At 38.6% G+C, this 144,179-nt stretch overlaps 1 protein-coding gene across 1 annotated transcript; it reads right to left on the bottom strand.

Annotated features, from left to right (window-relative positions):
* Positions 1-23,319: 23,319 nt before the first annotated feature.
* Positions 23,320-136,330, bottom strand: ZSWIM6 (zinc finger SWIM-type containing 6). The gene is made up of 14 exons (XM_081941336.1): positions 135,561-136,330; positions 87,954-88,310; positions 81,523-81,671; positions 76,924-77,074; positions 59,326-59,505; positions 57,473-57,649; positions 57,085-57,231; positions 54,395-54,541; positions 52,889-53,149; positions 48,595-48,730; positions 36,202-36,359; positions 31,853-32,016; positions 30,698-30,779; positions 23,320-26,303 (listed from the first exon to the last, which is right to left on the bottom strand). The coding sequence occupies exons 1-14, from the start codon at positions 136,273-136,275 to the stop codon at positions 25,441-25,443; spliced, it is 3,687 nt and encodes a 1,228-aa protein (XP_081797462.1). The 5' UTR covers positions 136,276-136,330; the 3' UTR covers positions 23,320-25,440.
* Between the last annotated feature and the right edge of the window lie 7,849 nt (positions 136,331-144,179).

The following is a 144,179-nucleotide window of genomic DNA, read 5'->3' as shown; positions in this document are numbered from 1 at the left end:
ATTGAACATAATGATTAAGATTGTAAAATCTTTAAAAACGAAACTGTGAGTAGAAACTGGGATGGCAAAGGAAAAAATAATAATCGAGGGAACTCTTAAGGCTTCTGCATCTAAAAATTCAATGGATCATTTATTACAGGGAGGTAAACTGAGGTCCCAGGATGATTAATATGGCCTCACAAGTCCCTTGTTTGCTTTCAGCCTTTGGACATCCTCTCCTCCACAACTAATATTCATGAACTTGGCAAACAGATCAGTCCCTGACATTTTGAACTAGGAAACATACGAAAAATGTAATATAAACCTTAAAATATGCCTAACAAAGTTTTGAAAACAAAGAAAAAGCATCCTATTTTCCCACCCAACAACCAGAAAAGTTATTCTTTCCACCAACATTCTATGTGTCACTATTTCAATATTGTATCAATATTCAGTATTATTTCAATGTTCCATGGCCCCAACCATCAAATAATGAAACAAAATGGAACTATGAAATGCAGCAACTGTGAGCCTTTCTGCACTTGCATCTAATCCAGCTCCTTCTTTTTTCTGCCGCATTCTCATCAAGCTGTCTTCATCTTCTTCCCAGCCCATACCTGAGGCAGCCTTAAGTCTTAGCTGTTCCAGTTTTGAAGTTGTATTTTTCCCCTTAAGCAGCCAACAAGCCAAGGCAGCTCTATGTATCATCTGACATGCTTCATTAACTATTCTCTTGGTGGCACAATCAAGGGACAGCTAGGGAATGAGATTGATCCAGCTTTTCCCAAGGAGATTGGCCACCTTTAGCTGGTGGGGGCATTCCCTGCCCATCCAAGTCCCTAGACAGTATCCTCCAGCATCCAGTGACATCAAACCACCTGAACGACAGCTGACCAACAATGAGGAAGACTGCAGGAGTGGGAGAAAGATGTGGGAGTGGGAGGAAGGTGCAAGAGTGGGTGCAGGAGTGGGAGAAAGTCTCCACCACTCTGTGTGTGTGTGTGTGTGTGTGTGTGTGTGTGTGTGTAAGGTTAGGACTTTTCAAAAATATTACTAAAGTCATATTCCACTTTTTAAGTAACATGAATATAATACCCCAGAAGAATAGTATAGCTTTTTCACTTCCTTTGAACAGAGCGCAATTCCCATCACCACTACTATCACCAAAAGAAGCTGAACTATCAACCAATGTCAGACAGTAGTAGGTCTCTCTTTGAATACAAAATGCTTGTGTGACAACAGAATGAGTGTTGACAGAAAATCTAAGAGGTTGCAGACAGCTGGAGAGCATATTACCCAATCAAAACAGGGACATTCATATAACTGTGTTCAGTAGGACCAAATTCCACCCATAAGAATGTCTCCAAAATTTGTTTTCCTTTTGAACTTTTTAAAAAAAAATAAGTGTTTTATCTTCAAATTGAATGAGATGTGGTTGAGAAAAATGCAGAAGCACAGTACATATAGTAATACCCTTAGTAGTCTTCAAATTACCACACATCTCTGTTGCTTACTGTTTAGCCTTCCATCTTCCCTAAGCTCTTGATATTAGTGCATACTAAAATTGTTAGATCTACAGTTGAGGCTATGTGAGTAGGAGTTCCACTCATTTATGAGACTTCCTGGTGTCTTTTCATCCTAGAGTTTCCAGATATCTGAGGAGATAAAGGAGGATAGTGTAGAGAAAAGGAAGAGACACTGTTTAATTTTCTTGGCATCCATTTTGGCATGACAAAAATTGCAGCAAAAAACAGCAAAACCATGTACTTGGGTCGACATGTACATGAAATTACATGTAATTTCCAGCATCAGAAAAACTGGTTTTTCAATTGCAATATTTTCCCAACAATACAATACAATAGTAGAGTTGGAAGGGACCTTGGAGGTCTTCTAGTCCAAACCCCTGCCTAGGCAGGAAACCCTATACTGTTTCAAATAGCTATCCAACATCTTCTTAAAGACTTCCAGTGTTGGGGCATTCATAACTTCTGGAGGCAAGTTGTTCCACTGATTAATTGTTCTAACTGTCAGGAAGTTTCTCCTCAGTTCTAAGTTGCTTCTCTCCTTGATTAGTTTCCACCCATTGCTTCCTGTTCTACCCTCAGGTGCCTTGGAGAATAGTTTGACTCCCTCTTCTTTGTGGCAACCCCTGAGATATTGAGATACAACAGATCTTTATGTTCAAGAATATATGCCAATGATAATACAAAACTGACAACAATGCGCTTTTCAAATTTTACCATAGAAACATATGATGAGCCATGTTATCTACCAACTACAGCGATGCTAGATTTGAAGGTGTTAGGTTGAAGCCAATTGGTGGAGTCAGGAAATAGACAACATAAATCTAGTCTGTTGATGAGTGTGGAAAAGAACCAAGCAGACAATTTATAAGATCACATTGCACAAAAATGTAAATGGCTACTGTAGCAAAAACAGCCCAAAATAATAATAAAAAATCGTGGAAAAACCAGACAATATATTATTTTAAGGCTGTGCCTGCCAGTTTGAGGACATGAGGAAAAGAAGGAGGATATGACCTCCTTTTGCCAGGCATTTGTTAACTCTATCTTATTCTCATCGCCTCTCTGCTTGTCCTCCAGCTCAGCTCCAGAAAACCTTCAGAGATTTGCCTAGTAGAACAAGAGAGAAGAAACCTGGTTGCTATCCGAAGATGTTCTTAGTCTGTAAGGGACCACAGAGAATTGTTGCTGGTTTGAAATAATATTTCCTTTCAGAATTATAGGAAATCTGTTGTTCCCATTTTTTTAAAAAAAAGAAGTGATAAAAAGAAATTACCATAAAAATGCTTCATATTTACTGGCCCTATCTATGCTTCGCTCAGAAAAGCAGAAAACACACACCAGAAATCCATCTATTGGGAAAGCAGAAAGATTTATACCTGAACTGAATATAGCTGTAAAGGAAGGATGGGCAGCATTCTGCATTCCAGGGTGTTTAACCTAAACTCCCATATCCATCATCAATATGGATACTGATAATGGTGCAGGCCACTAACAAATCTAGAGAAAGTATAAAGAAGCAGTGTCATCATTCAGCTACAGCTCTTTTGCTATTACTGAGCCAAAGTAGCCACCACCCTTCTGGAATGAGCACAAAACAGGGGCAGCAAGGCCCATCTCTACCCTTGCCTCTATTGGCATCACTTCCAAATTTGTGATGTCCTGATTTGTTTGTGGTGTTAATGGATTGTCACTGCAGTTTTGCAGCTACAGTGCTCCTTTTCATCCTGACATCAGCCACTTGAAAGAAAGTTAAGCAATGGGGTGGGGTATATATGTCAACTTGAAGGAGATGAGTCTGATTTCACAAACCTGTGTTTTTCTAGAGCTGATTTGCCTGGCCTTTCTCTTACACCCATTTCAGCATCTTCAAAGTTAAAATAATGTGAAATAAAGACATGTGGAGAAAGATTACAGCAGAAATAGCAGCAGGGAATAGAGCAGCTGAACTTGCCAGGATTTAGATAGCTACTTCTCTTTTTTGCATTCAAGTCAGTCTTGACTCCTGGAAACTGCCAGGAGTAATCCCTGTGTTTTGTCTTTGTTTCTTTCCTAGGGCTAAGAGCAGTGGTGGGTTACAGCCGGTACGTACCGGTACGGGCATATCGGTGCCTGCTGGGGACAGCAGGCACCGTTCCAGTATGGTGCTTTGGAAGGCCCACCTGCCCACCTGTGTTCCTTACCTGTATTTGACCCAACCAGGCCATTTGCACATGCGCATGCAGCATACAGCACCTTTGCGACCCTCCGCCAAGCAGCTGGAGTGCCGCAGGGGGGTGATGCACATGTGTCGCAGCGCATGTGTACATAGTGGACACCCGGCCCTGTCACAGCGTACCAGTTGCAACGGGATCCGGAACTCACCACTGGCTAAGAGAAAGTGACTGGCTCAAAACCACTTAGCCATTTTCATACCTAAAGTGGGGTTAGGACTCACCATTCTTATTCTGTTCCAATGCATTAACCACCACACCAAATTAGATCTTTGATGGCTGCTCTAGATCAGGAGAAAACTGTACCTGATTAGCTGCTCTTTTTATTTTCTACTTCAGGGAACTCAAGAAGTGTACTTTGAACATCATGTGCTGCTCTCTGAAGATTAATGAAATAGTCTAAGACAAATGTCTCCTGTATGAAAAGAGAGTCCTCTTTTAATATCTCTTTGCTCACAGCTATTGTTTGATAGCAGTTTTACTTTCCTGATAATACAGACTATGTTACATTACCTGAGGAGAGGAATAGTTTTATGCCAACGGGCACCTTTAGAATTTTGAATCAATGTTATGGGCCTTATCACAAAATGGCTGCCCTGGTCTGTGTCAGTCCAATTACAGAACATGTTGAGTGAGTATTCTCCATCACAAATATCATTCAAAACAATAATCATAACCAATAGTAGAAGTCCTGCCTCTCTCTTTTTTTTAAAAAAAGTGCATTGCATATGCAACACAAGTAAAAAAGAGGTTGAGTCATTCCAACCCTCTAGCTTCCCAGGCAGAGGTGGGTTGCTCCTGGTTCGGCTGAACTGGTTGTAAAATTCAGCCTGGGTCACAGAACTGGCAGCGACCCAGGCCTGCCACGCCCCAGAACCGGTTCCCTCACTGCAGCTGGACTGCCGCCATTTTGGTTTTTTGTGACTGCGCATGCGCGAAGAAGAATTTACATTGAACAGTGCACGCACTCACGGTGCGCAACTGGCACGTGGGAGGGGGTTGCAAACCAGTAGTAAAACCAGCAGCAACGCACCCATGTTCCCAGGGTACCTGCTACCCCACTTATTGTATTATTATTATTTTTCTGGAAAAGGGGGCACCCTTTTAAACAAAGGCAGTGGGCTGTAGTCATGCAGCATGTTTCTTTTTTAATACTATTGACTATTATGGGATCCAGAAACATTCTCAGAAATCAAGATGATAAGCCAGGTTGGTGCTGCAGCCGTCTTTGCACGATACCCATTTCTAAGTTGAAAAGAAATTAAAGTATATAAAAGAAATTAATGTCAAGCATAGGCAGGATAATGAGAAGTATCTGCAGACATCACACTGCTTAACCCTAATATTTTAAAATGGCCTACAAAATGGCAGTGCTGGGGGACAAATGAAGATTAGCCGACATCTGCTACAGTTGTTTTCCACAGATGAGTTTCCATATAACAGATGAGGCAGGCACACAAACTGTAACATCTCCTTTGCAGATGTCTTCTTCTGCTGTATCATTCAGTGGTGAGAGGTGACAATGGTAACACTGAGGACAGGGACAGAAGGTTCTACAGTACTTACCCATCCATGAAACTGTTAATTGTACATAGTACAATTTAAGTACATTTTAAGTACATATGTACTTAAAATGAAGGTAATGTTCTTCAAGAACATTGCTGCTCCAAGAAACTGCTTGTTTGCCCACACTGATATCATTACGTAACCAAGAGTCCTTCCATGTGCAAAGAATACCATCCAAAATTGGTACAGTCTTGGCATGTCCCCATAATGCTGTATGGGTTGTGGTAATTTTCACAGGGGAAGTAAATTAATCTTAGAAGTTAATGAGCTGCACAACTGCCTCATAGGAGGATAAGGAGGGGAGGATCCACAGGGAACATATCATAAATTATCAAAGATAATATGGCAATCATATCACCACACAAATGTATGTTTCTTTTATACACATATTGAATTTCCAGTGCATGTAACACAGGGACAGGGTTTCAGCCACACGGTTGTGGTTGCCCTATTGACTTTGTTGACCCTTCCTGCAGACACCTGTATTGATGGGGACACTTATCCTATCTCATCTACTGTCTCCTGAGGTGACACTTTCCCCTCTTCATTGCCATTCCCCTGTTACTGTGACGTTGCCTCTCCATAATTGCCATGTTATTTGTTTGTTTGTTTGTTTGTTTGTTTGTTTTATATCCCAGCTTTATTGTACAAACTGTACATATTTAATTATTTAATTTTTTATTGTATTTTTGTGATATTCTCTATGGACTGTACACCGCCCCGAGTCCCTTCTGGGAGAGGGGGCGGTTTAGAAGCACAAATAAATTGAAATTGAAATTGAAATTTATTAAATAAATAAATAACTCCTGGCAACGAACACACACAATACTCCTTCCTCCACTTATGTTCCCCACAACAACAACTTGTAAGGTGAATTGGACTAAGAGAGGAAATGATTGGCTCAAGATCACTCAGCTGGTTTCCATGCCTAAGGTCAGGGGTGGGATTCAGGTGGTTCGGACCGGTTCAGGTCAACCGGTAGCTCTGACAATCTGGTTGGCCCACTCACCCACCCCTGTACTTGACTTACATATATCCTCTCAGCTGATTCGTACGGCAGAGTAGATTGCTGCCCCTCAGCTGTTACTCCACAGAAGTAACATGGAAGGTAAGTTTTGTTAAAACTGGTGACGTGTGCGGAGCGAAGCATGCAACCACCAAACTGGTTTTAAACCGGCAGGATCTCACCACAGACTAAGGCGGGACTAGATCAATGGTATCTTGATTTCTAGCCTGGTGCCATAATCCCTGACTCTCTTTGTAGTAGTAACTATAGTAATGTTTCCTTTTTTATTATTTTTTAATTTCTTTGTTCATGTGAAAAGGGAAAAAAAGCAAGGAAGGAAAGGTCATGTCCATTCCACCAATCCCAAACTGGCCAGCTAGTGAGAATGCTAGTTTGCTCAAGGGGGAAGAATTGTGAATACATTCAAAGAACATTGCAGTTGTACAAAACCTGTTATTGAGAGACAAAAGTAGCAACTGTATGGAAACAGCCTGGATTTTTTTTAGCAATGATTTCCTGCTATTAATGAAATATAAAACAATTTCCTTGAATTGCAAGTGCAAAACAAACTATGCAAAAAAAAAAACCTTGAAAAGAAGAAAATAAGCAGCAAGTTGCTGTCTACCTTTCAGAAAATGATTTTCTTATTGTTGTTACTTTGATTCATTTTTAGAATGCGTAGCTGCAATATAAATATTTCATCCCATTCTGCCTACACTTCAGATACACCATGTAGAGAATGCCAACATAAAGCTAAAAAAACCTCAAGTATTACAAATAGATTAAAATCCAGAAGAGGTTTGTTTGACAGCCAAGCAATTCATCCAACAAAGCTTGTTTTTGTATGCAGCTTTGATTGCCATACAGGAAAGTAAGATAAGAAATTCCACACATGCACATCCCCCCACATAAAATAAGAGAAAGAAAATGTCTATGTTAATCAGGAGATTTTTCCCACCTTGTATGCCTTTTGTGCATATTTAGATAACACAGACAACCATTGTTGTCATCTCTGCCAGAATGCATCTGTAAAAGATGTGTGATTTTATATCGTTCATTCATTTATTCGGTTTAGAGGCTGCGCAACATTAAAAGCAAGAAGACAATAAAACCAAAAGGAATGAAGATCATGTGAGGGCAGAAGAAAGAAGATAGTAAAATGGATAAAATTCAATAGCAGCTTAATGCCACTATATCCCCATGTTGGGGAAATAGCTAAGCTTTGCACATCTTTGGCGTGGGTACTCTGTGGGGGGATGCTGTTCCAGAGGGCGGACACTACAACAAAGAAGACAGGTCTGGAGAGATGACACTCTGATGATTGAAGAGAACTGGAGCACACCTGTAATGGTCAGTCTTACAGGCAAAAACTGTTAGAGAAGCAGTTCTTAAGATAACTAGATCCTATGCTGTGAAGAGCTTTAAAGATAATGCTACTTTTAATTTGCACCCAAAAACAACCATCAACGAATACAGCATCTGGAGCAGTGGTATCCCATGGGCATTCTGACATATGCCCATTATTCTCTCTACCACTGCACTAATACATAGTTATGATAGTTAAAATACAATAGTAGAGTTGGAAGGGACTTTGGAGGTCTTCTAGTCCAACCCCCTGCCTAGGCAGGAAACCCTATACCATTTCAGACAAATGGCTACCCCACATCTTCTTAAAGACTTCCAGTGTTGGAGCATTCACAACTTCTGGAGGCAAGCTGTTCCACTGATTAATTGTTCTAACTGTCAGGAAATTTCTCCTCAGTTCTACGTTGCTTCTCTCCATGATTAGTTTCCACCCATTGCTTCTTGTTCTACCCTCAGGTGCTTTGGAGAATAGTTTGCCTCCCTCTTCTTTGTGGCAACCCCTGAGATATTGGAACACTGCTATCATGTCTCCCCTAGTCCTTCTTTCTCTTAAGCTAGACATACCCAGTTCCTGCAACCGTTCTTCATATGTTTTAGTCTCCAGTCCCCTAATCATCTTTGTTGCTCTTCTCTGCACTCTCTCCAGAGTCTCCACATCTTTTCTACATCGTGGTGACCAAAACTGAATGCAGTATTCCAAGTGTGGCCTTACCAAGGCATTATAAAGTGGTATTAACACTTCACGTGATCTTGATTCTACCCCTCTGTTTATGCAGCCTAGAACTGTGTTGACTTTTTTGGCAGCTGTTGCACACTGCTGGCTCATATTTAAATGGTTGTCCACCAGGACTCCAAGATCCCTCTCACAGTTGAACAATGTCTGATAGTTGTTCTTTCCTGTGCATATCAATTGAAAATACTCAGGAAGGACATCAACCCCTGTAAATCAGTCCTTCCCAGTCTTGTCTGATAAATCAGTCTCTTAATTGGAGAAGCAGGGATTGACAGCTCAGAACTGGTAGGCTCTTGAATACCTCCAGAAAGAGTAGGTCCCTGCTGTAGGATGTGTTTGCAGGGCTGGAGCCAACTGTTAGAGCAGGCTAGCTCAGTTGACCTGAAGTCTGAGCAAGAAAATATTCTAAGCCCCTCATTTGAAAAAGAAAAATTAAGTGAATAGATTTAATGCAAAATAAAGATGCATAGTCAGAAAGGTTAGAGCTATAAAAGGAGTCAAGAGTCAGTTAGAAACAACTTTCAACCTTGGACCTGATTTCTTAAATCTTCTCCTCTTCTGATTCCATGATTGATTTTTGGAATGATACATTATCTCCTGGATCTTGGAATGAACTTCATGGAACTTTGGCTTTTAGAATAATAAGCTTGTCTGTTTTTCCTTAGCTCTCACATTCCAGCACTCTGATGAGATTTATAGCTACTAAACGTATTATCTTTGTCTGGCTTCCTGTATTCATAATTGTTGGCACAGGACAGGACTTGTGGACAATCCCTAAAGGTACCTTGACTGATGACACTAGAAGTCCAAAAAGACCAAGAGGCATGCACTGGGTTCAGGGGTGGGTTCCGGCTTCTTCTACTGCCAGTTCACTCGGGGATGTGCTTTGGGGGCGCGCACGTGCTTTGGGGCGTGCACACTTGATGCACACTATACACGCATGTGCAGTAGGTTAAAAAATGCTCTGCACATGCATAAAATCAAAAAACAAGATAGCAGCACCTATGGTGCCACCAATAAAACCTGTTCAGCGGCATGGCTGGCCAAGTTACTACCTACTCGGCCGAACCGGGCCAAACAGGTAGGAACCCACCTCTGACCGGGTTCCGAAGAATATCATCCAGAATGACCAATGCCATTTCTGTCTGTACTCAGTTCTAAAAGTGGACTGCAAGCATTTAGGAAATCCATTTCAACTTTGCAGCAGATTACCTACTATCTTTCCTACTCTCCTGGCCTTTCAAGAAGATGTGAAGACCTGGCTCTGCCAACTGGCATGGGGCTTATGAAGTCTTATGCAATCCTGTGGATCGTTTGCTTTAATTTTTAACTTATTCTATTCTTGCTTTTATGTGGTTCTCATTTTACTGATGTATTTTTTTAATATCGTTTTAAGCTTTTAGCTATAAACTATCCAGTGTCATTCGACGGGCAGATAGATATATAGGTGACAGAGAGAGGGGGGAGGGGGGAGAGGGGGAGGGAGAGAGAGAGAGAGGGAGGGAGAGAGAGAAAGAGAGAGAAAGAGAGAGAAAGAGAGAGAAAGAGAGAGAAAGAGAGAGAAAGAGAGAGAAAGAGAGAGAATGATAATCTTATTTACAGTCTTTCCTCGAAAGAAGAAATTAGGAGATCAGCCAATATTTGTCTTGAATGGCTTGTTTGAGAGGTGGCTTCAGAAGAAGTCACATCACTTTGTCCTTCAAGGCCCCTTGACATCATTTCTCCTTTAATAAAGCATTGATCATTTCCCAAATTAGGCACAATATATGCCCCCTCACAGTTATCTCAGTGAGCTAGGTGGGGTATAGATCAATCTTACAAGTTGCAGATGTCACGCCAAAGGGAATCCTTTAACCTTGCAAAGATATTGTGCCATTCATTTTTCAAATCCTGCCCAAGTGAAGTCAACCTCGGAGCAAATGCGAATGGCTTTATTTGCAAAACCTTCACTTAGAAGAATTTAGAAGAATGATGCAAATAGACATGAGAAGATAACAATCAATATTTTTTCTTTGTTTCTCAAATAGAAGAAGAAGGGTATGGGCACTTAGGTTTGTTTTAATTAGGAGACATCATGCTGGATCCAGCCCTGAATGGACAAATGCTTGAAGTTTCAATTTATCTCAAATGATAATCCATAGATCCTGTTAGGATAAATTGTAGCCTTTCCATTGGTCATCTTGATCTTATCAATCCTTTATTGATTAATCTTCTCCTCTACTCCCCTCAACTCTACCAAGGTTAGTTGCAGTAAAGGTGGAAATGGGGTTTCTGGTCCGTCCCCTGCTAGTCTAGCATCTCAAGGTTTAAGTTAGTCATTACATTTTCCAGGGTTTATAGGATCATCTTGTAATCCATGGATCTTTCAAAATTCATAATTTGATGGTATTTCTTTCTTCCTCTGCTTCTTTCTGAAAGTAGAGATATCCAGCTTCCAAAACTGTAATTTTTTTCACAAAAGTACTTTTTCACACACAAAAAACCCTATTGCTCTTATTTATGTACCATATTTTTCAGTGTGTAAGACGGACTCTTCCCCCCCCCCCAAAAAAAGTGGGTGGCAATGTCTGTGCGTCTTATACAGCAAATGTTGCTGAAGCTCTGCCCACCCACCAGCCCCCATCCTTTGGCCTCTTCCTCCCAGCAATTTGCCTCCTTGCAGCAAACAGCAAACAACAAACACCCTAGTCAGTTTCAGCACAGCCTGATTAAGCATGAACAGCTGATTGGCGGTTGGATCAGCCTCCCGGAATACTGCCTATCAGTTGTTCCAGGCTGCGGAGATTGCCACCGCCTATCACCGCCTCAGTGTATCCCATTTTTGGCCTCCAAGCATCCCATTTTCCGCCTCTGTGTGCCCCATTTTCGGCCTAGGTTTGCCCAATTTTCAGCCAGTTCTAGGTGGCGGAGATCGCCATCACCACCTACCCCCACTGCCTGGAATGGTCTGAAAATGGGGCATGTGGAGGCCAAAAATGGGGTGTGCGGAGGCAGCGATAGGATGGGTGGTGATGGTGGCAATGGGCAGTGGCGATCCCCACAGTATGGAACAGCTGATAGGAGGTATTACGGGAGGCAGGTCCAATTGCTATTCAGCTGTTTGTGCTAAATTAGGCTGTGCTGAAGCTGACCAGCCTGTTTGCTGTTTGCTGCAAAGAGGCAAATTGCTGGGAGGCAGAGGCAGATTTATTTTTTCTTGTTTCCTCCCCAAAAGCTAGGTGCATCTTATAGTCTGGAGCATCTTATAGTCCAAAAAATACATATCTTTATGAACCTGGCTAAGTTTGTCATTGCCTTCCTCTCTAAAGTTAATCTAATAACTTATTTGAGAGTGCAGTCACAAATTGCAGAATTCCAATTGCACAAAAGTCTGGAGTGCATAGAAATCTTTGCTGTAGCTATAGCCTCTGTTGATGCTTTTATTCATGTTCCACCCACAAAAAGCCAGAGGTATAAGAACATAATGCTCTTGCCCCTCTGTCAGCCTTTCCTGACAGCTCTTCAGACAGGAAACCAAAACCATGAATGTTAAGTTATAGTAACAGAATCTTGCAAGTCTGAATGCACTCCCTACCAAACCTTTATTTTTCAGAAAATTAGGAAGGCTCCCTTCTAAAATATTTTCTTTACTTCATCCTTCCTTTGGGTTCAGATGTCTCTTATCAGATGGCAGTCTTGGCTGAGGTTCTTCCTTCCGTCTCCCAATGTTATTCTCACAGCCCATTATACCCTCTCAGATCCCAAATGTAAATAGAGACTAAACTTATAGCACTCATTTGGATTTGTGTCAAATTGCAATTTTAGAGCACATGCTCTGTACCCAATAAAGCACATGATAGGATATAATAATCTACTCTAAGATGGCACTATAAAAAGTATTATTTAAGAAATAAAAATTATCGTGAAAGTTTTTAATTTGAGCTCCAGTAATAAAGTGATGCAATAATTATTTCTTTGTTGCTTTGTGGATTTTGCTTTGTTTATAACAATTTAAAATTAGCTACTGGTTTATTTTTAACCTGCTTATAATTTTAGTCCAAAGCCATTTATAAAGGGAAGGTAGAAGAAATGGGGACAAATGGTGTGATAAGCTCATGACACTGTGACTTCTGAACTACTGTCTGATGCCAGGATGATTTTTTTTAAAAAAAGTGGTTGTCCCATGATGTTCTGATGCATGCTTTATCATTTTTCATCACCATGATTTGACGTGACACTTAGGATTTTAGTTGATATATTTTATTTTGCATATATTGCAATGGATTTTAATTTCGTATACCATCTAGGTATAGGAGAGGTGGTATAGAAAATATCTGTGAGGTGTCATAACCAATTGCAGTGTCTTCACAGAGGGAATTAACTGTGGAACAGCAGAGTAAATGCACCAATTCAATTAAAATATCCAAGTCCTCCCTCACTGTCGGCTTAATCTAATTCCCAGGTTCAGATAGCTAAGTAGGTGGTACACATAATGTTTTATTTTATTTGAAACCCGTAACTTTATTTGCTTATTTATTTATTTAGTTTGTGAAACATGTAAAAAATAACAGGTATAAGTATAAACATAAATATGAAGACAGTAAAATGGGTACGAATACACGGAGACAGTAGGACAGGGACAGTAGGCACGCTGGTAAACAACTCAAGGCAGGGAACATATCAAATACATTACAATCTTTAGATATTATACATTATAACGCAAGAAGATTGGGGTGGGATGGCTGAGGAATTTGTATCTTTCCAGTGTTGAATAGGAGCTCCCATTATCCCTAAGAATGGATCCAGAGGTGGGTTCCTACCGGTTTGGCCCGGTTCAGCTGAACCAGTAGTGGTATGCAAAACTGGCAGTGACCCAGGCTGGCCACCCAGACTGGCTGATTCTCCAGTTGCCACCATCGCCGCCATCATGTTGTTTTTTAGTTCTGTGCATGCGCACAACAATTTCCATTAAACTGTGCATGCAAAGCACGTCCTTGAGCAAACCAGTAGTAACGCCAGCCAGAACCCACCCCTGGATGGATCATGTTTGGTGGGAGCTGCTCCCACATCTAGCTCATCATAATGTAATAGAAGAGCAGGCCTTGGGTAAATGGTGTTTTTGGTCCCTAACCCCCCCCCCCTTCCAAAATGCACACAGCCTAATCTAATTACTTCTGGCCTGACCTTTCAAAACAGCCAAAGAGAAACTGCTGCAAATTCCACATTTTAAAGGGCTCCTTCTCAGAGCACCAATGCTGTAGACAAATCTTTGGTTGGAGATCTGGAAAGCATGGTCCTTGCTGATTTTCTGCAAATCATTGAAGACAGAATTGTTTTGGGGGCTTTTTCTTGATCTTATGTGCTTCCTTTCATTTTTTAAAAAATGGTTTATTGTTAGTGTTCTTTTTAGCTAATGGTTGGGGTTTTCTTTTAACCATTGTTACATGTTTGTTTCCCTCTGCTTAAATGAGACAGTGAGTGTTTTAACTTGCTTCATTTGTGTTCTATAAATATAAGAAGTGTGAGGTTTTTTTATTACAGCAAGCAGGGTAAAAATGTATTTCGTTATATACTCTGGTTGCTGTACCAAATGTCTTTCTTCTTTCTCTAACTTTATAGATAGTCTATGTAGCTTTCTTATCAAATTAAAACTGGTTTGCCATAGTTTCCTTTCAGAAGTATTTTGATTTCTTAGTCCACAGGAGACAACTTCATTTTATTAATCAAATTTATATAGCCGCCCATCTTATCATGAGTGATTCTGGATGGTACACAACAAATGGATAAAACCACATATTAAAAAATAGCTTTATAAAAAAATAAAACTCACATTAACTTTGAGGTTTCCTGGTCATCTCCCTAAATCCTAGAAAATATAAACTTGAGGAAACATTTTGCTGTTTCCCTCCTGTTGAAATGCACTTTATCAGTGGTTCAAATCATGAACAATTTCTCATATGCTGTTGTACAAAAACTTTAGTACAAGTATCAGAAATAAAAACAATTACAATCTCTTATAGAAATGTGTAGAAGTCAGCAAGAAATCAAATACTACTACTAAAGAACTAAAAGGAAAGAAAGGAATGTTCTCATACATTTTAGAAATTACACATACATGATGTATGCACTATTAAATTTAGCTGAACTCTTTTGTACTGGTAGTCTTTTCTATTATTACTTGAAACAGTAATGGGACTCTTGTATCTTCAGAAGTTGCATGCTTGGAGATCTCCAGGAGGTCTGTTAATCTTTGATTCAGGCCCTGTCGTTCAGCTTTAGATGGCTAGGTTTCACTTCCCTGATTTTTGTCCTATTTGTGTATCAGGTTTTCTCCATCCTATTTCATTCATGCATATTCCTGTTCCCAATTTCACTCTTTGCAACAGTTTTACTTCTCCTTTGCTGCACTTGATCCATGATTCAGCCTGCTGTCATGCTTCTAACATCCTTAGACACATACTTCTTCTAGCCCCTTTGCTGACATCTGCTGTTTTAAGATGACTCTCTCTGGTTATTTTGTACAATTTTTTTTTGCTATCCTTGCAGAATGTCTTTTTGATCTTGCATAGTTTGGGATTTTATCATTATATTGCTAAATTTTAGATATGATTCATTCTTTTGTTCCAGGGGAACCTGGCTGAAGAAGATGTTCCTAACAGACATTGTCTTCTTTGTGTCTTCTGTCTGTAATTATCTGGGGAAAGAAAAATGTACATCCTAAGAGTATAGCATAAGAACATAGCATGGCACCTGAGGGTAGAACAAGAAGCAATGGGTGGAAACTAATCAAGGAGAGAAGCAACTTAGAACTGAGGAGAAATTTCCTGACAGTTAGAACAATTAATCAATGGAACAGCTTGCCTCCAGAAGTTGTGAATGCCCCAACACTGGAAGTCTTTAAGAAGATGTTGGATAGCCATCTGTCTGAAACTGTATAGGGTTTCCTGCCTAGGCAGGGGGTTGGACTAGAAGGCCTCCAAGGTCCCTTCCAACTCTACTATTGTATTGTATTGTATAATGCATTTGTGCTTGGATAATTGTACATATTAACTGAAACTTTGGGGCTCAGATATCCTTGTATAGACTCATATGGAGCAATCCATAGGAAGGGTTGCGTAATAGAAACTGGGAAGGTGCTGCCTGTAGGGAATGTCATCACCAGGAGGCCTGGGGCTGGACTTTTTCTGTTGCTGCCCCCCTTTTCTAGAATAACAATGTTCCCCCAACATCAGATAGACCTGGCAGTTCCAGGAGGACTTTTTTTGAGGAGGTTAAAGGGATTCATGATAGCCTCTCCCAATGAGAATGGTATTATGATTGTTCTTGCCACGTGCTATTCTATTTATTACATGATTGTTTTATTATTTTGTTCCGTTTCTACTGTTCTGTTTAGTTTTAATTTTACAGGTACTGTGGAGATCTGAGTGTAAGCCACTCAGAGTTAAGCACTGGCCTATATACCTAGTAAACAAGTAAATTAATATGTTGTAGAACTTCACCATTCATATATGAAACAAACTGGTCCTTTTTGTGAACATCTCTGTAGAGTTCTGTGATTTTGTGCAATTTGGATACTTGTCAACAGAATCCAAGAAAGGGGAGACAAAGTCATGAGAGGCAGATTGATAAGGTTGCCCATGCCAGAAGCTAGAGTCCATAGACCTTCCTTTCCCCGAATAGCAAAACTACATATTTCAGTGCTTCATTTGACATATCTGGGTAATGAGGGTAAATAACTGTCTAAATTAGTAAAATAATCCATGCCAACACTTTAAAAGTCTAGCTATGGTTCGCATCGTTCAGCTGTTATTCTTAGTGCCCCCTCATTCCCAAAACTTTGAGAACTAAAGTATAAAAATTGCATGCCAAAGTTTCATAACTGCAGGAGCAGAGTAATAATCTTTTTTTTCCAGCCCATACCATCCAACTGCTGGCAGACTACATTTCTTTTTAAAAACAATCCATTTATAACTTATTGCTCTTCTAATCTACAGTGGCTGCCTTAAACCTGGTAGCCTCCAGAATGAAGGCATCAAATTGGAGAAAGGTGATCTAGGTGGACAGTTCATAAATCTCAAATACATGAGTAGAACAGTTATCCCTTCAATATTTTCCTTTCGGGTGTTCCTTCGTGTTATGAATTCCCAATAGCAGGTTAAATTGTGCAATTGGGAAAATGAAAAAAAAAAGGACTTGCAGGATGAATTTGGGCAGTGTTGGGCAGTGATACGAGAGATATTTCTAACTCTCACCTCTTTTATGAGTTTATGGGAATCACTTGGAACAACCATGTGGTGCTATTCACAGCTGGTTTTCCTCACTCAGCCATTCCCATTTCATGTTAATAAAGCAGATTGCCAACACTGATTAAAACCAGGTTTTACTTTTGCAGTTTTCATTTGAATTCCTTTAGATCATTAATACCACTTTCTGGTATTAATGATCTAAACTAAAGGATCTTCCATTTCAGATATGGTATTCAGCAGATTCTGACCAGTTCTGGAGAATCGATAGTGAAAATTTTGAGTAGTTCGGAGAACTGGTAAATACCTCCTCTGACTGGCCCCGCCCTTATCTATTCTCTGCCTCCTAAGTCCCAGGGAATGGGGATTTTGCAGTAACCTTCTCCTGGAATGGGAGTGGAGATTTTACCGTATCCTTCCCCTGTCATTCCCACCAAGCCACGCCCACCAAGCCATACCACCCACTCCCACAGAACCGGTAGTAAAAAAATAATAATCCTACCACTGCTCCATTTCATCAGGAATAAGTATATGTTGTAGAAAAAGATGACAGAAGTTGTGGGTGCTCTGACATTGGGGTTTTTGAAGAAGAGATTGGACAATCATTTGTCTGAAATGGCATAGGATGTTCCTGCTTGAGCAGAGGGCTGGACTAGAAGACCTCCAGGGTCCCTTCCAACTATGTCATTATGTTAATTTATATTTTAATGCATACCCAGGTATTCCATGTCTATAAAATACTGTACATCATTTAAAAGATGTTGTGGTAGGACAGCTACATCATTGATTTATAGCCTGCTCATATCAGCTGAAAAAACTATTATTTTCCTAAATAATAGGAAAAGGAGTCTTTTCTAAATACCAGACCTGAAATACAGTCTTAGCTGCATCACTGAAAGCAGACAGTGGACTAGTAGCAAGAACCGTTTCCTCCTTCAGAACAAAAGCAACAGACATTTGAAAGAGGGATCACTGCTTCCCATTTGGCTGCTGCCTAAACAAGTTTTCAAAACCCTGCATTGTTTTAAATGCTTGCAAAACCAGTTTGCATAGGGTAACACCATGGCTAAAGAAATACAGTATGCAACCAGAGTGATAGAAGCTCTTGCAGGCAATTTGGATTTTTAATATTTCCCCATTTTGAATAGTAAAAGGAGTTCTACCAGGTCTGGCTAAGGAGAATGATCTTTCGTCTCACATGTCCCTTCTTTATTTTAGATAGTTTTTATTAGTTTATAATATAACATACAAAGAGAATACAAAAGCAAATATTAGGGAACTTAGGAAAGGAAAAGGGGAAATGAATAGTGGGGAATGGAAGGGAAAAGCAAAAGAAGGTATGGACATGCAACTACTGCAGTAAAATAAGGCATTAAGATCTACCTTCAACTTTTTACTTTTTCATAATAATAGAAACTATAGAATAGAATATTCTAGAATTCTATTCTATTCTAATAGAAACTATCCAATCTAAATCTGTCTAATCAGTAAAACCCAAGGTCAAAGTTTTAACTTTTTCTACCTCAAGCACAAAGTTCAGAAGTGGTTTCCAAGTTGAAGTAAAGGTGTTTGTATTTTTTTTCTTTAATCAGAGCAGTCAGTATAGCCATCTCTGCTAATGCCCCTTCTTAATTCTGAGTTTATTTAGCTTAGCCATTTTAAGATATGTGGACTTCAATTCCCAGAATGTTGGCAGGGGACTTCTAAGAGTTGAAGTCTACCCTTCTTAAAAGTTGCCACTTTTGAAAAACACTGATTTAGACTGTGAGTCTGGACCCAATCCTTGCCTTTGCTCTGGAATGAAATGCACAGCACCTGGTTTCTTTGGAGCTCCGATATTTGATATCCTATAAATTTGTTTTGTTAACCTTTTCTACTGGGTTGTCACTATGGTCCTACAATTAAGGAGCCAAACTCTAATGTATATCGTGGGGTTGCAGCTGGAGGAGGTGAGATGATAACATGTTTGTGATTGTATGATCAGGTGTTTTTTGTATATCACCTTGAGTAGAACATGCTTTTGTATATACCCTTGAACGTCTACATTCAATATAAATCTAGTGACAAGTTGAAAACAAAACAACTAAATACTACTCCAGAATGGTATATGCTCCATCTCCAATACTATTTCCAGACATAATGCTGCCATTTTCAGGCAAAATCTATTCATGCATCTAAACCAGGAGTGTCAAACTTGCAACGTCACAGCACATGATGCATCCACCCCATGGCCCATGAGTTTGACACCCCTGATTCTAAACCATTTTGATCCACAATTCTATTCTCTGGATCTGGATTTCAAGAAACATCCAATGTGGCAGTTTGGAGCACCCATGAACCTGGGTAATTTTGCTTGCCTTTGCTGGCTTCTTTCCTCTTCTGACATGTGACGGATAATGTTAAGAAAATCAGGAACTGCATTAGGTAATGGACCAAGCAAAACAGTGGCCAGTATTATTATTATTTTACGAGGTCTATGTGCACCTAGGTTTTCTTAGGAAATAAAAATGAAGAACTACTGCTGCTGAATGTTTTATTTGGATATTGTTTCAGAAAGGACAAAATAGGTGTAGAGGCATCCTTTGCAATGGGAGTAAAGAGAATATCTGGCAGCATTTTAATAAATTGGTGCTTTATAAATGAAAAGAAAATTTAAGCGAGAATCCATAGCATATTCCAGTGGGCCTATTAGTTCATGAAAGGAATTGCTTCAGGATTCTTAGTTATCTTGACCTCTTCTCTGTAATGTAATCCATTTGTCCCACTTTCCATCAATGTGGAAAAGTGTTATAAAGTGATCCTTTGCAATGTGTGGGAGCTTGTTCAAAGCACCGTTTCACTTCTTTTTAGAAGCCGCTTAGGCCCGTTGCTGTGTAAATGCTTGCACATCTGCATTGCTAACTGGGAAAGAAAATCCAAGAGCAGAGCCCTAAGAGCTATTGCAAAACCACTGCACAGCTCTAAATTGGAACCCATTTGGTAGCAGATTTTCCAACCATTTTTATTATAAGCTTTTGTGAGCTGCAACTTACTTCATGAAAGCTTATATGCATTTTAATAACAATGGTTGGTGGAGGAGATGCTATGGACTATGTCTGATTAGGTTCTTCTCCTACAATGGCTGCATAACGCTATGCAGTTGTACAGAGCCGACCAAGATTATTGGCCCTTTCTTTTTCCAAAACAGCCGGATGAAGATAAAGAACAGTAAGGTTATTTTATCATCAGGAATTTGAATTTTTCTCAAAGTCTAAATAAAGAAGTGCATTTATAGCAATGGTTGCTTTATTGGTTTATTTAATGATGGCATTTTACAGAGCGTATCTACAGAGATAAGTGAAATGGTTGGATTTAGTGTTTGCATACTGATATAGGAGAATATTTGTAGCACATGGTTGAAAGGAGGAGTCCTTGGTGCTCTCTGAGCTTGGTTGTTTTCTTGCAGATATTTCATTACTTGAACTAGGTACCATCATCAGTGTGGAAAACAATATTTCCAGAAATTACAGATGCCCACTCTATTTCCATTGGATTTTCATCTTTTCTTTTAGATCCTCCCAGAATTCACTGGCATGAGATAGGAGAAGAGATCCAAAAAAGGACAAATATTATACATTACAGTATGTCTTTATCATCTCAGGCTCTTTCCTATTTCTGATGGTCTCCATTGGTTTAATGAGATCCGATACATCAATATTGATTCTCAGTTGTTATTTTATATTGATTTTCAGATAAACATAGTTTTCTGACATTTTTATACTTTGTTTTTGTATAATTCTTGTAAAATGGAGTGAAATCCACATCAGTGGGTATGTTTGTGTGGCCCACTAAAATAGTAGGAATAGTAGGAATGTAATCAAATTGTTTTGCAATATTGTTCTAAGGCTCCTCCCCTACAACTGAGAATCAGACAAAAATGTGCAAGTAGGAGCAGTGTACATATAAGCAAAACAGTACGTTTTGCTCTAGGTTGGGAGAAAACATCACATTTCAGGTTCCATTGTTTACGGTGCTGTAGAAAAGAATGAGAAGGAAATTGAAGAGTTTCATTCTAGGTGGGTGAGGTTATAAAAACTGTCAGCAAAGGACTTGTTCCAAGAAGAGAAGGGTAACATTAAGTGTATAAAATGCAGACAAAAGGCAGAAAAAAATCTGAAACTTTGCCCAACAGAAAGCACTTCAAATCAGATGACAAAAAGGCTACATTTTGGACTAGCCACCCACAAAGCAAGATAAAGCCAATAGTGAAATTACAGAGTAGGATTCATGGTAAGCAACGAAGTCAGCTATATTTTGAACCAATGTCCCTTGTTACTAAAGAGTGTAAAAAGTACCTTTCATAAAGTATGGGAGACAAACATCATTATGAAACACAAAGAAGATTGTCAAACTACAATTTGTCCCCTAATCTGTTTTTTCTACATCCATTTATCTAACTTTCCTGCTACCATTATAATATTTATTTCATTTTGTGTGTCTGTAAATAGGTGCATCTTTGAAATCAGTCTTGACTCCTGGAGGCTTCCTGGACAAGTCCCTGCAGTTTTCTTGGCCAGGTTTTTCAGAAGTGGTTTGTGATTACCTCCTTCCTAAGGCTGAGAGACAGAAACTGGCCCAAGGTCACCCAGCTGGCTTCCTGCCTAAGGTGAGAGAGAACTGAATCACAACTCTTAACCTAACATCTTTAACTACTGCACAAAACTTGGCTGTCAACGTATTATTTTAGATTTGCCCAAGTCATGGTTGGTGACATTTTTATTAGGAACAGTCAAATTAACCCAGAAGACTATCCCATGTTTCACGTTACTCAGATTTATTGGTTTTATTTATGCTTTCAAAGTTGGAGGGAGCTAATATCACCTTTATCCTTTGCAATCAGGTATTATCTTACAAGGACACTAAACCAACTTTGTGTTCAATCTACTGTCTCCATTTCAGCACTTATAAATAGCATGGTTTTAAGTGTCTGAATTTATTTTTTTCTTCACTATGTTGCATAATATTGTGGGCTAATAAATAATTCTTGAGAATCAAAAGTCTACCCATTCTTTAAATAACAAATAAAACTGAACTATTTTCTGCAGAAGCACTGTCAAAACAAAACATTTAGCAATGTAAACTCTTCCAAAGATTTACAAGACTATTGGTTGTTAGTTGGCAGAAAGTAAGTGGATTTTATTCTTTTTAATAAAAAACGTTTTGTTTCCATGTACTATACAGAAGTATGCAGGTGAACAGAAGTTTTTAGTATATTGCTGCATCTTTCTTGTCATTTTAATTATAAACATATTTATCTTATCAACTCAAGTGGAGAAATCTGTACAAGATTTGTGGGTGCTCAAAATTTCGCAAAATTAAATTGGAATAATAGATGAAAAGGAACTCATTTTTCTTGTCTTGATCACTAACATATAGTATATAGAAAAATGCCCATGTCATTTTACTGTTTTTTAAAAAAAGGATACAGTAATTGAATCTGAGATTTTGATTCTCAGTGTTTCACATGACAATGCCGTGTTCTAAGGCTTAACTGCATCAAAATGTTCAAAAATTTGGAAGTTCCATTGATATGCTTACTCTTGAATTAAGATGCTGCACATTGGATTGCATTGTTAATATTTTTCTTTTCTTGTTTCTTTGAATCAGTGTTGATTCCTGGTGACCGTGTGGACAAATCAACCAATGGAACAGAAATTGCCTTCAGAAGTTGTGGGAGCTTCATCACTGGAAGCTTTCAAGAAGAGACTGGACTGCCATCTGTCAGAAATGGTGTAGGGTCTCCTGCTTGGGCGGGGGGAGGGGGGTTGGACTCCATGATCTACAAGGTCCCTTCAAACTCTGTTAATCTGTATCTGTATCTAAGTCACTTAGTTGGATTTTTGCCTAAGACAGGACTAGAGCTCACATTCTCCTAGCTTGTAGCCTAATGCATTAACCACTAAATCACACTGCTAAGGTTTTTCTACTGTACTTGTTTTTATATTTATCTTTACATGTCTGTCCAAGGTATATAATATCAAATGAATATGTATTTGAATAAAAATGCATACATGTAAAGTACTGTCTGCAAACAATTTTAATTATGGATCTTGTGTTTGTCCAATACAGATTTTATTGATAAATGAATGAATTACTTCCCCAATTTCCTAATGCATCTATGAAGTTCCTCTTTTTGTAATGCATGAGCAGACTACAAAAACCATGATTCAGGTAAAACCTGGTTTCTATCCTATCAGCTTACACGTATGTATGTGTGTGTGCACATCATATATGTACTGAATTGATAAGCTATAACTATTTACTTGGTTGCCATAAATGGTGCAAAGTTAAACCTGGGTTCTTTGGCAATTTCATGTCTCAGTTAACTCTGTTTTGCATGTTGGTTTAATGATGGCTTAGCATTTCATCTCAACGCAAGTATTGAGGAGTCAAGATTGCTTTCCTAATAACTATGAAATATTTCATTAGTGATAAGGCTGTGCTTACATGTTATGCTTATCAATTGTTTATGGAACCATGATTTACACAAGTCTGGCTTTCCAAGACATAACCAAAATAAACCACAATAAGTTCATACAACATATTTGGTCAAAATGCACATTACCAATTTGTGATTCTAGCTTCTAACAAAGTTAGGGAAAATAAAGTGTCCATTCAGAGAAATATTTTCAGTATCCATGCACAAGCAACAGACACATAAAGGAGTCTAAAATCAACTTTCAAAAAACTAATTTTAATCAAAACAAAAGAATTGTTGATCATTAACAAGTTTATAAAACAGTGATTTAGTTACATAAATAAATTGATATCAGTGTATCAAATCTTAATTACTTTCAACTTCATGAGGATGTTTACATGGGTGAGGAAGTACAACCTTTTTTCCTAGTATAATAAATAAAATGGAGAGCATGGAACATTTTCCCCTCTAAATAAAAAAAAAATCTACAAACATACCTCTAGCATGTTCTCTAGTGAAAAGAACAAGAGACACGGGACAACTTTTGCACCAAAACGTTAAAAAAAATGCATTAAATGCACAAAGGTACAGATCCATCAGCTAAAGTAAAAGACACTATACTGTAACCAAAATTGGTAATAAGAATATAATGAAGTTTGGTAGTTAGATCTCCAGTTTGGTTATTTTAAAGCATTAAGACAAGGCAAGATAGAAGGCTGCTTTTCTTCTGAAGTAATTCTAGAGGAAATAAAAATACTTCGTTGGTTTGTTTGTTTGTTTGTTTTTTAAAAAAACTAACTGAAAAGTAGAACAGTCATACCAACTTTCTGTCCTGCACAAAGTCAAATACCTATGCAGAATAAGATTAGCTTATTAATAGCTCCTGCAAAGGCGTAATGTAATTATGTCAATCATTTGGAAAACACTACAGGTAGCTACAGACAAGGATGTACTACACGGCTACCACCAATGACGGAAGGGCAACACACACAAATCACATGGGATAACCAGGCCCTTGCAACAACTGGCTAGATGCCAAAGCCATTTTCACTATACTGTTGCTTCTGTAATATATTTTTATGAGAAGTGGTTAAATAAATCGCTTCAACAAAATAGCCAGGCATTTCAGGGACTGGAACCCAATATAATTTGCATGCATACTGCTAAGTTTACAAGTAGTAACAATGTGGTCCATTATTATCCGTAGCCATCCCATGATATGAAAAAAGGGATATTTAAGTTTTCTTGGCTAGGAGGCACAAACCCCAAATCTGGCATACTGTATTCTTAATGCTAAGGCTTGCTGCTCTGGCTGTGTTGTCTCCTCTTTACTAGAGTGCCTGTTACAAGTGCACAAGTGTGTATACATATACATATGCATACACGCATCTGTATAAATATATATATATATACGTATAATTTCCCCCTAATTTCCATCCAAGAATGCAATCCAAAAGGTGGCTCTGCATAGATGCCCATCATATTCAGTTCGTCACCTGAGCCAACCCCTGTAGCTAGGCGCACTTGATCTTTTTAATATGTTTCCTTGTTTTTGTTCAAAACCAAGCTACTGCAGCTTCAAGTATTTCGCATTATAGATTTTTTTAAATAAATTAGTTAATGTTATATTTTTTTTCAATATTCCGACATATACTATAATATATATATATATACAGTACAATAAATGCTCTCATTCTTTAATTTAATTTTATTTTTTTCAGATAAATCCCTGAGAATGTATGTTGACAGTCGCTAAGTTTCCACATGCGCAAGCGTTGTGTTGTGCCATGCTTCTGGATGAACAAGCACTGCAAAGCCACGTGGGTCAGCCTTTCAAACTATTCGTTATTTGGGTGGTTGGTTCATTTAAATAAGCTGAAATGTTCAGGATGAATTACAAAAGAGTAAAGCTGGAGCCATTCGAGGTACTTATCACAGGATGGAGGTGTTTTTGTTTGGTTTTTTTTTTTAAAGCCATTGCAATATATTTTTTTCTTTTCTCTCTCTCTCTCTCTTTCTTTCTCTCTTTCTCTCTCTCTCTCTCTCTCTCTTTTGTTTTGAGGCTGTGAATTAGACAGAAAGAATGGGAGAGCTTGGTGGACTTTTGCCACTTGACAACATAGACTCAGTGTAAACCAAACTTCTCTTTTAAGCCTCTCAAATCTTTCATACAAAACAGAAAAGGAAAGTGGGGGGGGGGGGCACACATACTTTCACAATGTGACATTTTAGTTTTGCAAACTTAGTATAGAACTATACACATATAATACCGGTGTGGCTCTGTTTTAAGTTAAAAAGGATACAAAGGCAGGCTCAAGTAAAAATGTATTGCCCTCCTACCCCCTTCCCCATCCATTCACGCTTTTTCTCTTTTTGTCAACCAAATCGTTCACGAACCAACATCATCAGTTTCTTTTTGCCTTTGTAGATTTGTTTTAGGTTGTCAATGAACTGGGTAAACTGAATGTGTCCATCGTGAGCCATTAAAAAAGTCTCACGGGCCTTACTCAGGAATTCTATAAACTCGCTGTAATGCCGGGGACTGATGTGCGTGAGCCGAGAGTGTGTTGTGTTAATATATGCTCCAATTGTGGCATCTAGGAGTTGCCTTAACGGGGCTTTGTCCAAGGACATGAGCTTACCAGAGTTCCTCCTTCCGTGAAGTCCCACCATTCCAGGAGTGGTCAAAGTACATCTACGCAATATGTCTGACAGTACTGTTGCACATTTGACACTTTTGACCACCAGAGGTATTATAGCCGCCAATTCATTTTTTCCAAGGGAGTGGCTAAGTGCACAAGCCCATAAAACATCATTAATGGCAGGGTGTGTATCCTGATTGTAACTCAGGTTGAGATGCGTCATGGCCAACGTGGCCAGTTTATAGGCCCGCACAGGGTAACCACGATGTTCCATGTATCGTGCTATAGTGAAAAGCTGTGTGTAGCTCATGCCAGTTGCAGCGGCATCAAGAACAATTTGGTAAGCGGTCTCAAAAGCTATGTGATCCTTTTCACATAAGGTCAGTGCGGAGAGGGCACAGTTCTGAGGATCCTTCATGGCACACTGTAGAGCAAGCGTCCTAGCACTGCTGGCCAGTTTCTCCTGCTGATGGCAGTCTAGATGCAAGCGGACTATAGTGCTGTTGGACATTACTGTGGTAGCAACAATACTAGTAGCTTCAGTTGGAGTGAAAAGTGTAAACCAGTTTTGCATGATGCTATCCAATGCATACACACCTGTAAGACACAGAAAAAAAATATCTGTTACAAAGACTGGCTCAAAAGACTGAAGAAAGAACTGAATACTTGGGAGAATCACTTACAGAAGCTTCCAATGGTACCTGCACTTTGAAAACACAGCGTGCTCTGCACCAATGATTGAATTCAGCATCAGAGAATCTTATCTTTCTTCTCTAAAATGGAAATATCCTCTTCTCCCGCCCCCCTCCCCACAAAGCTCCTTTTGGAATATGCTGGCAAACCCAAACAGCTTCATTAAACATCCCCAAGCCTGCTCAAAATCAAATAGCAAGCTGAAATAAAGGTATTTCTATCAAATCAGTGGCTGTCTGAAGCAAAGCACAGCAACTTGAATGGAAAACTTTATGAGCGATTTGGTGCCTTTTGGTACTACAGAGACAAAGATGCTGCACCGGCAACATAAACATTTTCCCCCCTCCCCTTTCTCTATAAAAAGCGAGTTTGAAAAGAGCAGGGAGAGAAACAGTGGGACCAAGTGGCCAACAGAACTACCTGCTGATAACAGGAAGTGGTATGTCCAGCAACTGCTTCTTCCATCTGTGGCAGCAGATATGGCAATGTCCTGTGTATCACAAGGCCAATAGCACTGTCTTTTATGCACTCTACAGTTCTCTCCAATATGCTATGGCATCTGGTAAACTTGCCATCTCTCCCACCTTCTACTCATCTCCCAAGAGCTCAGCTGCCCTCTCTTGCCGTAATGGGTAGGACACAGCTGAAATAATTCACAAAACTCCTCTACCTCTTTGTCTGAAGGATTTATCCTGCAATTTGTCTGGAGAGTGGTACCTGCAAATTCTAATATAATTCTGCCTAAAACATCAAAGGAACATACACTTTAAAAATCAGAACTCGAAAGAGCCTTGCCCCAAAACCCTTTCGCCTATTTTTTTCGGTAATAATTTTCATCATTACTCCTTTCTTTTCATAATTTTCTTGCAATTTTCATTTCATGCTGTTGAAAAAAAAATACAGCATTTTGCTCCCCACCCCAGAGTAATACGTAAGTGAGTATTAAAAAAAATCACACTCAAAATAAATGTTTTGATCGTTCTGCAAATGTTTCCTTGACACAGCTATGAATAGGAAACAAATTTTCAGCTTCAGAAGGGACTGTTTCAAGAAACATTTCTAAAATGATTTGAACATCCTGTTTTGCACATCCCTGCATGCTGATCAATGGAATGTATAAATCAGTCCCAAAGTTGAAGTTGGTAACAGTTCCCCCCCCCTTGCTATCTCCCTGGCCCCCTTTCACTCATCCCGCACCCTCTATCCCATCATTATGCCTATTTCTCACAGGCAAGCCTTGACTCTATTAATACAAAAGCAGGATTGTAGATATTCTTGCATAGTAGGTTAAGAAACTTGATTGCTTGAAAGTGAATGTATTTTCACTGTGACATACGCATAATGGATTTATGAAAGGATTTTGATGGGACTTGTGGAAGTGAATTATGCAGACCATTCCAATTGGGATTCAGATCAGGAAACGGTACTGAGAATCCTAGATCCCTTCATGGCTTTTGATATCACCCACCATACAATTCTTCTATGCTGGCCGAGGTTTTTATTTTGTGGTCTGAAAGCTTATGCATATGTGCCTTCACATGCCATAGGAGGTCTTTGCACCATAGGACGCTTAACCACATATATGGCAGTTGGGCATCGTTCTGCAAATGTTTCCTTGACACAGCTAGAGAGGTCCATTACTCCAGAGTGAAGGGACCAGTGGCTGCACCTTAAAGATGAACTGAGTTAAACCATTGTAGCAAGTTTCTTGAAGACCAACGTTAGCTCAGCTTATGGAACATTTAGTGTGGGAATTGCTTATTTTTGTGCGATAGAGTAACAGAACCTTGAAAGCCTGTCAGAGTTTCTACCTAACCCAAAGAAAAATCAAGATTGAGTTATTCTGACTTTCTCTCCTACCCTTTTCTCTTTCTCAGGACTTCTTTTCTGGAATTCTCCCCTTAACAGCTCACTTAATCCTTCCCCATTTCTGAGACCAAGTCTACATTCCTTCACACCACTTATTGTGGAATACTTTCCCCGATGAGCATGCCTGCTGCAGATCTTATAGAGTTCTCAATGGCGAGCAAGATACATTTTCTTCTGCCAGGCATTTTAATCAATTTATATGATAATGTTTAGACAGTAGCGATCTACTGCTCTTAAGTGCTTCACCACTGGTATACTGGGTAGCTTATATCAGTCTGTTATTTATTTTACCCCATTACGTTGCCTTTGGTTGTTTCTATGGAGTGTTTTTCTTCCAAATTTTTATCTGGCAATTTCCATGCGTTGTCCTGAGAAAACACTGATTTCGAAGGGTGGCTAATAATCTTTAAAATAATTTAATTAATCCAGCAATCTCAACAGTGACTAGCTTTCCCCCTCTGTTCAAACCTGAAGTTGTTTCAAAATGTTTGCATTCTCTAAGCAGATATGGCAGCTCTTTCCCAATTGCTCTCAATAGAAAAAGAGCAATTTACAGCCTCTGTCTCCTTGATTTGTCAGAGATTGTTGCTTGTTGCTACTTTAGCCTATTCCCCACTTAAAGCTGAAGGCTCATGTAGATCTGAATGGCTACAGATAAAAAAAAACCTCAAGACTATAATAAACTCTCAATCTAGCACTCCACATTTGTACAAACAAGTCCTAGCATCTGACATATTCCCCAAGGAACTGGCATCCTTTTATACCATTCCATCCCCCAAATAAGACAGAACATGTGTACATAGCACTGAATATAACTTCAACAGGAAAATAGAAATGTGTGTCCTGGCTGAAATACCTTCGCCTATAGTCACAGCCAGATTCCCTGTTTGAAATGAGCTGGTTTCTTTAGTGCCCTTTTGTTGTTCTGTGAGGTCGAACAATGACTGATGGGGTCTATAAACTGAAGCTTATAGGCAGCTTGAGTGCCTCATTATTGCTTGAAGTAATTTGCACACATCTGTGCGCTCAGCTAACCACACCCAAAGGTCCTCATTTTACTCATCCGGGTCCTGTTGTACTATGCGCTTGCATATACATGTACACCTTTCTCCTGCTCCATTCAATGCTTTCCTTCATTTACATAAACAAACACACCTTTATTTATTTATAAGCTTGTCTCAAAAGTGATCTTTGCATTGCATCACAGTTTCCTTATGGAAGTGACACATACACACACAACTGTACCACAGAACAAAATTAAGCAATTTGCTCGCCAATAGGATACTATTAAATCACTAGATATACCTCCTTTGCTATGAAGATTAGGAAAGGCAAATCTTAGAAAGGAGTAACTGAAATCCTAACAAGCTACCATTTTTCAGCCACAGATTAGTTAATAAGAGCAATTCATTTTAGGGAAATTTTACAGTTACAATTAAAAATTCCTTTACAGTCCAAATGAAATCTAGACTGATTTGGGTTTCTTAGAAATTACTTGCAGCTGATGGGTCTAAACTATTATGCTTATTAACAAATGTTAAATATATCAAGGAAAACAAGTAAGTTTTAAATACATTACTACTAAATTCAGGGGTTTAGACTAGTTAGAAAGTTCAGCAGAATGTGTGAAGAGTCCACATCCTTTCTCAAATTAAATTTACTTTAAGAATTTGCCCATTGTTGGGAACACTTCTTTTTCATTAGAACATCAGAGACCTATCTTAAATTCCTCAGTGTTGACACCCTGGTCCTTATAGCAAATCCAAATATTATGTTTTAGGTGTGGTTTTCAAATTATAACAAATAAGTTCTCCTTATAGCTATAAACGCACTGCAGATAAAATTCTCCCTAGTGGTGGAGGCAGCATCCAGATTGGGTTAACCTTCATCCAATTATATTGAGGACTGGGTCTTGTAATGTGTTTAAGCTCCGCCCCTGTTGCTAGGCAGATCCCAGCTTTGACTCAGTCCAGTTCTAGCTTGTGCATTGAGTACTAAACAAACAATGAGTACCAGGACAAAAGTTTCATGTCAAAAATTGAGTATCAAACTTGGTGAGTTTCACAGTAGTGGAGTACCAAGGTACCACTGTAGTCTTATGAACTGCATTCCTAGCCATTTGTGCTATCTTAAATAGAAAAGGCACTGGATAAATTTCCTTCACGTAATTAAAAAAGCCTAGGGTTACATTTCTGTATAAAATGCTACCGTTTTGTATCCCCAATTTACATGACATTATTGGACCGAGGCCAAAACATCAAACCAGCATGTTTTTTTATGTACTGCTGCTACAATTTTCTCTGGAAATCTATATGACATAATGCAATCAAGACGAAAACACCATGCAAATTCTTATGCACCAGAAGTGATTATATTCTTTACCACACAAATTAAATCAGGATTCTGCAGAGATCAGTGGCAACACATACCTACTTCTGTTGCACATGTCACCAACCACCTCACCATTTCCCGCCGCCGCCAATTTAACGTTGACAATGTCATGCGCATCACCTATTAAAAAAGAGAAATACTTCCCTTGAGACATTTTGGTTGCTTTAGAATATGTTAGCTCTGAATAGCCAAACACATTGTGTGTATGACCACAATTGAGCCCAAAATATCCATTGCTAAACAAGACAGTTGTTAAGTGAGGTTTGGCTCATTTTAGGACCTTTCTTGCCCCAGTTATTAAGTGAATTCCTGCAGTTTAATAATATCATTAAGTGAATCTGGCTTCCCTATCGACTTTGCTTGTGAGATCGTCAAAGACAATCACATGACCCTGGGACAATGCAACTATCATAAATACATGCCCAAGTTGCCAAATGTCTGAATTTTCATCATGTGACCACAGAGATGCTGTGTGAAAAACTGTCATACATCACTTTTTTTCAGTGTGTTGTAACTCTGAATGGTAACTAAACAAATGTCTGTAAGTCAAGAATTACCCATATAGTGTTATTTGAATGTCCAAAGCGTGGCATCCAATAAACCCCCTTCATCAGCAAGATTCCATCCATGACCATTTCTCCCCTTTACTCTTTCAAACTCTGAACAGGACAGTTGTGTGCAAACTGTCCCATTCCTCTAACACAGTGTTTCTCAACCTTCCCAACATTAAGATGTGTGGATTTCAACTCCTAGAATTCTCAGGTAGCGTCTGGGAAAACTGATCCAATGGGAGATGGTGACCAACTAATCTCATTCATTTCTAGTTTTAAACTCTATTTTATTCTACTGCACAGAGCAGCAACTTATTGATTCAACACAGGTTAAGACAATTTCATTTCCAAAGTAGGTAGGTAGGTAGGAGTAGGTGTGTGTGTGTGTGTGTGTGTGTGTGTGTGTGTGTCGAAGATTAATCCAAGCAGGTATGATTCTTGCTGCAATATCAGCCAATTACAACTGGCCTCAAAAGATAAGCAGTTTTGGACTAGAAAACATCAGGAAACCCCAAAGTTGAAGAGAATTTATTAAAAAAAAAACCACATATTGGAAGAAAGCAATAGCAAGCCAGAGCTGAATATGTATAAGTATTTGTTTCCCTCTAATTATAATATTAAAATTCCATGTTGGAAAAATACCTGAAGACCCAGCTCCAGAGAGACTTTTAGAAGGGTAATATCCGGCAAACTGTCCATAAGTGTTGCTATTTTAAAAGCATCTTGGGCAAGCTTGAAAATGTGTGATGAGGAGTGAATGTTTTTCTGAATAGATTCTAACACTGTTTCAAGCCTTCGAACATCACCTGCAAGAACAGCAAAAACAAGATGAAATGAATTAACTGTGAACACTACTTTTATGACATGAAAACAAGTGAAGCTGACAGATACTGTAATGTATATTTTATGTACTTATTTCAGAGATTCCACATATAGTGTATCACTGGTAAATAAGATAGCTCATTATGTGCAGCTAGGGGATCCAGTCCGGAAAAGGGAAATGAAATTAGTAATGAGTGAAGCATGTGTATGAATAAAAAAGGCAACTAATACATCTTTTTTAAAAAGATCTTTGCAAATAGATATAAAAGCTTAAATAACCTAGATTTATATTTCTAAACATATACAGTACTTATATAAATCTTGTGATATATGGTGGAATAGTTACAGATGACTATGACAAAAGGCTTCTTAACACATTTGCTAAAGTATGGTTCAGTGAAAACATGTTCAGTCAAGAATTTTAATTTTACAAAATATACAATATACCCAACTGTTCTGCAGTGGATCAGTGTGTGCACTACATACAGGTCTGTTATCATTAGCAAATAAAAGGAAAATTTAAGGCTAAGCTGAAGTTAACAAATCAAAAGCTTTCTTAATTCATAAGGTCAATGCACTAGTATATTTCTTCCTTAATCAAACTTTCTGCATAGAATCTGCAAACAAAAAATCTGAGGGTATATACGAGGGATACTTTAATGTAAATAAATTAATACCAAAATATGGAAGGAATGGAGAAATTAATAATGTGCTAAGTAAATTTAATTACTGCCTCACAGCCTCAGAGATACTAACGCAGGGAACTAGTCTGTTTGCTTTTAACTATTTATTTATGATTGATCATCGATGCCAGGGCTGTCAAATTCATAGCCCAAGGCCCATGCCCGGTTTGGTGAAGGGGGAAAAAGTTGTGATATGTCACATGACATCACTGTGCCGTGAGTTTGACACCCCTGATCTATGCACTCAAATATATCTCTCTTTGAGGGAGATGGGATGTTCAGAAATGTGAAAAATAAACAAATGTACATTCTATCCTGCATAGAAGTAGGAATTTCCTCATCTAAACCTTTTGGTTGGAATCTTCTTCCACTCTAATAAACAGACTGAGAAAGAGTGTTATCCTTGTTAGTTGACAAAATTCACTGCAGAGACCATCAGGAAAAATCTCCATAAATGCTAAAAGAAGTGGTAGTGTATTAGATGACCATAGCTGTTTCCTGGTCAAGCAACAATTTCCAACTAAATAATTTCGTCCTTTCTTCATGGACCTTATGGATTAGCAAGCACATTTTTTGGCAGTTAAGTTGTATCTTACAATAATGAGAAAGAAACAATATACTCAAGAAAGGTGGATATACTTTTATATGAAATGTGGTGAGCGAATGTGGACTGCATTTATTTGTACAAAATATTTTTCCAGTGTTCGCTGATAAATACTAAAATAACTCAAGTCAGAGACAAGATTTTTTCTTTCAGGTTAGCTAATATACAACTGCCAAATAAAATATATTGCATTCAGGCATGTGTTTGGATTTTAAGTTGGCATATCTGCTGATGTTGGTCTTAACTACCGTATTTTTCGGAGTATAAGATGCACCAGAGTATAACACTCCCCAAGGTTTTGAAGAGGCAAATTTTTAAAAAAGTAGGTAGGTAGATAGAGGGATAGAGAGGGAGAGAAAGAGAGAAACACAGTAGGTGGGTAGGGAGAGAGAGAAAGTAGTTAGGTAGGTAGGTAGGTAAAGGGATAGAAAGAGAGACATAGAGAGACATAGAGAAATAGAGAAATACAGTAGGTAGGTAGGGAGAGAAAGAAAGTGTAGGTAGGTAGAGGGATAGAGAGAAAGAAATAGAGAGAGAGGGAGTGAAATGCAGTAAATAGGTAGGGAGAGAGAGAGTAAGTAGGTTGGTAGGTAGAAGGCTAGAGAGAAAGAGAGAGAGAGAGTAGATAGGTACGTAGGCAGATAGAGGGGGGGAGAGAAATACAGTAGATAGGTAGAGAGAGAGAGAGAGTAGGTAGGTTGGTAGGTAGAGGAATAGAGAGAGAGAAATAGAGAGAGAAATACAGTAGATAGGTAGGGAGAGAGAGTAGGTAGGTACGTAGGTAGATAGAGGGGGAGAGAGAGAGAGTAGGTAGGTAAGTTGGTAGATAGAGGGATAGATAGATAGATAGATAGATAGATAGATAGATAGATAGAGAGAGAGAGAGAGAGAGAGAGAGAGAGACAGAGACAGAGACAGAGATAAATACAGTAGGTAGGTAGGTAGGTAGGTAGGTAGGTAGGGAGAGAGAGAGAGAGAGTAGGTAGATGTTTCCAGGTGTATTTATCCATGTGCTGGAGAAGGAAATCGCTGACAATCTGCAGCACCTAAGACTTTGTTTCTGCTGGCACAGCACTTGATCAATGTAATTCTCATCAATCAGTTAAAGAGCTTTCCAAAAGGGAAAAAAAGAAGTTTTTGCACTCTGCAAACCTCCCAAAAAGGTCCCATTTTTCGTGAAAATGGGCCCGTTTTTTTAAAAAAGGCATGAATAGGCTTGTGGGGGCTTGCAGAGTGCTGGGGGGGGGGGGACAAAAACGAGCAAAATATGGCCCTTTTTTTGCAAAAGCAGGCCTGTTGTTTGTCAAAAAAATTGCATGCATAGCCTTATGGAGGCTTATAGAGTGCTGCTGGGGGATGGGGGGGCATTTTTCGCTCATTTCTGCCCTCCCCAGCCCCCAGGAGCTCTCTGAAAGCCTCCATAATGTATGCACAGCCATTTTGGTGAAGGGGGTGAGGCCTCGGGAGGCAAAAAATGCTGTATTCGATGTATAAGATGCACCCAGATTTTCAGCCTCTTTTTTGAGGAAAAAAGGTATGTCTTATATTCGGAAAAATATGGTAAGTATACTTTTTAAAAAAAAGTTCAGGTGACAATTAGCCTAAACTATGTTTACAGGGATTTCCAAATTATAGAAGCAACTATCTCAAAGGCTCTCCATGTATTCCTATCGATTGCTATGTGACTCTTACAGTTGGGAGTCCAAGTTAGATTAAAACTGGGTGGCCTCATATAAGGGAATTAGTTTTTTTTTTAACAACCCATGCCCAAGTTGTGAAGTGATAAGCAACAATGAATGATGACCAAAAAGAAAAGAGAGTGAGAGAGCTGATAGCCATGAAATAAATGGAGGTGTGTAACCCTATAACCAATATAATTCAGTAATTCAGCTGATTATTGTTTGACTAGTTTCAACTAGCTGAATTTTTTAATTATAAGGCAGCCCCATTTAGAATGCTTTACAAAACTCCAAAAATGAATTGTAACTAAGGCAGGTGCTACCACTGTAAGATCTAACACCTTTATGATAGAACAGCTTTGGTACACTGAAAAGACTGTACAAAAATAAATAATCCATGGTTGAAGTTAAGAATGCATTCAAACTGCAAGCTTGAATTTTCTAGGGAAAAGTAATCTCATTCAAGATGGTTCAGTTTCTATTCTGAGCTACCTTTGTACTGACCAAGCACCCTGCCATCTTGTTTTGATAAGATGTGCTACTTTTTAGAAGAAAAAAACCAAAATGGTTTCCTTGACATATCGATCTTTTGATGTGTCTCTAAACACGCCTTCCTTCAGCTTTGATTGTCTTTTAATGGTTGTTTTTCTTCTGGAATTTGGTTGTGTTTTTTAAATCGCATTTTATGATTGTTTTACTGTATGCTGCCCAGAGTTATAAAGTTTGGCAGCCTTATATATTTCTAAAACAAACAACCTGTCAAAAAACTATGTTCCTTTTGTTTTAAACACATATGGTCTGGCTTGGACATTATACAAACTCTCACAACTTTCTTTCCCTTGTCAGAAACTTCTACTTTAACTTTTTGCCAAGTGTTATCTTTTGTCCTGAGTTTACTCCTACCACTATGTCACTTATTTTCAGCTCTGTGATCTGGGAGAGGAAGCTGAAGCCAGGAGCTACTCATCCTGGTTTATGGAGCAAGGCAAATACATCGCTTACATACTGCCCTTTATGGTTGAAACATGATAAAATGTGGCTCAATACATATGAAACCTTTTAATCTCTCTGGGGATGCAACAGAAGAAGGGGAAAGCTGACAAACTGAACATTGTTCACACAAAAATTGTTACATTGACCAACTAAACATAATTTACATTTTAGTAAACTAAAATTTCAGATGGTTCATTGTCAGGATTGTACCTTTGGCTGCTGTTAGCATAGTTGATGCTAACTCACACTGCTGAGATTCAATGTGATTCAGAGTGAACCAACGGGGATACCGGTTTGGAACAACTGATGCTATGTGATGAGGACGAGACATATCTCCTATCGGAGCTGTTGATTCCAATACTAGTAACCTGCAAGTAAAAAATATGTAATCTTACTGATCGTACAAACGTAGCCTAGTTCATCCCAAGTACGATTTTCCTTCTACGGAAACTCAATGTCCAAAGGCCGTAGTTTGACCATTTCGGCTTTTTAAAACAATTACCACAGTTAAAATAGCATGGTTTCTCCTGATATATAGGAAGGGAAAAGGGAGTGCTTAATGGTTATTTTTAAGACAACAAATTATTATTATGGAGCATCAACATTTTTCCTCTACATCTAATTAATTCGTTCACTTTAGACAGAAAAACCTCTATAGATCCGATTTTCCTTAATATGATTTTGAACAGCAAGTTTCTACGAATGTGAACCTAAACAAGGGACACACCAGGGAAACTGTAGCATTGTAGTACAGGTGGTCATTTGTTCAGTTGCCATTCACAGGTACAATGGAACTGAATGAGGAGACTTACAACTGCTCCTCAAAGTTGTGTCCCTTGCGTCCATCCTCATGGTCATGTGATCACCATTTGTGAGCTTGCTGCCAGTTTCCAACAAGTAAAGTCAACGGGGAAACCACCCAGAGTTGTTTTTCAGAGTGAGATGGCAGCATATAAATTTAATAAATAAAAGATGGTCACGTGACACTGCACATAACCATTGCCTGGGATTTCCCAAATGGCCGTAGCTAGAAATCTTAAGTCAGCAGAGTCATATGGCATTGCACTTTGTGACTGCTTTGTTAGTGACAGAGTTTCCAGTCTCAATTACCATTGGTAACCAAGGGCAATGCTACTATAAGCCTTTCTTCATAGGTACAACATAAACAAGCCTTGGCAACCTCTTCTTTCTGCAGAGTCCTCATGACACTGCCTTCATATCATCTTCAGGCCACACACCTAAGGAAGCACCACCATTAGACATTCCTGAATTAAATATTATTTTCCTCCAAAAAAAGTTTCGGCCTGGAAACCATTTAACACACCTCACTGACCTGTTTGTTGGTGGGGTAATCAGATGAGCCTCCCTCCCCAAATGGTGGCATTGTGCCTGGCACTTATTGGGCATGATAGCTTTGTGAGAGCATTCACTTTGATATGTGGGCATAGTTTTTCATGCTCATTCTACTCTGAGCGGCAGGACAGTCGCGTTCTTTAAAATCAGGATTCCCTCCCCTTGTAATTCTAGGTCTTCAAGCCAATCCCCAGTTCATACTGACCATCTGTGGCAGGGCTGTCAAACTTGCGACCCGGGGGCTGGATGCATCACGATCATGTCCGGTTTAGTGAAGGGGAAAAAAGTCCCGATACGTCCAGGGGTGGGCTTCAAAAATTTCAGTAATAGGTTCTCAGCCTGGCGTGGCCATGGTGGCCATGGCCCAGTTAGCCTCCTGCACCATGGCGGGGGGGTGGGGGTGCGTTTTCACCTTCCGCAGGCTCTGGAGGCTTTCCTCGAGCCTCAGGGAGGGCGAAAACTGCCTCTTCCCAGTCTCCAGAGGACTTCCGGGAGCCCCGTTTTTCCCCCTCCCCAAGCATCCGCATTGGCCCTGAACTTACCTCGCATCCAAAATGGGCTGCTTGGAGACTCCTGGGAGGGGTGGGCCGGGGTGGGAAGGGAGGGGACAGCCAAGGGTGGGATTTGGAAGTCCTCCGAACCGGGCATAACATTAGCTGGGGGTTTCCCAAACCTGGGCGAACCCGTAACAGCCCACCCCTGGATACGTTACATGACATCGCCATGATGACAAGAGTTTGACACCCCTGATCTGTGGGAAAGGAAGCTTCATGGTGCCCCTCTCCCTGATTTTTCCAGTTGTTGATCAGGCTGGATCAACAGTCATTCTTTGGAACAGGAAAACTTGTTACAGGTAGTCCTCGACTTACAACCATAATTGAGCCCAACATTTCTGTTACTAAGTGAGAAATTTATTGAGTGAATTTTGTCCCATTTTATGACTTTCCTTGCCATGAACTGAATCGCTGCAGTTATTAATTAACACGGTTGTTAAGTGAATCTGACTTTGACTTTGCTTGTCAGAAGATCACAAAAGGGGATCACAGGACCCCAAAACACTGCAACCATCATAAATATGAGCCAGTTGCCAAGCATTCAAATCTAGATGATGTGATCATGGGGATACTGTAATGGCCATAAGTGTGAAAAATGATCATAAGTTACTTTTTTCAGTGCCATTGTAACTTTGAACAGTCACCAAACAAACTATTGTAAGTCAAGGACTATCAGTATCAGTTGAGAGTTGGGCTTCTTTAGAACATGAATTGGATATTATGGCACTATTCCAAAAAAGCCCTTCCCTGAAAGAGCACAAGTTTGGAACACACAGCTCTATCTACCATTTTGGACATGTGACCAATCTTGCCTTCTCCCCAACCTACAGTGTTTCTCCAAAAATAAGACAGGGTCTTATTTTCTTTTGACCCCTGAAATAAGTGCTTGGTCTTATTTTCGGGGTGGTCTTATTATTTTTGAGGTGCAGGAGGGGGCGAGCTTAGTCACCTCATGGCTGTTGCTGTCTTGCAATATTATCGGGGAGGGATTATTTTAGCACATGCACTCAAAATCCCAATTGGGCTTATTATCCGGGGAGGTCCTTTTTTTCAGGGAAACAAGGTATGTATAAAGACTGACAGGTTGACATTCTTGCAGTGGCATGTGATTTTTGGTGGGAGGGAAGGAAACAAAGTTGGAGGGGTTCTCTAATCTCTGATTAATGTGTCCTATATCTAATAAGGATCAGTGATCTAATAAGACACATCAACTTTTATACTACAATTTTTTCGGTCAGCTCAAGGGTGAATGGCTATGAGAAAGAACCCCATACTGAGCAAGTCACACAATATAAACAGCCCAACCAAAGAATCTCTGAGACTGCCCCCACTCACATAGACAGGCAAGCCACCAGAATATAAACTGACAGCAAACAGCACTCCTTGCTAGCACTGATGATGTTACCTATTAGGGTAATGAAACGTCTGCAAGAAACAAGCAAGCTCAGAGAGCACCTCATTTCAATCCTGAGCTACAAATATTCTCCTTTATTGGTACATAATATACTGAAATATAACCGTAATGCTATGGTAAGGTCCTTATACAATAAATCCTCTGAATTATTCTGTTTCTCTGTGCTTCCTATTCATATTGCATACTAAGAAAAGCTGGTAATTATCAACACGCACACACACACACACACACACACAAAATGTATGTAAAGGTAAACCTGACATACTTCTAAATGGGAGTATTATTAGAGATTTGGAATGTGAATTCTATTCTTAATAATTAATGATGTATTGACCCAGTTCTGCATTTCTATTTTTCTGTACAGTTTTGACATTTGCAACCAGATTCTCTGCATTGTTTTTTAAAAAGCAGGTATCACCAAATATAATGGGGTTCATTCCCAATGAAATGTGCATAAGATTGCAACCTGTAAAGATTGACATGTTTACTGTATGGGAGTGTTTGTTTACAATAGTATGCTGATATTATTCCTATACATTATTTATTACAAAAATAGTATATCAGCCTGAAGCTTTGTTTTTTTTCTCAACTGGTAAGATGTATAATATGTCTTGGTATCTGAATGCAGAAACTCTGATTTTCATCTCTTAGTAAATTTGTAAACAATTATTTGAGAGAAGTAAAAACATTTATTAGTTTTGTATTTTTTAAACGATCAGATAAAATATTTTTATTTAGTTACATACTATGTGTTTAAAATGTCATTCTGGTTTTCTAAAACTGAAATTGCATGTGCTTGTATATTTTTTTTTAATTCACAAATCAATGTATTCGCTTCTATCTCAGATTTCATGCAAATGGTGCAGCCCCTCTGCAATAATATGCCCTGAGCATCCAGATTTTCAGAGGCATGGGTGCACAATATCTATATAAAACCATCTCACAGTAGGCAGAGAAGTTATCTGAATAACGTTTGCATTCCACCATAGCTATTTTTAGAGATATCAATCCCAACAATTGCGCTGGAACTTTAACAGCTATTTAGTCAAAAGAATTGAGATGTCAAACAATATTGTCATATTAAACAAATGCTGGTTTAAAATCTCAAAATACAGCCTCTTGAGCAAGCAGCCATTCACTTTGTTTTATTTTACTTGCACAAGCAAGTCTGTCAAAAGTAACTCCATGCAAGATTAAAAAAAGATAAGTATGAGGACAAGCCTACTTTCAAACAATGGTTTAAAGAGATACTACAGCTGTACTGAAAATAGTTGCTTTTTGCTGATAAGTTATTTCTATCCCTCCTACAGGGCTATTATTAGAAGAGACTACACTGTAATCTACTTGAATGAAAATAGGATGGTGGATTTTGGTGTTGGTTTTTTTTTTTTGCACATGAGCTTCTTACCATGATGATTCAGAGCAACTTCAGCACTTGAAAGGTCAAAAGTGATGACACAGGACACTTCCACACAACCAACCACCCCATTGCTCAAGTTCTCTGATTTCACAATGAAAATTCAGAAAGGCTTGACTGGTTTTTCCCCTTCTATTTAATATCACTACTACACCACAAGAGTAAGCATGTTTACTTTGTGAACTGTGAGATAAGCAGCATATAAATTAGATAAAACATGGATAGATGGATGGATGGGCGGGCAGGTGGGCGGGCAGGCAGGCAGGCAAACTACCACAATCACTAAGAACTGCTGGTCTATCTGAGCTCACTCTTTCTAGCAGGGTGAATTTAAAAAAAGCCTAGCCTAACCCCAGAGTTTAACACTGGGACAGTAATTCCTTCCTTCTTTGTAGTTTTACAATTTTGTACTTTTAAAAATTGCAAGCATTTCGGTTGTTCCTCAGGGTGGTGAATCACCAAATGCCTTATTCTGTCTCTGCAGTTCTTCTACAAGCCCTGACTTCCTGACACAGGGTTGAAGCAATGGAGTTAGAAGCTGGGACAAGCGCAGCAACCTTGCCAATGACTGTTCTGTCAACATAATCTTCTACAATCACGCTGCTTCTGCCGTGACCCACAATGCCTAAAAGCAGAAGTACTTGTACCATGTTTGTAACAAGCCTCACAACTGTAGCTGAAAGAACCTGGAGAAAGGGCAATCAGCAGGTTTTGAGCAAAAAAAGTCAGCTAATCAACAGCACCATTCACATTAAATTTATCCCTACAACTTTCATCTGGAAGAACGCATTGAAAATCAGCTAGAAAAGGAAGCCTTTTGTTTGTTTGGGGAGGACATCACTGTCATTCATATTGATCTCTACAACCAACAATGGAACGTTTACAGTAATTCAGGCAACAGAAATTGAAAAATAGCCACAACATTCTGAAATTATCAGAGACGCTTCGGAAGACCTTTTCCCATCTAATCAATCCAGATGTCTTTTTTTATGAATTTCATCATATACAATCATATATGTAGCATGGCAACTAAAACACTGAAGTATGATTTGTGTAGCTCTGAGTCATTATATCTCAGTTCTCATAGCCCTTAACAAATTTGGCAAAGCTCTTTGTGATGGCAGGAGAGAACAAGATCTTTTTTGTGATAGGAGCCTTTTCCAATCTGATGTGTTGATCTGTACTTTCCATAAACTTGCTGGGTGAAGATCAGGGGTGGGATTCAGCCGGTTCGGGCAAACTGGTAGCTCCAACAATCAGCTGGGAGCAAACCTGTTTGCTCCAATGATCAGGTTGGCCCGCCCGCCTGTGTGCTTTACTTACTTATATCCTCTCATCTGATTCGTGCGGCAGAGCTGTGTTACTCCACAGAAGTAATGTGGAAGGTAAGTTTTACTAAAACTGTGCACGCGTGTGGAGCAAAACATGCGATCACCCAACCGGTTGTTAAACCGGCAGGATCCCACCACAGGTGAAGATGAAAAGAAAATGTACTTCAAACCATACAGACATTACCAGGTTGGAGAAGGCTGCACTAAATAGTCTAAATAGACACTCTCCAAAAATCAATACTCCTCATATAGCTTAATCCATCCAGTATGAAAAGTTTCCAAAGCAAGATTATGTTCCTGATCGATCGATCTATCTATCTATCTATCTATCTATCTATCTATCTATCTATCTATCTATCTATCTATCATCTATCTATCTATCTATCTATCTATCTATCTATCTATCTATCTATCTAATCTATCATCTATCTATCTATCTATATCTATCATCTATCTATCTATCTATATCTATCATCTATCTATCTATCTATCTATCTATCTATCTATCTATCTATCTATCTATCATCTATCTATCTATCATCTATCTATCTATCTATCAATCATCTATCTAATCTATCATCTATCTATCTATCTATCTATCTATCTATCTATCTATCTATATCTATCATCTATCTATCTATCTATCTATCTATCATCTATCTATCTATCTATCTATCTATCTATCTATCATCTATCTATCTATCTATCTATCTATCATCTATCATCTATCATCTATCTATCATCTATCTATCTATCTATCTATCTATCTATCTATCTATCTATCTATCTATCTATCTATCTATCTATATCTATAATCTATCTATCATCTATCTATCTATCTATCTATCTATCTATCTATCTATCTATCTATCTATCTATCTATCTATCTATCATCTATCTATCTATCTATCTATCTATCTATCTATCTATCTATCTATCATCTATTATCTATCATCTATCTATCTATCATCTATCTATCTGCACATGCATGCAAAGAGAACATTTTGTATTCTAGCTTCAGAACATCTGTTACTGGGTGGAAATATACAAAATGAGAAGCAAGCAATAAAAGACAAAATAATTATGCACAGGGAAAAAAAACATGAATATGCAAAAGCAGCTATCTCAACACTTTGCGGTGCTTAAAAATTCAACTCTTACAAATCCAAAATGTCTGGAAGAGATAAGTGTGGCACTAAAAATATAGCAGTGTAGGAGCCAGGCAAGTCTCCTTCGGGGGGAGAAATTCCACCAACCACTTTGACAATCAAAAAAATAGAAAACTGACTTTACCTGAAAAGAAGCTCCCATATAAGTTGGAAGGCAAGAGAAGATCTCACTGCATGAAAATCTAAACAACTACTCTTTTGTCTTTTCTTCTTTTTTTTAAAATAGTTTTGGGCGAATGATAATTTTATCTAATCTTATCAATGCAGAAGAAAAAATTGGACATAAGATTACAGCAGTTAATTGGACAATTTTATATACTAGGACTGTGCAAAACATACCAATGGGTGGGGGAGGCTTCACTAATTATATGAGTCTTGAGTAATACAGCAGACATCTCAAGGCATTAAAGCAACTGCTTTAATTTTGTGTGTACATGCATAAACTTTCCTACACAGGCTGCCAATGAAGCCAAGTAGCTGTGCGTTTGCCCACAAATGCAGCCAGCCATGAAAAGCCTTCTAGAGGACAGGACATTTTCAGTGCTTTAAAATGCTTGTCACAGCCTGTCTGTAACACTGACATCGGGTAACATTTCTATGCCTCTTTTCAGTTGCAACTAAAACTTAAATTTGGTAGATTTATGCGACCTCAAAGATTTTGAGAGCTATGTGCAAAGTCTAGAAGAACGCAGAAAGCTGTACAGGTAGTTCTCAATTTAGAGCCGTACTTTAATCTGGCAATTATGGTTGTTAAGTCATGATGGTTCTAAAATGCGTCATCATAGGACCAAAACCAAAATTATGATTTTTGTGGTGGTCGTTTAGGTAGACCCATTGTTTGCTGCAGGATTTCTTTTTCCTGGATACTGTCTGTGAGGCATTGCAAATGGCCATAAATGCAAACTTGCATGGGTTCAGTCATAAGTCAAGGACTACCTAAGTTGAACACAGTACAAGTAGTCCTCAACTCACAACCATGACAATCTGAATTAAGCCTAGGAAAAAGTCTATAATGACCTAAAATAGAACTTATGATCATCACCCTGCCTCCATGGTCATGTAATCGCAATTCGGACTCTTGGCAACAGGCTCAATTTTTTTTTAATGCCACCTTTGTTTTTATAAATAACTCAAGGTGGCAAACATATCTAATAATCTCCTTCCTATTTTTCCCACAACACCCTTATGAGATGAGTTAGGAGATGAAAGAATGATTTTCTCAGCTGGCTCTCATGCCTAAGGCAAGACTAAAACTCAAAGTCTCCTGGTTTCTAGCCTTAACCACTATAACAAACTGGCTCTCATTTACAATTGGCTGCAGCATCCCATGGTCACACAGCTGCAATTTGCAACAGTTTTTGCTGATTCCAGCAGAAAACTGGATTCACACTTACAATCCCGTGACTCAACTTAGGACCATGCGATTTGACTTATAATCATGGTAAAAATGGCTGTAAAATCACGTCCGGTTATGTGATGATTCAACTTACAGCCATACAGGCTTAGGATAGGCTTAGGATAGAAGTTCCAGTTCCCAGCTGTGGTCGTAAGTTGAAGACTAGCTATATCCTGATTTCTAAAATTTCAGTTTTCTTTCTTTTTTGTTTGTTTCTTTAAAAAAACAGATTCTCAGTTCCTATGGCTATGAAGGAATGCTCGGAATCAATGTGGGCAACACTATTTAAAACCCCGGGCTTCTGAATATCTACAGACCCCTCACATCCTGGACATAAATTGTTTCAACTGCTACCCTCAGAACGACGCTGTAGGGCACAGAACTAGAAATGACAGTTTTTCCCTGAATGCCATCACTCTGCTTAACAACCAATTCCCACAACACTGTCAATAATTTACTAAGACAGTATTACTATTATTCTTCTCTTCCTTCCTAGTATCCATCTCTCCCCACTTATGACTATAGCCATGTTGTCTGTATCTTTCAATTTATATTGTTTTTATTTGTTTCCTAGTAGGATTTTATAGCTTATTAGTAACCTTGACTATCACTAAGTACTGTATCTTTTTATTCTTGATGAATGTATTTTATTATTTTATGTAGACTGAAAGCATATGCACCAAAGACAGATTCCTTGTGTATCCAATCACACTTGGCCAATAAAGAATTCTATTCTATTCTATAAGAGCCTTTGGTACTCTCTAAGAGTGGTTGTTTGCTTGCAGATATTTCACTAATCAACAAAGTAATATTATTAGTGCTAGTGACTGGGTGTTCAGTCCCTATTTATGTACAGTAGTTTGCCCTGCAAATGGTTTCTGCTTGGTCATCTATGTCGGCAACATACAGGCTCATCTGCAATATACAACCCGCCACTATAACAGCCATTAGATAGGACAGACAGGGAGAAGAATAGCAGAGCACATCCATGAATACCAATAAACAGCCAGAAGTCACCATGAAAACTCCTTAATCTCACAACACAGAGACAGGCTCAACCACAGTTTCATCCAAGAAACTCTGAGCATCCTAGAGTAAGCTAAATCGAAAAACTCTAGGCAATTCCTGGAAGATTGGCATTCAGACAAATCAGCCATCAATACAAACATAGAGATAAACCACATTTGCACGTCATTCAAGAGACAATAAAAAGCCAAAAAAAAAAAAACAACAAAAAAAGAAAAAGTCAAGATTGAGAGACACCAACTGGTGGTCCACCGACCACTGGTGGTCTGTGAGAACGTTTTGATGGTCCACAGGAAAAAATATTTGCATTTTTTATATTGCACTAAATACTATTTATCTTTTTAAAAAATCATAGTAGTGGTCTGCGGGATTTAAAATTATGAATTTAGTGGTCCAGAAGGTGGGTGACCTCTGGTCCAGATCACATCCTCCTTAGCAGTTAAAACCCAGGTAAGCAGAGATTAACACCAGACAAACAAGCAGAAAATAATACCCTAATTAAGGAATTACCAAAGAGAAAAATATATACCCTCATCAACATTTGCAGGGAAAAAAGTATATAAACGAACAGCCAGCCCCATACTCTCTAGCACTGAGGATATTATATAGTTGGGTAATGAAATGTTTGCAAGTAAGCAAAGCTCAGAGGGCACCAAGGACCCCACAGTTCAACTCTGAGCTACATATATTCTCTTCTATTCTGAAAGCTCTCCAGTGTCCTACACAGAATTGGGTTTCTTCCCAATTTGTATAAACAGACTGTTTCATGAAGAAAAATAACACAATTATAAAGTATGACAAAAATAAACACAATTTTTTGCTTGATTTGTGTAATGCTTTCTGGGGGTAACAGTCTGGTTAGCCTAATCACATTTGGTGTATGATGGCAGTGGGGAAATTGATTTATATTTGTGTGCACTCTCTCTCTCAACACATAAACCTTATGTTGTGCAGAACTTTGGATTCCAACTGAGAAATGTTATTTTGTGCCCCCGTAACATCTGCTGGAAACACTTTAAAGCATCTGTGACTTCCCTTCTCCTCCCCCCAGCTTGTGCGGCTGCTCTTCACAGCTGCAACTTTATCCTGGAAAAGATGCATTTGGTTTAAGGCATTCCCAACAAGTTCTCTGTGCATGCCTGTGGAAACTCCGAATCACATTTCTTCCTTTGAGTCTGAAGTGCACTTCAGCTCTAACAGACATGAATGCAGACCTAATCATTCACTGAATGCATTATGGAATTCTTCCTCTTGTGATATAAACCTGTACTATACCTACCAGTGCTTCAGCTCCAGTGAGAAGTTGACTCTGGTAATGCTTCTTAATTTATTCCAAGTAATCATCCACTGAAGCCAAGGGTATGCACGAGGGGTGTGTGTGTGTGTCTGTGTGTGTTTGTGTGATTCAAGAAGGCAATCACAACCATGAAATCAAAGCCCTGTTTTACGTGCAATGCAATATCCATAAAGGGGACAAGGCTTTAATCCCATAGTTACAGCCGCAATCTTGACTTTTTTTTGCACATACCCTGTGCATTCCCTTGGTTCCAGAGGATGATTTTCTGAAGCAAATTATAAAGCATGAGAGAAGGCAGCTTTCCCAAACTCAGCACTCAGTTATGTTGGAAATCACAACTCACAGAACTAGAAAGTACCAGTTCTCCCTTGCTTTTCCAAGAGGACAGATTTCTTTCACAATAGATATACTGAAGTGGTTGTGTCCACAGCTGCCTGCATGAGTAAGCTCAACTGAGATTCAGGATTCCCTTGGGGGCAGCTGAACTCCCAAGTGCTGAAAGAAGGAGGGGGGTCAATCAGCTGTGTTAACAGAATGACACACCTCATTTATTTCCAATTTTCTATCGTAGTGGTCCTATGATGACAGGTAATGAGGCAGACATAAGAACTGGACTGGCTTGTACAGTAGCACAGAAGCTACTGCCTTGAAAATGAAAGGGAAAAGCAACTATGACGGGACAGAAAAAATTCAGATTAGATAGTTCTAGGATTTACTTCCAGTTATAAACAGTGCTTGAGAGAATATTCTAATAAAAACCCCTTAGTTCTGTGTTCCCAACATTAGAGCATATACTTCAGTCAATCTACGTAGGCAGTTCTGTCAAGAGTCAGATACAATTTCCAGCAGCAAGAGTGTCAAGCATCTTTTAGAGAGGGGTCAATCTCAGAGCTACTTCTGAAATGATTGAATCTTCGGATGGAGAATTAAAATGAAAGGCTTGGATCAGAAAGGCTGTGCGTTACATAAATATAAAAGTCTTGCAACTCTTGCATGTTATTCATTCACCCAAATATTACACCCCATGACCAGACTTCCAGGATGGCACACTTCATATGCAAACTTTTATTTCCTCAATTTGATAGTTTCTAAAGGTTTTGAATTTGCAACTTGCATAAATCCCAAGTAGCAATAGACCAAGCAGTCCTCCTCACTTGTTGACTCTCCAATCATGCTGGAACTGCAAGTCCCATAATTTCCTAGAGCAGCACATCTAGGACAAGGAGTGTTGTACTAAAATACACATAAAAATAAACTATCACTCTGGCAGTGGCTTTCTAAAATTAAAGTTATGGCCCAGTCTTCTAAAAGACAAAGGGTCTCATCTGACAAGAAGAGGCCACCACAGAAAAGGTCTTACTCCCCTCCACCATGTTTTTAACCAGTGGTGGGATTCAGCCAGTTCGCACTATTTCAGGAGAACCAATTGTTAACTTTCTGAGCAGTTTGGTGAACTGGTTGTTGGAAGAAATCATTAGGGCAGAGAACCGGTTGTTAAATTATTTGAATCCCACCACTGTTTTTAACCTCTGAAGGACCACATGTTTGGAGTGAGGCCTCTGCAGTGACTTTAGAGATTTGAAGGGAGAACCATGCTGTCAATTGGAATTGGACATCCTTTATAAATGTTTTTTAAGGATACGTACCGCATTGCTCTCAGTGCAGTTTTGTATGCTAGTTCAGCATCATGAGGTAGGAGAGAGGTGAAAAGATACTTGGCAAAGGTATGCATTGGAACACTCTCCCGATGGATGATTTCACCTAGACCGCTATAGGGTCCAGCTGTTGGAGAGGGGAAGCAAAAGAACAGAAAATCTTATAATGAGAACTATAATTTTACTGAACATAAAACCAAGAAGTATCAAAATGCTAGAAATTTTGCACTAATTTTTGCCAAAAAGAAAACATCCACTACAAAGGAAAAACTCTATCTGGTGAGGAGCCCTCTCCAAAAAACTGGAAGAAAACCAAGTAGAACATATTGTATCAAAGCAAAGAACTGAAGCATGTATATGCTTTTGGAATCATATTTTAAAATATGTTTTAGCAGAATATAGTTTATAGCTCAGGAAAGTATTTGAACACGAGCAATATATTCCAATGCAAATGGCCCAATCTATGTGGATTGGATAGTCATGCAAAATATGTATTTTTCCTCAGAGTGTCATGCATGCTAAAGCAGGTCACTGTAAGAAATGCCTGAATCCTTCCTTAGACCACTCACAGTCCAAATATAACAACAGAACATTTTAGGCGTGGCACATTATATCCTTGGAAGTAGCTATTCCGTGACTCTGTAGGGTCTGTATATATAATGAAGGCCTTCTCAAGATCTACTATCAGAACTGAACATATATGACGTTAGGTATATGATCTACTACTACAATATTGATAGAGAATGGTTGCCCTTAAGTATCAAATTTTATATACAGGAAAGCATCTCTGGTATCTTTGAGAGTTTTAGGAACAGATCTCTATCTTAAATCCTGGGGAATTATTGTCAGTGAGTGCAACTGAGCTCCCCAAACTGTTAGTGTGAATCAGTATAAACTATTTTTCTATAAATCTTATTTTAAAAATAAAAGGGAGACAATCACCTTTGGAATTAAATTTCATGGAAAACATCAGTTATGACAGATTTTATCACTTTTTACCTATTAATCCCATTACATTTTTTCTGAGTTAGGAGAAGCTGAAGAGCCTTCTGAAAGGAAGCTAAAACTAAAAGTATTAACCTTGAAATGCAAAGAAGCTGATGACCACAGTATCCTGAAAAAATGTAGCAGAAAAATATGAATTATTGTGCTTCAAAGATCCTTAATGAAAATAAACTATATCTTTTTTATTTTTTCCCTCAATGATATCTCCAGAACTATTACTTCATACAAATTAACACTATTTTGCATTTGAAACATTTCAAGGAGTTTCCTTTTAGCACAAATTTAACCGCTTCTACTCTTAGGCAATAAAATAATAGAAAGTATTTTCAGATGTTACAGTTTTAAACATTTAAACATTTGACATTATAACTGAGGGCTGCTATATTATTGCACATGACAATTATCTGACAATTATCTGGGATTTGTGAAGTGGGTAGGTTCTTTGGTGGAATGAGTTTAGTCTGCATTTTAAATTTGTGCCCATCCCATGCAGGCACAGTTGAATCTTAGCAAGGATGGGATTCTGTTAAAGGAGGCCTTCTGGATCCATAAAGATTTATTCCATCAGTCCTGATGAGAGTTGTGCTGCCGGGGGTAAAGCAGGAATATTAACAAAGAGTTTTCTAAACTCATAGTTCTTGCTGGAATATGTGTTTAGACTAGGGGTGAGACTGAAAATTTTTAGCAACCGGTTCTCTGCCCGGTTGATGGGTGGGCGTGGCAATGGAGGCATGGCCTAGTCAGCTTCCTGCACCACAGTGGTGGTGGGGAGTTTTCACCCCCCCCCCCAGGCTTTGGAGGCTTTCCTTGAGCCTCTGGGAGGGTGAAAACGGCTGCTCCAGGCTCTGTTTCCAGACTTCTGGTAAGCCCATTTTTCACCCTCCCAGAGCCTCCACACAGGGCCTGCACTTACCTGGCATGACGGGTGGGAGGGGTCAGCTAGTCCTTGTAAATACTGGTTGGGCGAATCAGATTAAAATTAACATCTGGTTCGCCCAAACCGGTCTGAATTGGCTGAATCCCACCCCTGGATTAGACTAAGAAAACTGCAACAAACCATCATCATTTTAAATCTAAGACTTCCGCAATTTGATCTATGGGACGGGGTGGGACGTACTTGAACACAATCCTGCAGCTGTAGCTGGCACAAAACATAGCTGCCTGCCTACTGAATGGGAAGTAACTGGTTTAGTAGAACAACTTCACTGGTTGGCAATAGGTTCCTCAGTCCAATTCAAAGTGCTAATGATCGCTTCTAAAGCTCTGAATGATTTGGGTTCTTGATGCCTTTGGGACAATCTGGACCAAGTAGAATTGGCCTGCCCACCAAGTGGGGTACATGGGTTTCCACCCTCCAAGAGATCAAGCAAGCAACCGCAGCTTGAAAGGACGGTCTTTTTGGCAACAGCTGCCTCACTTTGGAGTATCTTTTCACCAGAGGCCACAATGGCATCAAAGGCAGTGAAAACTAACCTCTTTTGCAAGACCTTTGGGATGGAAGCTCCACAATACTGAAGTTAGTTTTGATGTGGAAAATAATCTTGATTTTAATCAAATAATCTTTTGTGTGGATATTTATCTTGTTTTTGTTTAACATACTGGATTTCATCACTTGTATCTTTTTATTATTTATAAATTGCCTAGCAATTTTGTAAATATATAAACAAGGCCAAAAAGGACAGAATCCTTGAAAGGTGTGATTACAGTCTAATTCAATAAGATTCATTATATTATTAGTGAATTTAGTGCACAACTGTAGTTTTTGATATTCATCAGGTGTAAAAATAGTCAAGCAATAAGGCTAAGTAGAACAAATACGGTTCTCAGTACTCTGCCCTACATTTAGGCAATACTAAGTTTAGGCCAGAGGTCTCTAAAAATTTATACAAGCCCTATCCTTGTTACTGCTTGAGGTTCCTCAAAGAAATGTAATACCTGGCTTTTGATTCTTCTGCTTATCTATAGAAAATGTTTGGGGTTTGGTTTTTTGGGGAAAAGTTGACTTGACTTACAATACAATACAATACAATAGTAGAGTTGGAAGGGACCTTGGAGGTCTTCTAGTCCAACCCCCTGCCTAGGCAGGAAACCCTATACCGTTTCAGACAAATAGCTATCCAACATCTTCTTAAAGACTTCCAGTGTTGGGGCATTCACAACTTCTGGGGGCAAGCTGTTCCACTGATTAATTGTTCTCACTGTCAGGAAATTTCCCCTTAGTTCTAAGTTGCTTCTCTCCTTGATTAGTTTCCACCCATTGCTTCTTGTTCTACCCTCAGGTGCTTTGGAAAATAGTTTGACTCCCTCTTCTTTGTGGCAACCTCTGAGATATTGGAATAATGCTATCATGTCTCCCCTAGTCCTTCTTTCTCTTAAGCTAAACATACCCAGTTCCTGCAACCGTTCTTCATATGTTTTAGTCTCCAGTCCCCTAATCATCTTTGTTGCTCTTCTCTGCACTCTTTCTAGAGTCTCCACATCTTTTTTACATCGTGGCGACCAGAACTGAATGCAGTATTCCAAGTGTGGCCTTACCAAGGCATTATAAAGTGGTATTAACACTTCACGTGATCTTGATTCTATCCCTCGACTTGATTTTTTGTATTTGTTATCTTATCCCTGAAGTGACCATGCATTTTAATTCTCACAAAGTTTCAAGTATTATCCACCTTTCTTAATTTAGATAGTATTTACTTCCAGAAAAACTCCACTAGTAAAAGTTACTTTTAAACATTACAAAATTCTCATATACTTCTGGGTGAAGTTCCACATCAGATGGTCATTGAAATGCTTGACTAGAGAAAGAAACTTCTTGGATGAGAAGCGAAATGTTTTCAAAGGAAAAAAAAAAATCCAAGAAAGTCCAGCTGCCTTTTGGAAAAAAGCACTTTTGGGACAACTATAACTTGGAAGATTGAGAATCTTCATGACCAGAGAAAGCTTAACTGTATGTGTTTTAAGTTTCACCTGAAAGTGGTTGCGATGATTGCAAGAATTTCATAATCTCACGTGTGAGATTGAAATTTTCCATGCTCCCCTAAAATAGCTAGAATTACAACAAGATAAACAAACCTATTTTAATTTCCATTCTGTAGAGTCAAGGATAACCATCTCTTCGTATGTGCAATATTTAAATACGTAGACTGGGAATAGTTAAAAGCTCTCAAAACAGTCATTAGATTTGCAAGAGCTTGTTGATTATGAAATGAACCTACTTAGGATGCCTTCTACTTTTGTTAAAAGCTGTTAAAAAAGAAAGTTATCATCAATAATCAGCTACCTTCTAATAGGAAGACTGCTTGCTTTTGGAAAATCTTCACCAGAGTGTCATCCAATTCTATTTCATGTAGCTTGGAAATTAGCTGTTCCTCATTTCGACAAACCTTCTCTTGTGCATACAAGCCATCAGGCATTATTCTCTGCTGACCCAATCCTATTAATGCCACTTCCACTGCTAGTGTTAAGTAAGATTCTCCTTCTTCTAAGAATTTGTGAGTAGGAAAGTGATAGTATTCCAGAGATTTGCATGGGCCCATGTTTTCTGGAACAAAAAGTTACAAAATAAAAACAATAAAGCCACTGAAAATGGTTTCTCTGAAGTTACATGCCTTGTTTATGCCTATTCTTTATCATTCATAAGCTTCCTATAGAGGTAGCAAAAATTGGCATGGTTACATTTTAGGTCTACTTTATACATCACACTAAGCCAAATGTTTGTTTTTGTTTCAGCATTTTCTACGAATATAGCCAATGTAGTTTGTAAATCATGGCTTATGTCGTATAATGTAACATTAACCAAGTCAATTATGTTTTATCCAATAAACCATAGATAAATAAAAGATGGCTTAGGTGTGATACGTGAATCCTATCTTACTATATAAGCCACTCAGAACATAAAATTTTGAAACATACAAAATAGCAAGTAAAATGTATTCATAGTGATTTGAATGGGAGTCAAATGCTGTCTACTGAAAGCCAAAATATAAAACAGCAAAAGACTGAACAATGAATTAGGAAATCCTTATTTCTGTCATGAGTTCACTACATGGTCTTAAGGAAATCTGTGTTTCATATTCTTTGCCATCCTTCACCTGCAATATGCACGATAACAATACTGACTAAATCACAGCAAAGTAGTAAGAATCATTTTGGGAGCCACCCAGACTTCAATATAAGATGGGCAGCTCTGCAAATGTTTAATATAAATAAATTATATTAAATAATTTAAAATGAAAATAAATTATAAATAATTTATAATATGGACAGTTGAACATGAAATGCAATGTTATTAATATTCTTAATATCAAGTCAGGTAATAAAGGCCACATGCTTTGAATTCAGAAACAGTCCCAAATTCAATCCCAGACATCCTAAATTGAAAAATAATTTGCTACATACATTCTTCCTTATATTGGTATTGTACAGATTAGCTGAGGTTATAAGTCCCTGAAATCTTTTCAGCCACATTGGCTGGGTACTGACACATTTGGAAGGCAACAGTTGAGTGAAAGTATACCTCTCTCGCTATAAGGCAGATAGATACATTCAGTCAATAAGATAAACCATTGATCACTCAGAACAAACTTCTGTTTCCTTAATTTCCCTTTCTTAAGCATTTTCAACTTCCCTGTTTCAAGGAATGTTTTAATTAAGAAACATTTTGGCTCAAACTCATTGCTAACAGTTCCAAAACTAATTCTTTAGTTAACATGCAATGACTAATAAAATGCAACTTGTTTTAAAATGCTGAATGCGCATACACAACTGGTACAAGATAAGATTTTACCTGTGAAATCTGAGAACACATGGAAGCTTTCATCGTCCACTCTGCAGGCTTCCATAAGGCTACTGAAAAGAGTGCCAATTGGGTCCAATGGATGCCCAACCCAACCTTCTAGATTTGTAATAGAGGTAACACCTTTGTGAAGAAGTTCTACATAAAAAAAAACAAGTACACATATTGATTGTATGATAACAATTGTATTGATATTATTTACAGAATTTTAAAATGCAGAATACATGTATTTCTTTTTCTTATCAGTTAAGACTTTTCCAAATCAGGAAAACGAAACCTAGGAATGAGTGGCCATAAAGGAGACAGAATCTGAATTCAGATCTCTAAAATGCCCATCAAAGGGTTCACAATGGATGAAATACGGCGATGCCAGTAGCTGAAATTTTAAATAACTATACAGCATTGCTTAGCTTTTTCAAATTTCAGCAATGAAGAGGAACCCTGGTCAGTTAGAAATAATCAGAATAAAGCAAGGTCTCGTTTCCTAGGAATCAAAAATGTTGACTCTACTAACAACAACAACAAAAGCTGTCTAAAGGTTTTACTGTTGTTGTTGTGAATAGTTTATCCAAACTATCTTTAGGCTATTTCTACAGAATTTATAAACAGGAAGCATACTTATGTTATTCAGAGAAGAGTTATTTTAGTTTCTCTGTTTTTTTTTTTAAAAAGGTCCAGTATTTTAATTAAGAATTCTTTACAACTGAAACCAAGACACCAAATATTTGAATGGGTAACTTCCATGAGAATTTGTGTCACATGGAATAGAGGAGGTACATTATAGATAGTTCACTGCCAGTAAATAAAAACAACCACTTCCTGAGCCCCCACCAATTTGCAGAGGGTTGGCTCTCTACCCAAGATTCCAGGAAATACTAACACAAATTTTAATTCTACTTAAAGAGAACTGGGGGCAAAAGCAGCAAATGGAACAGTAAAAAGGGATACTACAGATAAGTTACTTAGTTCAAGCAGCTCCTATAAATTTTTTGCTTGAGGCTCACAGAATCTATAGAAGAGTTTAAGTGCAGAGAGAGTGAAGCCCATGAATACAGCTCCAAGCCTTATTGTCTTTAACCACCATATATTCAGGTTGGAAGTCTGAGAGGCGGATATATTTGTGTTCAGTTTTCTTCATGAGCCAGGTCTGGAATAAAGCTGGGCTCTTGGTCACACTGCCATATGGACTCATTGCAAGTCAACATGAATACAGATCATTACAGACCTCTCACCTGAATGAGTAGAAGCTAGAGAAAGACACAAAAGTGGCTATGTGCACAGCAAGTACTCTCCCCACTTTCAACTTTCTAGACATTCAAGCAAATGTCTGAATGAACAGCAGGTGCTCTATCACTAAAGTCTTCAAGCAAAACCTTAAGGACTCTGCCTTATGTCTCCAAGCAGTTCCACTCAATGCTGTCCACATTATGGGGAGAAGTGGGGCCATTGCAAATGTGAACAGGCCTACCAAAACCACCAGTATATATCTGCCTAATCTTCTGCAGATACGTAAAAATGTACAGATCGAAGCAGTAGTGGAAGGGCTACATCATATACCTTGCCCTATATTTTCTCTGTACCATATTAATAGTATTATACCCACCCTCTTCGGTTTTCAAAGACAGCTTTATTTCCATTTTCCCTATAAACAAAATCCTTATTTGGTAGCTTTCTGATCCTGTAGATGGGATGTTATTCAAAACTGAATTAGATCCCATCTCTTGGACTTACAGGGCAAGACCTCACCCAGTGTTGATTGACACTATCTCAAAAAGAGAGAAAGAATCAATATCTAAACTACAATCAGTACAGAAGCATGGGAATGAGCTTCACAGTTACACATAATACTTTCAGGGAGAGGGCAGAGATCTTATATTTTCATCCAAGGACACTGGTATATTATGTCACCTATGAGTGAGTGAGCAATGTACTAACAAAGACAGTAAACTGACCATGCTTTCACAAACCCAGATTTTTTATTTTATTTTTGCTCAGATTACATGAGTGTCCCAAAGATGCTTTTTTCCAAGGGCAATTGGACTTTCTGGTTTTTATTTGAAGACATTTCATTTCTCATCCAAGAAGCTTCTTCAAAGTGAAACGTCTTCAAAGAAAAACCAGAAAGTCCAATTGCCCCTTGGAAAAAAATCCTCTTTGGGACAACCATGACCTGGATGACTGAGAATCTCCATAGACAGTATATGGGGAACTTTCTCAGAACTCATGCGAGAAGCCGTATGATTTATGGATTCAGTCACTTCCCACTATCATATTTTTAAACTGTTAAATGAATAATCTTAACTACCCACCTAAATAATTCCATATTAAAAAAAGAAGAAGCCCTGAAGAAGAATGTAGATGATGGTTCTGCTATTTTACAATTAGATCATTATAACTAGCTTGTTTCAGGAATATTTTCCCTGTAACATTCTGCACCTTGAATTTAAGATTAAGAGAATGAAAGAATTCTTTGTACTGTGGTTTTACTGAGAGATACAGAGAAACAGCTTTATTCCTATCAGACTTTTGGAAATGAACTGGCTCTTACCCCCCCATCCCAGCTACCATCACTGCAAACCTGCAGTGCTATATGTTCAACCATCACTTGCTTATTCTTAGTCTCATTCCAGACTTTTTCTCACCATGCTGTGTCCTTGGCCTTTCCTCCTGCCCACATTTACCTTTCTTCTGGAACCGGAACATTTCCTGCTGCTTCTGCTGCTGTCTCCTTAGAGTATTAACAATAGCAATTGCCAGCCGCAGGGCTTCTCTTGGGTAGCCATGAGACCGGAGTGCATCTACTCGTGCACAAGCTGTAGGCACATGCTCTGACAAAGAGAAAGGGAAGGCATTGTTAAGTATTGGTGTCTGGAATAACCCCAATACAAAAGACCATTAAATGATTTTAGGAATCTACCGTGGGGAGGGGGGGGGGAACCGAGCAGCCCATCTGAAAGGAAGCTCTGTTGTTCTCACCAGATGTTTCTGTCTTTTCTCTTCAACAACAACAACAACAACAAAAAGAAAGCATTGAAATCAGGGACATGTATTTCTTGCTAAGCCACTTACCATGCCAGAGGGGCCACCCGTGAGAATCAAAGAGCGAGTTTTGAGCCTCTTCATGGTAACAGTAGTTGGTATACAGATCACTGTTAATAATGTGCTGTAAGTGACTGTCCTGCCAATGGAGATCGCATGCCTCAATAGCTCGTGTGAACACTGTCCGGTGAGATCTGTTTGATGAATCTGCCAGCCCAAAGAGTTCGAAGAATTATATATTTTACAACGTTTATATGGCCCCAAACCTCCCACATTCAATTCCTCCTTTCTATTCTCTCTTATTAACATCATTTTCACATAGATTTCATAACTTTGGATGGAATCAAAGCTACCCTACATCAACTTTCCTCCAAGTGGTTTCCTCCAATGACTTAACTCTCACAATTCCCAGTCAACATCTGGGGATCATGAAGCTTGGAATAGTTGCTTTATACAATCAATTCACCAAGCTCAGTTAAGACTGAGCAGGAAAACAATATCCAAGTTTTATGATTACGATACAATTAGCCTACAAATGATTAGTTTGCACCATAGCTTCAAACTACACACATAAACAATGTATATTTAATATTCCGTTTCAAGCAGGAACAATTATAGATATACAAGGATAATCATTTCTTTGATAGAGGAGAGGTTGAAGATTAATACCAAGGACATACAGATTTAAATTAATGCAAAAGCTGCTGAGGTACAGTTTTCTTTTTACTGTACAATGCCAACTTGGCATTTAAATGCTAACTTGGCATTTAACTGCACCCCTTCATACCACACAACCAGGAATTTGCAATGTGGTTTTAAGTAGCTGGAAGAAGCTCTCCCTGCAATTATAATTTTAATCTGTAAGAAACTACAGCAGTACTGTCGACATCCTGAAGCAATTTTTGTTGGGGGATGTCACATAGCAGGGAAAGTTAGCAAATTAAATGAAATAATGTGAGTGATCTGAGAAAAATATACTAAAGGAATTAGGGGCTGAGTGCTTCAACCGAAACACTACGGTAGTATTGGCAGAAACTGAGAAACAGGGCTGTTTAGTACAACATTTGAACAAGGAAATGACCTATAGGCATTAGCCTCAAACTAACTACTTTCATCTGTTTTTGTAAGGCACCAACATATACCTCATGATATAAAAATACTGATATTTTATATATTGATTTTGGGTGAGATGATTTAAAACATTTCCATGATGCTGCAACCCCAGCAATTTAAATACACACAGTTCCTATTTAGTATAGCCTACTGGGTTTACATTGGAAGGACATCTACACAATGAAAAGCAATTCAGAACTAAATGTCAACCCAACATTCTATTAGCTGAAATACAGTCTTTGAAATGACCAAGAGAAAAATAACATGACTCGCATTACTGAAAATGTCTTGAGGTGTTGTCAGTGACTATACAGACTATAGCCAGCAAAGCATGTACACTTCACAAACAATCTTTTAGTTAATATTTTTTTACCAAAAGGCTTGAAAAATCCAGAACACTAGCATTAGGATATTATTATGCTGAGGGTAAAGGTTCATTCTCCAAGCTTGTGAGTTGGTTTCCAAACATTTCATTAGCAGGCTAAGTAACATCTTCAGTGGAGTTAGGGTATGTCAGTGTCAGTATTCTTCTGTTTATAAGGGCTTCAAAGTGTGGGTGTGTCAAGTGAGGGTCAGGTGTGAGTCATCAGAGTGTCTTGTGATGGGTCTTGTAACAGGGAGGTTACATCAGGTCAGGGTCATTGGGAGGTGAACTGCTGGTGGTGGTGGTGGTTGCATGGGTTGGTTGAGGGTCGGTGCTGTTACTATTATTATGCTTTTACAAAATGGTAACGGTGCAACATCTTCAATTAAATCAAATCAAAGTTTACCTTGTATTCCATTTACACCCTGTGGCAGAGCATTGGTTAGACTTGGCAGGTCATTTCCATGGTTCCCGTCTTCCCAGGGACACACATCAACACTGTTCCATTTCTTAAGCTGTTTCAGCCAACTGGCCTTCTGTTCCACCTTGCAATGGGGATTTAATACTATGCACATCCAAAGAGCACCTACAGAGAGACAGACAACATCCAGTTCGGCTAGATACCTTGAAAGTTATGAAAAGAACTATGCACACGTTTTTTTTTTTAAATGGATGCAATAACAAAGCTCTGTAACAGCTCACGCAAAAGGCACCCTTGAGAGCTTGCAGGAAATTGTATCTTATTTATCTAATTTATAACCCCTCCCTCCCATTTTACAAACAAGTGACCCTTGCCAGCATACAACAAAAACCAAACAAATTAATCAAAAGAAATCAACTTGAAAATAAGCACATTGAAGGAAATCTGTTTTGCAAACAAATATAAAGGTAAACAAAGGTGATGATCTCCATATGCAAAAAACCCCCAATAGTTTCAGTTTACCAATAAAAGCATGCATTAAGTGATTTTCATAATACGTTCAATGAATTTGATCCTTGTGGACTATGCTAAAATAAGTAAATAAAAATAGATAATGTTTGAAATGAATGTTCAATGCGATGTTCTTTAAGTATGGATTATTATTTTTATTTCTTATAAATACATTTTTTCCAAGCATGTGCCACACAAAGGATCCCCCTACCTGGATGTGCATGTGAGAGATCTCCCCACTAAAGCACCCTTTGCAACCATTGCAAGTGAACTGCCAACAATTCAAATTTTACATCCCCTCCTCCCCCCCAACTTGATTAAAATCTCTGAAAATATCTGATTCTCACTGTTGTTCTATATTGATCTTTATTTTCTATCAATTCTATACTGATTTTCTATTTTCAAATCTAGTGTGCAGATGTTCTATACTTCTCTCCATAACACAAGGGAGAATAAGCAACTTCTGATTTTTTTGCAATTATTTTTTGCTTTTTGTTAACCAAGGACAGAAATATATTTCATAAATACTGCTGCAATTATGTATGAGAAATCCTTCATTGAAATTTACAGATCTAATTTTCTGCTGACATTTAAGTCTGAACCAATCCAGGACCTCTATCTCTGACACTGCATGCTAATCGAGACATGAATAAAACAGGAACTGTTGGGAACATTTTTAAATATACAGATATTGCTCTTAAAATCGGCTATGTTGCAGACTCTTGACAAGCAGAGTGAAGACATCTACAAGTACTATTTAGCAACACTTCATTTGTTCATCAAGGAAGAGTTTTACATATTACAGAGACCTTCAGAATCTGTTAAAAATGAATGGCAGCCTTTCAGAAAAGACATGCATGCAACTGAATATGACTGGTAAAGAATGCAAATGGAAATCTGCAACTAAGCCACAATCTATGCCAAACATACTGTACCAAATCTTCAAAAGCAGTTCAAATGGTTTTGTTATTTCTCAACAATTTGGAAAGTATTATTTTGTTGTAGCAGCAAAACGAATCAAGCCAAAAGCTCACACTAGCCTTCCTTTTATCTTTATTGTATAAAATGTATAGCATTTGCTTCCTAGAGAAGCTGGTAGATGTTTAACACAGAAAATGCCTGCTATTGTTTCACCATTGAGAGAGAAATGCATTTACTGAAATATGCATTCAGAGATCTGCACTAAGGCAGGCTGGTTTTGTGCACTGCATGAAGTCTTAGTTTTTCTTTAATATTTTGTATGAACATGGCACTGCAGTGGTGGACAATGAGTGGCTCTAAAATCTGGCTGTTGGAGCCCTCTCTTGCCATTTTGAGTTGACAATCCCATGAATGAGTGTAAATGCTAAATTAGCCATATAATTAAAACAAAGAAAGCTCTCACATTCACACACACCCCAAACAATCCTGCCCAAATGTGCAATGTGACCACACTCATCCTGTAACCAGATCAGTTTTTATATTAAATACTGCAGTTCATGATTTCAAGAGGAATTTCATCAATAAATGATAGCTGTTAAATTTCTGTGCATTTTGACATTTTTAACAAGGGTTGCAGTGATAAAGCTAAATGGTAATTGCTCCTTAATTTTAATATAACTCTGTAAAACCAATTCAAGAGCACAGAAATTTAATTCAGGCCCAAGCTTGGTTATATAAGGCATATACACATACATAGTATATATAGTACTTTTTCTTAATATTACTGCAACTCAACCTGCTAAGAGATTTTCCTGGCACAAAGATAAGCACATATCATAAATCAATATGCAAATTCCATATTTCCCTGAAGATAATTGGAAGACTCATCATGCTGCAACTGCAATTTGGTATTAATTTCACACAAGAGAAAGACTATTAAAACTGTCACATCTTAGTGAGGTATTGTCAATTCTATTTTCACAATCATTATCTTGCTCTGAATTAGAGGTGGCTTTTCTTCATCAAAACTCTTGTTTCAATACAGACATTACAAAACCTATTGGACATTAGTGTTTTATCCCCATCAGACAAACAGAATATAATCAACAGTCAGCGATATAAGTTTATTTTTATATTATTAAACAAATAACTACATGATGGCAGTATTAAAGTCCTGTGTTATATTAGCAGTAGGTGCTGTTAACAATATGCATACATTTTTCCATCATGGATAAAAGCTATTAAGCATATATGCAGTACAATTAATAATTGTTTCCTATAAACATTACGATATCCCAAAGAAGCTTTTTCCAACTGGAATTTGTTAGCTTTTTCCTCTGAAAACATTTTGCTTCTCATCCAAAAGTTCTGAACTGAAGAAGCTTCTTAGATGAGAAGCAAAATATTTTCAAAGGAAAAAGAAAAAACCAAGAAAATCCACTTGCCTTTTGGAAAAAAACCTTTTGAGACAACCATGACCTGGATGATTGGAAATCTCCATAGACACACATTAGGATACTTGGCTTGCAATAAAAGAGAATTATTTCAGTTAATTTACATTTCTTCTTCCCATCCAAAGATCACCAATAGAGTTATCGAGGAAAAAATAAAAGATTAACTTAGATTAAAGAGTAAATGAAACATAGCATTAATTTAGAGAAGGAGGAGCCAATGTTGCGACGAGAAGACGTGAGATCTCAATGCTCTGAGATCGCCATCAATACTTTGCTGCTGGTTGGTCCAAACGGACCTAAACCGTCCCGCAGAGACAGTGAACAGGAAGAATATGTCTTGCTCATCTCAGGGACATTGCAAAGTCCCTGATCAATCCAAGAGAAGTTCTTCAAGCCGGCGACAAAAGATACAGCCATTAGGCTGATGAAGTCAGGGTGGCTCCAAAACGGAAGGATACGGAAAGAGAAAGTGTTTCCAGCTGGTGAGGAATTTTTACCATTTTAAAAGAGACTGCCTATAAAAAACTTAAAACTAATTTAAATTGGAGAACAGAATAAGCGGCAGAATTAAATTTGGAATGGTTTTGGACAGTGGGTTATCTTACTTTTTAAATGCTATCTTCATGGCTAGAATTTATGCAAGCCTTTTAAAATGAATGGATTAAGTTTTCTTCTTCTATTTTTTTTCTTTTATTATTCTTTGTAACCTATGGACTAAAATTCTCCTCTTTCATTACTGTGGGTGCTCTTCTAACTCATTCAAGAATAAATTTTTTTAAAACTTGAAATACAAAAAAGATACAAAAAGAAACAAAGAAGATTGCAACAATAACTCTGTACTCGGAGGCTGGTGCTTTGTGTATTGGAAACGAAACACTCTTACTTTTCTCACTGATTATCCTGCCTTGGCATTCCAAGGTCTCACTGCTTGTTTATAGAGAGTGATAAGAAAAAAAGCATACAGATGTCCATTTGAAGTATATCTTTAACCAGAGAAAGGTGAAAATAAAACGTTATTGTGAATCTATGCTTAATCTTGTTAAAACCTTCCAAGCTAGAGCAGCAGTGTTTGTTAGCTGAAGATAATGCCACAATTTCAACAGCAGAAAGAAATTTTAAGTCTGCAAAAGATATTTTCAGAAATACAGAAATTATCAAACACATATGAGAGGATAGAGAAGAAGTTGGAAGACAGAGTATCTAACAATAAAATATGATGAAGAAGTTGGAGATGTTTATCAAACAGAAAAAGTGGTGGTTAAAATCCTAAAAATCGAAGAGAAAAATGAATATAAAGAAATTAAAATTGCTGATATTTATAGTGATTGGTTTGTTTCTGAAAAGGGAAAGAGTGGAATACTGACAGAGGACTTAAATGGAGGGGAAATCTACCCCAGATGGCAAGATACAGAAGAAGAAAAATCAAAAGAATTTATGGATTTAAAGAGAGAAATTTTATTAGCAATATCATTGATAACACTACCGACAATCAAAGATAAGCTGATTAAGGAAATAGAAGAAGGGCATCAAAATTACAGGAGAGATTTTATAAGCAAGGAGTTGCTAGTAGGAGTCCATACAAAGTTGATTAAGGAGATGATTAGAGGACTGACACCACAAATGGCAGAAGATATGAGACTGTTTTGCTACTGGAAAGATATAGGTTGATAGATGGAAGAGTATAATTTAAAACTAGTTAAACTTTGTGAAATTTGGTGACAATAGATATAGTTAAATAAATAATTCATAATGATAATAATGTATACAATGTGTAGTGTTATGATAAGTAATAATGGGATATGAATATTGAATGATACCCATGAAAGGAAGATTAGAAATCCTTTTGGATTATATATAAAGGTTAATAAAAAAGAACTAAGTTAGATACAGTTAAGTCTTAATTATTAGGGGGAAAATGTTATGATGCAGGATATAGTTAAATAAAGGAGGGATAATGATAACAACGTATATACAGGTATGGGTACAACATAAGGAAACTGGGTGTAAATTTTAAACAGCGATTTGGAAAGGAGGATTAGAAAACTTTGTTATTAAATATTATGGATGTTTAGCTAGAATAGGATATAAGGATTCAGTGTTATTGGAGGATTTTAGAAATAGTAAATGAAATGCCAGTATGTGGTTATGTATTAAATCTTGCAGGGACGTGCGGTCAGGGGAGGCAGGGGAGCCAGAGCCTCACCGCTCTCATCATGAAAATTTTAAAAAAGGGAAAAGGTGCTGAGGAGCCTTCTGCACACGTGGTCCGGGAATGGGACCACGTGTGCAGGAGGCTCCTCTAGCCTCAGCCTCCCTCCTGCATACGTGGTCCCATTCCCCGCCTTCCTGAGTCAACATGAAGGGGACTGCGGAACGCGCTCCGTGGTCCCCTTCATGTTGACTCAGGAGTCAGGAAGGAGGGGAATGGGACCACGTGTGCAGGAGGCTGAGGCAGCTTCCGCCTCCTGCACACATGGTCCCATTCCCCGCCTTCCTGAGTCAACATGAAGGGGACCGCGGCTCGTGCTGATGACGTCACCAGCCTCACCAGCCATAAACCTCACCGCACGTCACTGGAATCTTGGTATATTTTATGATGGAGGACATTTAAACAATTATAGTCAAATGAAAATGGAAGTATGATGATGGTAACATGTATAAATATCTGAGTTAAAATACTTGAGTTAATATGAATTATGTTTGTTGACTGTGGAAGAGATGCACGAAAGCCTTTTTGTAACAAACTGATACACTTTCTACAGTATGTAAAGAAGGATGTGTTGTGTTTGTTTTGAAAATTAAAAATAAAAAAATATTTAAAAAAAGAAACATAGCATTAATTTTTAAAAAATAAATGAAATAAATAAATATTTGGCTACAGGGTTTGGCTCCTAGATACTCCCAGGACTCCTTCTTCCATATGGAGTTTAGTCCATCTTGTATTCTTATTTCAGATGGATATGCTAGGTGATAGGAGGGACAACTGAAGCATAACATTTCTCCATGACAAACTCCCTTGGAGGGTGATTGGCACCTATTGTGACATTTCTTATGGGGTTGCTTTTTTAAATTTGGTTAGCCTTACAAATTAAGTACATTTGAATTCAAAACTTTTCCAAACGCACCTACTTTCAGGAATGAAATCCCCCTGAATCCATATCTGTTTGTGGAACTGCCTTACCCTGAGGCTATCTATACATCCTATTCGGTTAGATACAGTGATACACTCCAGGTCCCCTCCTTTAAATGTTACCACATGATGGGATCTCAGAGGTCTGCTTCTTGGTGCCTCTCATCCCAGATCTGAGGGATCTCAATCTTTTAGCCTTCTGAAGAGTCATGAAGAACTGGGTCTACCCCTCCCCCCCAAATTGCTATGAGGTTGAGATTGAGCTAGGAGGCTGCTTGGTCTTGCATCTCAGCGTAAGGTTACTTTTGTTCATTTTTATGGATTTTTTGAGCTTCCTAGAGTCCATTATATGAGATAGGTGGCCACATAAGTCCAGAAAGAAAGCCAGTCAATCAATCCATCAGTCTCTCATTCTGTTAGCATTCCTTAAGGATGAAACCTGGCTATTCTCTTAGGGGTTGGGTTAAGACACATGGACCTCCTTACTGGATGTCTTTTCCCCCTGTATTTTTAGAAAGCCACTGAATCCCATCTTATTTTGTTCTGTAATGTGTTTTTATGGTTTATTATAGAGGTGCACTTTAGAGTTTGGTTTGAAGTTTTTTAATTATTAATCAAATTAAACTAATTTAAATTAAAAATAAACAAATAAGGCTTTGGGGGGTTAGCTATTCCCGGTTGTTTGATCCTTAGGTTAGGTGCCAATGATTTTTTTATTACTATTTTTAATTTAGTGTGTGTTTATGCTGTTTATGCTATGCTGTACACTGCTGGGAGTTAGAGCTTATAATAATAAGCCTGCCCTCTGGAATAAAATGCCCCAAAAGATCTGAATAGCTCCCAGTCTGATGAAGTTCCAAAAGCTATTAAATATTTGCTGTTTTCCCAGCTTTGGAGTGGGGTGATAGTTGAGCCCCTATCAGATAGAGTATGGTTTACATGTTTATCATTGGGATTGCTCATGAGTTGTCACTTTTTTCTACTTGTTCCTATTTTTTTAAATGAAAGCTGCCCAGAGTTATTAGTAGTCAGGTGGCCTCTAAATCGCAATTGTAATCTAATTTAATTCTTTTTTTTTAAAGAACTGCTACTAGAGCAGGTACATCATCCAAAAAAAGAGCAAATATTCCATAACATAAGCTCACCTCCATATAATCCACCAGTCTTAAAGAGGCTCTTTATACATTAGGGACAAGAAGTAGTAGAACATTATTATTCTGCAATATGGAGCATGATGCAGTCAGTATGGATCTTAAAATCCTATATTAATGGGGAAAATATTAGTAATGAAATGCCGAATTAAGGTTAAGCCATTTTTAAATTCTCTATAAAGCACAGATTTTTTCACAAGTCAAAAAGGCACTTAGGCTGCATAATTTATTCAAACTACAACTTTTGTTATGGCAGATTTTTTTTTTCAAAATGTTATTTTACCACAGTCTGCTACAGAGGCAGATACTAGAAAAATATCAAGATAGTGAATATTTGTTTATGTAGACACCTATGTTTTAAACCAGTCTAAATCTTTTAACATACCATCATGGTAATACTGACAGCCAATTTGGCATAGCGATTAAAGGCAGTAAACTAGAAACCAGAGACTGTGAATTAATGTCTTGAAAGCACCAAAAAAAGTATTTTTGGTGATGTGAAATATAAATGACATTTTTGAAAATAAGGAAATAGTGCCTATCATAATGGAAAACTTAGATCTTATTCAATAAATCCCTCCCTCCTTCAAAGATGAATACTCCGAATTGTTACCAAAACAAATTCAGCCCATTAGAGATTCATTAGTGCTAAAAGTAAATCCAAGGCCCCAATGGATAATGATCTAATTAGATCAGTATCTTCATGAACAGAATATATAAGTACTCTAGTACTGTTTAATTCATGAACTCTCTCTAGGATATGAGGATATACTACCAAGTTTGAGAGTTCCAGCTTTTATTCATGAACATCGCCTCAGTAAAATACAAATCACTTAACTAGTACTCAACTTCTTATAGTTCTCAAGGTGCTGAAGTTCTTGGACTACTGAATGTTTTATCTTGTTCTAATTCATTTTGTTACTGATTCAAACTTTGATATATTGGTTTTGACAAGAGTTTCACTGTGTATGATATTATAATCACTCTCTGTGCATTTCATACTAAATGGCTGATTAATGTAATAGATTATTTGCAGCAGTTATGGCAAAAGAAAACGATGTAGTTTCTATAAGCTACATTTGGTATAAGGGGATAAGAGGACATATATGACAAAGGAAGCATAAAGACTTCCTTGAGAGTTTTTTTTTATTTCATGAGAAAAAAATCCATTTCAACTTTAGACCTGAATGTCAAGAGATTTAATAAGGCCATGACAACAGGTACTCGGGTGGTATATACTGTAGGTGTATATAAAATGCAAAGAAGGCAAATAAAGAATCAAAAGTTAAAAATTCTATTTTCTAGGCGTGAGGTATCTTTCTTGTACTAATTGTGAGTCAGAAATGTTTTAAATCTAATGGTGTGCTGACTCAAGTGACAATTTGTTTTCCATTATTCAGGCCAATACAATGCCTTTTCAATTTTATTCTGCCCCATATGAAATTAGTCACAGTACAATAAGGCTACAATAATATCTGGTTTGGTCTAGTGGTAAAAGACATGAGCTAAAAACCTAGAGACTGAGATGTAGTTTTGCCTTAGGCATGAAAGCCAGCTGGATGACTTTGGGTCAGTCACTCTTTCTCTGCACACAATGTCAGGCTCAGACAACAAGCTGGTGGGTCAATTTTTGTTACAACCAATGGATCAATACTTGGTTGATCCAGAAAAAACAACGACCAGATCCTACATTTGTAGAAAAATGCTAGGGAAGCCGGGGGGTGTGTGGGTGTGTGTAAGGCTACAATTAAAGCAGGTCTTCAGATTATTCACCATGCTGCATCTTAGCTCATTTGCTTAGTGTAGAAGGAATGGATGCTCCATTCCATAAAACTCAACAACAATGTCAAAAGCAACATGGATACTCAGATTTTGCTTTAGTTAAAAGTATTTTAATGATTGTAGATATACCATTATAGGAAATGGGGCTTTGAAATTTAATCCAGACGCCAGGGAGTAATGTTTTGTGTACTGGTTGATTGCTTCAGCTTTGTAAACAATCAAACAACAATAGGAAATACTTAGGGAGACAAATCAAAAATAATCAACTGCAAATATTTAAAAGGCGAAAAAAGTATATAAAGGGAACAGTAATGGCTCAAGAAATTGTGATATATTGAATAAGGGTTTATGGGCTAATTCCCAGAGGAATAATTTTCACTAATTCAAAATACAAACTGAACTTGCCATTAGAGATTCAATTTTTTTTTTCATATTGAGGTTTATTGAACTTATATGCCGCCCTTCTCCCAAAGGACTCAGGGCGGCGTACAACATAAAAACACATATTACAAAAGTTAAAAGAAAGTTTAAATAGAATATCCAAAAAACCCAATAGACATTTACAATGAGATTTAAAAATTAAATTAAAATTAACAATTAAAATTAATAATTTATTTTATTCAGACCAGGCCGGCTTGCTGAAAAAGCCAACTTTTTAGGGCGCGCCGGAAGGACTGGAGGTCGGGAATTATGCGAAGCTCCGCGGGCAGCTCATTCCAAAGGAAAGGCGCTCCCATAGAGAAGGCTCTCCCCTTGGGGGTCGCCAGCCGACACTGCCTGGCTGAAGGCACCGTGAGGAGGCCAACTCTGTGGGATTGTACTGGATGGTGGGAGGTTACCAGTGGCAGTAGGTGATCTCACAAGTACCCTGGGCCTAAGCCATGGAGCGCTTTAAAGATCATAATTAACATCTTGAATCGCACCCGGAAAACAACCGGCAACCAGTGCAGGCCGCCTAAAAGGGGTGTAACATGGAAGCACCTAGGTACCCCCATGACAACCTGCGCGGCCGCATTCTGGACCAGCTGAAGCCTCACATTTTACATTTTATTTTTTATTTTAGCCTTACATTTTCTTTTGCTTTTGTAAACCTCTTTTGCGTGTGTGGCTCAAAATAACAAATCTATATAATAGCCCAGGCTGCTAGAAGCCCAGATCTTTCAGAAATGCGCACACGCACACACACATACACACACTCGCACAACACATTGTTCTATTCATTTTTCAAAACATTTTAAATGGGAGAGGGGAATCTCTTAAGGTTGTTTTTAATGGTGAGAAATCACTGATAACTAGCAAATTCATTCAAATATGTTCAGTAGATACAAAAGATAATAATTAGTCATATCTCAAACTGAAGCCACTGTTAAGTTTTTATATTGTTTTTTAAAATAAGGGTTCCAGACTAGCAACTCTGTATATGTATATACATACATATACACTCTCTTTTTGTGTACATATATCTTAAATGTATTTACAGAAGCAACAATTAAATTTATAAAATCCAGCATTTAAAACAGGTCTTTTCGGTCATGGGGAAGATAACTGCTATCATTCCACAACCACTGATCCTACTGAAGGAAGCTCACAGAAACTGGGATGGGTCAGGTTGCCTTAAACCAATATGTAACCACAGTTTATCTTAAGTTTGAATATAAATATTTGTGGTTAACTGAAAGTGAAATCAAATGCATTTTGTATTATTATACTGGAGAATGAATCATAGGTGAGATTACAGGTACATAAATTCATGTTTTAGTATATAACATTAACATACCGTATTTATTCGAGTATAACGCGCAAAATTTTCTACCAAAAAAAGAAATCAAAGTGTGGGTGCGCGTTATAAAGGAGGGCTGGCGTGGGGTGGCAGTGGCGGCCGGTCCATTGAGGGTGCAGGCGAATTGTAAATTGTAAATTTCCAGACTGCAGCCTCGATCCCGGCCTCAGGCGGCGTCGCGCCGTGCTCAATAGTCGCAACTCAGCTGCCTGCCGCCTTTCCCCTCCTTTGTCTCCCAGCCGGGGCGGCCCACCGCCGAGTTGCGACTATTGCCGCCGCTGCTGCCGCCGTTCACAGGACCCGCCTCTCACCCTCTCCCTCCAGTCGGAAGGAGGAAGAGGGTGAGAGGCGGGTCCTGTGAACGGCGGCAGCAGCGGCGGCAATAGTCATGGCCGCACGTGTTCAACAACGTTTTTTTGTCAATTACAATGCTTGGTGTGAAACAAAATTTTATACCGATTTTTAATCGAAAATTAGGGGGTGCGCATTATACATGTGTGCGCGTTACACTCGAATAAATACGGTACTATTTAACATTATAGGTGAAGTGGGCCTCCCTGAAGAATTATAAGGACATAGCCAATAGCAATTCATGCGTTTTAAGGATACATTTGTCCCATGCCAATTTCTAGTTAATATTGTTTGTCTAACTCCCAAGAAAGTCCTTAACTTTGCTCAATTTAATGATTTGCTCTCCTCACTGGTGGAAGGAAGCTCCAGCAACAGGCTTGTACAAGAGTAAATTCCTTCCTGTCTGTTGTACAATCAGATTCACATGAGCTTAGCATTGCTGTTTTTATATGCCGTGCACTAAAAGGCCTATACTAACTCATAGTTGTGATAGCTCAGAAGAGAATGGACTTCTCTTAACTGAGAACTTCACAGCTAAATTGTTAAACTCTGTTCAACCGCTATTATTACTTGACCCTTCAATGTGCAGTAACTTTTGTGATTTTTGTTATAAATCTGTATTTTTAATTTATTATTTTAGTTTATGCTATTTGGTTCAGTATAACATTTTGCTTTGGTTTGGCTTTGTTCTGGCATGGTTTCCCAGTGAGCCTGAATGGGCCATTGTATAAACTGTTGCCAAGTTACATCTTTAAACACGATCCTATTCTGCAGGAACTCCACATGGACTGGAAAACTAAAGCACTACTATATATTATTAACAGTGTCTACCATCTTCTGTAATGGGAAATCAATGAACAATCATTGCAAAGACCATGCCAATCTAATTAGCTCTTTTTTCTCTGTCCAGGAAAAAAATAAAGTTCCTTGGGAAACTTGGGAAAACTGGAGTAATTCTACAATACAAAAAGGACAAACCTCATGTCAATAATGGGAAACGAGGCTGGAGAATTTTAAATAAGCTGGTCAACAATCCATTTCTGTCTTAATGCACAAGGACATTTGTTGTCAATGGCTTCCACTCCTTCTTCAGAGTGTTGACGGACGCTAGATGCACATTTTTAATTTTAAAAAGCTCTCTTGCTTATATGCATGTTGAGGAAGTTGAAATGAGGTTTTTGAAATGCAAGATCTGCGTGATAACAGCTAGCATAGGAGACATTGTAGTATGGGAGAAGATAGGAAAGGATAATGAAAAACAGAAACTGTGGGGAAACCAGGCATACATTTGGACCCGTAATCTATATGTTGACAAGTTGCTGGGCTCCATCATTCTACCAGGCATAGATACTTGTCTCACAGATTCTTCTGCTTCACTGCGCTTATCAGATAAAGCCTCAGAAATTTAATTTAATAGCTTCAGCTTTATTAAGCTGTCACAAGAGCAACTCTACTTTGATAACAGTAACTGTGCCAATTACAGTTTGGTTTAGGTTGACATATTTAGTTGCCACACGTGAAAGGCAATAAAAGGCTGTTTTGCATTTTTAGGTTTTTTTTTTCATGTAGAATTTCCCCCCCATTAATTTGGCACTTAACTTTTGCTAAGGGGACATCTAAATTATATTCAAGGGCAAATGGGGCTCAGTTTAAAACTGCGATGCTCATATTTAAAACGGTCAGTAATTAAGCTTCTGAACAGAGAACACTATTTGTGTCGGTCCTGATAGTGACACGTGACAATTATACTCAGGGCTTGTATCTTTCAAGGTGCCAAAGGGCTTCCAAACACCAATTAACTTGCAGATCCCGCATGCTGACAAAACTTTTCTCTATAACTATTAGCGCTCAGAATTTAATGCTGAAGCGGCCTGTTAGGCCTGGAAACCATCGTTTGCATAGAGCCTTCTGGCCTGCCACAAGCCTTGAAACAATAGGGTACTTACAGAGGGCCAGAAATGCCCAAGTTATGCAGTACTTTTGGATCAGGTGATTGAAATATATAACACTGATTGGGTGAATCTAAGTGACGTACAGCAAACTCCCCCAATAGCTCTCTGTATCCACAGCTAATTGACCATAAAGATAAGCCTATAAAGTCCAAGAAAGGAGCAGCAAATACTTTTATAAAAGACTGAAAACCCTTTATGGACTTTTTGCTAAAAATAGGTAAAAATGGCGATTTTGGGATTTACCAATAGTCTTAAGCCAATGGGATTTCATAAAGTTTGATAACAGGAAAAGGGAACTAAGCTTTATAATTTAGAACAGGGGTGTCAAACTCGCTCTGTTACACTGGCATCACGTGACATATCGTGACTTTTACCCCTTCATTAAACAGGGTGTGAAGGTGGCCACTGTGTGACACATCTGGACCATGGGCCATGGGTTTGACAGCCCTGATTTAGAAGGAGGGGAAACAGATCCAAGAATGTTTATAATTGCTGTAAAAGAATATTGACGCTTAATTCTTTAAGGGTTTCTGTTTTTATTTTGTTTTGCTTTTTTCTTTACTTTCTATTTTTAACGCCTTTTTCTGGGGCAGAGATCTAATAGTGGATAAAATACTACAAAAACTCTTCCCGCTTCCTCAGAACTAACATATTCAAACTAATTCCAGGGTACCTTGCAAATCATAACCTTGGTCATATGTATAGGACATGCTTATCCAGTCTTCAATTCCAGGTAGATCTTAATAACTTTATCTTCCAGATGCCTAGTACATTCTTCACAACTTTAAAGTGGAATGTATTTTATTTTATTTTTTAATTTAAACTGAACCATCACCTGCAAAAGATCCCACAATATGTATGCATACCATGCATAGAACAAATATGACATAACAGCAAAAAGAATCCAATTCTTTAAGAATTTAGAATCTAAATTCAGTTTAGATTCACCTTAAATTTTAACTTTAACTTGCTCCAAAAATGAAAGCAAATTCTGTACCAAATTCTGTACAATTCTTGTGACAGAATATTCAAAAAACTGGGAGTGTCTGGGTTTTTGACAGAAAAGTATTTCCATGACCCAAAGTCATCTACAAACTAAACTGATTATTAATAAAGGCTAGCTGATCAAATCACACGTTTGCTATATAAACATGCCCTGCCAATTCTAGGAATAATTAATACCCCCCTCCCTGGCTTGTTTGGTGATTCAAATGTAAATGTATGTCTCCTATCAAGCTAGCAACTCTTACTTGATCTTTACAGGGCCACCCTCTCTTATAAAGGAATCTAAGTTGGAAATTCCTTTTACTCATTATTAACATATTAAGTGAATGTTACCTTCAAAAGAAGTATTCTCATACCCTTCATGACTGTGGGAATCTTGCAAATATTGGCTGAACTTCAATTAACATCTTGTTACTTTAGCCTTTCTGCAAACATATTGTTCCTAGAAGCAGAACACTTCTTCTTTAACATCCTTTTATAAAAGGTGGCCTCTTCCCAAGGGAAGAAACGCAGTGAAACCTGTCTGATCTTGGGAAATTTCTATCACCTGAGAACATGCTTAAGAAAGCTTAGTAGCTGGTTGACTTTAGGGCTAACCTATAAACAGGTGTAAACCTGCAAACGAAAGTGAGCTTTATTTCATTTTTATACATGCTCAAATTGCCCAATGGCTTTCATTCTGCATTTGCAGGAGGGGAAAAAAACCTTTTATGATTTCAAAATAATAGGTTTTCCTTTTCCTTTTTCAGATTGAAAGTCATTCCCAAACTCAAACATCAAAGCTCAAACATGAAAGTTCAAATATTTTTTACTTTGGATGAGCAAGATTATAAGAAAAAATTAAGAAGATTCTGGCATCCAAAGGGTGTTATGTCAAATATTCCTTAGGGATACTCTTTAAATGGGTAGGTTGAAAGAACTGGTGACAGTTAAAAGAACTGATGTGGAGACTGGAGGATTAACTTTTAATGCAAGTCTCATGACCTTCCCTGTAAAAAAGGAGTAAATAAAGTCAAATTTTCACCAAGAGTAGTTCCACTGCTTACCATTAGAAACTAAAGTGTAACAGGAACATAAAGCCATACATCACAGTCACACTGAATAACCATGAGCAGAATATCTATACTGATGCTTCCAAAGATTAAGGAATGTTGTAATAGCTTCTCAATGGAAGAAAATCTAACTTGACTTATTTCCAAACCAGGCCAATACAGAATTAACACATCTATGTTGGTCATTTTATTTGGCATTCTCCTCTCTTTCAGGTGTTTGCATGGAATCTGACGCAAGCAATTATTTGAAAAGAGGAAAATAGAAACAAAGCAACAAGAAAACAATTGTTTTGAGGATTTTAGTCCTGGATTGAATAGAAGATTCGGAAAATAATGTAACTTCCATATTGCATTAATTGTGTGGATTGAGTTTTGAGTTACTTATTCTTAATCAATTTTTTTCCAGTCTCAGAAACTGGAAAAATTACTCATACAGAAAGCGTATAAGCTTGATTTGAGGCTTCATGCAAATAAGAATCATAATGGGAGAATAAATCAAAGCTATTGGCATATCTCCTGGAGCAGAGTAATTTTTCAACATAACCTGAAACTACCCCGCAAGGGTGGAGAAGCAACACTGGAAATGAGTGCTCGTATTTACATACACAGTCTAATGGTACAGCAAGGAGCCTGGAGAAGCCAACAGAGACACACATTCTATTTTTCTCCCAATATCATTAATTTCATTCTTAGCCCTGGCCTGAAATCAGGTGAACAGCTGACCAGAAAAGTCAGCTTTGTCCAGAAACTCCTGAAAACAATGTATTATCTATCACCTGTTCAGTTTTAACATCAGAAGTGGAAGAACTGTAATTGATCTGGCTTTCCTTGTAACTTCCCAGAATAGAGGAGTTGAGAGAGAAAAAAATCTACCAGAGAGAAATAGCCACTTGCTTATATTAACCAACACAAAATCTAATGGCCTCTTGTGCCCTTTGGAACACATTGGAAGCTGAATATGGGTATGTGGGAAAAGAAAAGGATTAACAGTGCCAAGTAGCTTTGTTTGCTCAGATGTCAACACCTGAAAATTAGTCACTTTCACCAAAGAGATAATACTAGTATTATATAGTGTTTAATTAAAACAGGGAGTTGAGGCTGTTGTGAAACTAGCAGTATTTAACATTGAAAGCATTAACTTAGAAGTTCTCAATGATATATCAGATCCTGGTTAAATTCAGTCAGAAAGACACTTGTTTTATCCTTTTCTGATCCAATGTTTAGGTTTACTCATTCAGCTGGATTATTAGAAATCTTTGAAGGACATGGAAATGATATGTTGTGAAGTAATTGTTCCCCTGAACTAGCCACTCTTAAGCAATTCCTCTAAGAATGTCAAACTGGCACACAGTGAGCCAAAATGTGCCCCCAGCCCCAGGAAACAGATCTTAGTAATACTGTACACACAAGGTCATTATTAAATATAGTACATCCAGGGAAATGCTGATGGAATTTGTTGCAAGGATTCCCTTACTGACTGCTTGTCTGTAAGAAAGATAAACTGAAATAGATGCAGCTCGTAATTTGCTCCTCTGGAACTTTCAGTGTTACATTCATTTCATTTGGAGCCATATAAAAATATAGTACTCCTATTCCAAAATATACAACGAACCAAAATAACACGAAGTATGAATTACAACTATGGTGTTTGTTTCAGTTTCAATTAAAAGTTGATTAAAATACTCATAAGACTTACTTAAAGGCATGAAATACAGCTTGTTCTCAGTTTATGTTCTCCTAATTTTCAAACAGACAACCATATCTGACCCAGAACAAATTTTAACACAAAGTTCACCTACTACCAGCTCAAATCAACAAGTACACACCTCACTTTTCATACAAAAAATTCCAAATTCACATTCAACCACTCATATAAACATAGGTCGAAAAGGATTTGGTAGTATAGTGAGCTTGCAATGAATTTGATAAATGAGCCTAGTTTGGCCAATTATCAGGGTTACCCCCACCCCTCCAATCTTTACAGAGCAAAAATTCAACTATAGCACAAAAAAGACATGTGTTACACTGAGGTATATACCCAGACCACCCACTTGATTAAAAAGTATGAATGAAGGGTCTTGAGCTAACATTATACAGTGTTCCATGCCGACTGAAGACTGATTAGTGAAGGAGTATGCCCTTTCAAAGACATTTTGGAATCAAAGAGGTGCATAATTATGAAGGTAAACATTTACTATTAATAACTGCAGATCTAGCCCTTGTTAATACAATGGGTTACTTATTACATAGGAAATGTTTATATTCTAGCTTCTACTATTAAACATTTCACGGAGCAGTTATTTTTGGCTGTACATCCTTGGCTTTCGCAAAAATGCACTAATTTTGCCTATGAAAACAAGTTCCCAGGTTGCCATAATTCCAAAATCTGGGAACAAATACAAATTCTATTGACAAGGACCAGGAATACACAAAACACTTAATATTTCCTTCATTTCAGATCTGTTAAAAGCTTCTGCAAAATTATTTGGATTTACCTAGTTCATCCCACAGCTGCCTGTATTTGTCTGTCATTGCAGTTCCTTGTTGCCTCCAAAGTGACAGCCGTGGGTCAGCCATGAACTGTTCTGTTATCAGTGTCAGCATACGAGCACCGTTTGAGTCTCTCATCTTTAACATCTCTCGCACCTACAATATAAAACATGTAGTTTAGTACATTTTTTTAAAAAAAACCAATGAAATAATATATGAACAGAACAGAATAACAGAGTTGGAAGGGACCTTGGAGGTCTTCTAATCCACCCCGCTTGGGCAGGAAACCCTACACCACTTCAGACAAATCGTTATCCAGTATCTTCTTAAAAACTTCCAGTGTTGGGAGCATTCACAACTTCTGGAGACAAATGAAGAATTGCCAGGAGCAAAGGAGAGGTCAGTGGAAACACGGGATTACATCTAAACGATCAATATTGCCAATTCATACCAACAATAAGTATTGCAAGTACACAATGTTTTAAAAAGTAAGTATTTATACAATGAAGAGACAGATTTTTTTTATTATGAAGTAGCCCAATATTGAGAAAATGATATCATCTTGTCTTATCTGGTCTGATATCAGAAACGTAGAAATTAGAAATGGGGAAATTATTAATTTAAATTTAAAAATATCAAAAACTTTAATAAAAACGTTAAAAAGAAAATAATAAATGCGTTCAAACTGATGTTCCTCTAGCTTAGAGCTGTTGTCCTTGGCATTTAAGGAGAAGAAGAAGTAAATATTAACACGATGATAAACAAAAGCAGGAGTGGGATAAATGAGTGTAACTCTGAGTGCCACATCACCATATACAAAATTAATTCACTGGACAGGAGGCGTTGATAGTATTTAATTCTAAAAAGAAGCTACACTTCTAAACATCTCTAATAAAGGGAACAAAGAAGACATAGTTCTAGCATGCCAATTTTTTCTCTTGTCAATTAGGAAGCATGGGAGTGGGACAATGGACAAAGGTCCTTGGAGGAAAGGAGAGAAATTCCAGGGTCAACCCATGACGGACAGTATTCAGAATCCAAGTGTCCGGCGTGGTCTCCTCCCATTGGTCGGTATACAATTGGAGATGGCCGCCTATCGGAGCTGACTGGAGCCGGTCACTTTGACTTCCAAAAGGGGCAATTGGAGTATCCCCCACAGAAGGGCCTACGGTTGCCCTGCTGCCTGTTCTTGTCCCTGTATGAGGATCTGTCCGGGAGACGATCCTGGGGCTGGGAATAAGGCCTACCAAATCCCCCTGAGGAGGTAGAAGGCTCTGAGCTCCGAAAGGACTGCCTGCGAAAAGGCTGGCCCTTACAGTCCGGTTTCTTAGTGACCGCAGACAGGATTTTATGTTTGTCCCTGGATTCAATTAAAACCGAATCCAGGGCTTCCCCAAAGTTTCCCCCCCTTTGAAGGGCGCGGAAGCGAGCTTCCACTTTGCCTTCATGTCCGCCTGCCAGTGGCAAAGCCACAGCAGGCGGCGAGAAGTCACGGTAGAGGCAAGGGCTCTGGAAGAGAACTTTGTAGCGTTGAGTGAGACATCAGCCGAATACTCAATGGCAGCAATGATTTTGTTAACGTCCTGCCTCGCTCTGGCATCCCCTGCTGGTAGGATGGCTAACAGCTTATGAAGCCAGAAGAGGGCTGCCCTGCTGAAGTATGAGGAAGAGGCCCTCATGGCCCATGCAGTGGCCAAGTGAGTCTTATGGGAGGCCTTTTCTGCCCTCTTGTCCTCCGCCTTCAAGCCTTCCACAAGGTCAGCAGGAAGTACCGAATTGGAAGTGAGAGAGACAATGGGATCATCTACCTGGGGAAGCTTCAAGAGATCCTCTAAGCTACTCTCCATGGTATAAAGCTTTCTATCTATACCACTAGGGCTAGCCATGGAGCCCGGCTGGGCCCATTGGCGTTGAATGATGTCAAGGAACAGCTGAGGAGCTGGAACCAGGTCCAGAAGAGGAGCGGATTCCTTAAATAACCCCGCTCCTGGATCCTGGGGTCCAATGGCATCTTGGGCACCCTGATCAGAAGAGGGCATGTGTGCCGGGGCTGGAAGGCCCATCTGGATGGCAGAGGCCCGAGCCTTGGTGAGAATAGCCCTAAACATGGAGGGCTTGAATAAGCCTGAGAAGGCAGGGGCGTCGGGTGTGGGATTTTCATCCTCTGAGAGGTCCGGGGCATCCTGCTCAGCCTCTTTTCCCTCAGACACCTCACTGACCCCGTAGGAGTCGGGGAGGCCTCCCTAGCCAATGGATCCCGAGATCTTACTGCTTGACCCTTGTTAGGGTTTGCCATTGGAAGGGGCAATTTAAAGGCCAACTGGAGCATACCTGCCTCAATGCCTTGGGAGATCGCATGTGCGACCACCTCCTGCAGTTCTTTTGAAAGCTGTGGCTCCTGGGTCCCAGGCAGGCTCAGGCCAATCTCAGAAGTGGCCACAGATTCCTCCCCTCCAATGGAACCCATGTCATCAATGGAATCCTCGGCCAGGGAAGGGCAGGGGGACCCCAAAGAAACCCTGGATGGATTGGGCGAAAACCCAAAGTCCTCCTCAGCTGCTACGGAAGGTGATCCCTCTCGCTGGGTGGGGGAGGGAAGGGGCTGCCCCAACATCCCTAGGTTGAGAGGGGGCTGCTGGCTGATGCAGTGCTGATTGGGCCTTTTGGAATTGTTTTTCCAGGGCCTTTTGGTGTCTCTGGTCCATTTTTTCGACTGCCTTGGAAACTTTCGTAGTCTTGGGATGTTTCCCCTTCACTGGGCACCCAGCCCCCTCACCCTTGGCAGCAGGATTGGGCCTGCTGCGCTTACTGACGGTAGGACCAGCCTGAAAATCCTCTTCAGCTGCCACGCTGCTGGCCATGATGAAAGGCACAGGAAGAGACGTGGCTGCAATGGCTGGCAGGGGCAGTTGCAGGCCGAGGCGGTGGAAAGGCCTTCAGACGTTGGCAACTTCTGCAAATGGTGCCAAATGCAGTGATTAGGGCGCTCGCAGATCTGCGCTGTTCTAGTAAGCAGGGGATGGCCTGGCAATGGCCAAAATCCCTGAGGCCGCCTAATGGAAGTCCAGAGGAGGGGGGAGGTCTGCCTGGAGACCCAGAGCTAGGCCTGATATTTAGAATCCCCTCCGGTGGCGATCTGCATTAGGAGACAAGCTGCGTGGCAAAGACAAGCCTCAGAATAAAAAACTCGGCAATTTTATGATTCAAAATGGCCACCGCAATTTCAAAATGGCCACCGCGCGCCTGGGGCGACACCGGGGGATGTTAGAGGAGCCTAACGCTCCTTTTAGGGGACCCTGGCTGCCTACCTGTCCCCCAGAAGCTCGCTAGCAGCCGCTAAACGACCTTCCCCCGGTGTGGCTGTAATCGCAGTAGGCGATAGTCAGCCACATTCCAGGCAACCTGCTCCGCGCGTTGTGAGTTGATTATAGAAGAAACGGAATCAAAAAAACAACAAAATAGGTAGATGTCTAACTAATACAAAAATAATAAATTGTAAGGCTACACTACACTAGCTTGGAGAGTCCAACCTGCTGCTCAAGGACTGGAGCTCCCCAAAAAGTGTCCTGTAGGGCGACTGAGTTTTTTAAAACTGAGCCTCTGAGGGGAGCAAGAGGCGTGGCTACACGATCTTTGAACTCAGTCCTTGGGCAGCAGCGTCTAGGAGAAACACCAAAGACAAAATAAGTTGTTATTCTGATATTTAAGAGCCATGGTGGTGCAGTGGTTAGAATGCAGTATTGCAGGCTAACTGCCCACAGCCAGGAATTCAATCCTGACGGGCTCAAGATTGACTCAAACATCCGTCCTTCCGAGATTGGTAAAATGAGGATCCAGATTGTTGGGGCAATATGCTGACTCTGTAAACCTCTTAAAGAGGGCTGTAAAGCACTGTGAAGTGGTATATAAGTCTAAGTGCTATTGCTATTGCTGTTTTCCAACTTTGCATTGAACTGGCTTTAGCTTTAAATTCATGCATTTCAACATTTCACTTTGAACCATACCAATCATACCAGTACTACCCTTGACTACAAACATTCTAATCTTCTACCACAAGTTTCCATCCCACTGCCCAAGAAACAACAGACGTGTTTGCAAAGTTTCTTACTTCATGCTCTATCATTCCTTACATTAAGTAACCATCGTCCCATGGCAGGACAGATTCCCCAATTTTCTTTTAAACAATTGTAAGATGTATCATATGACATTAAGTTAGAAAACGATACCAGTCACTTTGCTTTGTATTTTGATACTCCTTTTATACTGTGCGTGTTTGGGGTGGGGGGGCCATACTATTATCAATACATGTCAAAGCAATGACATTTAAAAATTCAACAGATTTTTTTGGTTGGGTTTTGGCCATGTTGATTTGTATTTTTCCCAAAGAAACCATTTACTAATGGCATCAAGTAGTCGTCTTCTGTACCTTAAAATCTTCAAATGGCGGAGAATTCTGAAAAATGTAGCCCAAGAAATCCAGATGGTATCAGCCCAAGAAATGGAATGGGAACATCACTAAGAGGCTAAACATTGTGAAGTCAACATAAGAACAAAAGGTAAAAAAGCATTCTGTCAAAATGAAAAAAATATCCCTTCTTACATACCTTTGCAAAAAGCAGATTGAGCTGTTTCCCTGATCCATGGTATCCACCCTGGGAAAGAAAGAGTTTAACTTGTTCCTGAACTTGCTCTTCATCCAAATGCCAGCAGTTTTCATCATCTATACTCGCTCCTGCTGTAGGATCAGGGGCACCTACACAGTAGAAACAAAGGCTATATGATGACTTAAATCTTTTTACCAATACATGAGGATCCAGTTGTTCCCACCTAAAATAACAGTTATTGATGATTGATTGCACCTATTATGTATGCACTGATATTAAGCACTGATATGATGGTAGAATTCTGTGCATATTTAGCACTCTAAAGGAACCTATATGTTGCACAGCTTTAAATTATTATGTCAGTGGCTAAGAGAAAACTTGAGCAATAGCCCTCTATGACATATAGGTATCGTTACTCACTGGCAAAATGTGTGCTTTGCACACAAATTCCATGCTCAGTCTTCACCTTCTGAAATTTAAAGGCTCCTAAATCTGATAAATCCCAAGTCTGTCCCTACTCTGTGGAACATCCTGGCCCCAGTGATCTGGCAGTCCCTTTCTGGAAGTCCATCAAGACCTGATAGTTACCCAGCACTGCAACAGTGTCGTGGGAGCATAAGGATAGTTGTTGAAGCATCCTAGAAGATGATTGGGGCACCAGGATTTGGGTGGAAGGGTTTAATTTATTTTTTTATTTTTATGGTTTTATAGTTTGCAGTTTTATTATTGTTGTGAGCTGCCTACATGTTGCCCCACAAATCTTTAAATATATAAATGAATAAATAATCTGACCTTGTGCAATAACTTCCATCTTTCTGTCCTCTCTATGTAGTGTGGGTGGCTAGTAAATCAGAAACATTATTCAAGGTAGTTAAGCCACTTTTGGGGAGGAATAAGATAACTACTTGCATAGCAGTTTACCAATAAAATCAGATTCCCCCAAGCCTTGACTCTTCATGGGCAGGGTCTAAAGCAGCGGTTTTCAGCCTGTGGGCCGCAGCCCCTTTGGGGGTCGAGCAACCCTTTCACAGGGGTTGCCTAAGACCATCGGAAAACACATATTTTCAAAAAAATACAGAAAATACAAAATAATTTTACGATGGGGGTCACCACAATATGAGGAACTGTATTAAAAGGTCGCGGCATTAGGAAGGTTGAGACCCACTGGTCTAAAGTGATGATTAAGGCAATGTCATTAATTATCTGGGGTCTCTTGCAGCCTAAGATTCCAATAAGGGAGACAAGTACTTTCTATCCAGGCCCCTTCTTTGGGGCAGAAGAGGTATGACTTCTTGTATCAGAAAAATAGTCAATGCCATGTAGGGGAGGGCATCCCCTCCCCAATTTGAAGGAGACTGCAATATGCCTTCTCTTCAAAATACATTTTCTGGATCTAGCTACACTAAATAACTATCATGCAGTCTTCAATTTCTATTTTTGGAGAAGGCTGTTGAAAAGATGGTGAGGGTCAATTGCGGCACCATTAAGAAAGCAGATTTTCTTTGGAGCATTTTCAGCCTGGGATCAGGTCCAGACATGGAACCAAAATAGTACTGGTTACTCGGGTCAAGGAGTTATGTCAGGATGGGGAGGAGGTAATATATCCTTCCTACCATATGAGACTTCTCAACAGCAAGCATTCCTTCTGGAAATATTATGAGGGCTGCAGGCACTATTTTATATTGGCACTGGTCCTTCATTATCAGGCAATTCCAGTCAGGGGATAGGGAGGAGGGGAGGTTGGCTTAATAGGGCTTGATCTTTTCCATCTTTCTCTTGAGCATGGAACTGTTGGAAGAGGTCACCTTGTAGTTTGGAGTAAGGTGACATTTAATTGGGTAAGTTGGAGACAATTGGAAATCTCAAATATCTGAACACTATTGGGCTTTGGACGGGACAAAACAGGCTAAAATTGAACACTGCTTTGGTAAGATCATACTTGGAATACTGCATCGGTTTGGTCACCTTGTTACAAAAAAGATGTGGAGACTCTAGAAAAAATGCAGAGAAGAGCAACAAAATTGATTAGCGGGATGGAGCTAAAACACGATAAACAGTTGTAGGGTAACTGGGTATATGTCTAGCCACAAGAGTAACTCACACTTTCTTATCACTTTCAAGATTCTTGCAATAGATTAAATATACATATTGTATTCATACCTTTGAAGACCACTGAGAAACTGCAGCAGGATATTTTTGTCAATAATCATCTAATAAAATGCACAGGATTCCAATATGTTTCAAATTCAGTACTGCTTATGTGAAAGGTTCCCACGTAGTTTCCTTTTCTAGCTACTTTTTCTAACCAGAATTGAGTCACCGAGTACATATCTCTCAAGAAAAACTACTTGTGGTTCACCAGTATTAGAGAATAACGAAGTGGCCCTGTCTGTGGCTATTGTTCTAGGCACTTTACTGTTATTATGTTGTTTTGCATTATTTGCCATAGGTCTTTTGTTTTGCTGTTTTTATATTTGCTTTTAATCAGGGGTGTTTTGGTTTAGGTGTTAACTACTGGAGATTCTTCAGAATTACCATTTAAAATCAATGGAAAAATTAAAATGTTAAATAAGCAGGCTAAAATATTTTTTTAAAAATCTGGTAAAAATTAAAGTAGGCAAATATAGGACACAACGCTTTCCGTCATTTATTTTGCCTGTGGTGTGAATGCCTTCCTAAAAAGGGTACTACTCTTTAAAAAACAGGAAGGGCAACACTTGACTATCGGAGAACAGTTCTTCTCCTCCTCCTCCTATTTTTCCCACAATAACAACTTCTGATGAAAAAGAGTTGCTGGCTCAGAAAATTCCAGGAAAGATAAGGTGTATCAAAAGCATATGCATGCTTTTATTACAGCAAGTATCAAACTGATGAACCTTTCGTGATTTTTCTTCTAAATGAATGAGTTTTCTATTATTTTAAACAATAATTTCAAATGATTTGAATTCTAACGTATTTTGAAAGTGGAATAATTAAAGCCAAGAGGCTGTGACAGAATGCTTTTGCTAGATGACATCAAACATCTAGTCAACACATCTGCAGTTGGCAACCAGGCCAGCCAGGATCCAGGAACTCTTTAAACGGCTGAAGAGTTGGTAATAATACTGAAAAGTCATCTTCATACTTCCCTGACTTGCTCCGTTTCTCCAAGTTATCTATCTTAACCACAAGGACCAAATGTTTCCTAAAAGCTTAAACAGTGAGCACATACTCTAAACCTCCAACTTAAGACAACTAATAATATTTGATATATAATGGAAAACATTAGTTATCCCTCACATGCTTACTAGCTAGCTTTCTAGTTCTGAGATGCTGCACTGTCAGTTTGTCAAGAATGTTATGAGATTCTTTCCATCAAGATTTGCTTATATCTACCCATCAAGGGCATAGTAGAGGAGGCAGCAGACTTCAAAGTTGATTGAATGTTATCATTTCAAGCCAAAACTCTTGATTTTAAGGACAGTGACCATGGCCAAATGCAAAAGCAAATTCAAGTAAAACCTGCTCTGAGTTAGGGAATAAGATCCTACGGTGCCTGAAGCCAACAGGAAGAGAAGCTCAAGAAGCTCGCAGGTCCATATTAGAGGTATTAAAGGTAAAAAATAATCAAAAAACTGTAATGAAAGCAAAAGTGACGGCAAAAGAAGCCAATGTAGCTTCATGCGTAAAAACATATATATACATACACATATACATACATACATACATACACACACACACACACCTCTCTTTGAAGGTTAGATACACAAGCAACTGAAGGGCAGAAAGCAAGAAAGGACACAGTACATACAGTATAGGAAATGGATATAAGAATAGATCACAGAAAGAGTATAGACAGGCAGGGCAGAGCAGCAGAGGTGTGTCAGGAAAGTTGAATTCATAATGAGCTGAGCTCAGGAAAGGCTGCAGAGGGGAAAGAAAAACCTTTATACATGCCTTTATATAAGGCAAATGAAAAGAATCAGTTTACTAGCAGTCAAATAAACATTGTAAAATATTAGTAACAAAGAAACACAGATATACATTCAACTATTTTGGTTCAGATCTCCCTAACACAAGACTATGTTAGTGCTGCCAAGAAATTTTGGGCAGAACTAAAGTTTGAAACTGGGAGAAACCTAGTCAGGGATTTACCCTGAGTGAATTTAAATTTCCATGACGAAATTAATTCCATCGTGGGTTGCTGAAAAAACTAGTTATCATCTGCCCAATTCCTTATGTATTATCTCTGAGAAATCCTGGAGAAGAGATGAAGTGCCTGATGACTGGATATTATCCATTATTTTCCAAAAGAAAAAGACCTAGCAAATTAGAAAAAATAATTTGATTGTACCTAGGAAATTTCTAAAGGGGACTATAAAGAAATGAATCCATAAACATCTTCAGAAAAAATCTAGTAATAACCAGGAGTCAGCATGGACTTCTCAAAAACATATCTTTTATTGTTCTAGTAATAGTAGAATCAGTTAAGTGGGGGGAGGGGGACAGGTGGGCTTCCCTTTCTTGGATGTTTTTAATTGAAGGCTAAAAAGATACCATCTGGGATGCTGGGGTTTGGATTCGATACTTTAAATGGCAGCTTTCAATTTTATAATTCCGTGAAAGTAAATAATTCATTTTTGGGTGCCATGTTAAATTAGTCCCAGTTACATTACATAAAATTGGAATTTGCTCTTTACTCAAATCTTTACTTAGAATGTATGCATTCTAAGGACATTTAATCTATGATCTAATCTGTAGGCATTTCCAAAGATCGATATTAGCATGGCTAATCACAAACTACCAACTTCCTATTTATAACCAAATATTCATATTGGCAAAGAAACCTTGTCCTCTCATCAAAAAATTGCTAGAAATTAAAGGGATGAGTGGGGGAGGAGGAAGAGGTATGAGCCAAATTTGAAATTATCACATATACTTTTTCATGTTGTACATCTGAAAAATTAAATGGATGCTCAAGTCTTGAAAGACCAGGACTGAAGCTTGACTGAGGTATCTATTTACTTCACATTTGCTGAAATTTTCAGGCCAAATGAACTGCATCCTAAGCTACCAAAGGGACTTGTTCATGGTCTGTCCAAATCTTTTTATGCATTGTCTTTGAACTCCTGGAAAAGTGGTCAAGTCGCTGATTATTGAAGGACAGCAACACGGTAGGATTGGGCAAAGCATTCAAAGCAGCAACTTCATCATATGGCTTTTAAAGTGCCCACCCTCAGGCTTGCACTTACTCCATGCAGCGAGCAATTTATATACATCACTATATTGTCTAACTTAGCTTGCACAATACATGAATCAGCTTGGGACACATCTACTAGTATACTGTAGAGTCAAATGTTAATTCTTCCAGTTTGTAAGTGTTGGAGATCAAGCAACAATTGTTCGTTTGTTTGCTTGCTTCCTTGCTTAAATTTCTTGTTCATTTTAACAATAAGTAGTTAAAACAATAAGTAGCAAAAAATACATCCTGGCATATTGTTCAGATGATTCAACAAAGCTGCCTGTCCAAATTCCCGTGGAAGGAATGATTACACCACATAACATATTTCACCTTTCTTGGGGCGGGGGGGATATTCCTCTCCTACTTTCAATTAAGCATTCTTGATTATATATAGTCTAATCCTCATATCACCTTTCTAAATGCTTTCAGGGTTAGGGTTTCCTGTCAATCAAGTAGTTTTCTGTCATATAACATTTCAATTAGAAATATGTTGATCATCTACAAGTGGGAGAGTTACTCAGCTGGACATTGAATTAAAATCCCCCAAATAAATGAAACTCGTGTTTCTTTAAGCAATAACCATCTAAGTAAGTAGAAAATAATTCTGTTGTTCTTCTGGCAAGTTATTAATGGTAGATATTACCTTTTCTTAACAGTCTCTATGGGTCCCCTTGTTAGATTTGAGATAAAATAAATCATTTATATCTTTTCTCAATGTGGCTGAGCAACTGTTGTTCTCCATGGAAACATGTCATTAGACCCTTACACAACTTGTTCCTGACAGCTTTATCCAACCTGCACATGCACATAAAAATTCGGATAATGCAAGTCTAAGCCTATAACCTACTGTATATCTGAAGGCCTCATCAGACCATCTCATTCATACCTCTCTTTTATTTGACATCACAGCATGATATTTAGAGGGACAGCACTGCTCAATGTGATTCATGCACTACAATACATGAATGGAACTAAAGTCTTTTCTGCAAAAACAGGCAGCCTTTCCCAGTTTTCAGTTAGCTTTCTGCACATTGCCTAAACTAACAGGCTAAAAGTGTCATTTGTTCTAAACATATTTGGAGAGAGAACATGAAAGGAAGTCCAAAAAGCTTACGGAAATACAGTATCAATAGGATTAAACTGAAGTACTTTCCTGGAAGAAAGAAAAGGATTCTGGAGTAAGCACTGGAGAAAAAAAAAACTAACTCACCATGAACTTGATTGATCTCTGAATTCTGAGAAAGGATTTCATCTGCAAGTTTTTGAGCCGTTGGCAAAACTTCAGTATGGTGCACTGTAATCAAATACTGTACAAATTTTTGCAGTTGGTCTCTGTTCATTTGAAAAAGAGTCTCTGAAATGGGAAGATGCAGTTTGACCTGATCTGGCTTGCGGATCCGGTATAAAGAAAGGGCCACAACATGGGCACAGTAAAATATGTCTTTGTTTCCACAGCTACAGGTCACTGAGGTAATCTTGCAACGATCAAAGCTGATAGCCACATTGCAAACAGTTTCTGGCTCGGATTGCATGGCAGGTTCAGTCACGGTACCGCTCAGGTGGAAACCTGTTCATCAGAAGAAAATAGTCATCTTTAAAAATCAGCAAAATGCGTGTTTGCTATTTTAAGCAAGCAAAGTTTGATAAGCTGAATGCACTTAAATGGAATTCACCATCTTAGACAGCAACTGTGGTCTTTAGCAGCAGCCACTAAAGTCACCTAAAAACACTTATATATACCGGTAAATAGTTCTACATGAACAAAGTGGTAACTGTGGTAGATGATGACTACAGAAAAAAACAGGAAACAGGCATTCATACACCAAAATACTGAATCTGCATTACTTTAGAACCCGCACAATAACAACTTCCAGCGCTACTTATTGCAAATGGTAGCTGGAAGCTTCCATCAATGGAATCTAAGAACATTTTAGTGCCTCTATTTATTTTTAAACCCAATGCTGTGTTCACACATGAAAAATGTCAAAACAATAGGGATGGAAATTATTCAGGAAACTGCTTTTCTTTTCAGCTCTTAGTGTACTATCACAAAGACTGCATTAAGGCTACACTCTGGAGGAAAAGCTATATGGATTTCCAAATCCCAGTGAGTGTATTCATTTGATGCACACAACCCTAGAATAAATAAAACAGACTTCTATATACAACTTTTTAAAGTTAAGTTGCTGTGTGACATCTTAATACTTCTACTCTATGAATCTTTTACTTTTTACTATCACATATTCTCTTTTCATGGGCTTTTAGATCCACTTCTTCTGTTAATCTTGCTACTCTTTCTCAAACTAAAAGCTTGACCACCCAGTGGAGACATCACAACAGCTGTTGTGGAACTGCTTCAATAACAAGCACTTTTGAATGTTTCTAGTTAGGAAATAAACTGGTTTCATGCAGAGAATAAGTTTGTTGGACTAGTATTGTTTTAGCCCATTGTTCTCTGATGGACATCCAATTCTTACATAGGCAGTCCAAATATCTGTCACTAAGCAATGTAGTTGTTAAAGACCAACATCACACGACCATGCTGACTTAAACAATGGTAATTCCAGTCGCCCTGTGTGGCTGTTAGGCACAACATCCCATGATCACCATTTGAAACTTCCTGCTGGCTTTCCCATGGACTTTGCTTGCTGGTAGCCAGCAGTGAAGGTTGCAAATGATGATAATGTGACTGCAGGGTACTGTGATTCTTGTAATTGCGAGCCATTCGCCAAGTGCCTGATTCACGATCATATGATCGCAGAGATGCTGCTCCAGCTGCAACTGCAAGGAATGGTTATAAGCCTTCTTGTTCACCCTAATCAAAAGTGGCCGCTGAATGAGAACTACCTGTAGAATGCTTTTATGTGTTACTGGTCATGTGGGGAGAAAGCACTCAAATATGTTTCTCAGTATGACATATAAATACCTATGACATATAAATACTCATGATGACCAGACATACTAAGAAAAATATGGCTGATAAGTTTTTTTTTTAAATCATGAAGATCAACAAGGATCATTAGGGACCAGTTTATGAGCATAAAATATTTTGCATCATTTTTTCCTGCATATTTAATCATTTTTAAAGGATTTCTTTGTAGTTTTGTTTGAGACCACAGCTATACATTAAAATGCATTTCTAATATATCCAGTTATAGTGCCAAGTAAAACTGTTGTATCAGAGATTAGACTGCAAATTAATCAGCACAAGTAATTTTGAGAGTGCTTTATTGCAAATGTGTATTAGTATTAGTTAAGAGAAATTAAAATGGAAACAAAATGGTAAATAAAAAAATAAAACAAAATAAATAAAATACTTTAGCTTGATAATGACACATGGACTCATTTTTGGAATGAACACAATTCTATAAAATCAGTAAGAATCAACCCATTCCCCCAACAGGCTTCAACAAAAAATTATTTCTCAAATATAGTACCATGCTTAATAAAAGCAAAACTTATCTTCCGCATGTAAATGCATATAATTCTTTAACAAATACCTTTTGACATTGAGCTATTTTTTTTTCCAATTATCGGTACATGTAATTATTTCTTTTAAAAAACACAATTTTGATATGATATCAGAATTCACTGGCTTAGATTTTTTTTTTAAATATATCTCTGGGGGGAAAAAAATACTCATGTGATAGATACTGATGGAAAAAATTATATGTATGACCAGTTCCTCTCAGTGAATGTAAAGACTACAATTCATAGGCACACATACACAAAGAAATACACAATTCCATCTCTTTCTGCTCATCAACTTTTATGCTTGATTAGATTTGGGGCAGAGCAAGTGTGAGTGAGAAGGCAAGGAAAATCAGTAAAGATTACTTGCATCTTTTACAATAGGGAGATTCATGGCATCTCCACTGGTCACAATGTTTGAGGTGATTTAACAAAATACAATTAGTATTTTTCACTTCCACCATAGTGACATTTCACTGCTGAATACAGTAGTTTCCCGGCAGCTCCAATAATTACCCTAATGAAAAGAAATGCTGAGGACCATAAGAAAAACCACATTTGTCATAGATAATTCAGGTAATCTTTTAGTTCTGACCATTACTCTTTTTTACTTTGGAATAATGTATTATTTATTGTAATCTCCTCTAACAATTATTACATTTCCAATCAAGACAGCAGCAAAGTTTTGCCAAAACCCACAGCAGGAAATGGCACAAGAAAGAAAAGCTACAAAGTATGTGCTATCCTACCTCAACTTCAAGATCCAGACTGACCCAGATGACCATGAAATTCTGGGAGATGAAGTCTATATATCTTAAAATTGCTGAGGTTGAGAAACTATCACAGGGTATTCCCTCCTACGCCTGAGACTGATCTGGAAAAAAATTGCTTCCAAAGTGTATGTTTTGCCACAAATCTTACTACCTCATTTGAACAGGTATGTATTTTGAAAAAAAAAACAAGGCAAAATGGAGTAGGTAATGTTTTTGGACTAAATCTTTTTTTTTTTAAGCATACCATGGATACGCTCACCAAATGGCTACCATGAGAGACTTGCCTACTCATAAAATGACTGTGTGATAGGCATTACCAGTCATAAAATACTAATTTGCTATAAAGTAAATTAGCATTCGCTACCCTCCCACAAGAAAGAGGATCAAGGTGGATGGAGTCTCTATATCCAGGAGGGCTCTATAATATATTTTAAAGTTAATTAAGAATCATATTATGCTCTACCTGCTATGTTTTGGCCTCATGAACCAAAGTAATCCCAGTTAACTCTTTCAAACTATAGTTCTGAAAGTTTCCTTTTAAAAGTGGTCTTTAATTAATAGTTGTAAAAAAAAGGAGAGACAGATTTCCCCTTCAAGGGTTTTCCAATAAGATCACAATTATTCCCTTCATACATATCCTGTCCAACCTGTGATCCATTTTAGTAAGATACTAACAGTCTTCTGTAGATAGCAAATTTGAACAATTTATATTACCTTACCCCTCAAGCAATATCAGGGGCAAACCCGGAGAGAAATGATCAGCCACCTCAATAAATGAATCATATACATAACAGACATATCAAAGGCACTCAGATCTCCCCCCCCCCCTTAAATTCACATTCAAAGTGTATCCCTTTTACTTCTTCCTGTATCTGGAATAATCAAGGTCTATTTCGCTTTTTTTAGTATTTTTAGATTACATATGCTATTTTGTTAAAAAAAATATTATTCTCAAATAGTACCTTATCTAGGCAATAGAGACAAGGAATTTCACATGTGGGAGCATTTGATGTTTTTTTTTACTTCCATACAGTATTGCTGTAAAATTAAATATTTGCTAACTCCATGAAAAGTAGGCTACAGTATGTCAGCATAGTACCCACTGCTTTTCATTGTTACCTGCATCATGTAAAGTAAGGAAACAATTAGGTGTATAATACAGGATTTATTTGTATCCCACCTTTTCTCGGTAGTCTACAGGGAGTAATCTATTAATTTTATTTCTACAACAATCTTGTAAATGGATTAGGACCAGCAAAAGTAACCTATCCAAAATCATGCAATGAATTCCATGGTCTCATACGAATTTGAATTTGGCTTTTTAGGGACTTCATGCAAACACTTTAATCCCTATCTTATACTTGTTGTGTGGGTCAGAGTGACAGAGGACAAATGTCACCAGTAAGCATGAAAGGTATGTGCCAAACCTATTGTCTCTAGCAATGCCTCTCACCAACAGCCATTTTTTTAATTATCAGTAGAAGTTTTATTAACATGCTACTGAAATGAGCTCATGTGCCTCAAAACCTTATGGAACCCAACAACCCCAAAGCAGACTTTTGGATTTAAGTTACTACAGACCCTTATCCTCTTTTCCTGTTTATGGAGTAGCCAAAGCCTGTCTTTACCGATAAGAATTGTGGAAACCATCAAGAGCCTCAAACATTTCCTTTGTTTGTTTAGTTCTATCCAGGGTCACCATTTGGTTACATAGTTTAAACACATGTCTGTAAAACTACATTACTCTTTAGAAATGGGGAGGAGGTGTTTTCAGGGAAATGTTTATTTGAAACTACAAATATGTCACTTGTTGTCTCCTCATGATAAATAAGTCAGCCTCTCCCAATCGAAAGAGGCTGAAGAAGGGGAGATAAAACATCTAATACTCAGTTATTTTCTCTTGCTAGATAACACTGCTTGAAAAGTAAGAGGGTTTGGGAGAAGGGGATTGACAAATGGACATTGACTAATTATGAAAGTGATACTAGACAGTAGCTTTGTAACCTAGTCACTGACTTGAGATGACTGAAAAGTGTAAATTCCACCAGAGATTCCTTACTTGCAAGAAGAGATTGGTTAAAAACTGCCTGCCGGTATGTTTTATTGCAACATGAACAAATGTCTGCTTGTCCTTTGGAGTAATTTGAATTTAATACAGTGTAACAGATGAGCAATCTGCTTTATAAACTAGTTCCAACCTTCCTGCCTCCCTACCCCTCAAGCATTCTTGGATATGCTTCCATTAAGAGCATATCTCAGCACATCCTGCTGGCTCTGGTAGCCAAAATGCCCCCCACTTTTCATCTCTCTCCAGTCTCTTGTGGACCATACAGCATAAATTAACTATTCATTATGTGTGAGGAAGTCACAGATAAAGGTGCACCCTGCTGCGAAAGACTGCTATTTTACATGTCAATTTTAGAATGAAAGCATCTGCTACCTTACTAACATGTATATTTAAAGCCACCACATAATACACTGTTCATTGCTTGTTTATTCAGATATTATGAACATCTAAGTGGCATTACTCAAAATGATCCCCTCTGTGTCTTCCCTTTCCCATTACCCCTTGCAATCTGCTCCCCATACCCCAAAATGGCTTGCTTATCAGTATTGTTTCAAGATGGCGTTCAGCATATATGAGCACTATAGATCAAAATTAAAACTTTCTGCCTTGCAATTTGAATATGGTCTCGAATATTAAGAAAGTAACACTCAAAACAAAAACAGCATCGCAAACAGAGCCTAAAAATATTACTCGTATCTAATTCAAAAATGTACTATACAAACACATTCCTTTCCCAATGCCAGACCTGGAAAATTACTAACTTCATTTGAGAAGCTTCTACCACACCCCCTTGAAGTCTGTAAAGCATCTACTCTGAGAGAGAGAGAGATATACACACAGTACTGTGCAAAAGTTTTAGGAAGGTGTGAAAAAATGCTGCAAACAAAGAATGCTTTCAAAAATGCAGTGTGTTAAACGTTTATGTTCATAAATGAACAAAATGCAGTGAATGAACAAAAGAGAAATCTAAATCAAATCAATATTTGGTGTGACACCCTTTGCCTTCAAAACAGCAGCAATTCTTCTAGGTACACTTGCACACAGTTTTTGAAGGAACTCGGCTGGTAGGTTGTTCCAAACATCTTGGAGAACTAACCACAGATCTTCTGTGGATGTAGGCTTTTTCACATCCTTCTGTCTCTTCATATTATCCCAGACACACTTGATGATGTTGAGACAAGGGCTCTGTGGGGGCCATGCCATCACTTCCAATACTTCTTGTTCTTCTTTACGCTGAAGATAGTTCTTAATGACTTCGGCTGTATGTTTGGGGTCGTTATCCTGCTGCAGAATAAATTTGGGGCCAATCATACGCTTCCCTGATGGTATTGCATGATGGATAAGTATCTGCCTGTATTTCTCAGCATTGAGACCACCATTACTCCTGACCAAATCTCCAACTCTATTTGCAGAAATGCAACCCAAAACGTTCAAGGAACCTCCACCATGCATCACTGTTGCCTGCAGACATTCATTATTGTACCGCTCTCCAGCCCTTCGACGAACACACTGCCTTCTGCTACAGCCAAATATTTCGAATTTTAACTCATCAGTCCAGAGCACCTGCTGCTATTTTTCTGCACTCCAGTTCCTATGTTTTCATGCATACTTTAGTCGCTTGCCTTGTTCCCATGTCGGAGATATGGCTTTTTGGCTGCAACTCTTCCATGAAGACCACTTCTGGCCAGACTTCTCCGGACAGTAGATGGGTGTACCTGGGTCCCATTGGTTTCTGCCAGTTCTGAGCTGATGGCACTGCTGGACATCTTCCGATTTCGAAGGGTAATAAGCTTGATGTGTCTTTCATCTGCTGCACTAAGTTTCCTTGGCCGACCACTGCGTCTACGATCCTCAACGTTGCCCGTTTCTTTGTGCTTCTTCCAAAGAGCGTGAACAGCACATCTTGAAACCCCAGTCTGCTTTGAAATCTTTGTCTGGGAGGGACCTTGTTGATGCAGTTGATGTCTTGTTGCTGTGCTCAATCTTGCCATGACATGAAACTGTCTTTCACAACCTCACCTTGGTAGCAGAGTTTGGCTGTTCCTCACCCAGTTTTACGCCTCCTACACAGCTGTTTCTTTGTCAGTTCATGACTGGGTTTCAACCTACGTGTGACATTGATGATCATTAGCACCTTTTTGGTTGATCATACACCTGACTATAATCCTACAAAATCCCTGACTTTGTGCAAGTGTACCTATGAGAATGGGTGCTGGTTTGAAGACAAAAGGTAGTAACACCAAATATTGATTTGATTTAGATTTTTCTTTTGTTCACTCATTTGCATTTTGAAAATTGACAAACATAAAAAAATCATTATTTATATTTCTGAAAGCATTCTTTGTTTAAAGCATTTTTTCACACCTGCCTAAAACTTTTGCACAGTACTCTGTGTTTGTGTATGTATGTGTATAGTTATGTATATATATATATATATATATATATATATATATATATATATATATATATATATATATATATATATATATATATATATGTGTGTGTGTGTGTATATATATATATACACACACACACATCCATCCATACATACAGTGGGGCAAAAAAGTATTTAGTCAGCCACCAATTGTGCAAGTTCTCCCACTTAAAAAGATGAGAGAGGCCTGTAATTGGCATCATAGGTAGACCTCAACTATGAGAGACAAAATGTAAAAAAAAAAACCCCAAACAATCACATTGGACGATTTGGAAAGAATTTATTTGCAAATTATGGTGGAAAATAAGTATTTGGTCATCTACAAACAAGCAAGATTTCTGGCTCTCACAGACCTGTACCTTCTTCTTTAAGAGGCTCTTCTGTCCTGCACTCATTACCTGTATCAATGGCACCTGTTTGAACTTGTTATCAGTATAAAAGACACCTGTCCACAACCTCAAACAGTCACACTCCAAACTCCACTATGGTGAAGACCAAAGAGCTGTTGAAGGACACCAGAAACAAAATTGTAGACCTGCACCAGGCTGGGAAGACTGAACCTGCAATAGGCAAGCAGCTTGGTGTGAACAAATCAACTGTGGGAGCAATAATTAAAAAATGGAAGACATACAAGACCACTGATAATCTCCCTCAATCTGGGGCTCCACGCAAGATCTCACTCCATGGGGTCAAAATGATCACAAGAACGGTGAGCAAAAATCCCAGGACCACACGTGGGGACCTAGTGAATGACCTGCAGAGAGCTGGGACCAACGTAACAAAGGCTACCATCAGTAACACACTATGCCGCCAGGGACTCAGATCCTGCAGTGCCAGACATGTCCCCCTGCTTAAGCCAGTATATGTCCGGGCCCGTCTGAAGTTTGTTACAGAGCATTTGGATGATCCAGAAGAGGATTGGGAGAATGTCACATGGTCAGATGAAACCAAAGTAGAACTGTTTGGTAGAAACACAACTCGTCGTGTTTGGAGGAGAGAGGATGCTGAGTTGCATCCAAAGAACACCATACCTACTGTGAAGCATGGGGGTGGCAACATTATGCTTTGGGGCTGTTTCTTTGCAAAGGAACCAGGACGACTGATCCGTGTACAGGACAGAATGAATGGGGCCATGTATCGTGGGTTTTTGAGTGCAAACCTCCTTCCATCAGTAAGGGCATTGAAGATGAAACATGGCTGGGTCTTTCAACGTGACAATGATCCCAAACATACCACCCGGGCAACGAAGGAGTGGCTTCGTAAGAAGCATTTCAAGGTCCTGGAGTGGCCTAGCCAGTCTCCAGATCTCAACCCCATAGAAAACCTTTGGAGGGAGTTGAAAATCTGTGTTGCCCAGTGACAGCCCCAAAACATCACTGCTCTAGAGGAGATCTGCATGGAGGAATGGGCCAACATACCAGCAACAGTGTATGCCAACCTTGTGAAGACTTACAGGAAACGTTTGACCTCTGTCATTGCCAACAATGGATATATAACAAAGTATTGAGATGAACTTTTGATATTGACCAAATACTTATTTTCCACCATAATTTGCAAATAAATTCTTTCCAAATCAGCCAATGTGATTGTTTGGTGGTTGTTTTTTTATTTTTTTTATTTTTACATTTTGTCTCTCATAGTTGAGGTCTACATATGATGCCAATTACAGGCCTCTCTCATCTTTTTAAGTGGGAGAACTTGCACAATTGGTGGGTGACTAAATACATTTTTGCCCCACTGTATATATGTATGTATGTATGTATGTATGTATGTATGTATGTATGTACGTACGTACGTACGTACGTACGTACGTACGTACATACGTGTATGTAGACAGACAGACTGAGAGCAAATTAGTTAAATTGTATTGGGCAGGATTAAGGGGAGGGGGAGGCAGATATCATCAATTACAACTGACTGAACTAACCACTAAAAACTACAAAAAAAAACATTTTAAAGCTTTCTAAATGAAATTTCTAAAACTCAATCCATTATAACTTTCTCAGCTTTACTAGCGATCCCTTTCTATATTATGGAATGGAGACATCTTGTGCTTAAATCAACCAAATTAAAGCATTCCACAAACCCTAAGATAATTATTTATGTTTGTATAGAGGTAAAACATTTAGCTGCACAATGTCTTCATGGACAAGTAGCTGAAATCTCTTGCACTATAAGAATTAATAGGCAAAAGCTGCATAATCAGACATTAACAAAGCACAACCTGATGCCTTCTAGATGTTTCAAAGTGCAACTGCCAACATCACTGAGCAAATCATTAGAAAAGATTTAGATCCAAAATAATCAAGAGATACGATGCTGGAGATGAGTGTGATACTGCTTTGGTTAAAAAATAAAAGCACTCAAAAGAAGGACATTTTCACGAAATGAAGTAAATGGATAGCAAATATAATTCTATTTTCTCCCCCACCCAGCTTCATGGAATATCACTGATGCCTAGAACTGTTCCCTGGATATGAAATGAACTCAGATACACAAAGCATACAGTATTTTAAAAATTGTAACTAGAAAAAGGGAGAGAGAGATGAGTCTCTCATGCAGACAATGGAATATGGTTTGCTTCCTTCCACAAAAAACAAACAAACAAACAAATCAGAACAAATCATTTCAGAAGTATGCTCAACATCAAGAAAGAAGTACATTCCCATCAATTCTCTGTTTCAGTTACTCCTAACACTGTTGGTGGAGGCAAATGGCAAGGTGATTGTATAACATACATAATTACATATGTTTGACTTGTGTGTGTCTTTTTATTCCCGGAGACTGCTTGGACGAGTTCTTGCAGTTTTCTTGGCAAGGTTTTTCAAAGTGGTTTGCCATTGTCTCCTTCCTAGAACTGAGAGAATGACTAGCCCAAGGTCAACCAGTTGGCTTGTGCCCAAGGCAGGAGTAGAATTTATACTCTCCTAATTACTAGTCCAATGCCTTAACCACTAAACCAAACTGGTTCTCATGTCTGCCTTAATGTCTGGTTAATATACCAAACAAGGTCTACATTTTCCTTCATCAGCCTATAGATTCATTTAAAAATTCACACGTAAGTTTTTTGGGTGTTGTTGCAACAGTTAATTATTGCACCTTTCACACTGGAAAAATTAAGCACAAATTTACCACTACTTACTTATTTTATTTATTGTTCACATTTTTGAACTGCCCACCCTCCTCAGACTTCATGCTGGTCAACTACCAAGACCTCATGTGTCCTTCAAAAATACAATATTTATGCATCTTCATTAAGCCAAATGGATTTAAAACAAAATGTTTACTTAATGTTTATTTAATTTATAGCTTCACAAATATTTCTTCTCACACACACACACACATTTATATACATGCACACAAACATAGCCTAAAGTCATTATCTTGATTATAACCAAATCACTCCTGTTTGCCTTCCAATAAATATAATATGACAGCAGTTAGATTCACTGATCAGAAAGTATCAACTATAAATTCAATAAGCACTATTTCCATTCCGTACAATAGGATATTTCTTGCTATAACCCATTACAATAATAATTCAAATATACATCCTTTAAGCATGTTATTTGGTGGTGTGCAAATATTTTATTATTAAGCTCTATCACATGGCTTGTTCTTGAAGCAATTCCTAGCTTTTAAGAATTTTAATGAAAAGAAAGAAAATTAATTTTCTTAGGGCGGCATGTTATAAACTTCTTCCAGAGCTATTTCTGACATGACACAGGAAAACTGTTGCCTACCTACCTATATTCCCTCTTCTAATATTTCTCCACAACAATTCTGTGAAGTAAATAGGAATAAGAGACACTAACCCACCACATAATTATCCAAAATGACTGTACAATGGTTTTTACAAGGAAAAGAAGGGTGCAATTAACTATTCCCTCTCACCCTCCCAGTCAAGGCTATCTTACCTCTTGGGAGGATTTCTCTGACAACATCTAGCTATAGAATAGAATAGAATAGAATAGAATAGAATAGAATAGAATAGAATAGAATTCAATTCTTTATTGGCCAAGCATGATTGACACACAAGGAATTTGTCTGGTGCATATGCTCTCTGTGTACATAAAGAAAAATAAAATATATTCATCAAGAATCATAAGATACAATACTTAGTGATAGCCATAGTTACTAATAAGCAATCAAATCATACTAGGAAACAAACAAAACAATGTAAATTGTAAAGATACAAGCAACATGGTTATAGTCATAAGTGGGAAGAGATAGGTACTAGAAAGGATGAAGTCAAAAACTATATACAATATTGATGTAATACATGTTTCTTCAACTTGTTTCTTTCCAGAGGTGCTTGGGAGTTGCAATTCTATTACTTTTAGAAGACATCATATTGGGAAAGTTATTGTGACCTAAATCTTGAGAACAATTTGTTTTATTCCACTTTGGCATTATTGAAAGCGTTCATTTATTTACCCCCAAAATCTTTTGGAAAAAGTGCACTACAAAATGCCATCTTGTCCAGGCATGGATCAATGCATTGTTATCTCCAGGATTTCTAAGTTGGACCCTCTGGCTCAATTTGCCCAGCAGGTCTGGAGTCATCACTGTCTAAGCAATGATGCACAGATGACCAGCTTCTTTTCCTAAACTCCAAGCACAGCATACACCAAAGTTTCCTTTAAACTTGTTGAGAAATAGGGGGCAGGGGATGGCATCCTTGCCTTAAAATTCTCTCACAGAAGCAGACTGTTATTTAAGAACAAACAGCAGCTTGTTTCTATCGCTCCTTTGTTTGACAAGTTTGAGCTGGCTAGAAAGGTCATTTATGCCTCAAAGCATCAAATTAACATTTGGAGGACATGAATTTAAAAATGGGTATTTGGTTCTGCTTTCTGAATTGCTAATGCATTTGCTTTACAAAGGGGAAAAAAACTTATCCACAACCTAAAAGGAAAGCAAGTAGTCTTTCCTCAAGCTAAGTAAGCATTGATTTTATGTCTATGTCAGCACATGCTGAGTATCTCTTAATTAAACTTCGTTTTTAAAATAAGATTTAAGCCAGTAGGCTAGAATGATATAAAACTCATTGAACGTGATGGAGAGGAAATTACTGTTTAATTACACAGGAGGAGTCTTATGGAGTTTCACAGAAATATTAATAAAACAATTTCTGGCCTTTCTTTTAATAATGGTATCAGATTTACTATGTGCAATCTATATACAATCAACATATCCTTAGGCAATTAAAATATGGAATACCAAGCCAGCCTGTTCCTACGTTGAGAAAGGGAATGGACTTGATGACCTAAACCACAGCATTTTTCAAATTTGGCAAGTTAAACATGTGTGGACTTCAACTCCCAGAATTCCCTAGCCACATTGGTCAAGCCCCATGGAGTTGGATAAGATCATATAAGCAAGAACTACACCGATTTATGGAAGATATCTTTAAAATTAGTCCAGGATAAATTAATACAGAATCTTGAAAGCTATAATAGAAATTTCCCACCTTTTTCATAGTGAATTACTAAATGGAGTTTTTGAAAAGTTTGAAATGCTTCTTCCCAGGTTTTCTGTCAGCCAGGCTACATTGCTGTTCATCAGATTAGCTGCCAATTAATTAGCTGTCAACACTGCTTGATTCTGCATATCTGCTTTCATTTATTTCTCATCTTCCTCACAATCTTTCATGTTTGGGTTTCACACATTGTACATACCCAAATATTAACCATGTCTGAGAATGTAGTTTATTTGATACAATTATACTGAAATGATAGCTTATCACACAAGTCCATATTCTTGCCTTACAAATCACAGCACCTGCTTTCCTGCTTTGTGATAAGCTGAAATGAAACAAACCCCATTATGACTTACTATACCATGGGAATCCACCTGAAGAGAAAAGCCCTGAGTTTACTATAAAGGTAAATGTAAAGGTTCTCCTTCGCACATACGTGCTAGTTGTTCCCGAATCTAGGGGCCGGTACTCATCTCCATTTCAAAGCCAAAAATCCAGGGCTGTCCGAAGACGTCTCCGTGGTCATGACTAAACCCCGAAGGGGCATGGAACACTGTTACCTTCCCACCAGCGGTGGTTCCTATTTTTCTACTTGCACTTTTACGTGCTTTCGAACTATTAGGTTGGCAGAAGCTGGGACAAGTAACGGGAGCTCACTCCGTTACGCGGTGCTAGAGATTCAAACCGCCAAACTGCCAACCTTCTTAGCCACTGAGCCACCATGTCTCACTTACTCAGCTTACTATAGCTGAGGATTAAAATACATTACCACACAGGAAGCAGAGTAACCGAGTAAATGGATCCCACAGGGCAACCTAATGCATCATGTCTGCCCACCAATCTTGGTTTCCATAAATTTGGCATCAAATAAAGTCTTACAAAGATGTCTACAAATGGTATTTGCTCGAACAATACTATTCCAGCTCTTTTCTAATTGTGATACATTTGGCAAAGTTTTAAAAAGTACTTTATAATATATAATCTTGCCCAAAGGCAAGAGAGCTCTTTTTTCTCAAACATGATTGAAATGGCTGCGGCCAAATTTCTTCAGTCATATGCTGGTCTCTTTGCCTTCATTATCAAGTACTCTAGTTCAATAATCTTTAAATTCTAGTCAAAATTCATACTCATACTACAATGGAATCCGTTAATTTTTAATCTTATCTTTTATCCTTGTCTCTTCACTTTTTTCCCTTTTTCTCTTAAAGAGAAAGGAACAGTTTATTTAAATTAGAACATAGCATCATAGGGCTGGAAGGGACTTCAGAAGCTTTCTAGTCCAACACCATGTTCTAGCAGGAGATCTTATACCATCCTGGTCAAATATTCATTCAGTATATTTTTGAAAACCTCTATTGATGGAACCCTCACAAGTCTGAGAGGCATGCTATTCCATTGATTAAATCAATCCAATTAGAGTTTGGTGAAGTTGGAATCATAGCTTCTCAATTTTACTCGTGTTCTTTAATGACTTTTTTTCTTTAAAAATCGGTGGAGCCTAAATTAATCAAATAAATTTGCTTGATCAGGCTGTAGATGGGCAAAATGCCAGTGTATATTGGAATGAACGATGTTTTATGGGGTTTTCATAGGTTTTTCATAGGTTATCACCTCATAGCAGTGGCACCAACAGCCCCACCCAGCAAGAGCCCGCTGCCAGTCCACTTCTTCTGCGGCCACTTGCCGCTCATGTGCGTTGCCCTCAACCTCCATTTCACTGCAGCTGAGAAATGGGCTCCAGATTGATGCATATGGAGCCCCCTGGCTTCCGTTTTGCCATCAGAGGCCCTCCAGAAAGCCCTCTGCAGTCAATTACAGAGCTCTGGATTGATCCGGAGAGTTGTTATTGGCTGCAGAAGCCTTTTCAGGCCAGGGATAACACGCACGAGGGGCGGAAAGTGGCTGCAGAAGAAGTGGGCCTGCAAGAGGAGACAGGTGTCGGGGTATGTGAGGCCTGGTAAGTAGAGCAGCTCCACCCTAACTCTACCCTAGCTTAATTTTTACCCATGTGCCTCGCCCCACCACGTGCACCCGAGTGGATGGGGTCTTAACTAGGTCTTATTTTGCGGGTAGGGCTTATATTAGGTGCACATGTAAAAATCAAGTTGGGACTTTGCTTTATTCAAGCCTAAGAAAATAGAAACTTTGGTGGTCCTTCTTTAAATGTTAGTTTTGACACCACACAAAATAAGAAATCCCACTAGGCAGCTATAAGCATAATTACTTGATATCTGCCATAGTACACAATTCTTTTGGTAAGTATTTCAACATAAAGATCCCTGCCTCTTTTTAAAAAAAAGTTCTATACAATATGTGCATTGAATATTAATACAGAAAAAGAACTTATGTGCCACACTGATTTAATTAGAGATATGCATGGAACTGTTTGTTCAGGTAAATAACATGCTGTGCAGGCATTTGCATCACATGAAATTTCTACAGATTGCAGAATCAGGAAGTATTTCAGTGTGCTGTAAAAAAAACACAATAGTTTCAGTATGTATGTTCATGTTCATCTTTTTAGTAAGGAAAACAAGGTCACTGATGTATTCTGGTATAACATAAACTGATTAGTCAAAGCTTATCCCCCCATGTCCTTGTTAGAAATAACTCTGAGAAAAAAAGATAGCTTATTCAATTTTTCTCAGAGAGGTGTCAAAGAGATGATAGTAGGTTTATTTCAAATCAACTGAAAGGCATGCTAATCTGTTGGGTCAAATATGGACTTTACTTTCTTACACTGAGACACTATTATTCTGGTATTACCAAATTTATATGGATCATCTTTTAACTTCTCAGAGGTTTTAAAGCAAAGCAATTCTCCTGCACTTTTTGTTAGGGACAAAAATTGCCAAAGTTATCTCTTTTCTGAAGGTTTAGTAACACATCATACACCCAGCTAAGATATTTTGAAAGACTTGCAACTATACAAAATCAAGTTAGATCAAAAGACAGTGGGTAATTTGCCAACTCAAGATCATTAGTCAGAGAAGAATTTGCTCTACAAATTTCAGCATGTTCTTAACTCTGTACAAATCATATCAGGAAGACAGCACAACCTAAGTCTTTCCAAGAGGATATAATGCTCACAACCAATAATAGGTTGTCAGAAACAACATGAAAATGATAGTATTTGATTTTCCCCTTTCTAGAACTTATCCAATAAGGTTTCCTATTTCTAGAAATGGAAAATATTGTTAAGGTGCTCATGAACATAAACAAATAAATCAAAACTTAACAAAATGAAGCTACCCAAGTCAATCTATACATATCATATTTTTTTGAATATAAGATGCACCTTTTTCCCTCAAAAAGAGGCTGAAAATCTGGGTGCATCTTATACACTGAATACAACATTTTTTACCTCCCGAAACATCACCCTTCCCCAAAATGGCCATGCATAACCTTTAGGAGGCTTCCAGAGTGCTCCTGGGGGTTTGGGAAGGCAGAAATGAGCAAAAAAATGAATGTTTTTTTGCTCAGTTTCCCCCAGCCCCCAGGAGCACTCTATAAGCCTCCTAAAGGCTATGCATGCCTCTTTTTTTGAGAAAAATGGGTCGTTTTGGGGAGTGCAAAAACTTTTTTTTAATTTGCCTCTTCCAAAATCTTGGTGCGTCTTATAGTTCGGTGCATCTTATACTCCAAAGAATACGGTAGCACAGTAACACACAAAGAAATCTCTCCCCTTGTGTTCCCATTAATTCCAGGCCTTGCAGAAGAGATAATGGTAAGGATATATAATATCTGGTTAGTATACCAAATTGGCACTTGTGGGGCCTTTCCTCAGATTAAATCTGATCTGTTAGACCTACATAAATTTCTTTCACTCTTTTTGCCCTGATATACTTTTAAGATCTATATAAATATTCTGGAAATCATGGGATACCTTATCTATTCTCTTTCCCACATTCTTAAGCAATCTTTATTTTGAAACAAGGATGAATGTAGCATACTGAATTGTAGAAATAGTTACAGCTAAGAAAATCCTTGATGTTACTCTCCATTACTTAGCTGTCAAAACAGCTTTAAGGTCTATAGCTTATTGATTTCAGTTATTTCAAACTCATCACTATTCAACCAATCTTTGTATAACTCACCGGATGGTATTTGTAACATGCTGTACTGTATATGTTATATACTACTGTATTTTTTAGAGTATAAGATGCACGGGAGTATAAGACGCACCAAGATTTTGAAGAGGCAAATTAAAAAAAAAAAAGCTTTTGCACTCTGCAGACCTCCCAAGTGCTCCTGGGGTGGGGGATGGGTGGGCCCCAAAACAAGCAAAAAACAGCCCATTTTTCACAAAAACGGGCTCGTTTTTGGTCAAAAAAAGGGCATGCATAGCCTTTAGGAGGCTATTTATAGAGTGCTCCTGAAGGCTGGGGGGGGGGGGAAATGAGCAAACAACTGCCCATTTTCTCTCATTTCTGCTCTCCCCAGCTCCCAAGAGCACTCTGAAAGCCTCCTAAAGACTATGCACAGCCATTTTGGTGAAGGGGGTGGGGTGTCGGGAGGCAAAAAAATGCTGTATTCAGTGTATAAGACGCACCCAGATTTTTAGCCTCTTTTTTGAGGGAAAAAGGTGCATCTTATACTCCGAAAAATACAGTATATAACATACATTTCTTAATGTCTATGAAAGAGGAAAAACAAATTGGTATCTTGGATACAGTACTGTATTGCTATACAATGGATATTAATTTGGAATAAACTGGTTCTCAACTGTATCTCATTAATTCTCAACATTTCTCACTAGCGCTATTTTAGCATACACCAACAATACTAACTCAGTTGATCTTGTCTAGCTTTCTGAAATCTTGCATTTTCTAAATCGGTTGAACTGCAATTTCAGTCACCTCTAGCAAACATCTGTCTGGAAACCATGGGAAAATTAATATAGTTTTGAAAGACATCAGGCTGGTAAAGGCTTATCTTGCTTATCGACTGGTTATTCCCATAGCAAGAACTCAGTTGGCTTTCAATTACATATGTAGAAAAGAACTCAAAGTGATTATACATAAAAAGTATTATTCTTATTAGTTGCAATATGCACAGAAATTAACACTATTTCCTGGCTATATACAAACCTATTTCTGCCAGAATTTGCCTCTCATCTTTTTAATGAAATTAGCCACAAAACATAATAAAGATTGTAATAATGAATCACATTAAAAATTTGCAGAATAATATTCCAATTCTTTGACCTGAATTAAAAAAAAAACATTGTTCTTCTATCTCTTCCCTTAAATCACTTACTGTTCTGAAAATATAATCTTACTTAGATATTGTAGTATTTAAAATGCAGTAAAAGACGCGGTGGCTCAGTGGCTAACATGCTGATCAGAAAGGTCAGCAGTTTGGCGGTTCGAATCCCTAGTGCCGCATAACGGAGTGAACTCCCGTTACTTGTCCCAGCTTCTGCCAACCTAGCACTTAGAAAGCATGTAAAAATGCAAGTAGAAAAATAGGAACCACCTTTGGTGGGAAGGTAATAGCATTCCATGCGCCTTCGGCATTTAGTCATGCCATACACATGACCACGGACATGTTTTCTGACAGCGCTGGCTCTTCGGCTTTGAAACGGAGATGAGCACTGCCCCTTAGAGATGGAAATGACTAGCACATATGTGCAAGGGGAACCTTTACCTTTATTTTCTTCTTATATTGATACATTATTATCATCAGGTAAACTTGCATTGAAGGTAAAAACCTTCTGTTCAATTGTGTCTGATTCACAGAGGCTATCTGAACAAGTCCCTGCAGTATTTTTCGCAAGATTTCAGAAGTGGTTTGCCATTGCCTCTTTCCTAGAGCTGAGAGAAAGTGATTTGACCACTACACCAAACTAGCTCTCTTACTCTATGTATATTTCTGCCAATCTAGACTCAAGACTTTAGAATTTCTAATTCTAACATGCAATATGAGGTAAATTCTGAGAAAACAGAATTTCCACATAGTCACAACTGCTTCCAATAAGTACCTATAGAAATGCAAGAGTTTATAATGTACTATGGAACCCATCTCTAAATTTTGCTCCTTTGATTACTGGCTTCACAGGTTAAAAACTACAAATTATGCTGAGTAACTGTTTTGTGTTAAATTTCAGGAACTCTGATCACCTTACTGGACATGACTTTAATGTTCAAAAAGCACTGGCATTTTAACAGGAAAACTTCAGCAGTTCAAAATCTGACTCAAAATGTTCTGCTTCTGTTTCAAAATGCAGCTGTGTTTCCCATTTATGAACATATGAACATTTGTTGAGATTAGTAAACATCACCTACCATCTATTCCCCACATTTTAATGGGTTTAACAGAGATTATCTGTTGTGAAGAATTCCTGTGCAAAGTTGTATTTAAGCAATGAGCTTTCCAGTGCTTAAACAAAAGACAAAGCACCTGTTTCCTCAACAGTTTGAAAGATCATTGAGTTTGAGTCATTACAACAATAAGACTTTATGTTTTCGGAAAAGATACATGATACTACAAGACTTGACTGCCCTCCATATGTAAACAACTTTAAAAACTGAGGAATCTGTACTTTACTATCTTGTCAACTTACCATATTTTTTGGGAGTATAAGACGCACCAAAATATAAGACACACCGAGATTTTGAGGAGGCAAATTTTTAAAAAACTTTTTTTTTTCAAAAAAGGGCATGAATAGCCTTTAGGAGGCTTGTAGAGTGCTCGGGGGGGGGGCAACATTGAGCAAAAAATGGCCAGTTTTTCGTGAAAACGGGCCCATTTTTTGTCAAAAAAGAGCATGCAAAGCCCTTTAGGAGGCTTATAGAGTGCTCCTGGGGGCTGGGGGGGGGCAAAATTGAGCAAAAAAATGGTCCATTTTTCGCTCATTTCTGCCCTCCCCAGCCCCCAGGAGCACTCTGGAACCCTCCTAATGGCTATGCACGGCCATTTGGGTGAAGGGGGTGGGGTTTCGGGAGGCAAAAAATGCTGTATTCAGTGTATAAGACGCACCCAGATTTTCAGCCTCTTTTTTGAGGGGAAAAAGTTGTGTCTTATACTCCGAAAAATATGGTATATCCAAGAAAAATCAGCATTTACAGGAGTTATAAAGAAAAATGGATGAATAGTCAGAAAGGTTTTGAGAAGCTAAAAATATTATCTCATTCAGGGCTTCTAATGCATTTATATAAAGCTTTAAAAAGTTGTCTTATACCATATCAAAATTTATGATGACGGCTCCAAGTTGGCTTCTAATAAAATTGATAACTTTAATATTCTAAATATTGTGACAGAAATATTAGTTAAGAAGTTGCCCAATTTTAAGATTTGTACAATGAGTTTTTTTACAATGACTTTTACTAGGAAAAAAATGATATTTTCTTCCATTGAATCTGATTTTAAAAGTTCCATTAAAATCAACTGGAAGTACATTCCCTAGCATAGTCTCTGACAAAATATATCATTGTGAATTAAACAGATTTAATTACACACACATAAAATAATGGGGAAAGGTTTTGTACTGATCAAATGAACTCCACTATTACACTTGGAAAGCAGATAACATTTTATTTCTGAGTGTTTATCATGAATGTTTTTGGACATTCTGCATTCCCACAACAGCTTATACCGCCTGGAGCATGGACTCTTTGAAGCAAGTTTCATCCCTGGTAATTGCAAATTTCTGTATGTTTTTCATATGCCCCACAATTCTCAACAGATTGTAGAAAGTACAAATTTTATGATCTGGACTATGTGCTGGGAAAAGCAGATCAAAGCAGGGAACCTGAAAAAATAACCATAATTCACACGGAAATCCCCTGGATGAGGCTTTGTAATAGACACAAGATACATCTATGTCTTAATTTGAATACCATATGGCTAATTCCCAGGAGAAAATGTATAAACCTGAACAACCAGGCTTGCGCTAAGAAAAGTATTACATATGAGGCCTTTATTCAAAGTTGCTTAGCTTCCTAAATGACATTATCAGTACTGATTGTCTATGCCTCTTACTGATTAAAAACTGTGTAATGCTGGCCTATATACAAATCCCAGATCAAATCTCTCCATTTCTATTTTTTTTTAATAACAAAAATTTTATTGGTTTTTCAACATTTATAGGGAAAAGGGTAAATGGACAGGTATACAAATTTTGGCAGTTGCAAAATGTGACAGGCGCTCCTCCCTCCATACTCATAGTATACATTTATATATAATGCTTTGGTATATAATTGATTACAATCAGCATATTAGTTCTATTACTAAATTCAATCAGATTAGACATTACAGTATAAAATCCAGATATAATTCCATTATCACTTTCGGTCAGTTTATAATAATATGATTTTCTTGTTTATTTTTGTGATCTGAGTCTTCTTGCTATTGCCCCATCTCCCTCCACTGGCAGAGCTCTGGCCCCTCCCGTGTCCTGCGTGTCCGTTGTAGTGTCTCGTGTTTTTTCTAGGAGTGTTTTGTTTTTTTCCATAAAGGCCTGCGCCTCTATGGGTGAATTGATTCTAATTCTTGTCTCCTCCCAGAATATCAGCATACCTTCAGGCATCAACCATCTAAACCACACCCCTTTCTGGTATAATTTATTCGCTAATTGCGAATAATTCTTCCTTTTTTCTCTAATCTTCTTAGGGATCTGCTTCAGAATGGTTATCTCCATATCATGGTATGTCAATGCTTGCCCCCTTTGTACACCCAGAATTTCATCTCTTGTGCTTTTTCTAAGAAATTTAATGTGAACCTCCCTGGATACATTGTGTGTTCTAGCATAAGCTGAGTTCACTCTATAAACCAGGTCTATATCCCACCCCATCTGTTGTTTTTCTTTGTGTATGTAGTCAGCCAGGATGTTTGTCATGATGTCCCTTATGTTTTCTCCATCTTCTTCTATAACATTTTGAGATCTAAGGTAATAGGACATTCTCTCAAATTCTATTTTCATCTGTTGGATGTCAAGATCTTTGTTCCCTTTCTGCACAGCCTCTACCCCCCCCCCCTCACCTCCTCCACCCGCCCTTCCACAAGATTCAGTCTTTGTGAGTTCTTATATATTTGGGCTTGATTTTCTTTAATTTCATCTTTCATTTCCCTTAGCTGTTTCTTGATTTCCTCCTGGCCCTGTAAAATTTGTTGAAGCATTTGTTGAAAGTCCATCTCTGTAGTCTTAGGTTGCATCAGTTCTGTTATCTTTGACTGTGTGGCTGGACTGGATGTTGCGGATGTTGGAGCAGAAGTGGCAAAGCCAGGTTTTCCAGGAGGTGGTCTTTTGGATGCCATCCTTTATAACGTTAAATCTCTCCATTTCTATTGATGCTGACACTTCATTCGAAGCTTTAATTCAGTTTCCTAAACGAACAACAGATCATCCCTCCTTTACAAGTGTTTCAACCCTGGACCAACCAGAAAAAAACAGGGGCACATCAAATTCCAGTGGATAAATATTAGTGAGGAATAAATGGAGTGAAAACTAGTATAATAACTTAACCCATTGCTATTCTGCAGACAAATCCTTACAATTCCATTTCAGAATGCGTAAAGTGCAACTTCTCAGACTGAGTCACTCTCTCAAATATTATTGAACGGTCACAATGGAAATCCTTCCCAAAAAATCGCAATAAAAAAACCAATACCGCTATCTTTTTTTCTTTTTTTTTTGCTAGATCATAGTGATTATGATGTAAAACTACAAAACTAGAACACAGTGGTAAAAAGGTAAAGGTTTCTCCTGCCAGTCGTGCCCAACTCTAGAGGGCAGTGCTCATCTCCCATTCACAGCCAAAGAGCCAGCATCTTCCAAAGACACTTTTATGGTCATGTAGCCGGCATGACGATACACCGTAGGTGAATGGAACACTTTTACCATGCCACCAAAGTGATACATATTTATTTACTTGCATTTACATGCTTTCAAACTATTAGGTCAGCAGAAAATAGGGCAAATAATGGAACTTTACTCCATCATGCAGTACTTAAGTTTCAGGCTGCCAACCTTTCTGGTCAACAAGACCAATATCTTAACCTCTCAGCCACCATGACCCTATGAAAAATACACAGTGACGATGGTGGAAACCAACACAACTAAAACACTTTATTCCTCTCACCTAAAATGAAAGGTATTAATTAATCTCTGTGAAACATCTTGATATGTGTGTTATACTTTATAGGATGGCAGCCTCACAGCATTCCTTTAAGTGTGAAGAGCTTGCTACAAGTCCAACCATAGCTTTGATATCTAATATGTCCAATTCATGTTTTCATTATATGGACATAAAGTTATGTATAAATAATTTAAAAATAAGGCTTTATAAATAAGGCTTTATTTATAAAACCTTAATTTTCATCAACTTCCCCGGTTTCTGAATGATGGCCAATAGTGCATGAATATGAATCTGGGTCACAAGGACTCGATTAACTATTCATGTCTGAAATCAGCAAGGAAAACAAACTTTATTTCAATAATGAACCAAATTCTGATTTTGAAGGCTCCAATTTTATACAAGTATCCATTTTACAAACAAGGTTTTTCTAATCCAGTTATAAAACAAGGGGAATCCAGGCTATGACAGCACACATATATTTTGATTGGAATGGGTGGCATTAATTTTCTAAGATAGACATTAAGAGAATGATTTAGAAGCATCTTGGCAACAAAAGGTGGCTAGAAGTAGAGAACGGTATAGTACTTTCTACTTCACAAGCCAATAGCAAAAAAAACTCAGAAAAAGGTTTGCCTTTTCCCTTTGCCAAACAGTACTTAAAATCTGGTTTTATGGAGTTCATATTCTACAGTAGGAGTAAAAAAAATCCAACCTTCAATGGAGTTTTCTCTAGGAAAGCTACAAAGAAAGTAAAATCTGTTGTTTCAACTGCAGTTCTCCTCCTCCAGCCATGTCCAGCGAGAGTGCATGTTCATACATAAGTGCCTGCTTGTGCGCGCACACAACCAGCCAGCCAGCCTACTCGACGCCTCTCCCCTTTTCACCGTCAGCCTGGCCTGGCCCTCAGCTGAACTGCTGGTGCTGACGTCAGCTGGCGACTCAGGCAGCATTCCTAAACAGTTCAGATAAACCCACTGGTGGAAAGCTTAGAAAGCCCTCAGCTGTAGTGAAGAAAGCAAGCTTTGGCAGTGGGCCAGTCGACTGAGCTCAGCATTTTGTAATGCACTTCCTTTTTGCTTAACAGCTTGCATAATGGCTCAGCCCATGCCACCTTTAACCCTCTCTATACCTGATCTCCCAAACAGCACCGAGACAGAACAACTGACAGGGTGTGAAGACAGAATAAAGTTAAGAGTTAGGAGAAAGAGGCATTAAGTAGCCGGCTTAACTTTCCCGTTTAAAAGTTGCGGAGAGTCTGAAGCTTCCAGAGCATCCATGATTCCAAAGTTAAAGCCCTTCTAGGTAATTTTGAAATGAGGGGTCCTTGGTGCTCTCTGAGCTTGGGTTGTTTTACCCAAAGTAGGTAACATCATCAGTTACAAGAAAACTACGAGCTCAGAGAACACCAAGACCACCCACAAACCCCCACAAAACTTTCTGAATTGTTTAACAGTTGTTAAACAATTGTTTCTCTTCTCTTCCATCCAACAGTCATCCTGCCATCTCCTTTCTCTAGCCCTCATATTGCATTTTCTTATGGAGAACTGCATCACAGGAAACATCATAAAGAGCTTTTACTAAGCTCTTGCATCTAAGCTGATCTAATATTAGTTAGAATCTATGGAGATAATATAGGCTTAGCCTTACCATGTTGTTTTAATACAGCAAGATAACACTTTTGAAATGGTCTGAACACCGGAAAGTGTTATACAAATGTTTTTGCTTGTTTCAATAATAATCTTGCTCGTCTGATTTTCTTTTTTGACATTATACATTATTCTTGCCTTGGAAAATTATTATTATGGTTGATTGCACAGCCAGTCAGATCTTTAGACTGGATGTGGCATTTTTATCCACTGATCAAGTCCTTCCCAATGACCTAGTACAGATATTTTTGTTTGATGGTTTTAAAGGTATTATCATAGGATATAAACTGTTCAAGTAAAACTGTCTTTTGCAATTGACTGATGGTGAGTTTGTTAATACAGTGGTCTTCAAGGGGTGCTCCAGATGGACTGGAATTACACCCTATGTGCTTATTATTATTTGTACTACTTTTGCTTTCTTTTCCCACAGCCAATCTCCTTGTATTTGAAAGTCTTTGTATTTTGTAATTTCCTTGTTCTTTCTCTTCTATTCTGCTGATTCCTCTCTTGATATTAACCACTCCAAGTCTATCACCATTGCCCACAACTGTATCTTCTACTCTGCTAATGAACTTTGCACAAAGCTTCTGTGTCTCTGTGACTCCTGTTATTTCTGGCCACTTGGTTATTCAATCGTGTGACAAGGAGTTGAGTACCTTCTCTTAAACAATCCAAGCTATATTCAAGTTGGTTTTCCTTCTTCTGCAGTTGTCCAAAATCATCTTGTCAGTTAGGAGCTGGTCTTTTGTTCCTCTGTTATTTGGGCAGTTTCCTTACTGCTCATAGGGAAAGAGTTTGTTTTCAACTGGGTGCTGTTGGATCACATCAACTATTATGCAGGTGGGGATTGGCGTATGATTCAAAGTATGTATTTTACTTTCAGAGACAAAAATGTTCCAAGTGGCTGATCAATTAATAAAAATGAGATGTTATTTTCAGGCCTGCAGATCAAAAAGATCCAACATTTTTTTTCAAAAGGGAGAGGAAGAAAAGGGAAATTAAATTAAAAAAACATGTTGTTATTGATCCTCTTTCAACTGAGCCAGTGGAATGTCTCAGCTGTGCTATCTATCTCTTTCACCTTCCCAAGAACCATTATGTTCTTTTTAGATGCCACAAGATTAGATTGCAAATATATAAAAAGAAATCAGGTTGTCTCACCAAATGTTGGCAGGGAAGGCAGCTGAAGTTCAGCTTAAGTTTCTTGAGGGGCATCTTGACCATAGAACAACAGAATATTTTGCAATAGTAGGCAGTTTAAGCTTAGGATCAGTGTGATGGGCTATAACCAAACATAGTTTTGATATCATCTATATACTCTTCTCATCTAAAACTCATAACTCTGACCAATAATAGAAAGGTATTGACTACATGTAATATTTCACCTATGTGGCAGGCAATGATAATATTCTAATCGCTTGTGACATATCTCCCATCTACAGCAGCATCCCGGCAGTTACAATTCACCAAATTCCCTTATATTCTCTGCAGCTTCACATGTCAACCCATCTATTCTAGAATTCCGAATCTAGAGTTCCAACTGCAGCTTTTGCTAATTAATGATTAGGAATAAGTCATCTTTTGTTATCCTAACATGTTAGCCTTTATGCCATAAACATAAAGCTGCTCTTAAGCTTATTAAATTTGAAAGCAATGTTTTTATAATAGGCAACATGAAGAAAACAGCCAGCTTAATGCTTTACACTTTAACAGCATACTGTTCAAATCATTAGTGAGACTGCTACAACTAAAAACAAGAGATTTTTGTTTTTGCCAGCTTATTGTGGAATTTGTTCCTGCTCCCCTTTTGGCTGCCCTCTTTTATTACTTCTCGGCACCAGTTAAAGATACTATTGTTCACCCAACCTTTTAAGGAGACGGGTTTTTATCTCAAAGATTAATTAAATAGCAACAGAGCATTCATGTAATAATTACAGGGGCATCTGTTTTAGTATTTACAGTTTGTTGCCATTTAGAAGCAGTATAATGGTCAAGAGATGAGGAACCTATAAGATATACAATATAAACTAAATATCAGGAGTAGCACATAATGGAAAACTTCTGAAAAAGCATTCACATTGTAAACAATGTTCCTTACCAGAAAAACTACATGTTTCCCTGATCTTAGATTTCCAAATGCTTTGCTGCTTCATTTTTTTAAATAGTGTTTGAATTGTTTACACAATGTTAACTATAAAAGAAACAGCTCAAGGATTTATTTTCCCTTCTAGTCTTTGGGATAGGAAAACAATCTGGTTTTTATGCAAACTGCCAAAGTTCATAAAATAATCTGGGTAGGCTCCTAGAAAGCTTATAATATCTTCTTTAAATTGGCTTTAAGAAACTGAATTAAGCCAAAATTTCTCAAAAAAAAAAGAATGAGTTTAAAGCTTCCAAATGCTCCAAACCATTTATCTGAAAGGGTTATCCCTATAGATTTCAGAACATATGTAGATTTATTATTCCTATGGTTCAGAATGTTAACACATATACATACAGAGCAGACCTATTCTTCAGATTTTGACTTGTGGTTTCTAATTTATAATTAGCTGATCCTTTTATATTTAACGGAGGAGGAAGCAATAAGTTCCCAATACAGCTACTTATTTGTTCAGGAGAAGACGACTCCCCATCTAATCCCTAAGTATTTTCAAGGCAGAGCAATCTGGGAGGAATTTTTGACTTAGTCAACTCATGCAAATGAAGAGAATTTAGGAAGCCAACAGCCTATATTTAGGTTCTTCTTTGTGAGTCGAATTGATTCTTACTGTTAAATCATATACAGGTAGTCCTTGACTTACAACATTTCATTTAGAGACTGTTTGAGGTTACAACGACACTGAAAAAAGGACTTATGACCATTTTTCACACTTATGACTGTTGCAGCATCTTCATGGTCATGTGATTTTCATCAGACGCTTGACAACTGACTCACATTTACAATGGTTGCAGTGTCTTAAGAGTCATGCAATCCCCTTCTGCAGCCTTCTGTCAAGCGAAGTCAATGGGAAAACCTTATTCATTTAACAATCATGTTACTAATTTAACATCTACAATGATTCACTTAACAAATGTGGTGAGAAAAGTCGTAAAATGGGTCAAAACCCACTTAACAAATTTCTCACTTAACAACATAAATTTTGGACTCAATTGAGGACTACTTTTATTTCATTTTTTTACTTGGTTAATTGGCTTGGCTGTCGATAATCATATTGCAAAGCTTCATATAGGAAATATTTAAAGCTGTTTTACCCCGCCTTCTGCCCTCCAAATTTATTGGAATTACACTTCTACTATTCATTGCTAACATCATAAGTCTGAGTAAGGCTGATTTAGTGGAGAATTAGAGAAAACTCTTTTGGGTACCGAGCAATATTATTTCAAGGGGACTTTTACCTGAAGTAATCAAAAAGTAATCAGTAATGTCAAAGAAACCATTAGATAATTATATGACTAGCCTTTCACGTTTCCATCAGTTGTAGGTTATTATATTTACACAGATAAAGTCTTAGATTCCATATGCACTCATGATTTTTTACAGAAAATGTTTAGTAACAAACAAATGGGTCCTTCAATTTTCCAGTTTCAAAATGAATCGTGCAGTTTTATGCCTGCATGTAAAAGCAGAAGCATTTATCTAACTGGACACACTTTCCAAGTAGATTTGCCTTTATCTGTGCCTAGTTTTCTTCCAAGAATTCCAGGATTCTGAACTTGCTTTCACAACAACCCAGAAAGTCAGATTGAAATGAAGAAATGTTTCTACCTTCTAATGATGAATCATCTGCATTTCTGTAAACCACAAAGTTAAAAATATAAACCTTACTATGGATTTTTGAATTAGGCCATGTAGAAGTCATGGCTATCTAAGAATTACCTATGCCAGTTCTAAAAAGCAGAAAAACATAAAGCAGACTGTGCATGTACTGGAGAAGAGGAACGTGTGAAAAGACTACCCATGGATGTAAAGAAAACCAGTTTCCCTTTATTTCCATTACTCAATGATTGGCCCTATATAATTAGTCCTGTAAAAGGGTAGGCTGGTGATATGTTTTGTACAGTAAGCATTTTAATATCACAATCCTTTGATCCTTACCAGGATCTTAATATTTAATTCTGTTTTGAAATGAATTTGTCAGAACTAACTCTAATCTTACACTGTGTTAGTACGAAGCACACATCAGCAACAGCCTCTCCCATTTGCTTTATGTGTAATGCTTGCTAGGGCGAATAATTTTAATTCAAAGTTGTCTAGATCTCAGCGAATCAGCTAGAATATTAGGCTAGGGTTTATCTTATTAAAATATTGCTTCAAGCTCTAGATAACAACAGTAAGTTTTAAGAATGGTAAGATCAGCTCCTGTTCTGGATTCAGTCCAATTCACTGACTGATATATTTTCAGTCTAAACTAGGAACAGACTTACTGAAATCAAAGGAACTTAAATTAGTCATGACTAATGTCAGGCATGCTGTCGGAGGGTAAAAATTAAGTTTGAGAGAGAAGAGATCTACCGAACGAATATGACTCTTGCCCACTTTCTTTAAATCTTTTGAAATAAATTATGAAAATATAAGAGGATACGAAAGAGGTAAAAATGTCCCCTTTGCTGTTCTGTTACAAGAGACTGTTGCATGATCACAACAGGTTAAACGGAGCTCATCAGGGTCAGACAGAGCATCAGAGAACACTTGTACCATACAAGAGCACAAATGAACCACTTCTCTTCAATCAATTCAAGCAGCCAACTCTTTTGCACAACTCTTGCAACTGCTTTAAAAGCTCTTCTCATGAAAAAAACAGGCAGAAAATTGTCCTGTAAACCAGGGATTACCAACCTTTCGGACCACTAAATTCATAATTTTAAATCCCGCGGACCACTAATATGATCTGCCTAATGACCGGCTGGGTGGGCATGACAAGGTGATGTGACTGGGTGGCCATGGCCAACTCAATGTCACTCATGTCGAGGGGCGCCTCACCAGCCTCTACTCGCCATCCCCGCCTGCCCGCCCGGGCTCCTTAGGACCCCAACAGGAAGCAGTTGCTGGAGCTAAGCAACCACCATGAGAAAGAACCGCTGGCTCAGTTCAAATTGGATCTGACCAAGAAGGAGGCTTAGCAGAAGCACCTCCTGAGGACTACAAGCATAGGCTTTCGAAGCAGAGGGAAGACCTGCAGGAGTGCAAGGCCGAGGCTGATATGGTCAGCCAGTTCCAGACCATGATGCAGTCCCACTGGAACAAGGCCCTCTGGCTCTTCACCTCCAGTGGCATTTCCCTCCAGCCTTCATCCAAAGCCCCACACCAGGAGGCTGAAGCAGACCCCAAGTCGGAATTTCTGTCCTCCTGCAACCCACACAAAAAGATCCAGAAGGAGGAGACTCTCTGCAGCAACACAAACGTTCATTGCACGTATCTGGCCCAAAGGCTGTAGTTTGAGGACCCCTGATTTAGTGCAATATAAAAAATGCAAATAATTTTTCTGCGGATCACCAAAATTTTCTCATGGACCACCAGTTGATCGCTGCTATAAGCCATTCAAAAATTGTAGCTGTTCTAATAATTCTAAGACAAATGTTTTATTAGTGGGTCTCCCACGTGCAAAGAACCTCTTTTGAATTCTAAGGAATAACCTTATAGACTACCACTCAGTATGATAAAGTCTGGATCCATCCCAATGTAATATAACCTGTTCATATAGAAATAGACTTCTGACCCTAACTGTAACCCAAACCTTTAAATACATTTGTGGAATACCATTTTATTTTATACAGCAAAAACATTTTAGCTCTTTACTCACTGCCTTCTGCTAAATTACAAAAATTTAAAGTTCATTTGGAATAATGAAGTGCAAAAAAAAAAAAAAGTCCATCTGCTTCTATTACATTTTGAAATCTAAGATAAAAGGACATTCTCTCAAACTCTATTTTCATTTGTTGGATGTCAAGTTCTTTGTTCCCCTTCTGTAAAGCCTCTACCCCCCCCCTCGCCTCCGCCACCCCACCCTCCACAAGGTCCAGTCTCTGTGAGTTCTTAGAGATTTGGGCTTGGTTCTGTTTAATTTCATCTTTCATTTCCCTTAACTGTTTCTTAATTTCCTCCTGGCCCTGTAGAATTTGTTGAAGCATTTGTTGAAAGTCTATCTCTGTAGTCTTGGGTTGCATCAGTTCTGTTATCTTTGACTGTGTAGCTGGGCTAGACGTTGCAGACGTTGGGGCAGAAGTAGCAAACCCAGGCTTTCCAGGAGGTGGTCTTTTTGGAGACATGGTTTTTGGAGCAAGGAAATCAGTCAAAGTAGAGACTGGGCAGCTGGAGAAGTAGAGCAGGCAGGCGAATTCAGAAGGCAGAGGATCCAAACAGATGGGGGTTTCTTTAGTCAGTCTAGCAATAGATGAAAGTTTTTTCTCCAAAGAGTTCAGAAAAGAACAATCCACAAGAGATTCCTCTGGGTGACTCGGAGACAAAGACCGGAAGCCTGAATTTTAAAGGTGGAGTCAGGTTTCACAGTTCATGAAGACAACGGAAGTGTGCCATCTTGCCCTGCCAGCTTTGGGCTCAGAGGCATAATAAAATTTTAAAAGTTCAGAAAGTTCTCAGTTCACCCATAAATTCTGGAGCTAAGTCCAATGAAAGTCACTTTTATGAGGGTGAGGCATCATTAGTTGGCTCTCCCCCCTCCTCCTTCCCCTGGGGGCGAAAGCAAAATCTTCTCAAGCCGCTTGTCCAAGGGAGGGGGGGAAATCCCCCTCCCTCTAGCCGCACCTCTAGCAGAAATCCGAAAGTTTAACTTTTTTTTTAGAAAATGCTGAAAAGTCCATAAGTTCAAGATAGAGGGAATGGAGAAGGGAAGCCTCTCACCATACTGCCGCTGCTTCGTTCAAGAATGCGTTCTCCGATCGGCATGGGGCAAGGCGCGCGCACACGGGCGCCCTCCGAGACTGCTCCCCGGTGCCTAGAACGAAGCGGAGAAGCCCCCGCCAGCCGCCGCCGACGCCAGGACCCTCCGCGAGCCGTTCCCTCGGCAGGACACCTCTCCGGGGCATCCTGTGCCCCCCCAGAAGCGGGGGAAGCCCACCGGGAGAGCGGGAGCAGGCAAAGGCTTGCCTGTCGCCGTAGCCGCCGGAACCGGAAGTGAGGGCCAGGAGGAAATCAAGAAACAGCTAAGGGAAATGAAAGATGAAATTAAAGAAAATCAAGCCCAAATATATAAGAACTCACAAAGACTGAATCTTGTGGAAGGGGGGGTGGAGGAGGTGAGGGGGGGGTAGAGGCTGTGCAGAAAGGGAACAAAGATCTTGACATCCAACAGATGAAAATAGAATTTGAGAGAATGTCCTATTACCTTAGATTTCAAAATGTAATAGAAGCAGATGGGGAAAACATAAGGGACATCATGACTAATATCTTAGCTGAATACATACACAAAGATAAACAGCAGATGGAATGGGAGATAGACCTAGTTTATAGAGTGAATTCAGCATATGCCAGAACAGATAATGTACCCAGGGAGGTTCACATTAAATTCCTTAGGAAAACCACAAGAGATGAAATTCTGAGTGTACAAAGGGGGCAAACACTGACATACCACGACAGGGAGATAACCATTCTAAAGCAGATTCCTAAAAAAATTAGGGAAAAAAGGAAAAGTTATTCGCAATTGGCGAATAAATTATACCAGAAAGGGGTGTGGTTTAGATGGTTGATGCCTGAAGGCATGTTGATATTCTGGGAGGAGACAAGAATTAGAATTAACACACCCATAGAGGCACAGGCCTTTATGGAAAAAAATAAAGCGAACCTAGAAAAAACAGAAGACACTACAACGGTCATACAGGACACGGGAGGGGCCGGAGCTCTGCCAGCGGGGGGTGAAGGGTCAACACCAAGAAAGCTCAGATCACAAAAATAAATAAGAAAACCACAATGTTATAAACAGACCGAAAGTAAAAATGAATTTATAACTAGACTATATATTATAATTATATAAATTGATTGAAAATTACTTTTTCTAGAATTAATATGCTGACTTTTTATGATTATCTATTAAGATTTGATATTTTGATGTAACCTAGGAGTCTGGAGGGAGGGGGCGTCTGCCATACTTGCAACTGCCAAAATTTGTAATTCCACTTACCCTTTTCCACATAAATGTTTTTAAAAAAACCAATAAAACTTTTGGGAAAAAAAAAAAAAAGTCAACGAAGGACTGTTAAGGATGGGATTGCTTAATTTGACTCCTTAAAAATAAAAGTGCATATGAAATTGAGCAATCTAGGGCAATGTAAGTTTCCAAGCATTAAGTTGGCTCAAACCAAGTCTAAGCCTTTGAACGGTTTAACGCTGAACATTTCTGAATCAGAATTGAGGTTTATCTAAGAAAGGTTGGAACAGGAGAACTTCTGATCATAAAGTTCACCAAGTACAGGCCTTATTTTATAGAAGACTTATGGTCTCAAATCACCAAAACGTTTATATTCATATCCATGACATATGAAAACATGCTTTGAAAAGCTGAAAGTTGAGAGCAATGGCTCACTAGATACTTTAACTAATTTTCAGTCCAGATCATTTCATCACATATGTTTGGGAAGCATCTCCCTTAGAATAGAATCTAATACTTAGAAACTAAAACATAGCTAATTCTACCAGATTCACTGACTCAAACTGAGTTACATATACAAAGATCAGACTTTTTGTTTTTTTAAAAAATAATGACGTCAAACATAATAAAACTCTTATTTTAATGTTCATTAGGAACTTTATTCCAGGAACACAAGGTAACTAATTTTTGCAACCTCTAAGGAGTTACTGGCCTCTGTTAACCTTGACAAATGGATATAGCAATCATTATTGCTTTGGAGCTAGTCTTACAAAAGTTTATATAGTTTACTTAGATAGTATTTCTTCTATGCCATGATTTTGTAAACTGTTAAAGGGCACAGGTGGTCCTTGACTTACAACCACTCATTTAACAACTATTCAAAGTTACAACGACACTGAAAAAAAGTGATTTACGATCAGTCTTTGCACTTATAACCACTGCAGATACCCACAGTCATGTGATCAAAATTTGGGCAACTGGCATCCAGCATGTATTTACAATGGTTGCAGAATCCTAGGATCATGTGATCATCATCTAAAATCTTCCCAGCTGGCCTCCAATAAGCAAAGTCAACAGGGGAGCCAAGATTCAGTTAATAACTCAGTGATTTCTTGAACAACTGCTATGATTCGCTTAAGAACTGTGGTTAAAAAGATGGTAAAATCTGGTGCAATTCACTTAACAACTTCTTATTTAACAATAGAAATTTGGTACCAAATGTGGTCATAAGTTAAAGACTGTCTGTATATATTTTGTCATTAATTATACCAGATAAAGTCCATGTAATTACATATTATTAAAATAGCTATTGTTAACAAAATTATATTAAAAATAAAATGTCTTGACTATCAAAAACTTACAGCTGTCCCAGGCTTTTAGACTGAGCTTGATAATGTAGACAGAACATTACAGAAAAGAACACGTGTCTTTAAAATCATTTCATGAGGACTAAGCATATTTACAGAATTTTCCTTAGACAAAACAATTCCAAATAACGCTGGACCGGCATAATCTAAAAGGAAAAAGTGAAGCACCCGTTTGGAAACATTGATATTAGCACGTTTGTATTTTTGAAAGTAGAAAACCCATAACTCTATTTTTGCCATAACTGGTTTGGAGACTTCAGTCTTCATAAAGACAAAGTTTTTCCACCAAGACCTATTACTAATGAATATTAAAGGAAAAATCAAGAATCGAATGTCAAAATGTTCTTCTCTTGAAAAGGGCACATAAAAGGAAATGTCTAACTAAGTTTCCTTCCTTCATATGTAACCAATTGGCAACAAGCTGTGGTGTTTGTGGGGAGACAAGCCATTGCTATATTTCTCGTCATATGCCACTGTCAAATGTCACTACATAACATCACTTATCATCTGTTTGGTTTGACTGAGAAAGTCATAATTTACTTAATAGTGGCCAACAAGAGTTATTCTTCTTACTCAGTATCTTCCTTGTCTGTTCAATAGAAAAGTGATCACAGAAGATGCTCCACAAGGAAGATTACATGTCTCCCTTCAGGCACTAGTCAACACATCCAAAACACTCTGGCTTGAGCCACAACCAACAAAACACAGTTTTAAAGTCACTTAGCCTTACATAGCTACATACAAATGTAGACAATTATATCTACCGTCAATGCTCATAAAGGCCATTGATAAACTCATATTACACGCTAAGAAATGTCAAAATTAAGCACCCTAGGTTGGAAAGAAAGTATTACTGGTCTTACCTTATTCATAACACTTTTGAAAATTAAATTTATCTTCCAAATGAAACACAATCTTAAAAACTTTTCAACAATTTTAAAATTATAACTAGTAATATTTTGGTTACTTTGTTATTAATTTACATACCTATTCCATAAACCTACAATCTACAAAACAGATTGCAGATAGTAGTTTGGTCATGCCAATGAAGAGGACCGCATCTAAATTCAGACTTTTAACAACCTAAGCATGTTTTTTTAACTTGATGTTACTTCACTAACATCGATTAACAGAAGATGTCAGCAACACAGAGTATGAGCATTAAAAACAATGAATATTATTGAGCCCCATCATCAGGTAAAAGACCATAAACTGTCCATTCCTGACCTACAATAACTCTCTTATATTTGGTGGAGCGGGGTTTTTTTTTGGGGGGGGGGGTCCAGAAGCTGTTATATAAACAATGGATTGCTTTCAAATTCTAAAGATTTCTCATAGTGGTGGTTTTTACTGATAAAATAGAAGGGAGTGATTTTTGCTGATTTTCTTTCACACCCTAAAAATGTGCTCAGAGGGACTGAGGAACAATAGAAGTAATCCTTCAGAGTTGCAGAAAGAAATGGAAAAAAAGAAAAAAGAAAACTGGCTCCCTTGCTACCTGGAGTATCCCAAAAGAAATTACATCCAATTCATTATTAAAGAGAAAAAAAGGCCATTATATTTTGAAAAAGTAAAAACTAACATGGCAATCGTGTCTTAGATATTTGTGGCTATCAGGACAAATCATCTTCCCTTCAAATTATTAACTAAGACATATTAATTGTGTCTTAGAATTATGGTCTTAGATCCTTCAGCTGGATGAGTACATTTATACAGTATATAATAGGATGGAATCATATATATATACATGAAAAATATTTATTTTTCTACTCCATTCTTATTTATACATTTAAACTGAACTGCCACTATTTTTAATTACTTATATCTAAAAATTTGCTATTATTATCTAGAAATAAATAAGCATTTACAAGCTTTAGTTTTAATCATGCAGGAAATCACCCAATTGGTCTTATTCAGGAGGTTAAATGGAAGAGAGAGAAGTGTGTGTGGTGGTGGTGGGGGGAATTCACTCCTTGGATACTCAAGTTGTTTCTCAAAGCCTGGAATCTATCCAAACCTGCCTAAAGGACAAGCTCATTTTACCCTTTGAGCCTGAAACTATGAAATTTTGTCAGCTGTTCTCAAGTAAACAGCTGACTGCTTTAATAGAAAATCCTTTTCATGCTGACTCAAGTGGGAAACACATTTTGCTCAAGAAACAGCCCTGCTATCAAGTGCAGGAGAGCAACAATTTAAACATGTTCAATAAAATGAGTCAGACCTGAAATTAAATGCAGCTCAGCAGCAAGCAAAAATTCCTACAGTTAAAAGAGTTGGAAAAGCGGGACAGAGGGAGAGGGAATCCAAACATTTAGAAAATATAATACAGCCATCAGACATGTAGTTGATATTTAATACAATGGGGCAGAAAAGTATTTAGTCAGCCACCAATTGTGTAAGATGAGAGAGGCCTGTAATTGGCATCATAGGTAGACCTCAACTAAGAGAGACAAAATGAGAAAACAAATCCAGACAATCACAATGGATGATTTGGAAAGAATTTATTTGCAAATTATGGTGGAAAATAAGTATTTGGTCACCTACAAACAAGCAAGATTTCTGGCTCTCACAGACCTGTACCTTCTTCTTTAAGAGGCTCCTCTGTCCTGCACTCATTACCTGTATCAATGGCACCTGTTTGAACTTGTTATCAGTATAAAAGACACCTGTCCACAACCTCAAACAGTCACACTCCAAACTCCACTATGGTGAAGACCAAAGAGCTGTCAAAGGACACCAGAAACAAAATTGTAGACCTGCACCAGGCTGGGAAGACTGACTCTGCAATAGGCAAGCAGCTTGGTGTGAACAAATCAACTGTGGGAGCAATAATTAGAAAATGGAAGACATACAAGATCACTGATAATCTCCCTCGATCTGGGACTCCATGCAAGATCTCACCCCGTGGGGTCAAAATGATCACAAGAACGGTGAGCAAAAATCCCAGAACCACACGGGGGGACCTAGTGAAAGACCTGCAGAGAGCTGGGACCAACATAACAAAGGCTACCATCAGTAACACACTACGCCGCCAGGGACTCAGATCCTGCAGTGCCAGACGTGTCCCCCTGCTTAAGCCAGTACATGTCCGGGCCCGTCTGAAGTTTTCTAGAGAGCATTTGGATGATCCAGAAGAGGATTGGGAGAATGTCATATGGTCAGATGAAACCAAAATAGAACTGTTTGGTAGAAACACAACTCGTCGTGTTTGGAGGAGAGAGAATGCTGAGTTGCATCCAAAGAACACCATACCTACTGTGAAGCATGGGGGAGCCAACATCATGCTTTGGGGCTGTTTCTCTGCAAAGGGACCAGGACGACTGATCTGTGTACAGGACAGAATGAATGGGGCCATGTATCGTGAGAACTTGCATTAGAGACAGTTTTCTCTGCCAGCCAACTTCCTAAGTAGACTCGCTATTTGCATAATTATTTAAAGAGCTGAAGCTCAATCCAGCGGCCCATCGGGTATCTGGAACTTCCTGTGCCAGTAGATCTTCACCATTAGCTTCATTGTCAATACTTAATCTAGCCCAATGCTTCTCAACCTTAGCGGGTTTAAGATGTGTGGACTTCAGCTCCCAAAATTCCCCAGCCAGCATGGCTTGAATTCTGGGAGTTGAAGTCCACACATCATAAACATTGGAGGTTGAGAAGCACTGCTCTTGCTCATATGAAGTGTCCTATGTTCACATAGGACAGTGATAGCTAACCGGACCAAGTGCCCAAAAAACATGCATATGCATGCCCAAACCCCAAAAATGCAATGCATGCACGCCCCCTGCGCATGCAGCCTGCCCTCCAGGCGGCCCCCTGCATGCCCCCTGCCCCACCACCTGCGCATGCATGCCTCACACACACACTTTCCTCCACACAGGTGTAGCAGAGACCCGAAGACCAGCTGGCCGGTGTGAGGTGCACACGCATGCGCGGCAGAGCTGAACTGGGGCAACAGCTCGCATGCCCACAGAGAGGGTGCTGCGTGCCACACCTGGCACATGTGCGATAGGTTCGCCATCACAGACATAGGCATTTCTTACTATCACTTGGTCTCATTAGGACTTGAAATACAAGTAAAATCTATTGTAATATTAGACACTATTTCAAATAGTTCTTGAATTAAAAGTTCATTCTATTTTTACCTGGCTAGATATCAACACACCATTACTTTCATAGTGTTTTTTTTATTTCTTCATAGAAGTTATATAAACACGCCTAGTTTTACACCATAAGCTATATAGTGCTACCACGTTTCATAAATGGATATAAACAAAGTAAACAGGGTTACTTTGATAGGTTCAAAGCTCAAAGTTGCTTGACTCCAAATGCAGACATCTAGTTTGTAAAGATATTTTTAATAAATTATACCTAAAACACACCATATTTTCACACATTTTTATAAGTGTTAGTCAAATTATCCTGAACTAGCAAAAGTAAAATATTAAAAAAAAATTAAAAATTATTTCCCTTGCAAAATAACATTACATTATGAAATACTAATGTGAAGATAGGATTGGTCACACAACGAATTTAAACATATTCATATATCTTCATTTTACAATAATTTAGACATTGTCCAGACAAAGCTAAGTCTAGCTTCCAGATTGATGAATGTGCTTAACCCTTTCCCATGCAGATCAATGGGACTTCAAAGTATACAACTTGACTGGACCTCTCTAATTTCTAAATTACATTATTCCATGTAATGATTTTCTACTCAGAAATACATCCCACAAGATTTAGAGGTATTACAGCTTAATACATAATGCAGGGCTCAACTGTTCTAATAATAAATCATGTTCCAGTTACTTAGCCACTATCTAAAAGTATTCTAAACATTTCAAGATGGCAACGATGACCATATATAGTTCAGGTTCTGTACTATGTCTTAAGCATTTCTTGTGGAGTAAAGAAGCTAAAATATTTAGATGTCCTAATCTTGAACCTAATATCTACAAATGCACAATTTAATAAAGCAATTATTGCACAACATTATCTAAACTTGACAACAACTAGTTTTGTCTGCAATAAATGGTTTTGCCTTGGCTCCTCTTCCATCTTGGTCAATCTGCTGGAACCTATTATGGAACAGGACTAGCCTTGGGGCTGTCGCTGTAGAGTAGGGGTGTCAAACTCAATTTGCGGTCCCCTTTGTGTTGGCTCAGGAAGGAGCTGCTGCAGCCGTCTCTGGATGCAGAGAGGGAAGAGTTCCAGAGCTCTGCGCAAGAAGAGCCCTGTGCAGCGCAAGAGAGCTGGAGATCTTGCCTCCCTGCACCCAACCAGCTGCTGCTGCTGCTCCCCATTCCTCTCCTTCCTGAGCCAACATGAAGGGGACCATGGCTCACGCTGAGGAATCCCCTGCACAGCGTACCCAGTTACTCACCTCATTGCGCACTGGCGACAGCGGGAGGAGAGTCTTTGTCCCCTCCACCTTGATCCTGGCCCAGGAGGGTATTTTGCTTGTGCGCGCGCGCAAGAGGTAAGCATGAGAAAAGGGCTGGAGCTCTTCCCGACACTGAGTTGCCTGCGAAGGATACGAAATCGCAAAAGCAGGCTAGAGGCTCGTGCCTTCTCGGGGCAGAGAGCAGATTGAGCGATTGGATCAGCAGGGAGCCGCAGGAAAGGGGGCAAAGAGCCGCATGTGGCTTGTGAGCCATGGTTTGCCGACCACTGGCTCATGCAATCTGCCAATAAAAACAGAGCTCAGGAGGGCTGCGTATGGCCCTCCTGAGCTCTGTTTTCGCTGGCAGAGGCACCGCAGGCCAGTCCTTCGCTGTATGGTTCCATGGGCCAGTTCTAAGCATCCTGTGGGCCGGATTCCCACAGGAGTTTGACACCCCTGCTGTAGAGGGAACAGCCAATGGAGGCACAGAGAGCTGGTCCTGCTCAGAGCTGTGAGCAATCTGGACCTGCTGTAAGACAACCTGAGTGCTCTACCCAACCTGTACCTCATCAATTCCTGCTCTCAAATCCAGCACTAACTGTCCCCAAAAGAAGGTTTATTAAAACACCCTGTTACTGAAATAATTAAAATTTTAATAATATATTTATCATGTAATTTATTTTTTAAAATAACTTACAGGCTGCCCCAATCCATTATGGCTCTGGAAATCTTACAAAATATAGCAATTACAACAGAAGATTAAAAATAAAGAAATGGCATCACTCAAAAGTCCAGGGGGGGAAAAGCCAAGAATCATTCATAAGATCAAAATGCCTTACAAGGGACCCACCCATTGGTGAAATTCAAATTCTTTTACTACCAGTTCTGTGGGTGTGGCTTGGTGGGCGTGGCAGGGGAAGGATACTGCAAATTTCCATTCCCAGGTCACTCCAGGGGAAGGATACTGCTAAATCCCCATTCCTACCCCATTCTGGGGCCCATCAGAGGTGATATTTGCCAGTTCTCTGAACAACTCAAAATTTCCGCTACCGGTTCTCCAGAACCTGCTGAATTTCATCACTGGACCTATCATTCTATCCTTCCACAAGAGACTGAGGATTTGGCTCTGTCAGTTGGCCAGGAAATTAAATGGGGGGGGGGGGTTCTACACAGGAAGTGGCTGCTTGACTGGTGACAAACTCCGCCCCCTCCATCCCTTTGCTCTCTGTTCTCCACCCATCCATCTTTCTGGTTATCGCACTGATGTATTATTCTGATTGTGTTCCTTGTCACTGTTTATTTTATTGTTCCATTATTTTACTTCTCCTCCATTTGCACTCCCTTCCTTTTGTTCCTTTTTATTGTTGTCAGCCACCTGAGTAGTAAGATAGGCTGCAAATAAAAATAAATTTAATGATTAAATAAATTGTCCACTCTCATACTCGAGTGGTGTAGAGCCAGGTTTAAAGGGCTTATTTAAATAGGGCCAAAAATTATCAGCTTGTGTTAAAATTAGCAAGGAATTTTTGTGCCTAAAAATTCCAACATTTCCTAGTTTCAAACTTCATGGAATAAGAGAACCCTTGGAATGTATGCCCAATAATTCTCTTCCCTTCAATCTGACCTTCCTTTTCCACTGAGTCTTCCATGGATTTCTTTATTATCATCAGTGAATCTGACACCAATTAACAATAAAAGAAGAACGTATAAAAACAGACAAGTTGCTAAAACAAGACAAGAGGTAAATCACCTTGATTTCCAACACATTAATTTCTTAAATGAGCTTCCAGCATATCTGATCAGTTAAGTCCAGAAGGAAGAATTTAAATTTACTGACAAGTTCTACAGCATTGTTCCAATTAATGTCAGACTTCTTCATCCACTGCCCAAACACAATTTCCAGCTATTTCAAAAACTGTCACATGTACTCACTTGCAACAAGATCTTATTTTTTTAAAAAATAGGTTTCCTTTTACAGATTTAGTGTTGCAGATTGTTTCAGTTTCCATTTACAAATTTAAAAAGTCATGTTCTTCATTTATACTGTAACTAAAATATGGCTGTTTCAGCATGAAATACTTGTTTCTGAGAAAAAGGCCCAATTTAGTTAGGGACTTTAACAGGAGTTCAGAGTTAGGAACCTTAACAGGCAGGAACTGGAGACAGAGTAAATGGATTGTTATAAAACAATAAACTGATAATGGGTTCATCTTTTAAAAAAAAACAAAACCACCAACAACCTACAGATGAGACTGGGAAAGTTTTTCAATAGGGAGATCAAATTCTTACAAAGATTTAAAGAATTTGTATTGTTTTTTTCTACAGAAAACATGTAAATCATGTTTCACACACTACAGTACCCAAAGCAATGGCACAACCATATCCTCCAGCAAGTCTTTGAAGCGTCTTTTATTTCAAAGACTGTGAATAAACTGAATTTAAGGAAATGTACCTGATATTAAAATTGTCTTCTCTAGTTGCTAGAGAAGACAATCTGATTATTTATATGCCATCTGTATTTAGTATTATCGCACTAAAATTCAATTGGTTTTGGAACGTTTAGGTACAATCAGGTGGCTTTGAGGGAAAGAAAATCAAATAAATACACCCACCTTTGTACTTACAGGTATACACAACATACAGGTGTTGTACTGCATGAACATCTAATAAGTTTTCTTGGCATCAAAACTGGATTAACTAGTAGGTGAAATTCTTACCTGCTTACCCTCTAGAAATATTTTAAGTTGTGCAATATAAAATGTTTTAGCTATTTTTGTTTTACTACTAACTTCACACATGCATAGGGTGTGGTTTATGCACACCATAGTTAGTGCCAAAATGTGCAAAACATAACACAGTCATCAAGTATGCAGATTAAAAATTCTGCCCAGAAATGAGATAATAATCAAGTAAATCTACTTTCACTTCAAAAGTCATCTGACTTCTAATATCCCAATAATATCTAATATATAAACTGGAACTGGATAGAAAACAGGCACTGCTAAAAAAAACATTTTAAAAAGATAATCTTTAGAAACATATTAACGGACAGAAGTATTGGCTCATAAAAAATAACTATAAACTGGTTTTCAAAGTTAACTATGCAAAAATTATGTAAATATGCTCTGACTGGAAGTAGAATTATTACTCACTCCTAAAATCATAACACAAGAAGATTAACCAGGCCACCAATTTTTTGGGGTGGGGGTGGGGGAATGTTTATTAGGTCCTGACTTTAAAGGTATTGGAATCCTATGCAGAGACCCCCTTGGAGAATAAGAAGTCCTCATGAATGAGAAAGGCGTGACAAAATATGCAGCAGAACATGCATGGCTCAGGCTATAGCTTTGTCCACACTTCCTTGTCACAATTTTTTTCCTCTCCAAGAAATTCAAAGCTCCTTTAAATTTCACCACATCAGCTATGAAGCAATTATTACACAGATGTACAAATGAAACTACAACTGGAATAATCACATTTCAATCTACAGCTCCGCTGGCATGAGATATCCATCTCCAATATATCATGCTACAGTAGCAAAGATAGATGCTGATATTTGAAAGAGCAATCAGAAAACTAAACCAAGCTATAGACACAGTTGAATGAAAATTCTTAATAAATATGTAGTGCATTATTAGAACTAACAAACTTTAAAATCCAAGATGAGATGTTTAGATGCTCCAAATTCCATCAATGTAGTCAAGGTTTTTATGTCCAGGTTACTTCATTAATAATTTTCAATTATTTTTTATTTATTGAAAACACTAGCCAAGGAGAAAAGTGTACCTATAGGCAAAGGGTTGAGCTCCAAAGTAACTAAATCTTTAAGCTGGTTTTTTATGTGACTTTAAGGTTTCTCATTACAAAGAATAACATGCTAATTGCTTACCTACTATAAACATTATAAAATGTTTGTTCTTAGTAGCCTTGCAAATTAGAGTGCAAATCCTGCTCTCTGAAAAATAGCAAAATCTGTGGTTGCTAAATTGTTTTGCAGGTCAAATCCAGCCAGTGACAAAGCCAGTTTAATCTCTTATTAAAAATAATAATAAATATCTAGATTTCTGGTAAACATACCATATGTATTATGTTCCCATTTATTTCATTATAAACGTTAACACTAACTATGGTTTAAAAAAATACCGGTAATTCCCACACATTGCTTTTATGCAAATATATAATATGCAACTATGGTTATTTAGTAATAGCTGCGGATATTCTCGCTATGCATTAGATTCAAGGAACTAAAGAACTAAGAATGATATGCATTTTTTCTTTTTTTTAAAAGCAATCAGACTTTTTTCTGTATAGAACAAATTGGTAACTAACCTTGACTACAGTTTAACAAACATATTACCTTTTATTTAAAAAATTCTAGCTATAGAACTTCAGACAATAATATGGAAGCGTAGGACATTCCATATGAGACATAATTCTAGCCAATTAAAAACATTTTAAAATATGTTCCGATATGTTTAATTATTATGCAGGTTTTCAGCAATAAGACTGACTACAGGACTATATAGGAGATGGCACATAAACTGTCCCTTAACACAATTCCAAGTATTTTTTATTTTGATTAGTTCAGTGACAAAGTTTCTATCTGGAATGAGAAAAAAGTTTGGTTTAATACTTAGAATTTGCAGACAGATTTGTAGAAAGAGTCTAGACTCTAGATGGTGCTGACATTACTAAGTTGGAAGAGGCAACAATCGGAACGTCCTATAATGTGTTTTTGTTAAATTTCAGATAACAAAACTGAATGACTAGCACAAAGTATTAGACAGTACTGTTAAATTCTTTAACATTGATAATATATTAACCAGCATTGAAAATATTTACATAGAAATTATGCCATTCTACAGCACAGTATTTGAACAAGCTGCTATTCCAATAGTTGAACCAGGTGGGTTGGTCATTCACCATAGACAAAACATTGTACTTTTTTTTAATACAAACATTTTTTTAATCAAAGGGCTGTGTTAAAGCAGCTTCAAAGGCAGCTTCCCGTGAATCCAAAAGCTGTACAATTATCTAAACCAGTTTTAAAAAATATCTAAAATTATAATAGAATTCAACATCTAAAGAAAAGGATTGTTTACAAGAATCTGCTCACCTGTGAATCTTCTTCCATTTACTCTGCTTGTCTTATGAACAACTTTTTATCAGTCCTACTAAGCCCACCATTTACTGCAGGAAATTATTACAGTATGCTGTTCCTGCCTGTTAGTCCTCAGAGCCCTTGGGAATGAACAGCATGCAAATATAGTGATGCATATACATGATTTGGGAAACCTCGCAATTTGTTATATTTTCTCTTACCACACCCATATAAAGTCACATTTTAATTAATGCTGTAAAAGGCAAAGTTTCCATACATTACTAACCTGGAGGTTTTCCAAACAGATCATGTAAGGAAGAAATGAAAGTACATTTTTAGCATGAAGTATTTACTACTGGATGTTTAACTGTTCCAAAAGCAGCAGTGGACACAAGCTGTATTCATGCGTGCATATGGACTTGCATTGGCCTTTGACAACATCGTTCAAGACCCCTTCTCTTCTCCTGTTGATGTTTCACAAGGGTTCCCCCTCCCCTTTTCAGGATTTCTTAATGAGGCCTCTTCTAAATGCTGAAAGCAAGCAAAGCTAAGCCCATGCTGGGTGTCTGTCTCTCAGAGAAGATTGCATCTTTTATTTATCACCTCTTGGCTTTATTTTCACAGTGAATTCCAAGCTTAAATGTAATCAGCCAAGAAACCCTCGCTACATACACTACTGTCATTTCTCATCCCTTACAAGTGGAGTCAAGCGGGGAAAGGAGGGGGGAGCTCTCAGCAAGACCAGCCAAACCAGAAGAGGCTCTGTTTTAGTGGTGGCACCACAAATGGAGAGGTGCCTCCAACTTCTGCTAGAGGGATAGATACAGAAGTCTTGAGGAATGTTAATTAGAACTTAGAGGAGTGCCCAAAGCTAAACCATTCACAGCAAAAGCCGAAAGGCAATATGAGGAGAATGAGGTCTGCCTTACAGTTCAACAATTCCATTTTGACTCAGGCTGGCCTTAACCTTTTAGCTTGGATACAGATATAAATCCCATAGTAACACAGATGGCAATTTTAACTGAAATAGCCACATGTTTAAATACCAAGAAAACACAGATCTTACACATGAAAGCTTGAATGGTTCCCCCCCCCCCCAAAAAAAAATAACTTCTACGTAGCGGATGGTTAGAAAGTGGGGGAGAAGAAACCCACAAAACTCATAGATTGCATTTACATTTCCAAGAGAGGAAACTGAGCAAATCTGTGCAGAGGACAAATAGAGTTGTGCAGCTTTAACATCTCCAGATTGCCTTTCCCATTGTCAGCTCCTTGCTATTTTGCAGACACTGAAAAGCAATGAAAGAAGCTCTTTTGTTTGGCTTCCTCTTTTCATGGAGAGAGGAAAAAAATCTCTCTGAAAAGGACTCAAACATGAAAATGAAGGATGCTAGTTTCTTCAGGGGGGAATTTCCAACAAGCCATCACAGATGTACTGACCAAATATAACTCTCTTCAAAAATCAACAATAAAAAAGGCTGAGCACCACAGAGAGCCTCGCCTCGCCCTGAGCAGGAAGTTTTAAAAAGGGAACCATCTATCCATTTTGCCCTTTGAGCAGAGGCAATCCAAACATAAGAGAACCCTACAGCCCCTTAGTTAGCACCCCCTTAACTGGAAGAAGTAACCACTCCCCACCTTCACCTCCTTGAAGGGCAGAAATAGGATGGAAATCCACCTCCAAAGTTCCATGACTGAAAGAAAGCAAGGAGTTAAAAGAGGAATGGAAAGAACAGCCCAAGCACCGCAGGAGGAAAGTATTATTTCATGAAGGAATCAGCAGAGTCTCGCCTGCTCTGCAGCAAGATAGAATGAGAGAAAAAGAAACCAACTACATCCTGGATCTATTTGGCAGCCCTTGAAACAGGCTTTGCCTTCCTGCACAACAGTTTCTCCTTGGCAGCCCATTTTCCCCGCCCCTGCATCACAGACAGACTTTCGTTGTTTCATCAGCAATCTGACAGCTTTATGACCCAATGACCTACCCTCACTGCCATCGATAACAAACAAACAAACAAAAAAACAAAACAAAAAAACCCTGGAGATGCAGGCTGGACACAAAAGCACTCTAGGACTCTGTGCCAAACCAAGGCTAGATGTTATTTCCTTCTCAAGTGCTGCTGTCCTAGAAATGTCTTTGTTTAAAGGCTCACAGCCTCTCCTGGCAAATCCCAAAGACACTCTTCCCTCTCTCCCTCCCTCCTTCCCTGCCAAGCTTCCCAGAGGATTCTCCTGCTGATTCATTGCCATTCATACTCCTTGATATTTGGGGGAGGAAAATGAGGAGAAGAAAGGGAAAAAATAAAAGTAACAGTTACGTGTCTTTGTAGGGATGGAGGGACATTGTATAGGATAAAAGATGGGAAATGTGAGGTTCTAGAAGGTGCTGGGACAGCAAAAAAAAAAAGCTACTGGCATAGGGTTAGAATGTTCTTGGATCCGTAATGTGCCTTATAAAGTATTTCCCAAGAAATATGAGGGCGGTTGCTTGATTGGGTGCAAAGAGACAAATTGGAATTACGTGAAGGAGCCTGAAGAAAGGAGATTTAAAGGAGGAGAAGCTACCGGGAGGGGGAGGGCGGGTGTGGGGAGAAGGAAGGTGCCCGGCCAGGCTGTATTCTTAGGGAACTGACGGAGGGAACGAGAATAAAGAAAACTTAAGAGGAAAAGCGGTTCACCGGGAGGTTTCGGGCGGCTGGAAGCAAGAGGAGGGAGCCCGACCGTACAGGTGAAGGAGCCAAGAGAGTCCGCCTGAAGAATGCGGGAGGGAGAGAGAGACTCCGACGACACCGTGACCCGAAGCCCTGGGACGGGAAGCAAAGTGGGGCGTGGAGGAGGAAGGGGGGGGGGGAGAAACCATGGCATCACCCTCCCGCCGCCGCTTCCACCCACCGGAGCCCGAATGACTCACCGACTTGCAGGACGTTGTCGACGCAGCCGCCGTCGAGCAAAGCGATGCCCCTGCGGAAGGGCAGGCGGTTCTCGTCGGCAGCGGGGTCCGTGCCGCCGCCGCTGCCGCCGCCGCCGGGCGAGGCGTTGTTGGTCCCCCCGCTCCCGCCGCTGTTGTTGGAGACGGCGCTGGCGAGAGAGGCGCCACCGCCGGCGGTACCCGTGGAAGCTACGGAGGCGGCTCCCCCGCCCGAGGAAGCGGCTGAGACGCCGCCGGCGGAGGAGTCTTCGGCGGCGGCGCCGGTGTTGAAGGAAGAATACATGCAGATTTCTCGCTCGCTGCGGGGGAAGGACCAGTAGACGATGCGGCGCTGCACGGGCTCCGGGATGCGCTCGAACCGCTCCTCCACCCGCTGGAAGGGCCACTTCTCCGCCACCCGCCGCGCCGCGATGTCCAGCAAGGACTCCGGGCTCTGCGTCTTGCCCAAGGGCAGCACTCCGAACGCTGCATAAGCCGCGGCCAGGGCAGAGGGGAAAGCGGCGGAGGAGGAGGAAGCGGCGGCAGCGGCGGCCGACGAAGGTCCCGCGACGCAAAGTGCCCCGCCGCCGCCGAGGCCGACATCCACGCCGCCGCCGCTGCCGCCGCCCGCCCGCTGCCCCGGCCTGCAGCCAGCAGCATACCCAGGTCTGCAGCAAAGGCGCTTGGCGGGGGTCGGGAGCTGTCCGCGCTCCGCCATGATCGCGCCGCTTCTAAGCAGACAGCGGAAGTGGTTTTACTCTATAAACGGCACCAGGAAGGCAGCGAGAGATTGCCGGAGCGGCAGGTCCCGCCTATCAGCGCTATATACGGGCAAAAGGGGAGGGGCCCTTCCGCCTGGCCCACAAAAGGAGGGGAGGAGCGAGGGGCGGGCATATGCAAAACTGAGCGGCCACAAACATAAATAGAACGCGCCCTGCGGCCGTGTGCTCGCCGCGTCAGCCGTGACGGGCTGGCGGCGGCTGTGTTCAAACACGGTAGGGTGGAGATCGGAGCCGGAGGCCTGCGTTCGGCCGATCCCCAAAGGGGCGAGGGGGCGGGATTCCGCGCGAGCGGCTCTCTGAAGCACATACTGAGCGGTTAGGGGGCGCGCGAGCGAGAGCGTTATGCGCCGGCGACCACGCCCAAGACTACCTCCTCCTTCTTCTCAGGGGGACGGCGCCCCCCTTGGTGGGCGGAGGGGCGGGGCTCGGGGAAAGGGGCGGGGCTCGAAGGGGGTCTTCCTCTTGTGGCAACCGTTTACGGAAAGGAATGCGAAAGAGGCGGCCGTGGGCGGACCCGGCGCGTTACTCCACCCCGCGGGTTACTTCTCGCCACTCCCGGGGAAGTCGCGGCCGGGAAAGTGGAATCCGCCCTAGGCGGGTTTAAAAAAAAACAACCCAAAAACCTCTTGTCCGCGCGCCGAGGAAATACGGTAACAGCGCTGTCCCCAGAGCGCTGGCTGGGCGTCCGGCCGCTGTCCGTTAGACTGCGGCGCTGCGCCTGAGCGGAAACGGCAAGTCGAGCCGAGTGACCAGCGGAGCCCTAGAGGGGGGCCACGGCAGACCTTTTCCAGTCTTTTTTTTTTTTAAGTTCTCGGGCGCGTTTTCCGTTAGGTGGATTTCGAGTGGTTTGGGCTTTGCTGAGGTGGCTGTTTCTGGTGGTTCCGACGCTCTGGTATTTGCCTTGTTGTTCCCCCGACGGTTTAGAAGCCTCCCCTCGGGGGTGGGGGGAATGGGGGGAGGTTTTGGGGAACGGATGGACCATATAGAAGTATCCGAGATTAGGGCTGGAAATGTGAGGGAAAGCTTCCTCACGAAGCCCGATTCGGTGGTGGCATGGCGTTTCCGAAGAGGGCTTGGCGAGTTAGCCCAAAGAGAATTTGCCACCCACAAAGATCAACTTCATTCCATTAAAGGGTGTATAAACGTCTGTGAGAGAGAGTTTATAATCTCGGTGAGTGGCAGCACCTGGCTGCCCTCGAGTGATCCTGGATACTGTTTGGATAGGAGATGGTTGGGAATTTCATGGCTGTTGGCTGGTATAGAAAAGAAGACAAGGACAAAAATCTCTTCTAGAAGGTGGCCAAGAGCCATCAAACCTTCATGGCTCTAAAGTCAGGCTTCTTTGAGGGTACTTGTTATGCAGTGAAGGAAGAGGATTTTTTTTTTTAATTTAAAAAAATGGTTGAAAACAAGCAAAAATGTTTAGAAGTTCAGATGTGGGAAAAAATAAAGTAGGGTGGTGGTTTATTTTCCTCAGTCCTATACAACAAAATCATTAAAACGTTGCACTGTGTGTGTATGTTGCACTAAAGACCAACAACTCCCTTATTGCATGAGATTTATAGACTTACATTTTGTTTATTCCCCAGTACTAGTTCGGAAGAAGGAAAAATGAGGAAAGCTTGCTTGGAAAATGACCAAATAAATATTTGTATTTGGTATACGATTAATTCTAATATTTGGATCTCTATTGTTTCTTCTTTTCATATAGAGATTGACTGATTTGGCTGACAAAGTATATCAGGTCATTGCTGAGAGATGTTGATGTATACATATTTAATGTTGTACTTTATGGCGCTTATAAGTTTCAGTCAAAGCTTAATCAAATTAACCAAATAATATAATATATTATTATATTATAATAATTATTGTTGTTGTTATATAATAATCAAATAATCAAAGATATGAAGAATGGTTGCAGGAACTGGGTATGTCTAGTTTAATAGAAGAGAGAGTCAAACTATTTTCCAAGGCACCTGAGGGCAGGACAAGAAGCAATGGGTGGAAACTAATCAAGGAGAGAAGCAACTTAGAACTGAGGAGAAATTTCCTGACAGAACAATTAATCAGTGGAACAGAAGTTGCCTCCAGGAGTTGTGAATGCCCCAACACTGGAAGTCTTTAAGAAGATGTTGGATAGCCATTTGTCTGAGATGGTATAGGGCAGTGATGGCGAACCTATGGCACGTGTGCCACAGGTGGCACGCGGAGCCATTTGTCAGGGCACGCAAGGCGCTGCCCTGTCAGCTGGCCAGCACGCATGTGCCTTTTGTGCGTGCATGCGCACTGGGGGTCGTGCATTGCATTATGGGTGCAGCACGCACGCACACAACCCCCCTGCGTTCCCCCCACTTGTGGCACGCGAGCCAAAAAAGGTTCGCCATCGCTGGTATAGGGTTTCCTGCCTGGGCAGGGGGTTGGACTAGAAGACCTCCAAGTTTCCTTCCAACTCTGCTATTGTATTGTATTAAATTGATTGATAGACAACAGGTTTTTTTCTAACATGCATACTCTCTCCAGCTACATCGTAGGTGGATACTGCTGCTTTTTTTTTTTTTTTTTAATTTCTGCAGAGTTCTCCAAGGCTTTGGGCTAGGATGGTCATTGCCACTTTTGCCTTTTGGTTTTGTCTTCTCGTCAGCTCCATTATTTTTCTTTGAAACAGGTAGTTCTTGACTTACAATCAATTATATAGTGACTGTTCAAAGTTATAACAGCACTCAAAAAGTGACTTACAACCGTCACAGCATCTCCACAATCATGTGATCAAAATTTGGACTTGGGCACCAGCATGTATTTATAATGGTCGCAGCATCCTAGAAGCATGTGATTGTTATTTGCGACCTTCCCAGCAGGCTTCCAACAAGCAAAGCCAACTTGCTTAACAACCATGTGATTTACTTAACTGCAGTGATTCCCTTAACCATGGTAAAAAAAAGGTGGTAAAATTGGGTTTATCTCACTTAACCACCTTGCTTAGCAACCAAAATTCTGATCTCAATTATGGTTGTAACTTGAGATCTACCTATAGTTGTTTTCTTTTACATTTTTAAATTTTCAGCCACCCAGCATCATTGTGGAGTCAAGCAGCCTGGGAATTGGAGTAGTAAAATAGGTATTCATCATAAATATATCAATAAGTGAAGTAATATTTCTTATTCGGTTTCCTGCTTTTTGAGTGTTTCTTGTGCCAGGGAGAGTATGAGAGATACATCGCTGATACATTTTGTTGAATAAAAACTAAATCTGAAAATCTGTTTGGCCTTTAAAGAATCCTTATCTGTATAAAATGTAGTTTTAAATATTTTCTGAGTATTAGTAGTATGTCAAGTATACAATGAAATTAAATAAACTTACTAGTATACTGCAATGGAATTTCTTATTAGTGTGGTAGAAAAACCAGGGTTTTTCTTCTAAAAAATAATATATAAAGGCTGTTCATTTATTCAATATTATCTTCCCATTTTCTCAAATGGCTTTCATTTTCTTTCTAGTTATCTATTTAGATGACACAGGCTGAAAAAATAAAACTGAAATACTATATGTCTATTTTTTTATCTTTTTCAGACATGATGAACAATGGTACATTTCTATCGCTGGCAAATTATTTTAGGTTAAGAAGCTATTCTACTAAGCCTGTTAGCTTTTCATTTAGTTACTAGTATTTGTATGTTGCTGAAAAGATGTAACAAAGAGACATACTATGGGTTTGCATTATACAAGAAATCCATTTGTACACTGAAAAAAGCAGCATATATATTTACAATACCGGACAGAGTTCATCAGTAAAGTTGACTGATATAAAGTATCCCAAGTCATTGCTTATATATTTTATCTTCCTTTAAGCTTAGAGAGCACCGAGGAAGAAAATAATTTTTAATGGAATATATATGTACTTCAAATATACCATTAGACTGAAAATCTACAGGTATGTTTGTCAATCATTTAAAAATGATTAGCCAACAAGTTCTGAAAAGTGAAACTTACTGCCTTTTTGCTTGACCTTGAAAAACCAAATGAACTTTCCAACATTTCCTAATGTTTGAAAAAAGTAAATCTGGACTAAAAATCTGAGACAAGTATATAATATATTTTGGGGGGGATGGGTAAGGTGATTTAGTATAATTAACTTAAGAAAATGTTAGAAAGTACTTACAGCTCTTTAGTTATAAATGTACAATAAGTCTTACACGTAAGTTTGTAATAGGCCCACAGGGAGAAATTATAGCAGCAGTAATGTTAATATAATTCTTCCATATTATAGACAAATAAATAAGGTAACTGAAAAGAGGATAGGCAAGAGACACCATGAAGCTGAACTCATCTGAGTAGAATGCTATTTAACACTGCAGAGAACTATTATCAAAAATTAAGTTGCTCAGTAAATAGTAATTTAGTATAAAGTTAAGTATAAATTAAATTGTCAGAAAATTATTTAATTTCTCAAATTTTAAAAATAATTATACATGAACTGGAAATTTAAATTGTCAAGAATAAATGATATATGCTTTTCACCTAGATTCTTTGTTTTACAAACAACATAGTGGTTGTCTTTCCTGCTTGTCTGAGACAGCCTGATTATCTCTGCTAGTTGTATTTTTGTGAGATTATCTTCCCCTTTTGTTTATCTTCACTTGAATACCTTGAAGATGAATTACTTGATAAGTTAATGATATATTTCAAAGCAAATATTGGTATTTACCTGTAGAAAAGTATGTGTTTTAGTAGTTCATTACAATTTCCTGTTCTTAAATTTAAGATACTTTTGATTAAAGTTATTATCTCAATATTAAAAATACATTGTGGAATAAAAAAATAAACTGGATCAGATTAAGACAATGAGAAAGTCCAAACTTCAACATTAAAGCTGTGCTAAGAACAATTTTTTAATAACTGTTTAAAGAAATCTTACTGAACCTACAAGATTTCCAAACACTCGTGTTTGGAAATCTTGTAGGTTCAGTAAGACACATGTGTTTGGAAATCTTGTAGGTTCAGTAAGATTTCTTTAAACAGTTATTAAAAAATCAAATAATTGTTCTTAGCACAGCTTTTAGGAATGCTGTCTAATACCATGATCATAACCCTCCATACTCTGGCCTCAGAGTAGCTAACTTCATTATGGCTTCTTTTGCTGTGAACTCAGTGCTTTATTTTGTTAGCTCTAATAATGTTTTTAGAATACTTAGGAAGGATTTATTTTAGTAGTAAAGCTTGTTTTTAATACACAATACTTAGATGGACAAGTTATTAAAATATTACAAATAAATCATATTTATGGGGAAAAAAGTTGTGTTTCCTTATTAAGACTAGACATTATTTTATAATTACCAAAACTATGCTGGTATGAATAGATCTGAAAATTCTGGGGACAACTACCCTTTCCTCATAAATGCATATTGCCTTAATTTTTAAAGCTCATTTTGACATACATTAGAGCAGAAAAGCTATAAAAAGTCATTTCAGTGTTTACAATCCACTCATGATTTTTTTCTTTCTCAGTGGATTTTTCTTCTTTGGAGTTTTCTTTCTGTATTTGTTTGAAATAGCATATACATGGAAGGGGCTGAGGAAAATAGATTGAACTCCCAGATTCCTCTGCTCTTAGATGACCTTCCTGAATGATTTATAAACTAATTATAGAAAAGTGCACTAAGTTCTAACTAGGATTGGCTGGTGATTGTTAAGATTAGTGAAACAAAAAGGCGTGAAGACAGTTCTATAAGAATAGAAACACTAGAATAGGTAGCTAAATCTAGTGAACTTCACATCTTTTTAAAACCATCTTAAGCCTCATATTATTTACTATTCATTTTCCTATCTTGCACAAAGGAAAGCAGGCATTTTATTCAGAACTCCAAGTTCCATGTTTATACAAAAAGAAAAGCCACATGGGTTAAAAAGAGCATATTGTTATTAAATGTTATATTCCAAAACCATGTTTAAATTGTTAGTTAATTTTCTAAAGGTATGGCAAAGGAGTTATTAAACACTCACACCTAATTTTTATAAAATGGAAAGTGGTAATCAATAGATGAAATAGATTTCCATCTAGATCTGAGATGGTTGAATGACATATTTACCAGTATATGTATGTGCTGTAAGAGATTTATACTTCTGTGACTTGAGCATTCATATTTTCATAAGCTATTGTTTGGTAGATAAAATAATTCTTCAATATAAGGGCTGCACTTACTTTTTGCCGAACTAGATACAGTAATCTTTTAGCAAGTTTATTGCCTGCCAATCTTTTAGAGATAGTGAAGTTCATACATACTTCTTGGAATATAAAAATTGAAAGGAAGCCTGGAGATCATCTAATCTAACCTCATTGCCAGTGCAGAATCCACTGCTACAGCATCTACAGCATACAACTACTCAACACCTACAGTAAAGGAGAAAGTACCAATTTATTCCATTGCCAAGTATTTCTTATTATTCAGAAACACATTTTTAATGTGCAATTGAAATCTACTTTATAATATAAACCCATTTTTTCCTGTCTTCTGGAAGAACTCTCAACAATTCTACCCTTTCTTCTACTTAACAACCCTTCAAGTATTTGAACACAGTTATTATGTCTCCCCACAGTCTTTGCTTCATGCTAAGCACACCCCGCCATCCCAATATTAGTGTGGGAATCTGTACGGTAGAAGCAAACATTTTAGGTGACACCTGTGTATCAAGCAGTTCTTAGGTAGCTATAGATTGTCAAAGGAGTCTTATTTCTACAAACAGATACCACTTAAATTTAGATGAATATAAGCTCACTTAGCATATGGTCCAACTTAAATAAAAGTGGGCACCCTATGGTGAAAAGCTTAATGCCACCATGCTAACAAACTGGATAAAATTAAAACATTTAATGTTTAAAGAAAACTATATTGGTACTAACCATCTGCTCTGGTTAATGATTACTGAACAATTTCAATTTAATGTATACTTCTCAGGTAACATTAAATGGGATCCAGAGAACCTCTTCTATGCAATTGTTTATGAAAGCAATTGAACCCGGTGCTGACAGTTGCCTTTCAATAAATTCAAGTTGCAATAACTAAATTCTTTTTCAATCAAAAGAAATTATGGTTTTAAAAAGTACTTTTAATCTTGACTGAGGATTTGAGTCCACATTTCATGCAATTCTTTGAAATGAAACCAAAGTTAACATAGAAGTATCTTAGTTCTTGCTTTATCTGAAGCTTTATCTACCTTTATACTTTATCTAGTATCAGTTTTCATGCTGTCATAGCTATCCAGATCAGCTTTCTTTGGGAGATGGGGGATGCAGAGAGAAAGAAAACTTGCAATTTTAACATCATCCAACATCAGAAGCAGTCCAGAGTGCAAGTATAAATTCAAATTTAACAACCGGGAAATTTTATATAGCAGCATTGATTTCCAGCTTGCAAATCAAATTTTGTTTCTAATATATTTACATGAGAAGTATTAAATTATTATCAAAAAGATGCTAAGAATTTAACACAACTACGATACAACATAACTATTATAAGAAAATATGCATGAAGCAATTATGAAGATGAAGCAGATGGCTTGTTGGTTTTAATCTTTGGGCTTTTTCTTATTTGAGAAAAGAAAGTTTTATAAGAAGTACAGTAAAAATGCTACTACTGGAACAATGCTCTGAATATACATAAGCAAGATGAAATACTAAAATTCATTAAGAAGCTTTCTTAGTAAATGAACATAAGCATGAATGTTTTTATGTTAAGTTTAGAAAGATTTTTCTAAACCATTATGTGAAGATATCTGAGATAAAGAAGCACATTCTATCTTATCCTTCAGTTCAGAAAATGATGAAATATGTATCACTTGTCTTGTG

Source organism: Natrix helvetica, assembly GCF_964273705.1.
Source record: "Natrix helvetica genome assembly, chromosome: 2".
Classification (NCBI taxonomy): domain Eukaryota; kingdom Metazoa; phylum Chordata; class Lepidosauria; order Squamata; family Natricidae; genus Natrix; species Natrix helvetica.
The sequence above is the reverse complement of the archived record's forward strand: the minus strand, read 5'-3'. Positions and strand labels throughout refer to the sequence as shown.

Excerpts from the sequence above, each read along its gene's own strand:
- ZSWIM6 (XM_081941336.1), bottom strand. The coding sequence starts at position 136,275 with ATGGCGGAGCGCGGACAGCTCCCGACCCCCGCCAAGCGCCTTTGCTGC. Across the intron at positions 77,075-81,522 it reads TCAATCTGCTTTTTGCAAAG|GTGCGAGAGATGTTAAAGAT; the intron begins GTATGTAAGAAG and ends TTTATATTGTAG. Across the intron at positions 30,780-31,852 it reads CTCTGGAGCTGGGTCTTCAG|GTGATGCGCATGACATTGTC; the intron begins GTATTTTTCCAA and ends CTTTTTTAATAG.